Here is a 123,336-nt window from a genome sequence, read left to right on the forward strand (position 1 = left end):
TGGCCTCTCATTTGCTAATTTGTTTTGTTACGTCATAATCAGTCAGACACTATTACTGTGTTCGAAGGTTTTCTTTACCAAAGAGCAGCATCCAGCAATTAGCTTACTTGTTCCTCCGGTCTGTCGGTCATGCACTAAGAAGGTTTCATGTATTTTAAATATTAATCCATAAAAATTGGCCCTATTCCATTTTTATGATAATTAAACATCTGCTCTGTTATTCACTTTGTGTTCATTGCTACTTATGGATGTTGTCATCCTTGTTATTATATAAAGTGTTTTTGTTTATTCATGAGTAGTGCAGCTACTCTATACTTCGAGTAACAGATCTATAGTATAGATGTATTTACAGACAACTACCTCCCTTCATTTTTCAAAGACCTCTTTCGTCTGCTTCTAAATAATTTTCTGCTACTTAGCTGTGTTAATATAGCGATACCATTGGTAGATTTTTAATAAACAAATAGGAAGGTTGCACAACAAGATTGCGATACAGTTATTTAACCCTTTCTTTCACTAGTGTTTTACTCTAATCTTTAAGTCATCCAATTCTAGGAGGTAAAGGGGCCTATGTCTGCCATGTATTTAAATAATCCTCACCCCTCGCAACATGAATAAACAGATTTGATATCTATCCCAACGGTATCCAAATTATGACATGGCGGTTACAGAGGGAGGGGGGGGGGGGTGGTATTTAACACCTGGGTTTAGTTTCACTCCTACACTAAGAAGTTCAATATTTTGTACATAACTTAAAAGCTTAGAAAACTATCTACGCCTTTTTTGAGGGGGGGGGGGGCGAGATTTTACCTTTTTAAAAGATTAACAATACTTTAATGTTATTGTTGCGCTACTAACAAACATAAATGTCCTTACTTTTATCTAAGGTTATGTTTTTGTTTGTTTGTTTAACCTTTAAGAATAACAACAAAATATATAGGTGAAAAGATAAAATGTATGTAAAAAACATTATCTATAATACAAAGTAGCTTGATGTCTGTCCGTCTGTCCCTTAAGATCTCGGTAACCACTGAACCGATCGGATTTTACTCTTCAGGGTATATAGCTATTGGTCCTGTGGTGGTTTTAAGCTATTTTCTTGGGGGGGGGGGGGGTGGGATACCCCCAACCCCCCAAAAAACAAAAATCCCCTCCCCATATTTTTAAAAGAATTTGCTGAAGATTTCCTTGGTCCTTTTACGAATTTCGCCTTATTTTTTTTCTAAATCACCTCTTGGGGCAAAGCCCCTAGAGGCTAGGTATATAATGTATTGTATAATTTGGTCAAATTTGGTTTATATTAGGAATGGTTAATATGTAGATTCTTTTGACTATTAATTAATTTTTCATGTTTGAAATAATACCGTCATAGCCTTATATAACAATGTGACAACATTACACAACAGGCGCAGACATTAGAAAAATAATAATTTCGCTGCTTTTCTTATTAGTAGCGTTGCTACTCTATTATCCACTTTGTCTGTCAGTCAATAGCGATATGGAGGTTATTTTCTCGGATGCTATTCAAGGTGCACAGCTTTAATTACAGCCATGCATCAATATTTTTTAAACAACTTAACATCTGCTCTATAACTCTCCCACTGTATGTTCGTCCATTTATTTTTGCTTCGCTACCTATGGATTTTGTCATCCTTGTTTATATTTGTTTCCCTCGAAATCCACTTATTTTATTTTTTACCTCTCTCCCTTCTAATTATGACCAAGTTCACCATTTAAACAACAAAAAAAATTGTATTTCCGACAGACCAACCTAAAATGACTTATAGAGATACTACGCTACGAAATAACAAGGATGACAAAATCCAGAAAAGCGAAGCTCTGGAACGATAAAACAAACGAACATTAACACTTTTTAAGTACATAAGGACATACTTACATCTTTAGGACATTATTATAGAGTGGCTTTGCTTATGGTATTGTACTTTGTTGAAATAGAATTCATTATTACAAAAACAGACGTATAGCCAGTATATAACTTTTAAAACAGTAATAATCATAATGTTTGAACGAACTTTCTGGTAACGATTATAGAGTTCCTACGATTTCTAAATCATACCTCATTGTTATAGGAATCATAATGTAAAGTTTGAAATCGATAGGACAATTTTAGCCTGTTTAAATTAACGAAAACTAACCAGGACGACCGACGGAGCAACCATAGTTATAATATAGCTTCGCTTAAAAAAAAAAAGATATTATATGAGAGTGTTTAATTATCAGTAAATAAACTTTCAGGTACATTAAAGCCATAATATATCACATTTTATTTAAATAAACATACTTTTTTTTACGTATTAACATAAATTATAATAGAAAGGACCTTGTAAGACAGACTTTTTTTAACATTTTTTAAAGATTTTGTTATCTAGAAAAAAAATTCTTTTCAAGGGGTTGATGGGGGTTTTAGGAATGTTGCAATTTGCCAAGTTACAAAAAATACAGTTTTTTGAGGTATCAATTCTGCTCCTTTTTAAAAAAAATTACAGTAGAATTAAAAAATTTTGAAAATATATCTTAGAATAGTCCTTTAATCTATATTTAAATACACAGTTTTAATTTCTACATCTTTAATTAAACGGGGTTTTCTCCCTCCAAGAGTTTTGTTGAGTTCTAACCCCTACCCTCTTGTTTTTAAACGAAATGCAAATTAATGGAGCAGTTTGTTTGTTTGTACTGCAGGTTTAGGCCGCACTCTCAGCTGAGTTAGGGAAACAATTTCTCCCCATTAGTATCAATTTATTCAAAAATCAGGGGGGGGGGTCAGTGCTCGACTGTCACCTTGTGGGAAAGCACCAGTTAAACATTTAAGTACAAAAATATGTAGAATTTTTCCTTAAATGATTTTTCACTTTTTTCTGACGATTCACTAGAAATTATGTAATTTTATTATTCATAGAAAAATGGTTAAATATGGTTTGAACTATGGTTTAATATGGCACTTTAGTGGATAAAATACATTCATTACGAACCAGAGTAAGAACTGGATAGACTAACATGATGACAGATGCCAATTAGTCCGAAAATGTACTCACGTTTTAAAAGTACAAAGGCAATTGATCACTAAAATGCTTTTAAAATGTAAATTAAAGTACTTGGTATTGTAAATCTCTTTTTGTACATTTTAAAAACAAACTTTTTGAAATATTTGTTAAACTCTCAAAAATCATTTTGTATAGATTAAATACTGTACAAAATCGGACCATGAATTGGCATGTCATCATAAATTTGGTTATATAAATTATAGATGTTAAACTCGTTATTTCTTTAAATCTATTTTTGTACAATTATTAGCGCAACAATATAAAGCCTAAAACACTTTTAATGTAAATAAAGATGTAATATTATCCTTAAAAAGGCAAAATTGCAAAAAAAATTGCGACTATGAAGTATTTACAGACTGACGCAAAGACCCTAGTCATAGAATGGCTGTGCTGCGCAAAAGTACACATTCATTTAAAATCCATAAAGTAGAAAGGATGATGTCATCTTAGAATAGGCTCATTGATGAAATAAATTTTAATTTCTGAATGTGTACACAGTTTCCTCGGTGTTTCCTCATCCTATCTCAATATTTACTACTAGCTAAAAAAGCTTCAAACTTCCATTAAAAATTTAAATTTTTAATGTATAAATCGTTTATACATTCAAAAATTGGAAAGTTTGGAAGTTTGAAGCTTTTTAGCTAGTAGTGTAAATATTGAGATAGGATGAGGAAACGCTGAGGAAACTGTGTACACATTCAGAAATTAAAATTCAGTTCATCGGCTCAAAACTAATTTACAACACAGGAATAAGAGGAAAAGCATAAAGACAAACAATATAAATTTTATATTTGGTGAAAGTACAGTTACTTAGACCAAGGGGCCGTGATTCAGCAAATTAATTCCATTTAAAATTGCTTAAAATTTTATATTGAGTGAAGTCATGTTGGTGTAAAACTTGTTTTGTCCTGCAAGCAACTAAAGGGAAGTGGGGAAATTTTCACTTGGAACTTAGAATTGTTTGTCAGAATCCTGGTCCCTTGTTCCTGTTTAAACCAAGTATAAAATTTTTGAATTGGCAGTTTGAGTAATATAAAGTGGAAGCTAAAGTCAAATACATTAATCTACTAAGATAAGTTGACCTATGTATAGATAAGTATACTTATTTGTCTGATAAGTGTTTTTCCAGTATGGCATTGAAACCGATTAATATCCACTGGATTAGTACCGATTCTCAGCCATACTGTAAAATCATGTATGATATTGTATTGCGGACAATTTTCTACAAATAATAAAATGAAAACATAAAATTAATACCAGTTTTGTTAACCTTTGGCCCCTCTCGGGGCTAACATACACAATTTTTCATTTTAATATGAGCGGAAAGATGTCTATATTACAATGTCACATAAACACCTATTATATGATTTAATCTATTAACAAAATTTTCGGACAATTTTCTTATCCATGTAATAATAAAGAAAATGAGAATTACAAACATGAAATATATTTTAAACTGTGTTAGTATAAACTTATTTTAAGAGATATATTATTACGTGATCTACAGATAGGAACAAGTTTTATGACAAACAAACAATAGCAAAGAACAGAAAAAAAAATTCAAAAAAAGTTCTCATTCTGTAAAATTTTAATGGTTTATGTCGACTAAATGGATGTGATAAATAGAATAGTGGTCATGGATGACATAAAATCGACATGTCGATGGTTCAATGACATTATGACTACTTATGTTGACAGTGATATTTTGACAGTGATAACACTTTAATAAATTTTTTTTTTAAATTGACAGACAAAAAAAAGTGTCAACCCTCAAATAGATCCAATGGAGTAGGGTAGGGGGTGTCGATCGAAACCCCCCCTTAATTTAAACTTGGGAAGGCCCGCCTTTGTCTTTTCTCATCCCCTATTTTTACACCCCCTTGAAGAATTGCTGTGCATGCCACTTAATAGTTCCTTGAATAATTTATAAAACTATTTTCTGTTCTAATATTATTTCTCAAAATACTTTTCCTGATCATATAAACGCATTTATTGACTAATCGCCTTAAATATTTGCTTTAAAAAATGTATATGTTGCAAAATTTTGCCTGCAAATTTTGAATGATCAGAGATAAAGGGGTAAGCAATACAGAAAAAAAAACTCTGCAATGTATTCATATTTATAAAAGGTTTTTATAAATTTTAAAGTTTAATAACATACTTTTTTCAAAAATTTTAAACATTTTAAAGAAATTTTGGATTGACTATACATGTGTTATTTTTATTTATATCAAATACAAAAAAATTCTGACCATAATATAATCAGGAAGTGCATTGGACTGGTCCCCAAAGTTTAATAAACAAATTCTCTCAAATGTTTGCTTAAAAACTTTTGGGGCTTCTATTTATCATAATTTGCTTTTACAAAATATCTGTGTTCAAATTTTTCCACCAATGAATTAAAATCTATAGAAGCGGTAATTTTGGTTTCAAAACTGTGGGTAAAAATCAAGTCCAATGTCTTATCCCTTAAGATCCCTGCTACAATTAGTAGATGACTTCGTTATTATGAGTTGGTGTTGGTGTGCTGGAATTTGAATCAGCCTAACAATTAATGGATATTTCACATCACTAGGAACAACAAAAAATGATAAAAGGTAGCAGTTACTTGTATGGTTTTGTGCTTAAGATTTCGATAAGTTTTAAACCAATTGAGCTTTGTAATTAAGGTCCCAGAATAGTTTTACGCTATTTTATTTTTATATTAAAGTTTTAGGTGATTTTAAACTAATTTTATATTCTTTCCTACCACTTCATGAAGAGAGAGCTTAGTTGCTAGGGACGCAGCCGCTAGTTAATGTAAAAAGATAGATCCGATAAAAAAATATATCATAAAAACAGCAAATCTTTTTAATGTGTCAATATCTCTCTCTTTTGACGTCTTCTCCCCTTTCTCCTTCAAAAAAAGAACTTAACACTTGCTTTAGACTAATAACAAACTTCCCTGAAAATTGCAGAACAATTGATCCAGCCGTTGACTAGATCTTACGAGGTACATACACAAACCTATTGCTTTATATAATAGGCATATTAATAATTAGTTTTTAAGTTGTATGAAATTATCCATTCCTGAGATTGTGTGTCTAATACACTGTTGGTTCTGAAGTAATGCTGTATTCTTTCCAAACTAAGATCCTAAATTATATTGAATGTATAATTAACCAATTTTTGATAACCCAACACAACCGCTCATCATTTGATAGTCGATAGGTTTGAATCTCTGTTAACTCTCTTTTGTAACTACTGATGCGCAACATTAATAGTTAGAGTAGGGGGAATGTGTTGGCCTAAAACAGGTTCAATTACTAGGCTCAGTTAGAACTTCCATACAAAGGTCATGTAATCAAAGTCTTGGTTGTCTACGTTGTTATTGGGAGGTATTAATCATGTATACCCAGTAACTAACATAACTTAATTGAAAAAGATTTGTTTTATAATATGAGAAGAAGCAAATCTACTTAACAAACCTTGGCCTTTTGTCTGTCTGTCTGTTCTTGATAAGTTAGATAAGTTTAGATTTGGGCGTACATACATGAAAAGAACAACAACATTAAATGAATATTATATACATTTATATGTGTACAGTCAAATGGTTGGGTTGTTTTATTTGAAAATTTTCTTCACAAATGGCAGTTTCATAAAAGGTACGAAGTATGCAGAAATGTGTATTCGCGCATTGTTTTCATACAGGCCATTAAAGTAAAAGATTACCTTAGTCTCTGGAAGAATGAAAAATGTGATTGGGATAAAGATTATCAATACTCCACTAAACACCTAAAAATATTTAAATTTGAAATGAAGGTATAATTAATCATGACAAGAAAACCAAAGATTATCTATTTAAAATTTTAAACAACTTTGCTTTTCTTGTCATGGTTAGGCGGTAACTCCTAGGGGATGAAAATTGAACTTGAAATTTTCAAATCTAATTTTCTCAAAAAGGCCTCATTTTAAGATTTTCGTTTTTCCACTAAATTTATATGTTCATTGGGACATTTTAGAAACAGTTGGCCTTATGTCTGAGAATTTTTTTTTCTCTTACTGTCGCTTCAAGTAAACTGTGGCTAGTAAAAAAAGTATTTATAAGCTTACCAGAAAAGTTCCATAAAGAGTGAGACCAGTTTCGATCCAGGGGAATAGTTTTAGTGACACCACCAGCAACAAACACGTCCAACACCGCGTCAAACCCTAAAAAATATTATCATTAAACGTTGTAAAATAAACATGCCGATTAGAAATTGGATCTAGGGGACTAACTTTATAGCTACAAATATATGGTAGCAACTCTGATGTAGAATACGTGGATATTATTTGTGAGAGATTCTCGTATACTATGATTAAATGTCTCTCCCAGCTGGTTAACCCTGACCACGGAAGAACGTATTAACCATTAACATAACTATATTAGCAACCCAAATTGACGTCCCCTGTCACAATCTAACTATCAATACTCTAAAGATTTCTAATAGGCATAAAATCTTTTTTTGTGTCGCTTTAAACAAATTTTATGCAAAAATATATATCAACCAATTCTGTAAAAAAAAAAATAAAAAAATAGAGACCTTATTATCCCCCCAGACATTGGACATGACGTAATAATGTTCAGCTTATAGTGCCCAATAAAAATGGCTTAATGCAACACAAATGACCAATGATAGGACAGTATACATTGTATTTGTAATTGACCAATGGTAAAATGTACAATGGCCTATTATTGGTCATTTGTATTGTATGACGTCATTTTTTATTAGACTCTATTATCTGCTTCCGCAATGACGTCAATTATAAAAAAAGCACTGCATTTAAATGTATTTTGGAAATCAGATTGCAAAAATTCAGAGAGAGGGGACAATGGGCTGTTTATTACACTAGTCCCCAAAGTTTATAATAACGTTTTCTTATTTGTTGGCTTAACAGCTTTGGGGATTTTGGCGAATTTCGATTGGTTGGTTTATTAAGTTGGTTGTTCAAACGTTTCAATCACTAAGTTTAGTCTAGAGAAGGGGTTATTTTGTGTACCATCATTAGGGATGTACATCAATTTATCGGCCATTGTCTTATCCCATTACATCCCTGCAAAATTTGCATAATACAAAATTTCACGGTAGATAAATAAAAAACAAAAGATGCTTTTAGCTTTATATTTTATCTATCTTAAAATTTCTTTAGTTTTGTAAAAATATCGTTTTTCCTTGATACAAACAAGGACGGCTATTTTAATAGTAACATAGATATTTCTTTTAAAAAAACTGATCGAATGCAAGATGAATTAAGATTTTTGAACTGTTACACTTCTTACAAGTCTAATACTACGTGTTATTTGGAGTTTTATCAACAACGTTCAGGAAATAAATTTCCAGTATGGCTTCGAAACCAATTAATATCCGCTGGATTAGAATTTGTTCTGCCCATACTTAAAATGCATGTATCATATCGTATTATATTTTGTTATCATTATTATTTAGATTTTTATATCGGCGGAAAGCTGTCTGTAATACGATGCGGTGAATTTCAGAATTATTTATAGTGGAGAAGTTGACTCACCGTCTTCAAAAATATTTGAAACCTGTCTAGAAACTAAGTAAAGATTTCTTGATAACTAGAGAACCTTATATATAGAATAGGACCAGCTGAGATATTTTGTTAAAATTATAATCACATATTCTTAGTTATACAGAGGCATCTCACCTATTTTATACCCATAATACTTTAAAGATATTTGAAAGAATAGAAATAGATATTTTGTCCATTTGTTTATCCTTTCATTGTTAAATACAAAAAAAACTTAACATAAAGAAAACAAATTATTTTGACCAAGATACATACAAGTGCAAACATTCCAGGGATACGGGGATTAGTATAAGTGAATAATCCAGACAATAACCTGGCTCAAGTGGAAGGAACCTTTTTTTGTCTGCTAGCAAATTGCTTTTTGTTCTTTTGTAACGACTCAGCTGTGTTTATATTTTAAATGCTATTGGCTGGTATTCAAAGAACCAATTGAAAGTCGGCATAGGGTCCCAACCCAGTAGGATGAGTCATATAGATCGTGTCCCCTCTATTGTTTTACTTTAATGAATGGACTATATAGATTATTATTTACTAGTGTGTCTCGGGAAAATGTTTAGATTAATTTATCCGTGATTGTTTAATCCTTGTAACCCTGGAAGTTATGAAAATATTTGAAAGTAATTACTTGTTCTCAATTCTTGAAAGTGCATCTTTACATTTTCATGTTGACATACTTTTTATAAATAAAAATTGCCTTAATAAAGCCAAAGACTACAATTTGAAAATAAAAAGCCTAAACTCACTCTGAACCCTGTGCAAAATTCCCAATAATGGGAAACTCTATAGGTTCAGTGGTTAGCAAGATCTTAACGGGCAAACAAAAAAGCCTTACTAATTCTGCTAAAATGAATTCAAACCTTGCATGTAGCTCTGATATCTGAGGGGAACAATTCTCCAGAGAGAAGGAGGGGAAGGGTCTGTACTCCAAGCTGTACAGAAAATACTAGGAAACAGGCTGCAACCAGGCTACACCACCTTAACAATAATATGTTCTTGTTAGTATAGGAGCTACTCTAGAACTAGGCTGTATGTCTGTACCCCAAGCTGTACAGAAAATACTAGGAAACAGGCTGCAACCAGGCTACACCACCTTAACAATAATATGTTCTTGTTAGTATAGAAGCTACTCTATAACTAGGGTGTATATCTGTACCTTAAGCTGTACAGAAAATACTAGGAAACAGGCTGCAACCAGGCTACACCACCTTAACAATTATATGTTCTTGTTAGTATAGAAGCTACTCTATAACTAGGGTGTATATCTGTACCCTAAGCTGTACAGAAAATACTAGGAAACAGGCTGCAACCAGGCTACACCACCTTAACAATAATATGTTCTTTTTAGTATAGGAGCTACTCTAGAACTAGGCTGTATGTCTGTACCCCAAGCTGTACAGAAAATACTAGGAAACAGGCTGCAACCAGGCTACACCACCTTAACAATAATATGTTCTTGTTAGTATAGAAGCTACTCTATAACTAGGGTGTATATCTGTACCTTAAGCTGTACAGAAAATACTAGGAAACAGGCTGCAACCAGGCTACACCACCTTAACAATAATATGTTCTTGTTAGTATAGGAGCTACTCTATAACTAGGGTGTATGTCTGTACCCTAAGCTGTACAGAAAATACTAGGAAACAGGCTGCAACCAGGCTACACCACCTTAATAATAATATGTTCTTGTTAGTATAGAAGCTACTCTATAACTAGGGTGTATGTCTGTACCCCAAGCTGTACAGAAAATACTAGGAAACAGGCTGCAACCAGGCTACACCACCTTAATAATAATATGTTCTTGTTAGTATAGGAGCTACTCTATAACTAGGGTGTATGTATGTACCCCAAGCTGTACAGAAAATACTAGGAAACAGGCTGCAACCAGGCTACACCACCTTAACAATTATATGTTCTTGTTAGTATAGGAGCTACTCTATAACTAGGGTGTATGTATGTACCCTAAGCTGTACAGAAAATACTAGGAAACAGGCTGCAACCAGGCTACACCACCTTAATAATAATATGTTCTTGTTAGTATAGGAGCTACTCTAGAACTAGGCTGTATGTCTGTACCCCAAGCTGTACAGAAAATACTAGGAAACAGGCTGCAACCAGGCTACACCACCTTAATAATAATATGTTCTTGTTAGTATAGAAGCTACTCTATAACTAGGGTGTATGTCTGTACCCCAAGCTGTACAGAAAATACTAGGAAACAGGCTGCAACCAGGCTACACCACCTTAATAATAATATGTTCTTGTTGGTATAGGAGCTACTCTATAACTAGGCTGTACCCCAAGCTGTACAAAAATGCAGGCTAAAATAGGAAATCTAGTTATTGGTTCAGGGCAGGTTTTGAGCCATTTAGGAGATAAAAAAAAGGCGTTGCTACAAAAGATGTAATTACATCAGGTCTAATTTACAAAAGGTCCAATGCTACATAAGGTTTACTTTTGTAACATTAGACCTTTTGTAGGCGATAAGATTTTTTGTAAATTAGATCTTTTGAAGCAACGCCAAAAATACGCTAAACTTTTATATCAAAAAGCCTAAAAAGATACTAATTAATTATCAGCTTTGAGAAATATTTAAGAAAGATTATCCCCAAAATTGACGCTTGAAAACAGACACCTTTAAGACTGTTAACCTTCAAATTTTATCATATTTGACGGCTAGAAGAGTATTAATTCTACAAAAACAAAAAATTTACACGTAAGGTCCCAATGTAGTTATGGAGTAGGTCTATACACTTATGTTAAATCACCAATGCAAGTTAAAACAAAGCCGTTAGGAGCCTTCTGATTTTTTGAGTAGCCGACCCACATAAATTGGCAGGTGTTTCCTTACATCTCTTACTGCAGGGAATTATATAATCAAAGTGCGTAGTCAAACATAGAATCCCCCCCCCCCTCGAAATAAATTGAAAAAAGGAGAGAGGGTTTGTTTTTATTATTATATTGGGTACTGGGCTAGGGGAAATTTCAAAAATAAGGATGGAGATGGGGGTTTTTAGTGCTTGATGGGCACATTAGATGAAAGCTACAAGCATCTAGCTATCTAAAGTTATGTTTACCTGTATGTTAAAGTAACAGATCCCGAGGATAAATATGAAAACAGAGAAAATGTCAACAAACACGCAATACTAAAATTTTTATCAACATCATTCAAATTCTGTTTTTAATTTTTCCGATATCTGCGCGGCGGTTTTCCCTTAAATTGCCTAGGGAAGCACAGCTAGGAAACTACACACCCTCCCCGTATTTTAAATAAAAGAGTTTACTTTTTTAACCTTAGGTTAGGAGCGTACAAGATAGCCTCACAAAGTTATGCCCCCCCCCCCCCCGCAGAAGTAAGACATCAATAAAAACAACCTTTTTGCTCCTTCTTTTTTCAATTTATGCAAAATTTAAGGTATGGGAGTGTTTTTGTACTTTCGAGGCACCCTGAGGGACAGCACCAAGATATTAATAACAACATTTTTGTCAATAAATCACTGAACATCACTTTGCTACTAAAAATGTTTGTCCTTTTTCAATGACTCAGTAAAATGTTAGATCTTTTTAAATAGTCAATTAAGACTATTAATAAAATGAAAATATTATTATTTTGAATAGAAAAATTATAAACAAAATATCATGTTATCTAATTGTAACATTTTATTTGTGTATTTTTGTACATTTATAAAATGTTTTTAAAGTTTTCATTTTACAACAAAAGATTACTAAGCATATTTATTGAGTCTAATCAAAAACTGGAATCAAATAATCCTTATATAAAGATAGCAGGATCGCTAATCGTACCTTCACTCTCCCTAGAGAAATTGGATGGTTAAATTACCCTTTCCCTCAAAACGCCTTCAATCTTATTTATTGTCCTTTTTTAAAATTTGACTGATGTATGATTCCTGAGAAATAATGAGATGAGGTACATAATTCTTCTTTTGAATCTTAGCAGAAGATTTGCAAGAGCTAGAGATGCAACTAGCCTAAATACACCTGAAATTGATTTAATTAACAACTGATATTTAAGTCCTTAACTATTACATCTCGCTAACCACTGAACCGATATGGTTTCCATTACAGTGAAGCAAATCTAAGCAGGGAAGGTTTTGGGGGAGGGTATCTCCACAATTCCAGTAAAAATAGCCCCCCCCCCCTCCAAGTTATCCCCTTCCACCTTAAGTGCCCCTTGAGACTTCTAGGGGGCGTAGCCGCTAGTTAAACAAAAGGTATAAATAATGAAATTAAATATTTCGTATAAAAGCACTGTTTTGTAAAATTCGTCCGATTAAAACAAGAAAGTTATTATATGCATTATTGCTATTGCAATTTTAATACAAATAGATTCAAAACGACTTACCAATTATAATTGCAGAAATATAAGCAAGCTGCGACGTTTTGTGAATCTCACCCTAGTTTGAAAATCATTAAATCATCAAAAAACTCTTATAGTTATTCATATTGGGACGCTATCAAATGCTTGGGTTAAGTCTAAAAACACAATTTTTTTGTGTATCGCAGCTACTATAAACCTTGGATTATCTGTCTGACATCTTTCTACATACATTTTTATTTGTGAATCTTAACTCTTTATCTTTGCCAGTTTTACAATTATGATTTCAATGATTTAATAAAATTTCCTTGCAGCTATTATTTGAATTAGAAGTATAATTGTAGAAATTATAATCAAGTTCAATCTTTGTATTCATATCTTCCATACTATAAACACAATTTTCCTTTATTTTAATATTTTAAAAGATTTTATCCTGAATTCTGTGAAATTATAAGCTATGTGAAAATATAAGAAGCACCTTATAGTGCCTACAAAAAATCACATTATACGGGCATATGACCAATGATAGGCCAATACACTATTAGACTAAATTACCAATAGAAGTCCAGTATAGATTTTAATTGACCAATGGTAAGCCAGTATGACGTCATTTTTTATAGGCTATTGCCACTATAAGCTACTTCAAATACTGAATTAAAGTTTATTTACCTGAAATGTATAATTTCAAGAGACTATTACCATATAACTAAATTCTTCTTAATGAAAATTTAAACAAATTTTACTAATGTTGTATATACCTTTATCTTTACAAGAACATCTATGCTTAATTTTTTTTGCTATTTGCAAACTTGTTAAAATCTAATATGTCAACTGGCTTATGTTGTTACAAAATAGTTTTTTTTTCAGTGAAGGAGTCAAATAATCAGTAAAACAAGGACAAATAAAAAGTGTAAATTTTTTGGTGGGTTTTGTTACAAAGTTTTAAGCATTTTGAAAATCAGTTTAAAAACAATGAAAATGACATTTCAGATAACCTGAAATGACGTCATATAATACTAATGACCAATGATAGGCCAATGCACAGGCTAAATTACCAATAGAAGGCCAGTATAGATTTTAATTGACCAATAGTAAGCAAGTATGGCGTCATTTTTTATAGGCTATTGCCACTATAAGCTACTTCAAATACTGAATTAAAGTTTATTTACCTGAAATGTATAATTTAAAGAGACTATGTATATACCATGTAACTAAATTCTTCTTAATAAAAATTTTAACATTTACAAAAATTCAGTGTTTCTAACAAAAAAAAGTTTCAGAGTGATTTATTTACTTTAGAATTTTACTAATGATGTATATACCTTTATCTTTACAAGAACATCTATGCTTAAATTTTTTTTTGCTATTTGCAAACTTGTTAAAATCTAATATGTCAACTGGCTTATGTTGTTACAAAAGATTTTTTTTTCTCTGTGAAGGAGTCAAATAATCAATAAACCTTAAAACAAGGACAATTAAAAAATTGTTGGTGGGTTTTGTTACAATAAAAGTAATAAGTATAGATATGTAACTCAGACAAATACTTGGTCCTAGTCTTGGGGACCTTTTTCGTTTGCAAGCAAATTGCATTTTGCCCTTTTGACCTAATTGAAAGTCAGTATAGGGTCCATGGTGTGGGCTTGCCCCTATATTATTTTACCATAATTTTGTAACTACGTTTTTAGCATTTTTAAAATCCGCCATAAAAATAATTGAATTTTGCCCCATGGATTGTCTAAACGTTTCGACCACAAATTGTAATCTATATAAGGGGTAATTGTGTGTATCATCATTGGGGATCTACATTAATTTATCTTCCATTGTCCTATCCCTTTAAATTCCTGATTTTAAGAAACTATAACCTTTTTTGTGTTTGTGTGTACTAATATTTTTTTCAAGAACTCTTATGCTAAGTAATAGCCCTATCTTAGCAAAAAATATTATTTTGTCCGGACAGACAATAGCAAACTGTAATGACAGCAACATTTGTTTATTTTTTTGCCACCTTTCTCCTTTTTTACATACAGGAATTAAGGTTTAGGTGGTTTTAAATTATGATTATAGTAGCAGGACTGGAATATTGTGTTTGATACCATTAAGTTTAAGCCAGTATAGATTATTAGTAACTTAATGCTTCAAGCATGCCTTAAAGTCCAAAATTTGCGACTGTATTATGGCCAAAGCATTTCTAAGTTAGCTAGCAACCTAGTAGCACTCGGAAGGTAACATAAATATTATCTTTAGTATGACTTCCGTAATGATAGGGTATAACAATCTTTTTTTATTGCTTTTATCTTTTTATCGTTGTATTTAAAAAAAACTTTTTAGCAATTGTAAATATGTTACTTGTTTTTTTTTATGTGGTAAACTCAAATGTGTTGCAAAAAGAGTTATACAAGTTTTTTTGTGTTAAATAAAGGAAAGTGCCTGAATATTTGGTCGAAAATTTTCACAACATACGCTCTGATCACAGACATACCACTAGAATAAAAAAGTTTTTTTATGAGCAAAAATTATTTTGTTTGCAAGAGTTACATCATTTTAAAAATAAATACATTCAAAATCAGTAAATAGTTTGCACCCTTTTTTCGTCGTATTTTCACAGTAGCTTTTGGTAGATTATTTTAGGATAGGTAAATGTTATTGATTGCTCCGCAGCGTTAGAGCTTTCTACAGGGCTAAAGCCCCCCCCCCGGGTTTAGAAATAAGGAAAAAAACTACTGTGAAAATACGACGAAACCCACTACTTCGTTTTTTTTTCAATTGATCCAAAAACTGACTATACCTAAACTGTTGAACAACACTGAGAACAAGGACAATTAAAAATGGTTTGTAAATTTCTGGATGATTTCTAGAAAAACAAATATTCATTCATTTACATTAAGTAAAGTTTAAAAAAATTAAGCAGAAGAAAAAAGTAAGAAACTTTTAACAATTTACATTTGGTAAATATAAAATCAAAAGAAAAACTGACAGAGATAGAAATTTATACAGACACACAAAATTCAAAACAAACAATCTAAAAGAAAGAGAGGCAATTAAATATGCAAAAAAAAAGAGCAGTTATAGTCTTACAGACAGACAGACAAGCATATAGACATACGGCCAGACATACAAACGGTTTGACAAACACACAGACATACACTCAAACAGACATACAGACAAATAGACATACATACATAAAGACAGTCATACTGACAGAGAGAATGATAGGCAGACAGACAGACATACAAACAAACAGACAAAAACTTGTAGACAAATTGGAAATAAAATGATTGAATTCCTGATATTCTGAATGTATTCAAGTTTTCTTGTTCTCTTGCTTTGAACCTTGGTCAGACTTTCCCTGTAGTTTCAAAAGTTGATAGATCATATATATGCAGTCCCTTGGCAATAACTTTCAAACTATTTCAGACGACCAACCATGTCGTTTTAATGTCTGTTATGGCCAAGATTTGAACCTATCCTCTCCCCAATAAAAAACAGATGTGATACGTGTTCCGCTAAAGTTATCTCTGAATGTCTCTAAACTGAATATTATTCTTTGCCAATTTATACCTGCGACACGTCATTAATTATTATAGATTGGACCTATATTCAAAAAGAAAACATCCACAAATAAACAAGAATAATGTCTATCTAACTTTCCTGAGAAGGCCAACTTCTCTCCAGCTTTCATATTCAGGTCCGTACAATCTTGTCAGACTGTCCTCAGCCTGATAAATACATAAATATTACCCTTAAGAGGTTTCGTGATATTATTAAAGGGGTGTTTTTCAGTAACTTTATCCCTAACCATGCAGTAAGCCCTGTTGAATACTGAAAACCCCCTCACTCGGTTAATTAGAGGGAGGGATTATTACTGTATTTCAGGTTAAGTTAGGTTATAATGGGTACAGGGTAGCCTCATACGATTTGGGCTATCCGAGGTAGTTCAGCATAGGAGACAAAAACAGTCCCAATTAAAGGTTTTAAATTTTGATTTAATAAAAAAAAATCACAGCTACTCTTTAATAAATAAACTAAGAATGAGCCTGTTCAGGTGCCAAGACATTTGTTTACATACCTGGACATATTTCTGTTTGCTGACAAGATAGTAGGGGGATTCTGGTGACAAAAAGCTGCATAAAAATGCAAATATTGGGATCACTGAAAAATGTAAAATAATAGGATTAGTTATTATGAAAACTGATGCCATTTTTTGAAATGAAAAAAAATACTGTTCTTTAGTGTAAAAACATGAAAACATGTAAACAACAAGAAATTATTTTCCCGTATAGCTTCGAAACCGATTAATATCCGCTGGATGGAAACCGGTTCAAAGCAATACTGAAAAATCATGTGTAGTATCGTATTGTAGACAATTCCAGTCATAATTTATTTATGACTGACATCAGTTAAAGTGCAGTTAAGCTATGATTAGTGTATGCGCATGGATGTCCATTTCATTGTCCGATGGATTGGTGTGTTGATTCGCCAAGATAATATGTTAAAGAGAACACTAAGAATAAACTAACTATCCTTTGCTTATTGTTTTTTTTAGTAGCGAAGCTACTCTTTAATTTAAATGTCTGTCCGTCTGTTCGTAATTAATGAATTAGGGGAAACGTGATTTTTTCAGCTCCTATAAAAGATAGACAGCTGAAAGTTTTAGTGCAGATTTCTGTAACATATACTCATCTAATCTATATATTATTTTGTTCATCTGTCTGTTAATTGGGGTGCTAGATCGATTCCTATTTTCTTACGTTTTTGTAATTTTCTCGTTATCTTTTCTGAAAACGGCTGAAATTTTTAGGGATTAATTAAGTCAATATTATACATCATATTCTCTTTAGATCATTTTTTCCAGGTGTCGTTTAATAATTTTTGAGCTTTGCTACTTTTGGATGTTGTCATCCTTGTTTTAATGTATATTGAACCCTGATTTGAACAAATGTGCTTACCTATAGAAACATTTGCAATACTTTGCCATCTGTAGAATAAACCAAGTGTGTACACTAATACACATCCAACACATCTAAATATTGGGAGATAAATTTATATTACCTTTAATTAATACTTTAAAGGTCATAATTCTGCTTTTAGAAGAAAAAAAATGTTTAAAAAGTTAACAAAACCAAACTGTCCTATGTTCATTATTTTTTATAAATTACGTTTATGATTTTTTAAATTAAAAGCCTACACATTGGGAACCCTAAACATGCGGGGCTAATTAGTAACCAATATAACCTTACCCAATCTGGTATAAAGTAATAAAAACCTCCTATGTTTTCATTTTATTACAAATAATAAGAGGGGTAGTTACTATGCTCAACAAGGGACTATTAGGGAAAACGCCTTACCTTAAAACACTTTCTAGGACTGAACATGTTCCTCTCATCTCAATACTTGATACTTCTGTACAGTTCAATATATTGTTTCCAGGGATAAGGGATAGGAAACCTGCCCAACAATTAAATTCGGCCCATATATGAAAAGGAAAGTGCAACTTTTATTATTTCCAAATTAGATTAATCAATTGGCGGTCGATTCTATTGGCTATGGCTCTAAACTAATAGGGTTCGGTCATATGGGCTTGTTTTGTATCAATCAATAGGCGATTGGCGGACAGCAATCCCTGATTGTTTCAAACTTAATTCATTAAAAAATAATGGATTATAAGCTTCATAGCACACTCTTAGATTGTAATATAAGAAAAAAATATATGTAAGTAGCACAACAATAACAAGCTAACAAAACCTGTGAAAAAAGGATGTAACATATTTATTTTTAGGAATCTTAAGGGATAAGACAATGGACGATAAAAGAAGTACAGTCCTTTTAATGATGAACAAAGTAACTCTTTTATATATTAAAATTATTGGTTGGAAAGTATGGACACTGTCAGCTAACAAACTAACAAACCAAGATTTAGTAAAAGTACCCAATTTTTTTGGGTTAGCTTATCTCTAGAAAACTTTGGGTATCAGTGTAGATTACAGTCCCCTGCATTGCTGTATATTTTACAGTGAAATGTTTAGCATGTTTAGTCAATAAATCACTAAATGGGGCTCATGGGGCTCATAAATGTTTAGAATGATTGAAATCCACCAACAAACATCTTAAATGTTAAATGTTGAACAACGTTGGATTGTCAGCCGTATGATGCACTGACATACCATAGTTTTAGAGTAACTACGCTTCTGGACAAAAGTTACTGACAGACGGATAATTTGACCATTAAAATAAAAAGATTTTAAATATGTAGATGAAAAAGTGCTTTAAAATTACGCCTGGACCGAAATAGTAATTTGTTTAATTTTCTTAAAAATACGCAAGAATCCTAAAAATTCACAATAATTCACGCAAAAAGAAACTCTAGACATGCGAAAATGTTTTTTGTTAGTTAATCTATTCTATAAGTATTGTCTGTAGGGTAGTCTATAGGTGGGTATTGACATGGGCAACAAGAATAAAGATATTTTTTAAAAATTCAATATAAAAATGGTAAACAATGTAATATAGTAATATGAAATCAGAAAAAGTAAAACCTAAAACAGAAGCGTGAAGAATGGGGATGTACAAAGTAGTAGCCACCCCCCCCCCCATTTTTTACCCTCCCTGGGGTCTAAATCACCCTATTACACCTACCAAAACTGGGTGGTTTAATCACATCCCAATTAAACCCTGAGCACGCCGCTAATTTAAAAGCTATGCTACTAATGTATGTTTTACTCCTTGTTTTGAATGTAATTATCATATCAACATTTAAAAAGGTAGACATGCGAATATTTGAAAAAGCACACCGCACGCTCTCTGTGTCAAATTATTCCGTTTCAACATGCTTCGGTAGTGCAGCTACTCTTTAACTAGTATGTCTCAATCATAAATTACTTTATATTGCAGGGTCTACGCACTTGCAGAGACCAGGGATCCAAAGGTCGATAAAATGGTGTGCATTTTTCTGTAGATTACAATTAGTTGTTTAAACTTCTGGACACTCATATTAATTGAATTGAACAATCAAATCAAATTAATGCCCCCAAAGTTGTTAAGCCAACGAATAAGAAAACATTTTTTATAAAACGTTGGGGACTAGTGTAATAATAATTATAATCATAATTAATTACTCAAAACCACTTAAATAATACATATATTTACTGAATGTATTACAAAGTAATGTTCTTTTATTGTTTTTAGAAGCTGTGCTATTTTTGACAAAATCATTTTTGTTTTACAACGTTTAGCTTTAATCATTCTGTTTTTCCTACTCGTTTTACGTTCAAACACTAAAATAATTTTCAGTGCTTTTTGGTTTGATTATTTTGTTTGGGTTTTAAGACAGACATAAACTTAAAATCATGTTTGATTGCTTTAAATAAAAATAATTAAAGGATAAAACAAAGAACATGAAATGTAAATCAAAATACAAATATAATTTGATGTTTTTGTAACAAAAAAAATTCTAACTAAATATATTATTCATAATAATTATTTTTGCAATCGTCAAATTAAACACTTTTCGGCGTCCAGGCATCTCTCTATGACTTTTCAATTTTCTAATTACAAATTATTCTAATTATAATAATAACAAAACGTTCATTCTTATTAACAATCTATTTAGCAATTTTTTTCTCTTCAAATATATTGTTAGTAGCGAAGCTACTCTATAATTCACTTTGCTCGCTACTTTTTAAATCACTTTGTCTGTCCGTCCGTCAGTCAGTCCGTAACGCTATGGGGGAAACGTAATTTTCTCGGCTCCTATTGAAGATAGACAGCTGATTTTTTTTAGAGAAGATTCCTATGGTACATGCTCATCTAATCTATACATTGTTTTGTCCATCTGTCTGTTTATTGGGGTGCTAGATTGATTCCTAGATTTTTATATTTTTGTAATTTTCTCGACTCCTTTTCAAGACAGACGACTGAAATTTTCAGGGATTGAATAATTTCACAATCTACGCATTTCCATCAAGTTTATAGAAATTCCTCAGTTTTCCTTTTTGCTTTAAGAGTTGTAGTTACTTTTCTTAAGAATTATAAATGGTGCAAAAAGATTGTTATCAAACTTGAGCACAAAAAAAGACCAAATCTATTGAAAAGAAGCCAAAACACAATTAAATTTGCATAAAAAGATGTTCAGACTCCAGGGATATTGGGATAGAACAATAGAAGATTAAAATTAATCTTCCCTTTAATCTAAAATATTATTACATGCTGTATTTGTATATCTTTAAAAAATTACATTTCATAATATGAACTATTTAAAGAAGCAGTACCTAATAAAGAATGAATTCATACAATACAAATCACCAATGATAGGCCAGTATATATATTTTACCATTTGGTTAATTACAATGTATACTGGCCTATCATTGGTCATTTGTATTGTATGACGTCATTTTATATTAGGGAATATAAGCTGCTACCTATAATAATAGTCTAATGAAATTTTCTCCCATAGACTTGTCCATATTCCCTTGTTCAGACTGACAAATAGATGGACAGATTTTTGTCTAAAAATTAGAAACATAGATAAACATAATGTCAAACAAATTTTCTAATTAAAAACGCACAACTTAAATGTTTATAAAAGATGACGAAGGCATGGGCTAAAAACTGGTTTAAATTTATAATTGAACATTTCTATATTCGTAGAAAACTGGATATATTAATACGATGCTAGACATGGTTTCGAATGAATACGAGAAAAAATGTTATAAACCTAATTTTACCATATACCTAGTAAGGTCTTTTGATTGTTTAACTAATAACATTGCAAATGTTTTTATAGGTATCAAGGTCTTGTAGAGTTTCAAAAATAGATTTGTAGAGAACATTGGACTGTAAATTGCACTTGAACCCAAATTAATCATTATTTGAATGGTTTGTTCAAAACCTTCCAATTCATCCGAATCAACAAAACTGGCAGTTTTGTTTTTCATCATCGGGGATGTATGTCAATTTACCTCCTTTTTCTTATCCCTTAAGATCACTGAATTTTTAGAATAATCATACCTGGCCCTGATTAAAATTAGTTCCAGAATATCAACAAAACAAGAAATGCGTAGGAATCACCAAATACAAATTTAACTACAAAAGCTGAGAAGCGAAGCTTTTCTATACTTGGAATCGGTCTGTACGTCCTAAAAAGTATTCTGGGTGTCACCAATTTTGCAACAAATGTATTTATAATTTTGTTTAAATTTATACTATCCATATTGACACTACAAGACTTTGTATTCGTTTGTCCTGTCGCCTGTGTTTAGAAGTGAAACATGCAGTGGGCTAACTTTACCCAATCCCCTTCCACTGAAATAGCAAATAAAATATTAGGGAAATAGCAACCTAATTTTTCCCCTGTCATAATATCCACCTTTATTCTACATCCATTATGTTGTCAATCTTGTTTAGATAAACTTCTGACCCAAATTGTTTTGAAATTAATCGTCCTTGTTGGAAAACTTTTGTTAATCAATCTTTCTTTTTAACTATTCATTTGACATGGTATAGAATAATGGATATAAAATACGTGGATATATTGGCAGGGGAAAATTTGTCGCTGGTTGCTAATATGAACCTCATGTATTGGTCAGTTCGTTCATCCAGTATGAGGGTAGGAGATTTGGTAAAGAGGTTTAGGTGACTAAATAAAGAACACAGTAATAGTGTCTGACTGATTATAACGTAACAAAAAAAATTAGCCAATGAGAGGCCACTATAAATTTTACCATTTATCATTAACGTCCTCTCATTGGCTAATTTTTTTTGTTACGTCATAATCAGTCAGACACTATTACTGTGTTCCTAAATAAACAAGGACCATTATGTTCATATGTAGACATTCAAAAGACAAATATAAAAATATATATTATGCTTTTTAAATCGAGCACCAAAATAACGATTTAGGGATATAAATAGGGTCACCGATGGATTAGTTTTAAAAGATAGGTAAAAAAATTGAATGATGTAAGGCGTCTCTTATAAAGAGGCCTACGCTATTTATTATGTAAACTTCATAGGAATATTTTTTTCATCGTGTATCTAATGGTCATAAAATTACTAACCTTACACATGATTAAATATTACAATAATTATTAAATTTTAGATAGCTTTCCGCGGAAATTAAAATGAAAGTTATAAAATGAAAACCATTTTTGTTGGCCCTGTGCAGCTGAAGGACCGAAAGACGCACATTGTGTAGTAAAATTTGTAGATTCCGTAACTCTTAGAATTAAAATTATTTAGAACAATATATTTCCTATTGTATAAACTGTAGTTGAAAGCAGGGCATGACTGAATCCAACCATCACTCTAAATATAATCATTATGAATCATTAGACATAACTTTTTCGTATGAATGAGAACCGGTTCTAATCCACCGGATATTAATCAATTTGGAATGAATACGAGAAAATATTTAAAATTTTTAATCCTTACCTTGAAATATAAATAGTATGATGATTATTGGCGAATGATACCAGCAACCAGGATACAGTGTAGGGTAGGCACGCTACCATCAACATAGTCCTAGATAGATAGATAGATGTACATATAGATAGATTAGATAGATGGATAGATAGATAGAATGATACCAGCGACCAGGACACAGTGTAGGGTAGGCACGCTACCATCAACATAGTCCTAGATAGATAGATAGATATACATATAGATAGATTAGATAGATGGATAGATAGATAGATAGATAGATAGATAGAATGATATCAGCAACTAGGAGACAGTGTAGGGTAGACACGCTACCATCAACATAGTCCTAGATAGATAGATATACATATAGATAGATTAGATAGATGGATAGATAGATAGATAGAATGATACCAGCAAACTGGAGATAGTGTATGGGAAACACGCTACCATCAACATAGTCCTAGATAGATAGATAGATATACATATAGATAGATTAGATAGATGGATAGATAGATAGATAGAATGATACCAGCAACTAGGAGATAGTGTATGGGAGACATGCTACCATCAACATAGTCCTAGACAGATAGATAGATATATGGATATTAATATCTGGAAACTCTGAACCGATCACCATTTTAGGCCATCCTCGCATTTAAATTGTCTAACTTTTTGGCCTCTTGATAAGGTTTCAGACTATTGATTTTGAGGCTTCCCCTTAAAAAAGAGATCTTCTAGCCTCTAGGGGCGCAGATATAGATATACATAAAAAGATGGATGTTTGTTTGTTTTTAGAGGAAAAAGAAATAAAATTCTAAATATATATTTTTGTAGAATGACATCACATATTAAAAAACTGCATGTGTGTGTGCAATACAATATGGGAGGGGGATATAGCAATAGAATAAAAACTTTTTGTCTCCAGCATTTGGTTTAAACATATGAGAGCAACTCCTTAAATATTGGCAACACCAAAAGATCTAAAGGGCCAGAACAATGACCGATACATTGATGTACATCCTCAATGTTAATACACCAAATCACCCCTTCTGTAAATTACATTTAGTTGTTGGAAAGTTTGAACACTCAAATTAATAAATCAACGAATGAAAATTCACTAAAATCCCCAAAGTTGTTTAGCCAACAAATAAGAAAACGTTATAATAAAACTCTGGGGACTAGTGTAATAAGCAGGCCATTGTCCCGTCTCTCTCTGGACAATACCTGCTAAAATATTTGTTTTTTTCTATAAGCTATAAAATGCTTAAAATTAAAATTGGTAAAAACTGCCTTCCCCTTTTCACTTCCTCAAGAAATAAAACCCCCTAGCAAAACCCTGTGTTTGCCACTGAATTAAAAGCGAAAATCAAAAATTACAACATTGATTTCTGTAATAATTTTTCCATGTTCTAGATATTGAGAAAATAATTCCTAGTATATTTGGGTCACAGAATTCAAATTGTGCTGAAAGAATAATTGTAAAAGGCAGGGATCAAAAGGGATAAGACAATGGATGATAAATTAATGTTCGTACCCAATTATGATAGATAAAGGTATCCCTTTGCTGGATTAGAATTATTAGTTGAAAAGTTTGGCCAATACTAGATCCGAATCAATCAAGCAAAGTTTTTGAGCCAACCACTAGGATAACTTGCTTATAAAACTTTGGGTACCGGTGTAATTTAGAGTCCAATATCCCTTTCCTCCCTAGTAAAAGGGGATTAGAAACAGATGAACACTCACTATAAAAGCATTTATCTTTCTTCGTTCTTAAGTTTTTTATTTCGAACAGTATTTGTATATTTAAAATTGGGGATTTTCTCTAATTAGATAATTGGGGTCCGTCCGTACGTCTGTACCGAATAGCTCAATTCGTTGATTTAGGCATGTTAAAAGTGTACGTACGATAATTCAAAACATATTGATTTTTAACTTTTTGACAATAATTTTTATGTGATATAATAATCTGATTTTTGGAATACTGATTCCTATTTCAAAAAGGTAAAAGGTTATAGGCAAAGCATCCCTATAATCAAGTCCTAAAATGGAAGTATGTCCAAAAACAGTATCCTGTATTTACGCAAATTTGAAACAAATTTACATAAAATTTTTTAGACTTTTACATTTATAATCAGTTATGACACTTTACAAGTGTTAATATTCGATTGTCCTACCGTTACAGAGCTTCGCTTTAATGGATGTTATCATCCTTGTTTAACATGGATCTTAGAATTTTACCTACATTGTAAAAATGTTTTTAATATTGTAATGAAACAATTTGAATTGAGAAAAGAATAAACAGCTTTTAATAAACATAGGTTCATTAAAACCGCTGCTACTGCTGCTATGTCAGGCACGTGATGTGAATAGGAAGAGTAGGGTTAATGTCTTGGCCCGTGAACAAGCGCAACTCATTACCATACATAGTTAGGACTTTCGGACAAAGGTCGAGATGACTCGAACACAAAGCGACACATCTCCTCTTATGATAGGTAATTGTAGGTATAGCTTTGAAACAATGTAAAGTTTTTACCAAATGAGAAAATGTGACAGTCATTAAATTTGTAAATATTTAGCATATAAATTGCAAACCTGGAGTGGATTATGCAAAAATATTCTGGGCAAATGTGCATCATTAGAATAAAGTAAGTTCATAAAGCAGATCTAGGGTAAACACACCACACAAATGGTTGATTTTCAATGACCCAATTGAGAGGCGGCACAAGGACAGTGCGATGGGGAGATAGAGTTATTTAATCCCTTTTCCCTCTAGTGTTTTACTTTAATGTTCATAATGTACATATACAGCTTTGTTGTATACGTTGTAAAAAAAATGTACAATGTACAAAATAACAAGACATCCTCTTATTAATAGGCCTTTTTAGTCTACTTAATATCGAAGTTTTTATATAACAAGGGTTTGTCATAATAAACGGTAATACAGTAACTATGCAGTATCTAATTGATTTTTCGCTACCACCAAGTGACTCGCAAAAAGTACATGCAGAGATTCGCCACCTATGGACATAGTTATAACGTTTGATTTCAGAGATTCGCTTTTATGAATGTTTTCATATTTCATATTTAATTTTGTTTAAGTTTAAATAGGTTAAAAGTGTAACAACAGTGTGTAATATAAATACATGTATATTAAGACCTACACTGCTGTGCAATAGAGTTAATTAGAGTGACCAAAATCCTTTCAAATAATGTCAATATTGACCATTTAAGCTGGATCTTTAAATTTGTAGCCGTTGCCGTTACCGCTGCCAGAGGTACAGCCACTAACCTAATAGCAATCTTTAAATCAAATTGGCTAAGCGTGGCCACAGCTTTAAATCTTTAAATTACAACCACTTTTTGAAATTTCAGTAAAAATATGAAGAAAAAAAAATAATATTGCGTAAAAACTTCAAACATTAAAAAATCCATGTTTTATTGGCAGCACTGGCAGAGCATTTCGGCCACGACTACGGCTACGGCAACCGCTACACATTTTAAGATCCAGCTCTGGTTAATGTTGTTAATCAAGCATTTGATAAAGTGGTCACATATGACAATAAAATTAACATGGATTTTCAAGGATTCAAACAACTGCTATATTTTATGTGTAAATTAAGTCTAACATTACTACTGGAAAGCTTAATCTACCAAGTCATATTAAGAGTTAAAAAAGTTAATCTTATAATCTTATTTTTTACAATTGTTTGATAATTTTACTTTTTTACTAGATGATCGCTGACAAAAAAAATTATAATGGAAAATTAATAAGTTATCAGCAATCTACTAAATAAAAATCTGTAATTTTTTTTACTCTTGCAATATAAACATATATTTCTTTCTGACGCTGATAATTGCATTTAACAGGTCTGCAATTCACAATTACTTAAATTGGGATAAAAATAATTTAAATTTATTGATTCCTGAGAATATTAGGCACAACGTTAAAAGCAATGCATCTCTATGATCAAGTCTACAATGTAAGTATGCCCATGTTTAGAGTCCTGTTTTAAGGTATTTTGAATAGATTTGTGCAGAAAATTTTAAGAACTCTGTATAATGTTGAATATTTAATGTGATGATACTCTATATTTGATAATGCCCGTTTATCTCTCTAATCTTTTAGGCTTCGCTTTTATGGATTTTGCTAGTTTTAGTGCTGATTAACTGACAAGTGTTGCATGGGGGTATTGAACTTATTTTGTAAAAAAAAATTCAGCAAAAACTTAATGTTTATGTCTTCTTATGTTTATGAATTTTTTGCCTGAGCAAAAAGTTAATATCTTAATCCAAGCAGAATTAACCTTTCAGTAAAATTGTGTATAAAAAATTGTTTATTTACACCAGCTACTTAAATCTTACAACAATAATGATAAATTCCCAAAGATGCGAGGCGTTAATTCGAGGGATCTAAAGGGATAAGACAATGAACGATAAATTGATGTACATTCCCTTCTGTATATCTAATTTTTTGGTAAAAAAATTAAGACACATAAGAGTACCTCCCATTTTTGAATGCACGTTAAGTATAACTTTGGGTGCTGCAAGTGTAATTTAAACTCAAATGTCCCATCCATCTCTGCTGTTTTTACAAAACATTTATTTCAAAAGATGGAATCATAAATTAGTTAAACTTTGGCAAATTATAATTAGTTATATCTATCACTAGTGGCAGACATAAGAGATAGATAAACCTACTTACATGTAAAATTTTTCATCTACAATGCTAATAATTTTATAATTGTAAAGAAGTAAAAAGACAAACTAAAAAAAGCTCATTATAGAAAAGAATTGCTATGACAACATCCATTAAAACGAAGCCCTGAAATAATAGACAAATAATCATTAACACTTTTAGAGTATTAGAACTGAATAAACAGTTTATAAATCAAAATGTATAAGTTTAAACAAAATTGTAAGTAATTTTGTTACAAAACTGTTTAAATGCAGGATATTGTATTTAAGGACATGCTTACATTTTTAGGTCTTAATTATAGAGAAGCTTTGCTTATAACATTGTACTTTGTTGTCCAAGGAATCAACATGTTTTAGATGGAAGTGCGGACTTTCTGGTAACTATTATAGAGTTGCTACGCTGCCTAAATTGTACCTAACTTTTATAGAAATCATCATGTAAAGATTGATATTGATGAACAATTCTAACATGACTTGATTAAAGAAAAGTGCTAACCGTTCCGTACGGACGGACAGACCGACCCTAATTATATAAAAGCTTCGCTTTAAAAAAAAATAGGAAAGTTACACCATAACGCCAAAGAGAGAGTTTTACATTTAATCCTTTTTTATTTCATGAGCTTTTTGCTAAAAGGACACTCTGAATTCAATAATGTAATCTAATTATAATGTTTATTGCTGTTACCTTATTAACATACATAAACATAAATAACATTTTAAGCAAAGCAATTGATAGTAATGTTGGTCATTAAGACGACGAAAATATCAGCCAAACTAGCTGCTATACAGGCTGCAAGTTTTGATGTCACTTGTGACCACTTCAAGTAAAAGACATAGAGTCGAAAACAGAATAATATCTGTAAAAATAAGCTCAATGTCAAAATATGTCCCTATGATAAAACAATCCATCAATTCAGTAAGATTTAAGGCACCTAAAGGCTTTTAAAATGTCGACTTTTGCACTGCTGCCATGCCCTGCATAACATTACTATCCTATCATATGAAGTTGTAAGATTTTTTATTTGTAGTTTAAAATTTCCTTATACTATATTGACCGATTAAGTTCTCCATTTTAGGAAAGCTTCATATAGGTCTTGGGTAGGTTTTCAGCAACTTTAATTGTAGATTTTAGTCATTAGATTATATCTGGCTATTTTTCTACCCTTCCTTACCTCTAGATGCTAGGGGTGTAACCAAGTATATTAAAAGATGCTTTAACTTTAAAAACAAAACACTACATGCAACTAAAAGATTCTACCTTAAAGTAAAAAAATAATGATTGTTTAACACTCTTTTTGTTGTGGCGAAAAAAAACACTTTCTCGGTTTAAACTATTTTAGGACAGCTACATAAATGGCTAGGTAACGACAGGAACATTTGGATTGTTTTGAAAGAAGTTACCTATTGGTCCATTAGTGATTACAAGATTTTTTCAGAATCCTCCCATCTTAAGAAGCTCAAAATATAAGGACAAGCCAATAACAAAAAAGAATCTTTTCTTTACTTTAATATCAAGCCTAAATAGACTAAAAATTAGATAAAGTGTAAAATCTTTGCAAACCTAACATTGTTTTTAGGATTTTAAAGTGTGAGTATCAACTTTTTGAATGAATTAATTTAGAGAATCCAGAAATGCACATGAAGGAATGTCGATGTAAGAAAAAGCGTCAGAGGATTTTTATAACAAAGGTTGAAAAATAAAAAGGACATATTGTGTTTTTCAAGCACGGAAGTCCTCTCTCCATAATTTTAAAATATTTCTTTTCTATGCCTAAACCCTGCAGAGGACCTTAACCCTCAGGGCTACCAAGTACCCAGTGTAACCTAACCAAACCTAAAGTAAAAAACAATTAAACAATACCCTTCTCTATATTTTCCATATATTTCAGAAATTAAGGGCAGGGGGCAGTGATTGACAAGGAAAATTGCTAGACATGTTTTAGAAATAAAACCTTTTATGGTCTGCTAAGCCAATTGCCTTGTTTAATTTAAAAGAATTGTCTAATGGCTATAAAACTTATCTAAATAGTTAATATCTACTAGACAAACGGCTATAAAAGTTTCTTATAGTTAAACATTGTTTCCTTACAAATTTATTTTTAAATATTAAGTATACTATCTTTGAAATGGTCAATGTACTGTGATAGAAAAAAATAGTAGTAGATAAGAAAAACCTTTCCAGTATGGCTCAAAAACGATAAATATCCGCTGGATTAGAACCGGTTCTCAGTCAAACTAAATGTATTACATAAATATTAAAATAAAATCCTGAAATCAGGGCCAGGGCTAACAAAACTAGGTTTAATCTTTTTTATTTTAATATCTGGAAAAAAGCTGTCTATAATATGATACGATAAATAGCTGTTCGCACTAGCATTGAAATTACAGTCTAAATAACAATATACTGTAACACCTCATTTATGATAGCTCTTCGGGAACTATATTCTATTAAGTGACTTTCAAATAATAAAAGAAATTACAAACTTGTGAGTTTATTTCATGAATAGGGATTGGTATTCTAATCGTAAATGGATGTAATAAGTAATCATAAAGGGTAGAAACAATATAAAAATATAATGTGGTATCTAAAAATAAAGTATAGAAACACCTATATTTTCTTTGACAGAAAAACTTGGAGTAAATAGTTTTTCTTTATAGTGAACATACTATCTTTTATTACTAGACCTTTAATATTTGTAAAACAGTTTCTGTGCGAGTTGTAATTTTGTCATCATCATTTCATGTCTATAGTATTTTAAATGAAGATTTTACACAATAAAAAAAAACACTTTCGGGTTAAATTGTGAACGACGAATTTTAGACAACCATATCTTTAATTTAATTAACTGCCATGAAAAAAATTTACAGCTACCAGTCTATCAACCTATTTTTTCCGACTATATACTACCCAAACCAAAAATACTTTTTTCATATATTGAAAAAACGATTTAATCTTCCTAAATTTCTGTTAAGCCGCCGCAGCTTTGTTACAGACAGCTTATATAATAATAGTTAGGATAATATTCAAAACTACGTTTAACATTATGTTCAGTCTATTGCATCTTCTTAAATGCGAAATATTATCATTTTAATCTTTTCTTGCGATGATCAACACTTAGCATCAAGTTATGGTACTTTTTGAAGGTAAAACATCTTTTAAAATCTAATAATTTACCAGTTTCGTTAGAATGGTTAACATAGACATATTCATTACTTTTAGTTGCTACGCGTCCGATATAGCAGCAGTAATAAAAAAAACTTGCAGCTGTCTAGAATATTGACCATTCCACCTCCTTTATCCCACCTTCTACCCTCCTACTGGATGAACAAACTGACCAATAAATGTTAGCAATCTAAATTGACGACAATTTTTCTCCTGTCATAATATCTACAATCAACATATATTCTATATCCCGTATTGAAACAAATCATCTCCCCGACAACTACCGGACACAGTCAGAAGTTTAAGCATTGATCTCTTTTTCTTGGCACTGTCTGAGAAAATTTTAAAAATCACCTAATTCCTTTCAAAGATAAATTTAATAGGATAAATGTATACATGGCAATTTATGTCTTAGATAAAAATCCATCATAATAAAGATTATGTTTTACTTTAAATCAACTATTTTCAATCTTATAATGTTATGTAAAAAATGATTTTTATATCAACTTTATATGAACTATTATAGATAGGCCTTAATGTAAGTAGATTGGCTTAGAAGATGATTTTCATTCTTTTAAAGTAACAAATATTAATAGAATACGTAAACATTGAGAAAACTTCTTGCATGCCCTGATAAATATTTTTCCTAGCTGGCTAATATAACGATAACTACCCACCCTTTAGGACTTTACTCCACCCTCTCCCCTGACAATTGAGGTTCGTATTGACCAATAACAGATGATTATATTTGCAATCTAAATCTACGTCACAATATTCACGTAACAAGGACCATTATGTTTTCAAGTAGCGCAACGACAAGAGAAAAACTGTAATACAGATAGCTCGCTTTTCGCTTTTTCTTATGTATTTTCCTAATTTTTATATATTGATCTACGCTATTTGAAAATCAGAATCTTTTTATACAAGCCCCAGAAAAACTAGGCCCAACTAAAAAATAAATGTTTTAAAATTATCAGCAAACTAATGAACGTTTTGCACACAACATTAACTGTAACATTGCAAAGTCTTTAAAATAAACAAGGATTTTTTTCTACAAAGAATACTTTTGATATGTATACTGATATTTTAGTAATTTTAGAACTTCTAGAAACCTTATTTACCACTGGTGCTGCGATCCACCACGTAACCTCATATTCATAAATACAGTGTGTTTTTTTATGAGATCTTTTTTGAAAGCAATTTTACCCCACTTTTAGTTATCAGAAATTAATGATTAATAGCTTTTTTTCTTCGTTTTTTAATGCAATTAATAGAACATTAAAAAGATATATTTAGTTTTCATTTAAAAAGTACAGTAAAATCTAAAAATTCAAAACTTAGGTGTCAACATCTAAAAATGATTTTAGCGCATTTTTCTTATACCTAAATTTTCTAAGAAAAAAATTTTTAGCTTTATATCTAAACTTTAAAGTGTTTTGCAGCCATTCTTGCAAAAGCCTGTATATTTGAGCATAAGAACAATGCGCTAAAACCAATTTTAGATGTTGACACCTAAGTTTTGAATTTTAGAATTTACTGTACTTTTTAAATAAAAACTGAAATATTTTTTTTGTTGTTTTATTAATTGCATTAAAAAAGAAGAAAATAAGCCATTAATCATTAAATTCTGATGCAAATTTTGTATGCTTTGCGACAAGCTGTGGCTTGGACTGTCTCATGCTGAAAAGAAGGTTTTTTTTTAGTAGGGAGGGAGGGGACATTGGTCTGTTTAATATACTAGTCCCCAACGTTGAATAATAACGTTTTGTTATTCGTTGGCTTAACAACTAGGGAGCATTTTATTAAATTTGATTGGTTGATTCATTAAGTTTAGTGCCCAAAGTAATCTACAGAAGGGGTAATTATGTCATGGGGACCATTGTCTTATCCATTTAAGATTGGCACGGCATAAGAAAGCATAAAATAAGGTTCTTAATGGCAAAAAGTAAAAAAAATTATTTATATATTATCAATAAGAAACACTCAAGCAACATAAAGAACAAGACAAAAGAATGTATTTTATCTATTAGTTTATATAATCAAAAGCTGCTACCAAAAAAGGGTTAAATTCTTTAACTTTTTATATAATTAGGTATCTCCCAATAAAGGCATTAAAAAGAGTGCTAACCCAGCCTCCCAGGGATCAAAGGGATAAGACAATGGCCGATAAATTGATGTACATTCCCAATGATTATTCACAAAATTATCTCTTCTGTAAATCAAAATTAGTTGTTGGGACGTTTAAACACTCAACTTAATGAACTAACCAATCACAATTCACTAAAGTCCCCAAAGTTGTTAAGCCAACGAATAGGCAAACGTTATTATAAAACTTTGAGGACCAGTGTACTAAACAACCCAAAATCCCCTCTTTCTCTCTCTGGTGCTAGCCAAAAAAAATTTTGGAGGGCAGCTTATCAATTACTACGGGATGTCGGTATGTTGAATTTACCCAACAATCATCCGAACTCTGAACTTCGAATGAATATTACTTTCTCTTATTTAATATTGTAACTTAATATTTTTTAAAAGTATAAACATTAATGAGTTTTCACATAATGTCTTTTTTAGGCTTCGAAGCCAATAAATATCCGCTGGATTAGAACTATTTAAAATCCATACTGAAAAATCATGTACAGCTTTGTATTACAGACAATATTCAACGAATATTAAAATAAAAATAGCAAAACTGGTTTTATTCTTACGAATTTTCATTTTATTATCCGCAGAAAGCTGTCTATAAATAACTAATCCAGAAATTGTTGACAATATCTACCTTATAAATATTGTTTTAAAAAAAAAACATTTTTAGTTTCTTATTGCTCCGCTACTTAGAACAGTCATTTTTAATTTATTTTCATATTTGATTCTTAAAATAACTTTAATAATCACAAAAATTTAACCATCTATATCCTTTGCCTCTAAGAAGATCCAGTATTAATGCACTGACCTTTTTGAAAACCCATCAATTTAGCTATCAACCTATAAAAATATCTATCAACCTATCCAAATTTCTATCAACCTATCAACAATTTGTCCATATTAAAGTTCAAATCTTCAATTTCTCACAGATTAGGGATATTTCATCTGAAAATAAACTATTTTCCCTCCAAAATTTCTACAAATTAAAACATTTATAATGAAGTGAAAATACATAAATGGAGATGTAAAATTATATAGCAAAAAAATATTTTTATGCTATAATATTTGTTTTACTTATTTGATTGTTTCTTAAAATACTTTTCCCTCTAGCTGACAAAGAAATCGGTGCAAGTTTTTAACTGTAAATGTTAATATGGAATCATCTAATATTGGTCGAATCTCGAAGGGATAAGACAATAACCCATAAATTGATGTACATCCCTTATTATGATACACAAAGGTCCAAATTATGTAGATTACAATTTGTGGTTGAAACGTTTGGACACTTAACTTAATGCATCAACCAATCAAGATTCACTAAAGTCCCCAAAGTTGTTAAGCCAACAAAAAATTAAATGTTATTATAAAACGTTGAAGACTAGTAAAATTAACAGCCCATTATCCTTTCTCTCTGAGGCTTTACCTTAACCTAAAAAGTTTTAATTTAAAGACATACTTGTAGAAAAATAACAGCCTTGGTGTCTTTCCAAATTAAAATTGCCAAAATAAGCGCGAATGTCAAAGTCAAACTATAACATATATTAGTTATTTATCGAACGCATTATAGACAGCTTTCCACGGGTATTAAAATCAAAAGATTTAAACCCGTTTTGTTAGACCTGAGGAGCCAAATTCCCTTGCTACCAATACTGTTTTAAACTTATGATTGTACATTTTTATATTCGTAGAAAACTGGATATAATACGATGCTAGACATATTTTTTTAGTATGGCTGAGAACCGGTTCTAATCCACCGGATATTAATCGGTTTCGAGGCTTTACGGGAAATGTAATTACCCCTCTTGACATTACATTTTTCTCCTTGATTTCAAGTGTAACTGATATAGACAACTATATATCTCACTTGCAAACATACCCTGTCAAATTATAGGATTCGATAGCAAACGATTTAATTATTTGACAAAAAAAAATACCCCCCCCCCCTCTCTCTTATTTTCAATTTGTTCCAAATTCGGGGGAGGGGGGGGGGGAGGTTTTAGTTATAAGCAACCCACCAATCAATATGGAATCATTATGTTAAAAAAAACTGATTTATTTGATTTTGTCGACTTCTTGAAGTTTTAGAGAAGTGTTCGGAATTGATATACTACGGGTTTGGAAACCTGTGCCAACTTTCGATTGGGTCTTTGCATATTGGCAAATAGTGTCGGAAATATAAATCAAGTCACTACAAAAGAACAGAAAACAATTTGCTAGCAGACGATAAGGTTCAAAGGACTTGGACCAGTTAGTTGTCTGGGTTATACATCTTTCCTTAAACATTTATTATTTAAAAGCTATTATAACCGTGTATATGTCGAAATATTATTAACTTTCATTAAAATAACTAATAGAAAACCATAAAGTTTAAGAAGGAAGTAAATAAAGTTTAACATTATACCTTTTTTAACAGGGTATATCTAGAACATTTTAGGCCTCGTTTATCTAATTTGTCTATCTGTAGACAGCTCAAATAAAAATAAACACATTTTGGTCAGGGATAAATGGGAGTGAATAAATTAAATAATTAATTTTATAAATATTTTACTGTATTATTACTACTATTAACTGCATAATCTATAATTATTATTAAGCAATTTTCAATGAACATTAGAAATTAGAAAGCATAAAAACGTTTTTATTTATTTTAATGTTATCCTTCCCTTTATCCCTGAATTTTGCCCCTTTTACGGTTAGAATTAAATTAGAGTTAGATTCTTGATAGAATGTTTTCAAACAAGGATGACAACATCCATAAAAGCGAAGCTCTGAAACGATAGGACACACGGACATTAACACTTGTATAGTGTCAGAACTGAATAATCAGAATATAAATGAATAAGAGTCAAAGCAAAATTGTGAGTAAATTTGTTGGAAAACTTCTTGATACAGGATAATGTTTATGGACATACTTACATTTTTAGGACTCTGCTTATAATATTGTACTTTGTTGTCCCATGAATCAGTATACCAAAAATCTGAACATTCGGATAATTACTAATTAGATCACATAAAAAATTTTTGTTAAAAAAGTAAAAAATCAACATGTTTAAAATGGACGTACGGACATTCTGGTAATGATTATAGAGTTGCTACGCTTTCTAAATCATACCTAACTACTTCAGGAATCACCATGCAAAGTTTGAAATCGATAGGACAATTCTAACATGCCAAAATTAACAAAAAAAGCTATCTGTCTCAGACGTACGGACGGACGGACGTACGGACCGACGGACGGACCGACCCTAATTATAGAAAAGCTTCGCTTTTAAAAAAAAACTTTAATTCAAGGGCATTGAAAAAGACAGTTTCTAAAACAAAAATATAGAGTCCGAACATATCTTCAAACCAGGGATCTAAAGAGATAAGACAATGGCCGATAAATTGATGTACATTCCCAATGATGATACCCAAAATTACCCTCTTCTGAAGATTATAATTTGTGGTTGAAACGTTTGGACACTATAATAATTGAACCAACCAAACAAAATTCGATACGGTTAATAAGCCAACGAATAAGATAATGTTATTATAAGACTTTGGGGACTAATAAACAACCTCCCTCCTTGCCTCGAAACATACATTATTGTTCTTGTTACAGTTAGGGAGTTGAATCCATTTTTATAGAAGCAGAAATATAATCTATGATAATGGTTTGGACCCTCTAAAACTGTAATCTACCCTTCCACTTTCCCCTCTCTTGGTGAAGATATCTTCACCAAGAGAGGGGAAAGTGGAATCTTACATTTCAAAAATCGCATCGGCGTTGAAGATATCTTCACCAAGAGAGGGAAAAGTGGAATCTTACATTTCAAAAAACGTATCGGTGTTGAAGATATCTTCACCAAGAGAGGGGAAAGTGGAAAGGTAGATTACAGTTTTAGAGGGTCCAAACCATAATCATAGATTATATTTCTGCTTCTATAAAAATGGATTCAACTCCCTAACTGTGTTAAGTCACAGATTGATTGTTCAATTATGCTAATTTGAAGATTTTTGTGATTTATTTGAAAGATTTATTTTTTCGTATTTTAGTTATTGATTAGAAGTTTTTATTCAAACAATGATGACAACATCTATAAAAGCTAAGCTCTGGAACGTTAAAACAAACGAACAAAAACACTTGTAGAGTGTCAGAACTGAAAAATCAAAATATAAATGTATAAGTCGAAACAAAATTGTAAGTAAATTTGTTGAAAAACTACTAAATTCATGATAATGTTTAAGGACATACTTACATTATTAGGACTTGATTATAGAGATGCTTCACTGATGACACTGTACTTTATAAAAAAAGTTAAAAAATCAATATGTCTAAAATGGAAGTAAGGACATTCTGGTAATGATTGCTTTGCTTTCAAAATTGTACCTAACTTCTACAGGAATCACCATGCAAAGTTTGGAAACGGTAGTACAATTCCAACATGCCTAAATTAACGAAAAAAACTATCTGTTACGTACGGACCGACTCTAATTATAGATAAGCCTCGTTTTTATCAAGCACATTGCAACAAAAATTGAAAAAAAAAAATATTTGAAAATAAAATTGAAGATGGCATACAAACGCTAAAATGGTACAATGATTAATTGCTTAAATTTAAAGATATGCAATTTATATTCACTTTCGAATTTACACACTTGCAAAAAATCAAGAATAAAGGGATAAGTTAATAGGAAAAAATGTATACTTGTTATTTATTTGTTGGATAAATGATAAGAAAGGAAAAACGTCCAAAGGTAGCGAAAAAAAACTTGGAAGGACAAACGGACAAAGTTGGTTACATACTTGTAGAGTAATAAGAAATTGAAAGAATATGCAAAAAAATTTAAGAAAATTGAAAACCTTAAAAAAATTTGTCTTTAGACAAACGGGCAAGAAAAAACAATAGATGTATACTTGATGCCAACGGTTACAGGAATATTAACTGAAAATGTCAGCTGTCGTTCTTAAATAAAGTTACTGACTGACTGTAAGAAGAAGTGAATTATAGAGTAGCTTCGCTAATAATCTCACTTAACCTCACCTAATTATTAAAAAAAACATTGCAGTGTTATTTGTTTATAGTTCTTAAATTCCCTAATGTTTTTTTATTCTTTAATCCCTGGCATAAAATATGAACTGTTTGATTAATTATAGGTATAAATCTTATGGAATAATAAGGCAATGCAGATGCCATTTATATCAATCTAGGAAGGTGGTTATAACAGATCTTCGCGGATATTGAAATGAAAAAGTTTAACATTAAAACCAGTTTTATTAGACCTGAGGGACAGAAGGCTCTGGCTAACAAAGCTGGAGTTAATTTAAAAGTTTTTATTTTAATAATCGTGGAAAACTGTCTGTAATACGATGCTGTATATGTATTTTCAGTGGCTGAATCTAGAAAGAATCTAGAAAGAATTTAGAATTAGAGTCTTATTCTTCTTTTTATTAAGATATCTTTTACTTTGATAAATTAGTATCATTAAGCTAATATGGTAGTGAAAGAAATAAGTCTGTGTAAATAATACATTTTGCCATAATTAGAGGACATTTTTTATTTCCCCAATTAAATACAAATGAAATTGTGTACTTTTTCTCCCTAATTAGGGCCAATTTGCAATCTTATACGAACTGCACCCAAGTCCATGTGGGATGCATTAATCTAACCTAACCTAACCTAACTAAAATAAACCTCAACTAATTGAATTTAACCATAATTGTTACAATTTTATTACATGGGTGCATTTCTAGGCTAGAAGCTTGTCTCAAATCACAAATAACCAGCTTATACCAATGACGTAATTAATTCAGAAACATATACATAATTTTCGGCTATCGTAGGAGGGCAACACATGGTAGAATTGACGACCTTTTTATATGCCCCACAAAAATTATTTTAGATTTTTTTCGCTTGTTAATCATACATCATTCCTGCTAAATAACAGACACAACATGCAGACAAAGGTTCCACAATTAAAAACTTACCTTGGACCAAAAGCTTGCTGCAGTGGACCGGACAGAAGACATATCACCGGCGTCAACAGGTTGTCCAAACTCACTGAAATAATATATTAGGTTAGGTTAAGTAATATTCAGTGGAACGTTTAATTCAAAGAAAAACTATTTTACTTTAGACGAAGCCTTTTGTAGTGCATAAAAAATGATGTTATACTGGCCTACCATTGGTCAATTAAAATCTACACTGGCCTGCCATTGGTATTTTAGTCTGTATATTGCCAATCATTGGTCATTTGTACATATAGTATGACGTCATTTTTTAAGGCACTATAAAAAGCTTTATTTTTCATTAGAGAAATTGTTTTCTTTGTTATTAACTAATTCAGATCAGGGATATTAAGGGATAAGACAATAGCCGATAAATTGATTACATTCTTAATGATGATACACAAAATTACCTCTTATGTAGATTAAAATTAATGGTTGAAACGTTAGGTCACCCAACTTGACAAACAAACCAATCAAAATTCAATAAAAGTTCCCAAAGTTGTTAAGACAACGAAAAAGAAAAGGGTAATATGAAACTTTGGTGACTTGTGCAAAAAACAGCCCAATATCCTCTCCCTCGATGACTTCAGCTTAATATTGTAACCAAAAATAAAAACATTTGTAAAGCAAGGTATTTGAATTCGCATAGAGATGCTACACATAATAGGAAGAGCACCAGAGAAAAAGAGAGAGGGGACACTGGGCTATTTATTACAATAGTCCCCAAAGTTTCATGATAACGTTTTTTTCTTAACAACTTTGGGGACTTTTGATTGGTTGATTCATTAAGTTGGTTGTTCAAACCTTTTTAACCAATAATTTTAATCTACTGAAGGGGTTATTTTGTGTATCATCAAAGTGATGTACATCAATTTATCGGCCATTGTCTTATCCCTTTAGATACCTGGCAAATAGTAGAAAAAGCACACTTAATAAATCATTAAAGTTTTAAAATGTTTATAATAAATATTTGTTTTAGATATAATATTTGCACAAATAGAAAACAAATATGTATTATTCTTTATTAATTCATCATTGTAAAATCAATTTTTTAATGATTTAAATTTTGTAAAGCATCTTTAGCTTGACCAAAATAACTTTCTTATTTTTAACATTTTAGTGCGATAAATAAAAATATCCAAACCCCCCCGGCCCCCCCCCACCCAATTTTTTTATAATTCTAATTTCTAATGTTGATAGTCGGGGCTTCGGTAACAGACCAGGAAAAGAGGAGACACAGACTATGAATTATACGAGTACCTAAAGCTTTTTCATTTTTTACTTGAAATCTTTGGGGACTTTGATTAAATATTGCTTGGGTTATAAAAACTAGCAGTATCATATATTTTTAAAATATTATTTTGATCTGCAGAAGTAGAAATTTAGTTTACATAAATTTATATATCGTAAATTGTCAGCTCAAACTTAGTATATCTGATAGACATTATGTTGTTTTCTAAAAAGAGTACAGTTATATATTCGCATTTTTGCTAATATAAATTTATTGCAATAAAAAGAAAAAAAAATGATAAAAGATGTCGCGAATTTTATCTTTTTGATGAGTTTATAGCAGAGATAAGACAAAACAAACAAAAATGATTAAGTTCTAATGAGGCAAAGCTTTTGACCAAAAGTTAAAAAGTTAATATATTTACATTACCTAAACTGCTCAAACCTATTTTTTTCTAATTTTCTCTTCTTCAAACAAGTATTTTTTAGAATAACTTCGAAACCGATTAATATCCACTTGAAAATAACCGATTCTCAGCCATCATTTATCCTTATATAGTATTGTATTACACCTGTCCAAAAAATTAAGATTAAAATAATATAATTAATACCAGTTTTGTTACCCAGTCCTTCGTCCAATTGGGTCTAAGAAAACTGGCTTTAATCTTATATTTTTTTTTAAATCCCCGGAAATCTGTCTACAATACGATTCGATAAATAACTATTCTTATTGCCCATTAGGATAATGCGTTTTTGAGGCTTCAGACCAAATACAAGACTTGTTGAGTAACTTTGCTACAAAACAAATTTCTTAACTTTATATCTGTTTAATCCAATCTCTTTGTTGACACATTTTACAACTAAAAGATAGGTTTGCCAGGGATCTAAAGGGATAAGACAATGGCCGATAAATTGATGTACATTTTACATCCCCAATGTTAATAGTAAAATTACAACTTCTGAAAATTACAATTAGTGGATGTAACGTTAAGACACTCAACTTAATAAACCAACCAATTAAATTTGAATATATGAATTATCTACTGTTCACGAAAAATAGCTAAAAACCGAACAATGAAAAACTAGTCCCTATTTTGAATTGAGTTTTTTGAAATATAAACACAGTCAAATCCCTACAAAAGAACAGAAAGCAATTTGTTAGTTGACAAAAAGGGTCTTCACCAATTGGGCAAGGTAGTTGTCCGGATTATACACTTATACTTATACATCTATTGTAGATATGCATCTATGATATATACATATTCTATTGGCTACATAAAGTTGAAGTAAATATAAATATAAACCTATTCATATATTTTGTAGGAACAACCTGCAAATCGCAATTGGTTTTAATAGGATTGGTTTAAAAGGGTTTCATGTAAAACAAGACTTTTGACATTTATATATTGCTAAAAAGATCAATTGTAAATTTCTATGAGTTTAATCTTGGATCGAAGAAACATGAATGACAATATTTAAAAGAGCGACTTAAAAAAATATTGATCAATATTGTTATGTTCAGAAAATTAGAAAAAAAATTGTAATTTGTTGAGGCAATATTTGTAAAGATTTATCTTTAATTGTCATGTATTAATCTATTAAATATATATCTTTATTCGCAAATTCAGGAGAACTTTAATTTAATGGAATATATAAGAGATAGATGATCGATAAAAGAAGAACTGAAAAACAAATTCTAATACTTATAGTAGAGTAGCTTTGATCGTATTGAAAAACTATCCAATGTTTTTAATGACATTAAATGACGCAGTTTAAATAAGTGAAAATACAAAAGTGGGGGCATTATTTGCATTTCAAGTATTTTTTTTAATTTGAGTTTACTAGCGCAGCTCCTCTATACGTGTATTCGTCCGTCATTGTAAGTTATTCCTTTACATGAATTTCTTATAATGCCCAACCGAAAATGCTGAATAACCTGTAAAGGACGAAATAGGTATCTTTTTTGTGTATAAAAAAAATTTTGTTAAACGGTCAAACGTCCTTTAGACAAATTTAAATCTATTTTAAGTCTTTGGTTTTGACGTGATGTCTACCAGTCAAGTAAGCTTGTTATTGTTACACTACTTCAGGACAATGTCATCCTTGTTTAATTTAATATAAAACATTGTAGATAATTATCTTAAAATTTCAATGTTTTCATTGATGCAATGTTAATAGCTTTCTTAATTAGTCAATGACATGAATTTCTTCCTGAAAATCTTTAGAGATTTTTAATTTAACTTTTTAAAATAAGGATTGAATTATAATCTTTAAAAAATTAAAGATTTCTTTTAATCCTTTTATCTCTCATTTTTATGTTTCAATTAAATATTTGTATTATAGATAAAAGTATAGCCTAGGACGACCAAGCTAATATTGCTTATTTCACTTTTACTAGAGATAGGATTGACAATTGATCGACCATCTATATATTATCTTAGCTCCTAATAGAGCTAGAAGGCTTATAATAAATGTGCAATGGTGCATGTTCCCTGCTTGATGAAGAATTTCCGACTATAAGTCAGTAAGTCAAATTTTAGTTATATCTTTTACATACAGAAAATAACGGGTGTGGGGCGTTGAATCCCCCCCCCCCCTTCCCCCTAATCACTTAGGGTTAAAACGTTAGGCTTACCTATCCATGACTCTTGGTCTGCTGTTATTGAAAACTCTGAACAATCTTCCCTGAAAAAAATACAATCCATCAATTTACACATGTGTATAACAATAGTTAATGAACTATATTTATTCCAGAAAATGTTAATTTAGTTTCTATAAAAAAAAAATCAATGATATAACTTATTACATTAAGATTTTCAATTCAAGGAGCAAAAAGGAATAAGACAATGGCCGATAAATTGATGAACATTCCCAATAATAATAAACAAAAAAAAACCTTCTGTAGATTACAATTATTGGCTGAAACTTAATGAACAAACAAATCAAAATCGTTAAAAGTCTACACAGTTGTTAAGCCAACTAATAAATAAATGTTATTATAAAACTTTGTGGACTAATGCATTAAACAGCCACTCCCTCATGTGTCATTTAGATTCCTTTGCTTTATTTGTTGGCTGATTTCGATAAGAAAAATTGTGACATATTCTAATGACTATTAAACGATAGGATAACTATTTGTATAGACCTACCAAAATTAGATTTGATAGAGCCAATTTATCTGAAAGAATCTACACGCTTCAAGAGACAGATAAGGACATTATTATTTTAGATTATAATAGGCAAGGTAGTAAAACGTCAAAATAATGAAATATTGCCAATATAACTTATTAATTTATGTAAATTTTACAGGACATAAACTTTATTTATAGATTTATTCATAAAAAGTTTATAAAGGTATTCTCAATGTTTTAAATTTATTTGATATTTTTTTAGTTGAAAAATTAACAAAATGTTGCTTAACGTTGTTTTTAGAAAATGCGCTAAAATCACTTAGCAAAATAAATGTTTTAGCATAGTTCTTAAGATAAATATGAAATTTGCAGTAAAATTAGCATAAGCTGTCTGGGATATTTGCATTGTAAGGAGTGGTTTTAGTTGCGTAGCAACTCTACAAGTTGTGTGTTTTAATAAAAGTTAGATTGGTTTGTATTTGAAGCAGCTTATAGTGTGTAATAAAAAATGACGTCATGCAATAAAAATGACCTATCAATATACATTTTACCATTGGTCAATTGCAATGTATACTGGCCAATCATTGGTCATTTGTATTGTTTGACGTCATTTTTGCATGAATATCATTTGAAGGAGTTTAATTAGCAAGGGTAAGTAAATAGTAAATAAATCAATAAAAACAATCATGATAAAGAAAAATATTACAATTATCTAACACAATCCAAAAACCATTTTGTACAAAAAAAATATGCAATTGTAGGACAAATTATTCCTTGTTTTAAATGGATAGACATTAGTTTAAGATTTTTCCATATCTTTATGACATGCTTTTTGTCATTATAATAAAACTACTTTAAAATGCAAAATAAGGTATTTATCAATTTTTAAAAATCAGGAAAAAATTCATAGAAATAAAATGTAAAGAAACAAAAATATAAAATGGTGGATATAAAAAAATGGCGGGGAAACTAATTTACTTATAAAGTGTCGTCTTACCTGAGTTGTGGAGTGAGAATGGCGGGAAAGCCCGAGTTCATGCCATAACTGATCTGTAACAGGTAGACGGGCAGCAGGGCAATTATCTAAAATTAAATAAATATTAGAATTTTGCCAAGAATGTAATATTTTAACATATGTAAGTTCGTCTGTAAGCTTACAATTTAAAGAGTAGCTTCCACAAATTCTATTTTTGAAAAATATAAGTAACACTGAATTTTATTATCCTAGTTTGTTGTGGTGTTTCCCCACAAGTGGCAGGTTGAGCACTGAAAACTTCTTAACCCCCCCCCCCAAAAAAAAAAAAAAAAATGGGCGTATTATAATTTCTCCAAAGAGTATTTTGTGTGATAACGCCTTTAATGTGATGAACTGAAATTAGTTTCCGAATGTGAACACATTTTCCTAGGTGTTTCCCAATCCTATCTCAATATTTGCTACTAGCTAAAAAACCTTCAAACTTCAAAAAAAAAATCAAAATTTGAATGTATTAACGATTTATACATTATACATTCAAAGTTTTAATTTTTCAAATTTAGATTTTTTTTTTGGAAGTTTGAAGGTTTTTTAGCTAGTAGCAAATATTGAGATAGGATTGGGAAACACCTAGGAAAATTTGTTCACATTCGGAAACTAATTTCAGTTCACCTTTAATGTCATATTGAAATATGATGACTTAAAAGTAAAAATTTAAAACAATAGACGTTGAGTAATTATAGTAATAATAGTATCATCAAAATATCTGATTCAGCTTCCTTAATAAAATTATGAAGCATAGCAAATTTTTAAAAGCGTAAATAGTTTAATTGCTATGATCTCATTAAATTTAATTTCGTTAGAGTTAGTTTTTTTATGGAATCATACAATTGTACAATGTTTATTCTTAGCTGAAGAAAGCATATTCGAATTTGAGCAAGGATACTGTATAGAAATATGTATATGACAGTTCCTTCTTCAGATTTTAGGTATTCAATTTGGAACTCAATTGTCGTTCTGTGTTTTTTTATAAGTTGAAATATTCTCTAGTGCCACTTTGCTAAAAAATCAGCCAAAATTTACATATAAATACTGAATACAGTATGCGTAAATCATAAAACTCTACCGATTGCTTTTTTTTTGCATAATATTATACAAGAACAAACAAGTCCATAACACACACATTATTAAAATAACTTATTTGTGAAATATTAAATCAGTGACAAAAATACCATAGTTAAAGAGTAGATTTGCTATAGGAAAATATAACAATCCTAACTCTGATTTAACAGTTAAATTTGATCTTGTAATTCATTGGATTTTAATACAATAGTTCAAAATACAGCATAAAGCAAACATACATATGTAGTTAGGGAGTCTAGTCTTTATAGAAAGCCAGTTGCATGTAAAAATAATAAACCATCTTTGAATACAAATAAGGAGGATGTCTTCATTCAACTGAACACAGGATGCATTTATACAATAAGTCTTTTTCCAGTATCGCTTCGAAACCGAATAATATCTGATGGATTAGATCCAGTTCTCAGCCAAACTGAAAAATTATGTATAGCATCGTATCATATCCAATTTTCTACGAATATTAAATATCCATCATAAGCTTAAAACCAGATTTTATAGCCAGTGCCTTCGGCGTCTCAGGGCCAAAAAACTGGTTTTAATTATATAATTGTACATTTCTATATCCGCGGAAAGCTGTTTATAATACGAGGCGAGAAATAACTATTCTGGCGCAGCTTTTCTGGTTTGTCTGTACGTCTTTCTCTATAAGTTTTATAACTTGCGGCCTCATCCTTCATCTTTAGGGATAAAAGTTTAATATTGGCTCAAATGGGGTCACCAATTTTTAAAGCCTTTAGCTTTATAAGAAAACTTTATATCATAGAAGTTACATAGAAAAATAGTAGTCCTATCTATTGATGTATCTACACTACATCCCAATTATGATAAATATTATTGCCCTTTCTGTAGATTAAAATGAAAGATAGAAAGTTTATACAACCCAGTCAAAATTTTAAGCTTTTAAGCTAGCGATTGAGAGATCGTAATGGAAACTATAGGAACCAGAACTATCAAAAATAACTAGTTTTCAGTAGTTTTCAAGAAGCTTTGCTATTATGAATGTAGATTTCCTTGTTTAAAAATGAGACAGGGAAATGAGTTTTTGGCAGGTTACCTGTTGCGAGCTCATGCATAAATAATGAATTCAACAATATTTTAATAACAACATAACATATTGTACATTTTCAGGATGGTAAGTTTTTTATTTTAAAAAATTATTCTTTACATAAATAATTCTAATTTATATTTAAGTTAAATCCTTGTTAAAAGGGAAGCTTTATACTACTAGGGTCCGTCCGTCCGACCGACCCACCGTTCATTTAGGCATATTAGAATTCACAATTGGTTGCAAACTTTGGATGATGATTCCTGTGCCTTTGACACTCTAAATGTGTTGATGTTCGTTTGTCCTACTGTCCAATTTTAGTGCTTCGATTCAGACATATGTCTACTAGAAATCTATTCAATAGATCTTAGACGATGGAAATTTGAAACTGTCGGGTCAATATTTCTTTAATATTCCCCCTAGTTTCTAACTGTCCAAAGACGTTTATAACAATTAGGGAAAGGGTTGAATTTGGACAGGAAACCTAAATATTAAAATCTTTTCTAAATTTATACGATCCTGAAAGTTAATATTTACTGATATTTTCCAATAAATTTTTTCGTTTCGTCAAAATTTGGAAAAATAGCCAATATGGCTGTCTAGAAAAAACACGAAACCTCTACACCTAATATTTTCTCAGTGTTTTTTTTACTTTTTATACAATTTTTTTTAAAAATTAAATATTGATGAGTTTTTTTATTTTTATAGAATGAATTATAAAAAAAATAATATTGGTTGATTGGTTTTTGCGATATCAGAACTCAGAACCATATCAGTTTTACTTTTAAACAATTCAATAAATATGAAAACTTTAAAAATTAAATATTGATGAGTTTTTTTTATTTTTTTAGAATGAATTATAAAAAAATAATATTGGTTGATTGGTTTTTGCGATATCAGAACCATATCAGTTTTACTTGTAAACAATTCAATAAATATGAAAACTTAGATATAAAATTTGTATAATAGATAAGACTTTTAAATAATTTATTCTCCCCTTTCTTTATTCCAAAAATCTCGATTTTTCTTTCATTGTCATATCCTAGTATTTATTATGTGTATTTGTATTGTCGTGTGAGTATGTGAGAGGGTTGTAAAGGATAGATAAATTACCACCCCCCCCCCCTCTCCCTCACATAGCTGTTAAGACTTAAGATTTTTTGTTTCAGGCTTTCAGCGTATCTACTCTATAATAATCCACCTTCCAAAGATCCAACACCCTACATTATCCAACCCTCCACCCTGCTTACTGTCTTCTACATTTCAACTCAACCATATATCAAACTTGCTAATATCATAAAGTGAAAGAAAAGTTAAAAAATAAACCACCAATAACCATTAAATAATGTATTAATCATTCTAACTCAAGTAATATGTACTAATTTATTATTTAACCTAACATACTAACAAAACAATAATCATAACTTTTTTTACTTTAATGAAATAAATAATCTAAATAAATAAATAAACTATGTTGACTTAAATAAAATGAAAATAAATATTTTTATTTTATTTGGATTGGAGTTAGTTTTGTAAATTGTAACGATTTGTCCTTGTTCTCTAAGGTCTCATATTTCCTGTATCATGAGTTGACCCTTAGCTTTATGCGGTCATAAATGTTCCCCCCCCCCCCCCCAAAAAAAAACGCTTTTATCAATATACCTTGTATATTGGGGAATATTAACAAGGATTAAAACATCCATAAAAACTAGTACTGAAACTTTATGACAAACGGATACAGGAAGCAAATGCCTACATTACCAGAAATGAAAAAAGCTATCCGCTTTCTTACGGAGATTGACCAGCCCTAATTATAAAAAAGCTATTGTTCTGTAAGATTAAAACGATTTCTGAAACTGTATAACAAACGGATAATAACACAATCACTTAAATAGTTCAGAATAGTCGACAAATAGTCGACGGACAAACTGACCCTAATTATAGAAAATTATTGTTCTGTATGAACTTGAAGATCTCATATTTCTCATGTGAGTTCAGTTAAGTTGACCCTTCCAGTTTCCCTTCCTTAATCAGGTGACATAAATTTTTCCTCCCCGCCCCCCCCCCCAAAAATAAATATTGTACAGCGATTAAGGCGCGAAGATATGTTAATTTTATTTACCATAAAAACGAGTACTTTTATTATCAAACTGACATTATTCTTTTATTTTAGTAATTATGGGAAAATTGAAACAAATTTAAAATGCACGGAAAAATGTCTATAAAAATTTTAAAAAACTTAATTATGAAATAGCTTCGCTCCAAAAAAAATAAAATACTGAAGGGAAACAAACTAATCTCAAATCTTAAATATATATGAACATAGCTTTGTAAGTATGTCTGTCCAGGCGATAAATTTAATTCAAAAAATAGATATTTATCAAATTATCACATCGTATTATAAGCGTATGACCGGAAAGTAAAAACGATTTCTTTCAACTGAAGTCCAAAAAAACCGTATATAGTTATTCCGAATTTTACGATTTGTATTTAATAAAAGATAGACAGACAAAAAGAAAGAACTAAAATTATTAAAGTGATTATCTAAATTTGGTTACTATCATCATATCTTTGTAGTTTGTATAATTGATCAAAAAGCCTTCATAAAACTCCTAGGAAAGTTTTTTATCCGTGGAGATTAACAGACATCCTATTATTTTATTCTTTGGTTTTCAATGATAACTATGATATATAGACAGAACAGAAATGTACAATCGTTTGATTATTAAAACCAGTTTTTTTAGCCCCGAGGAGCCGTTTAACTATGAAAGAAATAGCTATCTGTCTTAAAGAACGAACGAATTAAAAAGTAAAAACTTTGTATATTTGTTTTATTCAAAAAGAGTAGGTTTTATTGCAATTAGAGTCTTCCAACTAATTCACTTACAATTTTGCTTCATATCCGTGTCATGTTATTTAGTTGACCCTTTTTAAAAAAATTTAAATTTCCCTTCCTTGCGAAAGAATGTTTTTAAAACTTAAAACATATGAAATGATATTATCACAGATATTATCATCAATCTATAATATAATTGGCCAAAAAGCCTTCATAAAGTGTTATAAAGCATATAGAGAAGTTATCTATATTCCAACTTTCAATATGTAACTTTGAAGCAATTTTGTTTGTTTTCTACATTACCGAATACTTTGTGAAATCAATTCGTCTCAAATGTAACTTTTCTTAAAAATAGGTTTCTAAGACTTGAAATATAATTTTTAACTTTTCTCACCAATGAATGATGAAAGTATAAATTTAAGAACAATTTGAAATATTTACCCTCTAACGGCTAATTTATTTACTATAATTTCATCGTATTAAATCCAAATTTAATCTTGTTTCTCCCCCCCCCCCCCCCACCCCAATTATTACCATACCATTACCAGGTTGGTTACGATATTATATATTTGTTTTTTATCCGTGGACCGTGTGACATGAAAGATTAAGCATCAAATCCTCCCCCCCTCCTCAAAGGGGAAATTAGCAGAATTCTTACATGTCTACCTAATAATTATAAAACATACATAAGTAGCGAAGCTCTAAAATTATGAATAATAAATAGACCATTTGGAACAATGTATGGTTGTCTTTTGAAGCATTAAGCTAATAGAAAAACGTTAAAACTTAAACAATTGAATTTACAATTACATAATCCTAAATTTGCCTAAACTTAAAATTGTTTATTAATTATTTCTTATCAGTTCAGCATTTTGATTTTTGATTATTATTTATTATTGTCAACTGTCCTATCCCCTCCTAATATTTATGTTTTTCCCCCTATTTTTTGGGGGGGGGGGGGGAGCTAAACAGATATCCTATTACCTCCTAATATTTATTACATACAACACCAACCCCAATTTTAGGGGGTTACATGGGGGGGGGGGGGGGCGCGCATTACCACTCCGCCCATATTCATAATGAGCGGTGAAAATGGACAAAAAAATTGTAAAATACGTGATAAAAAACACATTTATAACAATCTTTTTCTATATATAACAATATAGTGTATTTCCGTAAAAAGACTCGGACGGAGGGACGTATGGACATACCTTAATTATAGAGTAACAAGGATTCTTATAATTTCATTTTCACTATGTTTATATATATGAGAGGGGGGGGGGGGGGGTCACGATTAATTTTTAACTTGGGGAGTGGGTAAGATTATAATTTATTATACTAGTGTAGTCTCACCCCTCCCCTATTTGAAGGTTGACCGTTACATTACAACTTACGATACAAATATTGACCCCTCCCCCCCCCCCCCTCCCCAAGAAATAAGTTAACAATTCAAAACATATGGAAAATAGGAATTAGCGAAGCTTTTCTATAATTTGTGTTGGTTATAAACGTCAGTTAGTATTACTATTTTATATAATTTATAGACAGAATACTTACTTTATAATTATACTTATGCATTTATGTTAATGTTCCCCCCCCCCCCCCCCAAGAAACAAAACAAAACAAAACATATGGAAAATTCAAAATACTAGGAATTAGCGAAGCTTTTCTATAATTTGTGTTGGTTATAGACGTCAGTATGTTAGTATTTATATAATTTATACTTATAGACAGAATACTTACTTATAATTTTGATTATACTAATGCATTTATGTTAATGTTTTGCTTTAATGGATATTGTCATCCTTGTTAAAAATATTTCACACATCCCATTGAAGATATCTAGAATATTATAAATCTTAATAATTTCTTGGAAACCAACAACAAAGAAAAATTTGTAGGGGGTAATTAATGATTCCTTGAAATTTCATTTGCTTACAGACCTTTGAAGTGACAACATTTGAACATTTGTTTTATTTTTGCTATCGTTATTATGGCGGAACAAGGACAGAGAGTCACAGTTGGGCGCAGGCGCAAGCCGGTAGCGATGGATGACTTGGTTCCTTACTTCCCCCGTACACTTACCTGTACAGATCCAGAACCAAGTTTATACCCCGACCTGATGCCTGGATGGTACGCCCATTATCAGGTCCTTCACAGATCTTTTAAAGATATATCTAACCTGCTTTACAGGTCGGGGTTTCAGAGTGTTCGGAATATGCAGGCGATCAGACTATTTAGTGAAGGAATTGGTATATACCAATTCCTTCACCAAGCCCTTCCATCTTCTCAGCGTACACGCGAACAAAACCAACTTGTTCTGCAGCAAATGGAAGCAAAATGCAACGGTTACCGTGACGACGTTATCCAGGCGTTAGCTGTCTATGACCGTGCGATAGGATTAGATGGCACAGTAGATCTATCATCAGATGAAGACGAATATCCCGATATCTCCGGCGATGTAAATCCATCTTCCGATGATGGAGATATTGACGCCATCCTGGAAGTTCTGGAACACGAAGGTGGCGCGAGCGAAGGTGAAGGTGATGACTCTGATGAGTCAGTGATCATTATCGATTGAGTTGAGATCGCATTCCTGTGAATATTTAGTTAGATTCCACATAAATAACATAACTTGACATATATATGCTATAATAATAAAACTATGAAAAATAATTTTCTTATTTTTATTTAATTTAATTTGTAATTGCGATGCTGCTCTATAATTTGAATTATAATTGAAGAAGTAAGCTCTGTTTGTCTGTAGCTAAGGATCTCGCTAACCACTGAACCTATATGGTTCTCCTTTACAGTACAGCTTCGTATAGGTCCTTAGATGGTTTTATTTGTGTACTTATTTTAACTTTGAATTGAAGACATAAATTTAAAATTATCAATAGCTATAGTATTAACTTTAACAAACAAAAACATTTAAAGTGCCACTAGAGGCCTCTAGGGGCGTAGCCGCTAGTAAACTTATAAAGAAGTAAGCTCTGTTTGTCTGTAGCTAAGGATCTCGCTAACCACTGAACCTATATGGTTCTCCTTTACAGTACAGCTTCGTATAGGTCCTTAGATGGTTTTATTTGTGTACTTATTTTAACTTTGAATTGAAGACATAAATTTAAAATTATCAATAGCTATAGTATTAACTTTAACAAACAAAAACATTTAAAGTGCCACTAGAGGCCGCTAGTAAACTTATAAAGAAGTAAGCTCTGTTTGTCTGTAGCTAAGGATCTCGCTAACCACTGAACCTATATGGTTCTCCTTTACAGTACAGCTTCGTATAGGTCCTTAGATGGTTTTAGGCTATTTTTCTGCCCTTTCATATCCCTTCGAATATAGAGCCTCTAAATGCTAGGGGCGCAGCCGTTTGTATCCAAGGAAGAGACTCGAGAGACGTTTGATATAGTTATTTGATATACTTAGGTAGGTAGGTAGGTAGGTTCGAATATAGAGCCTCTAAATGCTAGGGGCGCAGCCGTTTGTATCCAAGGAAGGAAGAGAGACGTTTGATATAGTTATTTGATAAAACTTAGGTAGGTTAGGTAAGCGTTCCACGTATTTAAAATTATCAATAGCTATTTCTTGCATCGTTAACGAATAAAAGCTAACTATCTCGGACGAAAAATCAACATGTTTAAAATGGACGTACGGACATTCTGGTAATGATTATAGAGTTGCTACGCTTTCTAAATCGGACGGACCGACCATAAGAATGAATAAAAAAGTGTATTATTTCGAGTTTCTTATCACATTTATTTTTATCACGAATATGAATATGAAATGAATTTATGAAATACAAAATGAAAATGAAACAATGAAATTGAAAAACGAAAAAAAAACAGACAGACAGACAGACATATTTACATTTAGAAATATAAAGTAGATTTGCTACTAAAAAATGAAACAATGAAATTGAAAAAAAAATTAAATGAAAATATTAAAACTAAAGAAAAGGGGTAGTTTCACGAAATGCATTTGAACTTAATTTAGTGAACCGCATATTTTATCCTGGTTAAATGGGTAAACTACATTTATATGGCATATATTTGAAATGAATTCAATTTTCTACCACGTAGTTTTTAAAATATCAAGACCTTAAAATTGTCTTTTTTGTGATATATGCAATTTAAAAAGACGATTTTCAAGTCTTGACATTTTAAAAACTATGTGGTAGAAAATTGAAATTTTTTCAAATATATGCCATATAAATGTAGTTTAACCATTTAACCAGGATAAAATATGCGGTTCACTAAATTAAGTTTAAATGCATTTCGTGAAACTACCCCTTTAAAAAATCTGCAAATTTAGTAAATAAAGTATAAATATATCAAAAATAGTATATACAAAATTTGAAAATATCCCCCCCACCAATAAAAATAACCGCGGGCGCTCGGCCCCCTAGCCATATAACCTAACCTAGCCTAACCTAATCCAGTCATTTAGTCGGGGGGGGGGGGGGGGGGGGATAATTGGAATTCTAGTAAATAAAGTAAATATATCAAAAATAGTATATACAAAATACAAAATAGATTTTTACAATTTTTATCCCCCCCCCCCCACCAATAAAAATAACCGCGGGCGCTCGGCCCCCTAGCCATATAACCTAACCTAGCCTAACCTAATCCAGTCATTTAGTCGGGGGGGGGGGGGGGGGGGTGGGGATAACAACACAAAATAACAATAAATTAACAGTAAATATCAACAATAATCAATAGAATTGAAATGTATTATTGTTGATATTTACTGTGGCGTGCGCACCTATTGTCAAATTGAAAATAGGTGCAACACGACCACGTTGAGGTTGACGTTCTTGCTGTGGCGGGGGTGGGGGAGGTGGATTGTTGTCGGGAAGGGGCTCTGGAGGGTCGTCCTGCTGTTGAGGGTGGTCCGGCTCTTGAGGATGGTCCGGTTGTGGTGGTTGATGGGGAACATTGACATTATTGTTGTTCCCCATCTGTTGGATAACCTGTTGACCTTAATAAATTAAATCAAAATTAAAATTAAAATCTCTCAGGAGGGTGGTCGATAGATCGATGTACATCCCCAGTGATTTTCCCTTCTGTAGATTACAATTAGTTCCATAAAAGCCAAAAAAAATACATTTTAATTAAAGATCCAGCTTAGATTTTTTGACGCATTTTTTGGAGCTTCTCTTTTATGGATGTTTTCATCCTTGTTTTATAATAATCATGTAAGCAATTCTGTATGATATTTACTATTAATTTAAAATAAATGGTTATTTTTTCCAAACCATAAAATATCTCAACGCAATTAATTAATTAAATTAATTCCAAAAGGTGAATTTATTATTTTAGAGTAAGGTTACTGGACAAACATATTATATATAATACCTACCTAATTGTCTTGCAGCATTACGGCGTCGTTGTCGTCGAACTCGACGCTGGTCATCAGGCTGGGGTGCAATAGCAGCCACAACCGGATCATCTCGGAGGGGGGCCTCAACAGGAACAGGAAGAGGAACAGCGACACCTTAATAAATTATAAATGTATAGAGTCGAAGCAAAATTTTAAGTAAATTTGTTGGAAAACTGCTTCATACAGGATAATGTTTATGGTCATACTTACATTTCTAGGACTTAATTATAGAGTTGCTTCGCTTATAATATTATTCTTTGTTGTCCAAGGAATCAATATACCAAAAACCAGATCAAACGGATAATTAGATCACATAAAATTTTGTTGTTATAAAAGTAGAAAAATCAACATGTTTAAAAGGGACGTACGGACATTCTGGTAATGCTTATAGAGTTGCTTCGCTTTCTAAATCGTACGTAACTACATCATGCAAAGTTTGAAATCGATAGGACAATTCTAACATGCCTAAATTAACGAATAAAAGCTAACTATCTCGGACGAAAAATCAACATGTTTAAAATGGACGTACGGACATTCTGGTAATGATTATAGAGTTGCTACGCTTTCTAAATCGGACGGACCGACCATAATTATAGAAAAGCTTCGCTTTTAAAAAGGTAAAAAGGAGAACCCGATCGGTTCATCGGTTAGCGAGATCCTTTAGTATAAGGATTATTTATTCATTATATTACACTTGGTGGAATAAGTTATAACTATAAAAACAAGGATGACAACATCCATAAAAGCGAAGCTCTGAAAAGGTAGGACAAACGGACATTAACACTTGTATAATGTCATGTTTATAATTGTTTATGGTTATGGTTATGGATTTACGGACATTCTGGTAATGATTATAGAGTTGCTTCGCTTTCTAAATCGTACGTAACTACATCATAATAAATAAATAACTAAAAATAAATAGAATTCAATATATATTATACCTGGGTCAAGTTGTTGACGTCGTTCAAGTATTCGCTGGCTCCTTCGTTTCGTGCTGCTGGGTACTCTAGATTTCATTATTCGTTCGGATATTTATACTGAAATAATAATTTAATAATTAGTATTTTATTTTTCATAATGCAAATGCAGATATAATTAATTTCAATTTCAATTCAATTTCATCAAAACGTTCACAATATACGTATAAAAACACTGCAAAATCAAATATTAAAAAATAATTAACTTTATAAGTTTATTTTATGCGTATATAAAAACTAATTACGCATTAAAACAAAGAGAAAGGCGGTCAAAAGGTAGAGAAAGCCATTAAAATAAAGGGGTTGTATGCAAAAATGTAATTTCCTCATTACCTTCCGATAAGCCGCTGAAATTTATTTTGCCTTTTCTCGGCAGTTTTCGGCGGTTGCGCCGCCGTTTCTTCTCCCCTTAGTATCCAAGTAACTTGAAGTTGGCTGGCCCATCTCTCGTTCGTCGCCAACCTACTATTTAACTTTAAATTACAAATTTGTAAAATGTAAATTATCTTTATAAACCAACCTAATGCCGTAAAATCAATCTTCGAATAAACCAACCTAATGCCGTAAAATCAATCTTCGATATTTATTATTTAGAAAATGTTAAGATTTTTAATTTGTTAATACTAATAGTCTAATAGCATGAAAAAATTTTATCTTTACATACCCTTTAAAATAAGTGGCATCCGCATTTAGAGCCTAGAGGTCAATATCCAAACATATATGGGTGGGGGAAAAGGGTTTTACATGTAAGTAACAGTTAACACCTTTATAGTCCCCCCCCCCCAAAATAAAGGGAAGGGCAATGGGCTGTTTATTTTACTCTAGTCTCCCCCCCCCTCCCCTTTTAAGGAGGGTTGCTATATGAAAAGAAAGGGTTGAACTTGATTTTGAATATAACCCCCCCCCCCCCCAAAAAAAAATACAAAGAATAATCCCTTTATTTATTTAAATTTTCCTTTATAAAAATTTTCCATAATATATATATGACGACACCTTTATTATACATAGAATATATGAAAAGAAAGGGTTGAACTTGATTTTGAATATAACCCCCCCCCCCCCAAAAAAAAATACAAAGAATAATCCCTTTATTTATTTAAATTTTCCTTTATAAAAATTTTCCATAATATATATATGACGACACCTTTATTATAACCCCCCTTTATTTATTTAAATTTTCCTTTATAAAAATTTTCCACTTATGCTGGGTGACGGGAGAGAGTTTTTTTTTTAACTTTTAAGAAAGGTTTATATATATGACACCTTTATAAATTATAACCTTATATTATAATGGCCGATAAATTGATGTACACTCCCAATGATGATGCACAAAATTACCCCTTTTGTAAATAACAATTCATAGTTGAAACGTTTTTACACTCAACTTAATGAAGCAACCAAGTCCCAAAATTCCCCAAAATTGTTGAGCAAACCAAAAAGAAAACGTTGGTATAAAACTTTGTTTTTAAAAGATATGAAATGATACAGATATTCATCATATCATTATCATCAATCTATTCTATAATTGGCCAAAAAGCCTTCATAAAGTGACCTCAAAGCTGACAATGTCAATGGTAATCCTTGAATGTTATGTAACTTCCAATATGTAACTATGAAGCAATTTTGTTTGTCTACATTACCGAATACTTTTTTAATTCTATTCATCTCAAATGTAACTTTTCTTAAAAATAGGTTTCTAAAACTTGAAATATAATTTTTAACTTTTCTTACCAATGAATGATGAAACTTAAGTATAAATTGAAAAACAATTTGAAATATCCAGCCTCTAACGGCTAATTTATTTACTAAAATTTCATCGTATTAAATCCAAATTAAATCTTGTTGGTTCCCCCCCCCCCCCCCTCCTCCTAACCATTACGTTATGATGGGTGGAGAAAAAAAGATTACATATAATTATATTCAAATAAGAAGTGTTGAAAAAGGGGGGTGGGGCAGGTTTCAAATAATCTTTAATCTTTTAATCTTTAATCTTTTACGGAGGGTAAATTAAGTGTTAAATTACCCCTTCTGCAGATTAAGCATCAAATCCTCCCCCCTCCTCAAGGGGAAATTAGGAGAATTCTTAGTCTTACATGTCATATAAATATTTTCCAACACATCCCATGATTTCCCTCGTACTTCGTAGTAATTGGATACGGATTATAGTTATACCCCCCCCCCCCCACACTTTCTTTTATGTGTGTTTATTTTATCCCTTACTATTCCAAAAAATAAAATTATGGGTGGAGTTACTGTTAAGTTGTTAACCCTTTTCTTCCCCCAATCATCCAATGTAAGCGGTAACCTGGCCATTCTCACCACCTTAGGCTTAAAGTCATAAAGTCATAATTAATATTAATCTTTTTTTTTAGTTTTAGTTCAGTTACAACATCGTTAGAGAATGGCTGAGCCTGACTCTAATAAAGTTATAGGTGACGATGATGACAGTGAGGTTGTCCAAGCTATGCCTGACTCTTCAGTTACGCGTACTCGTAGTTTGCGTGAACGTAAGACGATCCCCGATGCAAGAATACCCGATATTTTGGATGAGGTTGACCTTGATATGTTGGAGGAAAAGGAGGGTTTGGGGTCCCCCCCCAAAAAAATAACCCCCAGTGATAACATTAGGTAATAATAATATTTTCATTTTATATTTAATAATGTTATAAAAAAACTAAAAGGGGTAGTTTCACGAAGTTTATTTATTAAGCTCAAATGCATTTCGTGAAACTACCCCTTATAAAATTAGTGGGTTTCGTCGTATTTTTACTTTTTATTTACTATTAAGCTCAAATGCATACCCCTAATAAAATTATAATAAATGGGATTATGAAAAGTAGTAACTTTTTATCTTAGGGTAGGTAAATGTTATTTATTTATTTAATTTTCAGTTGCACTCCAGGGTCGGTAATGTTGGAGGAGAAGGAGGGGTTGGGGACCCCCACAAAAAAAATAACCCCCAGTGATAACATTAGGTAATAATAATATTTTCATTTTATATTTAATAATGTTATAAAAAAACTAAAAGGGGTAGTTTCACGAAGTGCATCTACCCATGCTAAAAAAAGTATAGAAATGGGATTTTTACAGTAACTTTTTATTTATTAAGCTCAAATGCATTTCGTGAAACTACCCCTTATAAAATTAGTGGGTTTCGTCGTATTTTTACTTTTTATTTACTATTAAGCTCAAATGCATACCCCTAATAAAATTATAATAAATGGGATTATGAAAAGTAGTGGGTTCCTTTATCTTAGGGTAGGTAAATGTTAAAAAAATATCCTTACTTACTTTTGGTCAGGTTAGGTTGGGTCCTCCATCCATCCTCCAGGGCGCATTCCTTCCATGTTCAGCAACTCTCGGTGCTCTACACACCAAGAGAGGCCATTTTTTTTTAGAATATAATCCCAAATTTGGTAAATTTGGTGGGTTCTAAAAAGAACCAGAGAAATTGAAAATTTATTTATTTATTTAATTTCAGTTGCACTCCAGTCACTTCAAAAATAGCTGATCCACAACGCAAGCGAATAATAACAAAGTTGTGTTCACCTCCAAGGGTCAAGAAAAGAAGAACAGAGTCTTCTCCCCAATCGAGGTAAAAAAAACAAGTAGCCAAATAATTTTTTTTTATTTTGTCCAGAGGGCAAGGTAAAAATAATATTAATTAATAATTAAAATAATAGGCTATTTTTTTAAGGTCAAAACCTGACAGCCCAGAACCTGAAAATCCAACTTCACCCCCCAAACCTTCTCCCCAATCGAGGTAAAAAAAACAAGTAGCCAAATAATTTTTATATTTTGTCCAGAGGGCAAGGGAAAAATAATATTAATTAATAATTAAAATAATAGGCTATTTTTTTAAGGTCAAAACCTGACAGCCCAGAACCTGAAAATCCAACTTCACCCCCCAAACCTTCTCCCCAATCGAGGTAAAAAAAACAAGTAGCCAAATAATTTTTATATTTTGTCCAGAGGGCAAGGGAAAAATAATATTAATTAATAATTAAAATAATAGGCTATTTTTTTAAGGTCAAAACCTGACAGCCCAGAACCTGAAAATCCAACTTCACCCCCAAAACCTTCTCCCCAATCGAGGTAAAAAAAACAAGTAGCCAAATAATTTTTATATTTTGTCCAGAGGGCAAGGGAAAAATAATATTAATTAATTATTTTAAGGTCAAAACCAGCAAGCCCACAACCAGCTTCACAAACAACACCAGATACATCACCAATGCGCCCACTCAACGTAACGCCGCCGCCGTCTCCATCACCTACAAGTACAACAGCCACACCTAAAGCCGCAGCTGGAGACACACCTTCTTCAGCACAGTCATCCCCAGCTGGAGAAAAGCCAAAAGGGAGAGGTGGCCGTACAAGTACAACAGCCACACCTAAAGCCGCAGCCAAACCTAAAGCCGCAGCCACACCTACAACACCAGCTGGAGACACACCTTCTTCAGCACAGTCATCCCCAGCTGGAGAAAAGCCAAAAGGGAGAGGTGGCCGTACAAAAGGATCCAAGAATAAACCCAAGATGAACAGTGACAGTACGGAACATATGTTCATCAGAGGTAAGCTTAAATTAGTATAATTAATATCAATAACATAGGTAGTAACATTAAAAATTTAATTGACAGGATGTCTATTTGTCTGTACTTAAATAAAATACATTATATTATATTTATAATTAATAACCATACAATCTCAACCGTAAATACATAAATTTCTAGAATACTAGTTTGTTTTACTTTACCTATAATATATTAAATTAACTGTTCTATTGATTACCTAGACTGCGTGGGTACAGTACAAGGGGACACACACTCGCTCTATGACCGCCTTGATGGGAAGAGGATAACATATAGTAATGGTGATAAGGTACAAACATAAATACTAAAAATAATAATAAAATGTAGAGGGGGGGGGGGGGCAAAAGTGACACTTTTTGAAAGCAAAACTAAAAGTCAAGAAAGGAACACAACTAAAAAAAGAGTTACAGGTGTGAGATTATTAAATAAAATGTTTAATAAAATTAAAATTACTTCAGGTTTATGTCTACTTGGTTAAAGTGCTTGAAGATCATGCTTACATGATCCCCAACTACCCTGGAAAGGGTCAGAATAAGACCCCGTGGGGGCGGGGGTGCAAATACTGTAACTTCCATACCTGGGATGGCACATACCACGTGAAAGAATACCCCAAAGAGGGAAAACCATTAGAGAGATTTATACTGCAAGAAACTAACCTTCTTAGGTAATAATATTAAGTTGACATAAAATAACATGATGTATTAACGCAACGTGCCGGAGCCGTATAATTTTGATGCGGCTCCGGCTCCGGGGAGCCGTATTTGGAAATACGGCTCCCGGCTCCGGCTCCAGCTCCGGCTCCTACCTTAAAATTAATATATCAATTTTTTTCCATTATTGAATTTGATAAAATAAGATAAATAATATAAAATATTTTGCTTTTATTTGATTAAAGCTATATAAAAGTAGAAGGATGTGTGTCTATTTGTTAAGTAACAATAGTTTTTCAGTTTATTATATGGAAATAGACCGTTGCCAAATTATAATATTACTTTAAAAAATCATTTTTACCTAGTCCGGAGCCGGAGCCGTTTTTAACAAAAAATACGGCTCCGGATCCGGCTCCACAAAAAATGTTGCTGCTCCCGGCTCCAGAACACTGGTATTAAGTATTCATAAACATTGATTAAAAATATATACTGACAGACAAGGTGAATTATAGAGTAGCTTTGCTAAAAAAAATAATATTAATTGCTTACCTGTTTAGGAGGTTTAGCCGTCACTGGATCATTGACCACAGAGATGTTTACCGAGAGTATAGGAAGGGAGTGAACCTGGCCAGCTTTCAGAGGAAGTTTCAACAGGCCCAGGCAGATGCTGAAGTTATCCATGAAGTCAAAATATACGTCACTGCCCTAGAAGCGCTGCGCCACATAACAGGAAAACTGGTTAATAATGAAAGTTTCCTTCGCTTTAAGGTAAATGTATGTTTAATATTTTTGATCATATTTGCTGTTATCTAATGTCTCATACCTATATTTTTTTAAACAAAATTAATTGAAAATGATTGCTAAAATCGAAATATATCTTCATGTCAGTTAGAATAGTGTATTTTTTAAAAATAGGTTGAAAAACATACTAACTTTAAAAAATTCGCTTTAAGGATACGGATGCCAATGCCTTTGACCATATCGTCGCCAAGCAGGTCGGTTTACTTGAGAAAGGCAAGAAGCAGGATGCACCCACCAGCAAACAGCTTCATAACTGGCTGCAGGGGCAGCACAAGTATTACATGGAATCCTTCAAGAAGATTTTAGAAAATAAAGGTATTAATAACTATTAACTATTAAGTATTATAATTTATAAACTAAAACATTACTAAATAATTTCAAAATCTGAAAGAAATAACAAATAATTAATTTAAATTATCTTCACTTCCGCGGGTGTGTACATTGCCGAAATCGAAGGAAAGGTGCACACCTGCGGAAAAAATGTTAATATTTAATTATTTTAAATAATCAATATTATCTTTGTTTCCGCAGGTTTGCACCTTTCCTTCGACTTCGGCAATGTTCACCACACCGACTTCATTGCAGGTAACCTAAATAAAATAAATAAACTATTATTATTTATTAATGCAATTACAACTGCAGCAGCTACATAACCTGAATTAAATAAAGTAAAGTAAACTATTATGAATGAATAATATAAAAGAATTACTAATTTTTCAGTAACTGCAAACTATACCGATGCAGACGGTCCCAAAGAATTGTTGCTCGCCTGTGAACAGGTATAAGTTTAAAATTAATTCTTAGAAATTTAGAATGACCACAAATACCTAAATGATAATTTGATTAATTACTTATGTTTAGATGCCTAAACCCGATGCTTCCGGCCGCAGCATCTACGAATATTTCGAAGAACTGTTGAAAAGGTTTGGGCTTGAGCATTATCAACTTCTCAGCTCCACATCCGACTCGGCTGCCAACTGTGTAAAGGTAATGAAAAATTATAAATTATAATTATAAAATCATAACTATTTAATAGTTTTTTCTCGCATCGTATTTTAAATGGCTTTCCGCGGATGTAAAATGTACAATTGTAAGATAAAACCAGTTTTTTTAGATGAATATTTGAATGAATACGAGAATTAATATTATAAAACAATACCATTAGAAAGTAAATCATTAATTTATTTTTCATTCTTTAGTCCGTCAAGATACTCAATGAAGAGCACGGGAAAACCCCCACAGAGTATACAAGTTTCATGAACCATGAGGGAGTCAGTGATGATGATAGTGATAAGGAAGACACACCTGAGGCTGATAGTGAAGATGAAATCCCGTTGGATTTGTTTATAGAAGATTTAGATGAGGTTGAGGATGGTGTTGTAGAAGCCGAAGGTGAGGGTCAGGATGGAGATGAAGAAACCCTGGCAGGAACAAGACAAGGCGATGGCGGCGATGGCGGCATATCAAGTGCGATTTTCTACAGGTCCATCGCCATCAAAGATCCACAACAAAGAGAGGGTAAGTAAAGTTAAATTAAATTCATTCCCAAAAAATTCAATGAATTACATTTAATGATTTACAGGGGTAGTTTCACGAAATGCATTTAACTAAATTATATTAATTTATTAAATTATTTCTTTTCAGCAATCACAAATTTCGGGAAACTAATAGAAGAGAACATCCAAAGAACAATGAAATGTGATGAGCAGAAATGTGGACTTATAGTGGGAGGTGTTTGCCTCAACCACCAAGTGGAGTTGGCGTTGAAGCAGGCTGCCAAAGTTGTAAGTAAATTAATTAAATGATTAATAGAACCAACTAAATAACTTATACAGTAACTTAAAAAGTTAAATAATAAATTATACAAAAACGTGAAAATTAACAAATATTATATTTTTTTAGAAAGGGAAGGGGTACAACAGAACCATAATTAACCTGGCAAAGCTGGTCAGTAAAATTATGAATAACAAGAAGCTGCGTCGCATTTTGGCAGAGAGTGGACAACGTATGCTTACCAGATACGTGGAGACGAGATGGAGCTCCAGAATGAACATGATAAAGCGGTTCTTAGAGTTGTTTGACAACAAACCACTACTTCAGAAGGTGAAAAAATCCGTGCAGGATCAGAAAGGTAAACCCAAAAAAGTTAATTATAATTTAAACAACAATTTAAAACTAACAAAATTACCAATTTAAATTTCTCTCTGTCCCTTAATTAAACAAAAGAGAAAGGTAACAAATAGAAGTTTATTAAAATTTAAACTAAATAAATTATTTCTTCTCTCGTTCCCTTAATTAAAAATTAGAACTGTATATATCAATAGAATTAATTTTTAATTTTTAATTTTTAATTTTTATTTTAGTCAACAAGAAGTTTGACAATCTGTGGCCAACACCTGACCAGGTTCTTGCCCTCAGAGAAGTCCTGGAAGTGTTGGAGTGTGTGGATACCATGCTGACAATTCCTGCACAAGCCCATGAGGCCACAATCGTCCAGATGTTCACCATGCTGGATACGGTGTTCTTTACCCTACGGACAAGTATGCCTGGCAACTTATTCGCTAGACGTGTATTCAAGTTCCTTCACCTGAGAGTTAACAAGATTGTCCGTACTAATGCAGGATGGCAAGTCTGTCTCTACCTACACCCCCTGTCACGCAGTCATTTGGAAATGATTGCGAGTGGCACACAAAGCTTTACGGTGACACAGGATGAAGCAAAAACAATTTTACAACAAGCACCCAAAAATTGTAGGTTGTTGGGTGAACGGCTACACCGAATCTCACTGAGAGCCAACCTAAGTCCTGAAGAAAAGGCAGATGAAGAGGCCGACCTGCGTAGAGCTAATGCGGATGCCGACAATGAGGATTCCGAAGCTGACGAGTACGAATCTCCAGAAACTGCACCTCCCACAGGTAAAGATATACAATATTAATTAAAATAGATAATAATAATAACATTAGTTAAATAATTCAATTATCATTTTTATTAATTATATTTATGTATTACAGGCATGATGACACCCATCCAAAAGATGTTTTGGAACAAACAACAAGAGTTCAAAGAAATTCAGGCTCAAGCAGCAGCCAAGAAGAAAAAGAAAGAACAACGTGACAAACAGAAGGATCCCCTGGACGTCATGAAGAAACACCTGAAAGCTGGGCTGAAGGATTGGAGTAACATAGAAGAATCCAAGTTGCATGCCTTGACATACGGTTACCAACGTGAAGTCGCTAAGATAAAGGAGGAAATTGCGAAAGTCAAAAAATCTAAGTCCAAGGATTTCGATGTTGAAGAACGCCAGAAACTGTACAAACAAGGAGCAATGACCGCAACCCACAGGATGCTTACTGCCAGGTATGAACATGTTGCAGAGAAGATATGTTATCCACCTGGACTTGTCAGTTTGATGACCAACTTCAACAACTTACCTGTTTCTAATGCGAGGTGTGAGAGAATTTTCTCACACCTCAAATTAGTTTACTCATCGAGGCGGTATAACCTAGAGAAAGAAACCATCCACGCCATCATGTTCTTGAAGATGAACAAGCTAGTCCCCAAGAAGTCCCAAGCATTTTGGGATAGGCAGGTAAAAGTTACCAAGAAGACAGCAACCAAGGAACTGGAAAAGTGAAATAATTTTTGTAAATATGTTTATCATATTAATTATGTTGGAAAGAAATAAAGTAGAAGTAAAGTAAAACAAATAATTTAATGAAATAATTTTGTGTTTTTTAAATATCTGTATCATTACCATTATAAAATAAATGTTGTAATAAAACCCAAAAAACTGTTTATTGATATATTTTTTTTTTTGCAGTATTGTTATTTAATTTAACAAGGATGAATAATCAATAAGTAGCGAAGCCAAAAACATTACTCAAATCATACTTGTCTTGTGTCTTTATGCGTGGATGGTCTCTTGCTCGAGGTTCTAGAGTAAATAAGTTGGACATCAAATGAAAGTAAATACTAAATATCCAAAAATAAATTTGAATTTCAATTAAAGGGTGATGGAAAAAAATAAAAATGCGTACTTGCCGCTTCGCTTATATTATTGTACATTCAAACATCAGTAAACCAAAAATCAGACCAATCGGATAATTAGGTCACATAAAAATTTGTTGTTAAAATGTAAAAAAAATACGGACATTAATGTCAGAACTGAATTATCAGAATGCGAATATATAAGAGTCTAAGCAAAATTGTAAGTAAATTTGTTTAAAAACAGCTTGATAATCAGGTTTAATATGAGCGTACATTTAAAACCGAGTTTCAACGCAAAAAAAACGCGGAGCCGAATCTAGAAATACGGCTGCGGATGTGTGTATATTTGGTAACATATGGTTTTTAAGTTTAATTTAAGGAAATAGACCGTTAAATCATATTATTACTGTAAAAACTCACTTTTAACTAATGTGGAGCCGAGCCGTTCTGAACGACGTAAAAAAATGCACGGAAATTCTTTTCGAACACAGGGATTCAATATTTTTAGGTAAGACTTATCGATAAAACACACCCGATACTTTGTAATTTTGGAACGATATAAAAAAATAAAAAATAAACATAATTAAAAACAAAGTATGGAGCTTGCCGAATTATTCACAGTATAAAATCTGTGCGTTTAAAATTGAAATTACCAAAAGGCAAAATAAGAATAATTAAGTTATAACGAACAGACTTATCACTTTATATTTACAAATTATTACAAAATCCTTACCTTAATATACAGTAAATGATTATGTGTACTGCCTTCCGAAATAGAAAACATAGCCTATTATTTTGACGTGTATGTACTCTTATGACATTCACTCAAAACAATAGACTACAATAATTTTTTTCGGACGACAGTACAGAACAGAATTAGATCTTCTTGTGTTGACACTTGACTAAGACTTTGTTTCTTTCTTCTTTTTTTTTATAACTATGCAAATAATATTTATCACTTTATTTTATTGTATTAATATAATTCCATTTGAAGTTTTCACATTGAATATTAAATTTTTTATTATTTTTCACTTTTCTTTGTATCTAACTAACGCGTAGTATGACGTGTCAATACACTCTGAAATTCAAATAATGACTGAAGAACTGTGTGTGTGTGCACGAGGTGCACGAGGTAGAAATGTACATGGGTAATTAGAAACTTCAATATAATTTATTTCGTTATATTTACATTTTTTAAAATAAGATTTTTTAATATGTTTTGACCACGGTAAATAATAAAAATTTGTTGGAGGAATTTTTGTGTATATATTTATCCCTGATATAACAGCATACACCGGAAACGGATGATATCAAATAACAGGGAATCTATAAATATATTGTTACAAATACAATTACAAACTATTATAAGTTAACTTTAATATATTTCATTATCGTTATATACTTTTTTTACGTAATGCAAAATTATCCTTTTTTAATATTAGGAAGAATTTTTATTTTACCCTGTAAAAAAAGCAATGAAAAAAGTAAGACGTCTAAAATGTCGTATTCTTAACAGGTAGACTTTTTGGAGTAAGGAAATTATGTCATCACATTAATTTCATAGAAAGAACCTAAAAGTCTAATATATCTAGTAAATTTTATTTCGGAATTGTTTAACGAACATACTTAATTTAAGATTGCGTGATTTATTTCGAAATAGAAATATAAAACGTAAAAATTTATTATTTTTCAAAATCTTCTATTTATTTACCAAGTACTTCGTATATAAATATTAAGAAATTTGAATATTTAGAAAAATAGAAATAGGGATGTATTTTTGAACGAAGGGAGAGGGGAATTAATATCCTATTTTTGAAATAGAATTCTTGCACACGTATATAAATATTCCCCAATTTCAATATTTTCATATGTCTAAATTCCCTTCCAAATTTACTCGAAATACGATACGTTTAGGGTTTAGAATAGTTAATATTTAAAATATCTAGTAGACACATCATTGCTTCGATTTTATGGATTTTATCATTCTTGTTTCTTTACACTTAAACTTACACACAGCATTAAATGCAATTTTTACGTTTGTTTACTATTTTTTATATTTACTAATCCTTCTAATATAAAGCCTAATAAGTTAGAATAAGAGGATTAAATATTATTAAACAACAAATATATGTATAGTGCAATAAAATAATGAAGAATATTCTGAATACTATAAAAAAATGACTTTTTCGCAAAAAAAAATATATTTTACTTTGTATACGGATTTATAAACATGTAAAAGCATTGAAAACTATATTTCCAGTATCGCTTCGAAACCGATTAATATCCGGTAGAATAGAACCGGTTCTCAACCATACTGCCATGTGTGTATAGCATCGTATTATATCCAGTTTTCTACAATTATAAAAATGTACAATCATAAGATTAAAACCACTTTTTCAGCTCGTGCCTTCGGCATCTCGGGGCTAACAAAACTATTTTTAATTTTTATATTCGCGGAAAGTTGTTATCACACAATGAAATAAATAACTGATTAAATATTTTATATTTATCAAATATTTTTATTTCATATAAATATTGTTGAAAAAAAGTATAATTATCATTTCTATTATCTTACTTTTTCAGAATCTTTTGCCCTGTCCTTTAGTATGGAAGTATGAAACCTTAGCAAAACATATAAAGAAAAATATTATTTGTGTCAAAAAAACATTGTAATATTTCTTAAATTTCATTATGACAACATTCATAAAAGCGAAGCTTAAAAAATCAGACATTAACGAACAAAAAAAATGTTAAATAAACAATGCATTCAAAATCAAACAATAGCTAAAAGTAATCAATTCTATTCCAGAATTACTTGAATACAGGATAGAGAAACTTACATTTTAAGACTTAAATATAAAGATGCTCCGCTTATAACATATAGCCTTAACGTCCTAGAAAGCGTTATACCAAATTATTAGATGCATAGGATCATTATATTAAAACAAAATCTTGTCAAATTAGTTAAAAATCAAGATGTCTGAAGTAAAACTACTTATTGTTGGTGATTATAGAGTTACGTCTTCTAAATTGTACCTAACTGTTATAGGAATCATCATGCAAAGTTAGAAATTAATAGGGCAATTTTAACATGCCTAAATCAACGATAGTAGCTATCCGGGACGGGCTACATTACGACTCTATTCAAAGAAAGCTTCGCTTTTAAAATTTTATTTAGGATTTTAATACTTCTGAAAGTTAACTGAAACGTTTTGTAAAATAATTTTGATTTATAATATGTTTTTAATATTTGGCAACTGAAAAATGAATTAGTAGAAAAAAACATGTTAATATTCTTCTATGAGAAGCAGTACCCAATAGAAAAATAACAGAGAGATTTAAATTCAGGTAGCTTAAATAACCTTCACTTCATTAAAGTGTAAAAGGTGCTTTCCCTCTAATTTTTAATCAATGACAAAAAAACTCCCCACATATTTTTTATTTTCATATTCCTAATCCCTGTGGTGTGCTCTTATTCTGTGGTGCCCTAACCCTGCGGGGTTACCCATTACCCAATATAGCCTAACTAACCTTTTTTACCGCATGATCACAGTGTTATTGTTTAATAATCCACTTTATACTAAAAAATTTACACATTGTGTTTTGCGTTAGGTCCTGCCACTAGGCAACATATTTGATATTTCTTGTGTATTAAAATAAATAAAATAAAATAAAACTATATAAACAATATACCTATGTAAATATTCGTATCAAATAATTATGTTTTAATATGTTGACTGAAATAAATATTTTAATTTGAACCTAAAGTAAAAAGCAAACCATCGAGAATCTTTTAAACTTTTAATTTTTTCAGATAACAAAGCAATTTACCTGTGCTCGACTAAGCACTTTGAGGAAAAACGCCGAGAAAAAGGTATCAAAACTACTCTACAACTAAAATAACAATCCTATCGTGAACCTCAGATATTAGAGGCAACCAGAGATTCCTTATTTATTGACAAATTTGGAAAAATTACAATAAATCCTACCATTTTTTTTTGTAATTTTCCAGGATATTGATAGCTTTATATATCTTCTCTACCTACAGATGTTCTAACTTTAGTATTCTGTGTAGTACCCCTTTTATGGATAGAATTATGTTTAGGCAGTAGTCTATACATACACTCTTAAAAATCATCACAAAAATTTTAATTTTTATTATCAAGAATTGGCTAAAAAATAGATGGTTTTATATCATTTTCATAGAGGGTTCACAATAAACAAACCAAGAGAGAGAGGGGACAATAGACTGCATTACAATTGTCCTCTAAGTTTTATTAGTCGTTGGCCTTTTAACTTAAGGACTTAAGTGAATTTTGGTTGTTTGAATTTTTAAGTATAAATTTGAAACATTTCACCCACTAGTTTTAATTTTAATTTTGTTTATCATCATTGGGGATGTGCAACAATTTATCGGCCATTGTCTTAGACTTGATTATGTTAATGAAATTTTTTCATTCATTTTATCAGACATTTTTTCAGTATGGTGCATGTAGGTATGTTCTAAAGGGCTTGGAATTATGCTAATCTCAATCTACAGGGGATTCTAGTATTGGTGTTTATGCAAAACTGACGATTTTTTTAGATATATAGCATATATTTAGCCTAATTACTTAACAGTCAGAGTTTCGTTCTGTATGTGTGTCATTGTTCAATGAGATTTAGTACATAAATGGTAAAATTTATAGTTCTATAAAATTTTTCAGTTTCATCAAAGCTATATGGTAGACATGTATGATGTAAGCCAACTCCATATAGAATCTCCATCTTTTTAATAAAAGATCAAAAACTAAGGTTATGGAGGCACCCCCACAACCCCCTCTTTGGTAAAAAATAAAAGTTTCTAAATCTAAACTCAGGAAATGTATATTGTAAGACGAACAATTATCAGCGCAGAAATTAAATTTACCATTTTTCAAATTTTGCTGTTTTCAATATTTGCTGCATTATCAGGTCACCTTTTCATGTTTGCACAATTTGTTAACCAAAAGGATTTAGGGGCTATTAACTCCCCTATTATACATGCTAATTTTAACGGTGTTTACTCATTTCTGCACAAAAAGTTTGGGCTGTTTATTACACTAGTCCCCAAAGTTTTCTTATTCAATAGCTTATCAACTCTGGGGACTTTTATTTAATTTTGATTGGTTGGTTCATTAAGTTAAGTGTTCAAACGTTTCAACCACTAATTGTTATCTACATGTGGTTATTTTGTGAATCATCATTGAGAATGTACATCAATTTATTTTATTACTTTTTGCACAGTCAATATTCAGGAGGAAATTATAGCACAACAATTCTATCAACAGTTTCAGATGGGGTGTGCACATAAATGTAGATATTTGGATATCAGTTAAAATCTCAAGTCATACTTTTGTCAACTTATATCCAATCCTTATTATGTAAAGTAGTAAATTATGTTTTGTCTTAAGATTTCAAAACTTAACCGATTCAGTTCTATAATTTAGAAAAATTTCATATAGGTCCCGGGATATTTTTAGGCTATGTGATTTTTAGATTAAAAGTCTAGGGATAACTTGAACTCAAATGAATATTTCTTACTTAATTTGTATTTCATTCCACTACTACCGGGAATCTTAAAGTTTAAGACGTTGATCGATGAATAAATAATCATCTTCAATGATAATAAATAAACAAAAAAATTATTGGTTGAAAAATGTAAACACTACAAGTTTAGATACAACCTATGAAAGTTAAGTAAAAATACCCAAAGTTTCGAGCCAATCAAAAAGATGACGTGGCCTGATTATAAAATCCATGGGTACCACTGTAGTTTACAGCCCAAAGTCCCCTCCCTCCTTGATCACTACTTAAAAGGCTTAAATTATGTAAGCACTAGGACCAAATAGAAATTAGCTATTAGATTATCATTAAACTTTTAATAAACTTATTACACAAATATATTAACCAAATAATCAAGTAGTTCGATTTTTAAACAGTCAAGAAATATAATATCTCATTAATATAAATCATTTATTGATGATATTTCCACAAATGGTTCAATTTTTTTTTGAAAATCGACTTGTTGCTCACTCTAGTCCTAAAACTCTATTTTTAATCACCTAGACAGCGCTTAAATGGAAACTGAAGGTAGGCGGATGGATAAAAGATGGATAAGGCGCAGATAGATAAAGATTGCACAGCATATAATATATTGTTAACCCTACAAGTATTACAGGGGGGGGGGGCAAATTTTGCTATCCACCATTTAAATTCCATTTTTTTCTGTCTCGCAAAAGAAATAGACATTTCGTTAATTACGTGAAAATCTGAATGTACACTTTATTCAATGTCAAAATACCCTGAATTTCCGACAAAAAGGTTCCGAAAGTTAGGGTTAATAGTTTTAGCAAACTAATATTTTAGTATGTATTTACGTGTAATGTATGATTAATGCTTTTTAAGATTTCATGATGTATATGCAATGTATGTATATGGTGTCTCAAAAATAATAAGTATTTTTAACGCCTACGTGTTTTTATTTTTTTATTTTATGTAAATCTAATGAAATACTATAAAAAAGGTTTTTTTGTCTTAGGCCTAAGATCTAAAAAAAAACTACTTCTGAACCGATAGGGTTCTCTATTTCAGGTAAGCTTTCTATAGCTACTGTAATCGTTTTAGGCTATTGATTTTCAGATTAAAGTTTTTGGGTGGTTTTAAGATATCTTATTAGCCCCTCTATACCACTTTGAATACAGATAGCGTAGATGCTAGGGGCGTAGCCGCTAGTCTTTATACAAAGAGTGTTAAGCTGAAGAATCCAGAACTAGTTTAGTATAAAAGGAAATTCCTCAGCTGCTATTAAAGTTAAATGTCAATTCCAATTAATTAATACTTTTATTTTTGCATATTTGTTTTGTTTTTATTTTTGGACACACTGCGCGCTTTATATAACTCACATGTTCATGAATGCTATTACATCATACATTTGAAAACTTAAATTTATTAATATTAATACCCATGGAGGGAGGAGACATTGGTCTGTTTATTACACTAGTCCCCAAAGTTTTAACGTAACGTTTTCTAATTGCTAGGCGTTACAACTTTAGGGACTTTAGTGAATTTTGATGGTTGGCTTATCAAGTTTAGTGTTCAAACGTTTCAACAACTAATTTTAATCTTAAGAAGGGGCAATTTTGTGTATCATCATTAGGGATGTACATTGATTTATTGTCTTATCACTTTAGATCCCTGATTAATACTTCAAAACAAAAGCATAGATACTCTATAACTTGATATGTGTGTTGTCTAATGTTTAAAAGTGTGGGATGTTTGGCACAGAAACGCCTATCCCCTGTTATTAAAAAATAAATGGAAAGCAGAAAGAGGAGGAGGAATTTTCTGAGGGTTAACTTAGAAAAGGTTAGGTTAGGTTAAGTAGAGAGTAGCCCCACTGGTGTAGGTCCTAAAGGGTTAAAACCTACCGTTTGGATAGGAATAAAAAGAAAAAATATCAGCCAAAATACATCTTTTTATATTTTCTTTTAATATTTAATTAACAAAATATTGTTAGTTGTTTTATAGATGAATCATTACTTATCATTTATTCTTGCAAGTAAAAGGTATAAAAAAATTATTTAAACATATGTTATTAATTAATAAAGTCAGTTTATGTATGTAATGTTAATAAAGACATATTTACGACATGAATATTACTATTTATTTGCTTGATATTTCAATAAGCTAATGTATTAGAAGCATATAGACTGATTTATGCCCAAAAATGCATTAAATCTAAGATTATGTAAAAATCTAATGATGGATTTTAAGATAATTTTTAAACATTTTTTATAGCGTTGCTTTTCTATAATTTGAATAGAATAGTACCACAAAAATATATTTCCTTGACATACGAGAAGCCTCACTGTTAAGGAGAACCATATCGGTTTAGCGTTAAGCGAGATTCTTCGCTACACACACACACACACACACACACAAACAAACATCAATTTGATGATAAAAATATGATTTAATGACGATTATCGAAATTTAGTGAACTGGATTTATGAATGTTGCCATCCTTGTTAAATTTACGTTAAAACAAAATTTGTACATGCCGCCTTATTTTAGACAAATATCCAAAGTATAGATTTTAAATAACTAGGGATAAAAGGATGGGTAAATGGTTGTTTTTTTTCTAAATTTGTGTTTGTTCAGGGATCTTAGGGGATAAACAATAAACTATAAATTGATGTTCAACCCAAATGATAATAAACAAAATTATCCCTTCTGTCGATTAAAATAATTTAACAAAAGTACCCAATGTATTTCAGCTATGATTAAATGAGACACTTTGGGTACTAGTATAATTTCCCTTCCTAGATTTGTTCAATTTGTCCAAAACTTAAATAATAAATAAACGCTGATTCATACTGAGCCCTGTCAAAAAATTGTGCCTATATTATGTCAACAAAAATATAATGTCATAAGATATTTCGATACAATGTCATCTATGATCTCTAAATATAAAAGCCATGTAGTCGATGAATATTTTGTCAAAATATTTAAAAATAGCACACCACGTCAGCTAAACCTCTTTTTTAAAAATCCATTTAGTCAAAATATACATTTGATATCGCTAATCACAATGATTTACATCCCTTTCTTTCTTTATCCTCCTAATTCATTTTATTTATTATTTATATTATTATTATCGAATTATTTACCTCTCCCTATATTCCTAATCTAAAATAGAGATGTAAAATACCAAAATGAAATTTCCTAATTCCCAGAAAGCGCCCGAGAAAACCTATAAACTCCAAATATAGAATTTTAAATAACTTTAATTTCAAACCAATAGAATAATGGATATGAAATACGTGGATATATTGACAGGGAAAAATTTGTCGTCAATTTAGGTTGCTAATATTGTCCTCATTTATTGGTCAGTTCTTTCATCGAGTAGGAAGGGAGGGGATAGGGTAAAGAAGTGGATGGGAAGAATCGTTATTCTAGCCAGCCGTGAGTATCACTTTATCAAAGAACATGAAAATCTGGTGCAACATCCAAGTTTTAATTAATCGATTAATAGAATTGAGTTAAGATAGAGAAAGATATAGAGTCTTCATATTGTACTAATGAAGCTACTCTATAAGTTGACAGGTACGTATGTTGTACCTATAAGCCTGGAATATTAATTTGACCTAACATTTCGTTTTTATTTATTGACTTATTACCGACTTGCTTATTTTTATACAGCTTCATATTTTGTTTTAAATTTTTGGCATAACTTCTAGAAACAGTTTTTGTCTTCTATTATATATTGCTTGTTCAAAAGTGGACATGGCTGATATATTATCGACTTGCCTTTGTTATAGTGTCATTATTTATGTCGACTAAATGGCATAGAATAAAAGTTATCACAAATTTCTTTTATCGATATGTTATGAAATAACAATAATGTTTAATTTATAATCTTTAAAAATCAAATCTAATGTTAAAGTCAATAAATTGAGTTCAACGTACGCGATTATCTATAAATCTTTGTAGAGAAAGAGACAATTATAATCAAAATTAAATCATATCAATAATACTAACATGTTTTAAATGGATATACGAACTTTTTGGTAACGATTATAGAGTTGCTCAGCTTTCGTTTCAAACTGTTATACGAATGATTGCAAGTTTGAAATCGATAGGACAATTCTAACATCCCTAAATTAACGTTAAGAGCTACTCTGATTAGATGAAGAGCTTCGCTTTTAAATATGGCTTAAGATATTTTGTTGAAAAGTGTTACCCAATCTTTGATTGTATATTTTAGTTAATGTATGTGTAGTTATATTAACAGATATCCCAAAAAGACCACAATTTAGCACACCTTACTATGGGATAAAAAATCCTTAAATGGGACAAAGCTAAAATTTTCATTAAAATCCAAACAAATTCTAACATGCCTAGATTTTTTATATAATAATCAATTGTATGAAAAGGCGAACATCATTAAAAAACGAAATCTACGCTTCCAAAAATGTAAATAATTTTTACATTATTAATTTTTCAAAAAAAACTTTTGTGTTTTGTATTTATACATCTATTAGCGAAATATAAAGCTTAAAACTAAAGGACAGGAACATAAATTAGAATGAAAAGTCAAAGAGCAGCTAAAAGATTTCAATTAGAATGATTTAAACAGGTGCATTTTTTGAAAATAAGAAAAGAAAGAATGCCTTTGCCTATAAACAGGAGGAACTCAAACATTTAGGACTTCAAGACAAAAGTATTGCAATCAAACTTGAGACACCACATGCATAGATCAGACAGCAGGTATTTTAAGGGAAAAGACAACATATAATAAATTGATGTACATTTCCAATGAAGATAAACAAAATTACCCGTTCTGCCGGTCAAAATTAATTGTGTTAAAGTATGTATACTGAAGGTAAACCCCAATCAAGAATTAATAAAAGGTCAATTTTTTTTCAAATCAACAAATGAGAGATTGTTTTTATAAATCATACAGGAACATGTAAATAACAGTGCAATGACCCCTCCCTCCCTGATTACCTTACAGTAAATGATTTATAGCATTAATTTTTATGAAAATAATTCCTTGTACTAGCAACTAATATGGTATAATAATATACTAAGATAATGTGCCATGTATTTTAATTATCTATGGGTATTATAACAAAAAATAAGAAAAAAAACAAGATCAATTAGGTTCATGCGTAAGTTTAATAGGTTTTAAAAAGAAGTACAGTAATGATAAACAAAATTACCCCCTTAGGAAAAAAAATTTGACTCTTCAAGATCTTTATAAAAGCTTTAAGGCCTACGATTAAAAGAGCGTGTTTGTAAAACTTTGGGTACCAACATAATTTACGGTCCAATGTTCCCAATTTAGTATTTAGAAAAGGCAATATCTATATGAAAAAAATAGTCAAGAAAATAGAAATAAACATACAGATTAACTTATATTGGGATAAAAGTTTTTCCTCCCAAAAATGACAAATCCTAGCAATTTGCGGAGTAGCTACGCTTCCCTAAAAAGCTGAACAGACAAACTGCATTGCGTTAATGGGCTGTCCATTTATCTAAACATTTGGCATGTGTTAGAACTACATTTATCATTTTAGTTTGGGCAATGTATAACCATACAGGGATCTAAAGGGATAAGACAATAGCCGATAAATTGATGTACATTCTCAAAGATGACACACAAAATTACCCCTTAAGTAGATTAAAATTAGTTGTTGAAACGTTTGATTACTCATCTTAATAAACCAACCAACCAAAGTTCAGTAAAAGTCCCTAAAGTTGTCAAACCAACGAGGAAGAAAACGTAGTTGTAAAACTTTGGGGACTAGTGTAATAAAGTTCATTGTCTTTTCTATCTTTCTCTCTGATAACTATCCTTTTATATAAAGTAGTAAGCTTTTTTGTCTGTAGCAAAAGATCTCGCTAACCGCTGTACCGATATGGTTCTCCTTTGACACTTAAATAATGTATTTAGTTACTTTTATTGTAAACTTAACTTTATGATATCGAAAGCTTTTATATAATTAAGGTCGGAACTTGCTTCGTTTCTTTTTGAACATTGTAATTCTTGTTAAATTTTGAACATTGATACATTTTTTGTGCAATTATCTTTAAAGATTGAGATTTAAGACTTTGTTCAAAAGTACGAACAAAATGGTAATAGGTTGTCAAAAAAAAGTTAGGCAAGGCCCTAAATTTGACTGGCCGTGAAAACTCTTTTAAAATTTGGGGTCCTATTACTTTTTTATTACAATTACCATAAAGCGTTAGCTAAATTTAGCTTTCGTTTAATCAGGGAGGAAGTGGACATAGAATTGAATTAAATACGGTTGCCTAAAGTTTTATAATATAGTTCTCTCATTCGATGGCTTAAAAACTTTCAGTACTTTTATTAAATCTTGATTAGTAGGTTAAAAAACATCAATTATTCTGCAGAAGGGGTAATTTTGTCTATACACCAATTTTTCATCGTCTATAATTGTTCATGTCCATAAAACTAAAATTGCAAAGTTTTTTAAAATTTTTTTAAAAATATATATTCATATATTTTTTTTAATATCTCTTATTTAAAAGGGTGGAAATATACAAAAAGAGAAAATAATAAAAGCTAGTTTTAATTTGTTACTCTAAACCAACATATGAACATTTATCATGAAAACTTTGTATGAGCAGAAATAATGACTCACAGACAGACAGACAATAAGAAAGACAAATATCCTGTGTCAGACAGACAGACAGACAATAAGAAAGACAAATATCCTGTGCCAGACAGACAGACAATAAGAAAGACAAATATCCTGTGTCAGACAGACAGACTCCCGCGGTTAGGAGTGACGTGATTATATTAGACTTAAAAGATCTAGAGTACTCAATGAGAATTTTTCATTACTCGGGCATTATACTCTAATATAATATCTAATGTAATTTTTTTAAAATTAATCAAATCAATTTTTAAACTTAGAAAAAAGACTTTTTTATATATTCTTTTATGAGAGCTCTATTTGTTTAAAAGCTAACTCGATTATCATAAATACATTAACCTATCACTGTATCACTGATATGAAGACATTCAGACACACCAAGGAGAAAGGAGACATTGGGTTCTATTAGTCCCCAAAGTTTTTTAATAATGTTTTCTTGTTCATTTGCTTAACAACTTTGAGGACTTTTAATGAATTTTGATTGGTTGGTTCAATAAGTTAAATGTCCAAACTTTCCACCACTAATTGTAATATACGGATAGAGTAATTTTTGTGTATCATCATTAGGGATGTACATCAAATTATCATCCATTACCATCCCTTTAGATCCCTGCAGACACACGGTTAGGGGTGATAATGTCATCATTTTATATTCATCATTCTTGTGTGCACTGCACAGACTGGGATATTTACTCAGCAGACCTGGATCTTTAAATCATTCAATGGTGCGCCAAATCGGGGTGAGCCAACTTTCCACCAATGAGAGCACAAAATTTTACGAAATTCCGCGCTGTGATTGGCTGAAATTCGGCGCATCCCTATTTGGCGCACCATTGAAATGATTTAAAAATCCAGCTCAGATAAAATAATGATTGTAATGGATTTATCATTAATTGGATCTTGCACCAGATTATCATGTACTCTAATAAAGTATAGCTTGTAATAAATATAAATAACATCTCCCTTCCTTCCACTCCCTTTTCCCCAGCCACTTTCTCCTACAGAATGAACGAACTGACCAATAAGTGATGGCCATCCATGTTAGCAACCTAAATAGTCGACATTTTTTCCATTGTTATAGTACCCACTTATATTCGATATTTATTTTAGAGGTGAAACAGAAAAATTTTTATAAAGAAAAAGGGATTTTATAAAAAAAATTACTAAAAATGTTTGTTTACAAGATTTTAAAAACTCTACATAAAATATAATTAACATTACAAAGACAGCCTTAAACCTTCTTAAAGGGCATTTTAGAGATCTTTCGAGAAAACGGCCGATTATTTAAGCATTAATTGGAAAACGTACAAGAATATTTTAAAGAATATTAGTCCCAGTTTTATTCCAAGACACCTCTATCAAAGATTCATCAAATTCATTCATATAAAATTCTTCATGATTATTTTTAGAATTTTAAATATGTACATTTTTATTCTTATAGCAAGTATGACAACATCAATAAAAGCGAAGCTCTGAAACAGTAGGACAATCGAACATCAACACTTGTATATTTAGTGTATGAACTGAAAAAGCAGGATATATTTATGTTCAAGTTTGAACTAAATTGTAAGTAAATTTGCTTCATAACTGGTAAAATACAGGATACTGTTAAGGTTCAAGAACACTATAGAACTTGATTATAGAGATGCTTCGCAATAATGTTGTGCTTTTTTGTCCAAGGAATTAGTTTCCAAGAATCATTCATCATGGATGCTTCATTCAGGTACTGGTATATGAAGCTAGCTATTTTGTTTAGGCCTTACTATGATTTTAAACTATGTTTTTCCCCAATACTCCTTTGAATACAGAGCCTAGGCTAAAGGCTAGGGACGCAGCAGATAGTGACTGAAACAAAAAGAAGTAAAGTACATCAAAAATTCCAATAATAAGTGAAATCATCCTAAATTACAGGTTATACTAAGCATTTTTAAGTTTAATCAGTTATGAATCTAATGAAAGATGTAATTTAAATTATATAGTAAAGTACCTACTTTGAAGACTGTTATTAACTTGTTAAATGCTAAAAAGCACACGATTTTTAAAAGCCAAGCTTTTCTATAATAAGTTTTAGTGCGTCTCTACGTAACGGATAGCTGTTATCATTAATTTAGGCATGTTATAATTGTTCCATAGATTTCCAAGTTTGCATGATGATTCCTTCGACAGTTAGTGAATTATGTTGGTACGATTTATGAAGCGTAGCAACTCTATAACTGTCAATATTTATTAGCAGATTTTTTGGTTCCTTTGCTACTAAAACAATCTTTTTTTGCTTATTTTTTTCAAATCATTGTAATGTAAATCTCAGTGTGACTTTGATAGCGTTAAAAAGATTCTAGCAAAAATTCACTACTTTTAAAAATAACACTTGATTATTATGAAATCATACTGTTAAATAAAGATTTTCAGCAGTTTTGAAACCCAGAATTAATCTAAATCTAGTTACTATTGTGTCATAATTGGGCTTAAACATCTTTATATCACAATGATATCATATTGTGATATTTATAAGGGTGACGCTATTTTTCACATTTTTTGATTATGGCTAATTAGAAGCGTGGCTAAGTGTGGCTCAGGCTTATTGAGGCATAGAGTGATTTCAGATGAGCCGAGGTCAGCTTCGGTAGAGTGTCACAGAAGTAATCTGCTGAATGCAACCAAAGCTACATTATAACTAGGGCTTGACTGTCTAACTTCTTTGTTTATTGGCTCATTTAGAAAAAAATTGTAAATACTTAAAACTAATGAAAAGGACATATATCGTGATTTAAAGAGAGAGTCTCTTAATACTTTACTTTAATCTTATTAATATCAAAAGAGTTATTGCTGCACTATTCAATGTTATAATTTTCCATAATTCAGAAGATTTGAAACATGAAACAACAGGCAAAGAGCTCAAAGTGCGATCTTGACAATTACTTAAGCCTATCAATTTCCTACTGTGATTTTTCTAGCTTATACAAGTGAGCATTTGACAACTTTTTATTAGGAAAAATCAGAGACAGCATGAAATCAATTGAAGAACGTTTTTTTTGTTAGTATATTTTGATGTATAAATCATTTATTATTTTTTTTAAGAAGGGAGTACCCGCAGATATGGCTCAGTGGTTTAACGTCCGCTTATCTGTTGGGGAGGTGTCGGGTTCGAGTCCCCAGACCGCATCAATACTAAAGATGTAAAAATTAGTACCTACTGCTGCTCTTTCAGGCGTTAGAGATTTGGAGTAAGAGTAGGGGGGAAGCCTTAGCCCTAAATTAGGTATGCACGGGTGGTCCTTGGCATGGTACACTAGTGATCGAAAAACTTTGCTCAGTCATAGGTTGACTGAAAAGTCCTTGTGGACTAGCAAAATGTAGTAGCTAGCTAGTGTGTTAGTGGCGTTTGTTAGTTCATCTACTGGGAGTCATCCTTGAATACTAGGTTGACTGAAAAGTCCCTAGGATTTGATGTGACTTCATTGTGTCGTTGTCAAAACAGCGCCACGTCCTGTGCCTAGGTTGCATTAAAAAGTCGCAATAATATCGTGACAAAAATCACGAAACCCTAACTCACCATCCATAAGGTTGAAGTGTAAATTACCCACAAGCCCTAATTAAAGTGTCAAGGGAAATGATGGGAAGGATGCAAACTCGAATCCGCGTCATACCAAAGACGTTAAAAATGGTACCTACCTGCTCTGTTCGGCACAGGACATCAAAGAGTTTGAGTAGGGGGAATGCCTTGGCCCCAAACAGGCGCAACTCACTACCATGCACAGTTAGGATCTCCAGACAAAGATCGTGCAATCAAAGGGTTGGTTGTCTGTAATGTACTGTACCACGGGTATGAGGTGAAGGACCAAGAGTCTGGCCTTGAGTTGACAAGTTGACTGTGTAGTCCAGGTGCAACTCACCCACACGACATTAACATTAAGAAGGGAGTGTAGAAAATTACAAAAAAAAATCCTGAAAATTTTTATTAAGCTACCAATCAACGTATCTTTAAAATGAAGTTAAAGCAAAATCAAATAACCTTAAAGAAAAGGTTTTTAAAAATCAAAGTTTAATTGAATAGTTAAAAGATTGTTCAAAAACAGTCTACGATTGTCCCTTAGAGTTACTAATTATAAAACAAATTAAGTTGCATTTAAAAGTAAACACTGAAAAATGGTTTTCTAATTACGTAACTCGTTGGACAAAATTTTAATCTCTTTTAGGACAATGACAAAAATGTACAAAAATAAATTTTCATTACATATTTTTTTGTATTTTTAGTAGCATAAATGCTTTATAATATAGACAGGGAATGTCCAAACGTAATTCAAATGACGGACAATGAAAGTTTTCAAAGACAATTTAATGTATTCCATAGGTATTTCATGACGACTTATAAATCTTAAAAACTTGAAAATCTAAAAACTAAATTATTATAAAACAAAGATATTTGAAGATATATTTTCAATAATTTTTTTCATTAATAATAATATTAAAATAGATTTAAGGAGCAAAGTCCAACTTTTGTACAACTTATGAACAGTAAAAAATTTAAATAAATACAAAGCGATGATTTGTTGAGTTTATATTGTTCATTTGACTCTAACATGATTTACAGTTTTAAAATTTGTTTCTATGCTATTTTTTGACTCATTATTAACAACGATTTTACTCTAGTATTCAAAATATAAATCATTAGTACTTCTTGTACTTATTATGTGGTTCTCTTAGTTTTTAGAAAATGGTTCTCTGCCATACTAAAAATCATGTATCGTATTACAGACAATTTTCTACAAATATTAAAATTAAAAACTATAAAATTAATACCAGTTACGTTAGCCCCGAATTGATCTTATCATTTTTTATTTTAATGTTCACGGAAAGCTATCTATAATACAATCCGATAAATAACGGTTCCAGGACAAACGCGGGAGTCCCAAACGTCGGAGTGGACAAACGCAGGAGTGTTAAAATATTAATTTAATTACGTATTTCTATACAGATTAGGTTAGGTTAAGATATGAGGGTAAAAATAAGCCCCCCGCAGGGGTTAGGCATTTAAAAAACCTATAAGATGTTTAAAATAGGTTAGGTTAGGTTAAGTGTCCACTCCTGCGTTTGTCCACTCCGACGTTTTGGACTCCTGTGTTTGTCCTAGGATCTAAATAACTATAAAACGTTTATGTTTTCCCTATATAATAATCTTTATACTGTAAAGAAGATAACATCTTAAAAGGCTAAATGATGTTTTGTCTTATGCATAAAACTCTTGTCACACAAATAGGAACATGAACAATAATTAAAAAGATTTACCAGAAAATGTAATGCTCAACATATTGTAAGGCTTTTCCATTATTGCTTCGAAACCGATTAAAATCCGGTGGATTAGAAGCGGTTTTAAAGCCCCGAGATGCGGAAAGCTGTCTATACAACGCTATGAATAACTATTCTAATTACATATACTCTAAAATAAGATATTTGTATGTCCTTTTTTATTTGATATAAAGAATGTATATTTATGTTTGTGGAAATACTTTAATTGAAATATTACATAATCTTTCATCAACTAAAGTTCATTGAAATAACAAATAAAGATAAATAAACTATTTTTGGGAAGATAATTCGCCCTGGGAAAAAAATAACTTCCACAAATTTGTTTTTCTTTTGTTTTTAAAACTTAAATTGAAAGCCTAATTTTTCATTGGAGACCTTTCCATGCCAAGTTTCAATTCAATAGAACGATTCTCTTACCTGAGTATAAATTCTTGGATGGACAGTATTTCCTCCAGACAGGTTACCACGGTAACCAGGTTCTGAAACAGAATAAAATTGTATAAAGTTATACATTTTTGGAGCAAAGCTACTCTACTATTAGTATCTACTAGTAAGTCGATAATTCTGATTTAAGAATAATGAGAAACAATAGGAAATTTGTCTTTCTTTTTCAAAGATGAATATTTGACAAAACAATTAAATAAATCCTAACCCCTGAAGTATCTGTTTTTTTTTTGGTTTTTTTTGGAGGGGGGGAATCTTTTTAAAATAATCATCGTTCTGGAAGTGAACTTTTTATAATAGTTACGGAATGTATATTTGTCTGTGTTTATGTAGCGAAGGATCTCGCTATCCAACCGACCAATATGGTTCTCCTTTACAGAAGAGCTTCGCAAAGGTCCAAGGGGGGGTTATAACTATTAAGGGGTGGTACCTCAGTTTGTTTTTAATAAAGTAACATTTTCCTGATCAAAAATTTAAATTCATTATCTAAACTTATCAAAAATGACATTTTATGAAAATTAAAATATTCTATCCTTGACAACCATTCATTTTTATTTCTTTCATATCAGAACTGAATTTTTGATCATAAAAATTGGAACATTTTTTATTGTGTATTTTTTCTCAATGCTTAAAGTTTATTTTGGTGCACCTCTAGTCATATATTAGGCATGTTGAAATCGTCCTTTTGCTTTAGACTTTAATGATTATAATACATTTATGAATTATATCCAAAGTAGTGAAACAATTCTTTAAGATAGTCATAATAATTAAAACAATCCAAACCAAAAATAAAACCAGAGGTAATTATTTCAGATTTAATTACCTTAAAACAAACTGTACAAAACCCTAATGTACAATTTGTTAATATACTAAAAAGCTATGTTAACAGATGACTGATTTTATTATCTAACTTTGGGTTTATTGGTTTAACGAAAAAACTACTGAAAAATGTATTCTATAATACTGTATAATAAGAATAACATAAAAAATTTTGATTTCTTTACAAAAAAAAATCGAAAAATTGTTCAATTGCAATAATACAGTTTTAATAAAATGCAAATTAATAGTCAATTCCTTATCAAAGCAAGTTTTAAAAGTTTAAATTGGCGTTTGCTTCAAAAGAAGGGTGAAAGGGATATATGTTTTGAATACCTATTTTTAAAAAGTATCCTTTAATATATGGCACCCCACAGGGACAGGAAACCGATCGGTTCACTAGTTATTGAGATCTTAGCTTCAGACCAAAAACTTACTATTTTATAGAATTTACAGACAAGCAACCTTACTACTTTATATAATCGGATTTGATAATTTTTGGCCTTTTCCGTCTATCCATTTCCCGCTGACATAAAGTGAGACATTCCATTAATTTATGGTGAAAAGGTCAAACACTGATCAACTCTTAGTGGTCTTCAAGAATGGATATAGTATATGTGGATATTGTGATTGGAGAATTTTTATGTCGTAAATTTAGGTTGCTAGCATAGTCCTCAGATATTGATAAATACGTTCCCCTATGATCAGGGGATGGGATAGGGTTAAGTCTTAACGGGGGAGTTATTCAGCTGGGAGTAACATTCTATCAGGGTATGCGAAAATCTCTCGCAATATCCACTTTTTCTATATCCATTACTTCAAGTAGCTATTTAATTTTATTTATTACAAAGGGTTACATTCCTAAGCCACCTAAAAGTTTAATTTCTATCAACTAAAACTTAACAGATAAGACAAGGGCGAATAATTTATATACATCCCATAAACTGAATTCCCCCATTTAGATAATTGGTAAATACGTTTTTGAGCCAACAAATTGTTGACGTTACACAAATTTATGTTTAGGATGAGATGTTTTTGTTAACGCAATTGTAGTGTAATATAACTTAATATAAAAAGATATGCACATCTGATAACGAAATTTCAAGAAATGTGAAACCGCTAACCTTTCTATAAGAAGCGTGACTTCTCTGCAATTTAATTGTTTTTATCTTCTTATCTGACGTAGATACTTTACGCATGTCATGTCAAAAGAACAATTTTATTGATATTACTGAAGTTTTGCTCATTCTTATTTGTATAACGTTTAATGTTGTTTTAATTGTATTCATTAAGACTCACTTTTGATTAAAAATATGTTTTTATACGCCTCCTATTCAATTCTAAACCTAAGGATTTGGCCATCCTTGTCTTATGCAAGAATGTTTAAAGTTGGGCGCCTAATTAGAACTGATTTTATATGAATCATAAAATCTTAATTAAAAGGTTAGACTTATTAAATCAGGGCTCAGCAAATGCACCGCCGCATTCAGTCTCGATTTTTTAGATGCAGCCGCCAGTAGGTTAAAATTGCCTACCCTCCGTCTAGCAGCATTTATTCATTAAATATACAACTGCGGCTAAAGACGTTTAAATGCCAACATTCCCAATAAACTCAAGAATCTAAAGGGAGAAGACAATTGCTGATAAATTGATGTACATCCCCAATGTTTATACATAAAATTATCCCTTCTGTGGATTACAATTAGTGGTTGAAACGTTTGGACACTCAACTAAATTAACCAACCAATCAAACTTTAATAAAAAGCCCCCAACGAATAAGAAAACGTTATCATAATACTTTGGGGACTATTTAAAATAAACAGCCCAATGTCCCCTTCTTCCCCGCTCTGAACTGCCTATCTTTTTATTAAGCATTAGAAAGTTAACAATATCAGCCAAACAGCCAAAAAACTTCAAACAATCCTCAATTTTAGTTGAGCGGCTGCTGCGCAGTGAGCACTGCATTTAATGACCTATGCATTATACAGTGTCATAAAAGACAAGCAGGTATCATTGGAAAAAAATGTATCGTTTATGATTTTCAAAACTTATACGTTTTGCATGATTAACCCTTTGTTTAAAACTTAATTGATAATTTTTAGGACATTTTGAAATATCGGTCAAATTCCTCATGACACAAGCGGACCACCCATTATTTTCCAAGAATTTAAAGGGCCTATAAATTAATGAACATCTCCAATCAACACAAAATTACCCATTCGGTTGATTACAATTTAGGTTAAAACGTTTGGATCGATACTCACTTTTATGAAACAACCAATCAAAATTTAATAAAAGCCACCAAAGTTGTTAAGGCAACAAATAATGAAACGTCATTATAAAACTTTGGGGACTGGTGCAGTAAACAGCTTAATGTTCCCTCCCTCCCTTCTATTTCCTCTTGTTACGTAGTTAGGTCCATGAAAACTTTGAAACATGAGTAACGAAATAAGGATTACAACATGCAACAAGGCGAACATTAAACAAAAATGTATATAAATTTGTTGCAATATTGCTTAAATATATAATTTTGTTTAATTAAAGACATACTTACATTTTAAGACTTGATTATACTTATAATATTGTATCTTGTTGTCATAGGAATCATTTTCATACAAATAAGAAAATCTTACAAAAAGTTAAAATCATCATGTTTTCAATGGATTAAGTACTTTTTGGTAATACCTAACATAAAAATAAAGGAATTTTGAAATCTTTTTGGACATTTCTTTGTAAAGCATCATCAATTTTTCAAAACCCGCATTTCTTTACAAGCAAAAAATGAAACTGTAACTCTTTTTAAGAAAATGATCTGTCTTTCAGTAAAATGATTCAAAATTAGATGGATTGAAATGTCTGGAAACCGAGGATAAGGGATATCCTATAATATAAAGTAGTAAGGTTTTTTTTGGCTGTAGCGAAGGATCTCGCTAACCACTGAACTTAAATGGTTCTCCTTTACAGTAAAGCTTCTAATATGTCTAGGGATGGTTTTTAAATATTTTGGGGTGGGGGAATCCCAACCCTCCCGATAAAAAGTTACACCCCCCCCAAAAAAAAATATTCTTGATTACTTTTTCTTTATTAAACTCAAATTGAAAATGGGGAAGGGGTCGACTTTCAACCTTCCACCTTTAGTGCCCCTAGAGGCTTCTAGGAGCGAAACCTCTAGTCCTATAATATAAAGTAGTAAGGTTTTTTGTCTATGGCTTAAGATTTCGATAACTACTAAACCGATTGAGTTCTTCATTTTAGGGAAGCTTCTCAAAGGTCCTGGAAGAATAAAGTCGTAGGATAGTTATAGGCTATTTTTTTGTCCTTTTGTACCATTTCGAAAACTAAGCCTCTAGAATGCACAGCCGCTAGTTCATTATAGAATTTCAATTTTTTTTTAAAGAAGGTGTATCAACTTTTTTTTTTATAGCTAGCCGGTTCTTTTAGTAAGTAGTAGATGTAAAATTTTTCATAGAATTCAGATATGCAATCGGTTTTTTTGTAGACCTCTTATTTTTTAAGTAATTTAAGTTTTTTTAAAAAATAATTAAGTCGGTTTTAAGGTACTAAAACGCAACAAAATAAAAGAAGAAAATGGCCAGTAAGAACAAAAATAGTAAGATCTTTAATTTGACACCTTACTTTTAAAATTCTGTTGAGTAATTATTGAAAAAATCTATTTTTTTAACCTCGGTTTAATAAAAACTTTAGACCTAAATATTTTCTCAAACAGACATAAAAAACATGGGTTCATATATACCTTTAGAATCAGAAAAATATTACGAATCCATTGTAAGCAAAATTGAAAAAAAGTAAAAAATAAAAAAATAAACGAATGGCCAATTGTATTTTTTGTTCAGGCAACACTATCGTCTTCCCTTTTTTACCCCCTCTTTACCCCCTCTATACCCCCTTCCCATTTTTATACTCAATTCAAGAATTAAGACGTTGCCTGTACAATATAATATGATATTTTCATATAATTCCTTTTATTGTAGTTTATATACTATATTGTAAACTTTTTTTTTCAATTTTGCTTACAATGGATTTGTAATATTTTTCTGATTTTAAAGGTATATATGAACCCATATTTTTTTACTTGTGAAATGATAAAATTGAGTTCAAAGTTTTTATTCTCGTGGGTTTAAAAAAATCGATTTTTTCAATAATTACCTGACAGAATTGAAAAAGTAAGGTGTCAAATTAAAGATCTTACTATTTTTGTTCATAATGGCCATTTTCTTTCTTTTTTTTGTTGCATTTTAGTACCTTAAAATCGACTTAATTTTTTTTTTTTAACTTAAATTACTTAAAAAATAAGAGGTCTACAAAAAAACCGATTGCATATCTGAATTCTATGAAAAATTTTACATCTACTACTTACTAATAGAACCGGCTAGCTATAAAAAAAAAGTTGATACACCTTCTTTCAACTATAACCAAAAGAAAAGAAAATACCTAGTAGTAGAAAAAAGAAAATTATACACAAATAATAAAATAGACACAAAACAAACCACAAGAGGTAGGTATTTTATTGTATGAAAAACTTTTTAACCTACAATATGAAGATGTAACAAAAACGATAAAAAAAATATGATTGGTAATACAAAAATAATATTTGATCATTTTAATTCACAAACAAATTCAGTAAAAATTCCTTTTAGGAAAAAAATATTGAAAAAGAAAAGGAAAATGTATTGTTTATCCCTTATCCCTAGCTTTGACCTAAAATTGTTGACATGTGTTAGTCTACACTAATATACACTATTTTCATGTGCAAAGCTTTTTATATAATTCGGATCTGTCCGTACGTTTGTCCGTCCATCTCTATAATCAAGTCTTGATATTTACGTGTGTCCATATTTTGGGATAGATTCTTACGGATTTTGTGTTCAAATTATGTCATCTGAGTGCTGTAGGAGTTGCTACTCTATATTTGTTTATGTACGTTTGTTTGTCTTGTTTGATTGATTTGTTTAGCATCGCTTTATAGATGTTGTCATCCTTGTTGCATTTATACTCAATAGTTTTAATAAAAATGTGTCATTTTGTATATTTATACCATAGAAAAATTATAATACTATCATAATTTACAAACTGACATGCCCTTTTAAAAGCGAAGCTTTTCTAGAATTAGAGTAGTTCTGTCCCTCAGTGACGGTTAGCTCTTATCGTTTATTTATTTTATGTGATATAATCATCCTTTTCAACTAATAAGTTTTAATACTGATTCCTATTATAACAAGAGACAATGTTATAAGCGAATTCTTTCTATAATATACATATGTATCCTCTATTTCTTTTTATGGATGTTAACATCCATGGTTATATTGATATTTTAGAATATTGCTTAAATATAGCACCTATAGAATACTTATTGCCTAAAGGCAAAACATTTATTTTCTTCTAGTCACATTTCCATATGTCTATACATTTAGTAATTATTAATTTAGACATTCTAATTTTACTTTTTCTATGAAATTTTCTTAGATACAGACATATGTAGTAGTACATACGCAAAGATAAATTATTAGGTAAAAAGTTGTCGAAAATAGTTTAAATAAACAAGAAATTAGTCTAGCACTAATTTTATGTCTAATTCTAAATATTTTAAGGTAAACAAGTTTAAAAAGAAATTCCAATATTCGACTTTTGGTGGCAAAGCAACTCTATAATTCACTTTGTCTCTCCGTCAGTCCGTCAGTCCGTAACGCCATGGAGGAAATGTGATCTTATCGACTGCTATTTAAGGTAGAAAGCTGAAACTTCTTGTACGCATTCCCATTATTATAAAGCATAAACTATAAATTATCTGTAGATGTATGGCCCAGTAACTTTTTTTGATTTTTCACATCTTTCGTGTTTTTGGTCAAATTTTTAGTACTTTTGTGGATAACACCTAATTAAATTTTCTGAGCATCCAGTATTTAATTTTATCAAATGCTTTTCTTCTTGTCCATATTCAATGTTTTTGTGTTCTTGGCTATTGGATATTGTCAACCTTGTTTTAAATACAACAAGTTATATTATATGTTTTAATTCAAGTTTTGAAACTCTTAATGTTTAACCATGGGGAAAATAGATTAATCTTCACCCAATTTCATTAGGTATATATTACTGTTACAGAATATAGTATGCAAATTTTGAAATCGATAAGGTAATTCTTACTTACCTCAACTAGCTATCCGTTATGGACGGACGGACAGATACTAGTTCTAGAAAAGCTTCGCTGGAAAAAAAAGTGGATCATGGAAAGAAAACGAAGTCGTATTTTCATACTGAAAATACAATGAAATCCGCTATTTTGTTTTCTTTCCAAAATCCGAAAAAGTTTTACCTGGAAGAACGGATGAAAGTTTATACTGCTTTTTAGGTAGCAGCGACACCAAACTTATCTTCTTCTGTTTATCTTTAGGATACATTTGCGACAAATTTTCTTTCAATCATTAGATTCAAAAACTATCAACATTTCTGTCAATCAATCACTCTTATTCATTCACATATTTGAGGATTTTTAGTATTAGTTTTGAAATTCTTTAAGCCATTTTTGTTAATATGGAAAATCCGTCAAATAAAATTTTCCCTGATTTTTTTTTATCAGGCTTTTAGTAAATTTTCACTTGTCATATAAACAATAATTAATATGGTTTTGTGCTCACTTATCTAACTATTCACAAAAAGGTTATTTGAGTTGAAACCTTTTTACTGGTTTACTATAATCTTCTTTAGGAATGTTTAGATTAACTTTTACTCTTGTCTGATTTTATCTAATCATTCTTTTTAATCTGAAAAAATAGTCATTTAGGTATTCAAAGTTTTTAAATTCAAATTTTATAGATAAACATAAATTTCTTTTTTTGAGATATTCAGAATGAAAATTAATTATTTTTGGTTAATTATTTTGAAATAAGTTGAAGATAAAGGGGGTTATTTTCGTCTGTTTATCACTTTAGGTTATATTAGGCTAGGTTAAATTGAGTAATTGGTATCCCCGAAGTGTTTGGGTGCTGCTAGTATATACCCCCCCCCCCCCACTATAATTTTTTTCAAAAGTACAAGGGGGGAGGGCAAAACAAATAAATAAAACTTATCCTAAGACTTTTATTATAATATATTTTCTAAACTAAAAAAATTATTTAAATCTACAATATTGTTTTGCTTACACCTATATCAGATCCTTGCATAAATAAAAATAAAAGTTTATACAAAACATATTTATGAATGGATTAACAAGTAATAATATGTTCACTTAAAGCAAAGTATAAACAAATGAAACTTTGAAAATGTTTTTGGGATTTTAATAAAAATAGTAAATCTATTATATAAAGTATTAAGGTTTTTTTGTCTGATGCTTAAGATCTCACTAACTACTAAACCGATTCTCTATTTTAGGTAAGCGACACATAGGTAATGCGATGGTTTTTAGGCAATTATATTTTAAGATTCAAGTCTTGGGATGGTTTTTAGCTACTTTCTCTCAGCCCCTTCAAATACAGAAACCCTGGATGCTAGAGGCGTAACCGCTTGTATTGACTTAAAAAGTAAAGGAACATTTGCTTTTAGTCAGTAAGACAAACGCTATATTAGACAAGTATTACAGCATTCATAACCAGCGAAACATAATAAATCATAGATGGAGAAACGAACAAAGTTGATCTAGAGCAAATGTAAAACGGTTTTTTTTAAAAGGAAAAAAATAGAAAAAATGATATTAGAATATATATCTTTTGTAGCTTTTGTAGTTAGTTGTATACTGGATTATCTTTGGACTGACGGACAGAACATTATAGAGTAGCTGCACATCTAAAAAATGGTTGTTAATATGAATGATATGTCATTTCAAATTGGAATGATGCATATCAAAGTATTACAATCTATGCATACATCTTTAAACAAGGATGACAACATTCTTTCTCGCGAAACGCCTACAGAAATCTTTTTAAATAGAACATACACTGAGTTATTACTTCTTCAATGCAGAGAGAGAGGGGACAATGTTACACTAGTCCCCTAAGTTTTATAATTATTCGTTGGCTTAACAACTTTGGGGACTATAGTGAATTTTGATTGGTTGGTTCTTTAATTTAAGTGATCAAACGTTTCAACCAATAATTTTAATCTAAAGAAGAAGTAATTTGGTGTGTCATCAATGGAAATCAATGGGAATATCATTGGTCATTGTCTTATCCCTATAGATCCCTGTCGTCTAAGGCTAATAAACAGGCAACCTAAACATTAAAGGGAAATACTATGGACAATAAATTGATACATTACACTCCCAATTACAATAAACAAAATAACCTCAAAATCTTTAGATTGTCAGTATCAATACAGTCCAATATTCCATCTCTATCTTCTAATATTGTTCATGTTATATCTTGAAAATATGTGTCAATGATATGATCTTATGTGAAGTAAGACTAATCAGCCAACCAACTCTTTGGTTACAGAAGCTTTGGCTGGAAGTCCTAACTGTGCATGTTAATGAGTTGCATCTGTTTTAGGCCATGGCATTCAAAACTGTCAATATCGCGCACCTGACATAGCAGCAGTAGTAACCATTTTTAACGTCTTTAGTTATGACGCGATTCGAACCTATCAACTCCCCGACGACGAACGGATGCGCTACTTATTGAGCAACGTTCGCGGGATTCTAGGTTAAACAACGATACATCTTACGTGCAAATCTAAATCTAAATTGTAGACTAGCTTCGCATTAAAAAACTGTTAGTGTGTGGGACGAATATCTTGATTTATGTTTTGTAAGCAAGAAGTTATAGGCTAGGTTTATTGGTCATACATTTTAACCGTTCCTGATATTTTAATAGGAATACTATCTTAATAAGAATTATTCTATTAAAATCATTAAAACAAAAGCAACAATCTTACAAGGACAATTAGAATTATAATTCTCATACTTAGTGCAACAAAAGTAATCACATAGGTAATACACTCTTGAACGTTAAAAAAATATTTAAATTTAATTTAGATTACATTTAAAGATAGGTTCACTTTTTTTGCAAAAGTTATTTAACATTGAAATTGAAAAGTCTGTGTAATTGAAGGTCATGTCTTAGACTAAACTATTTTACTGCAATGAATAGGATATTTATAGTTTTAATTGTTTGAATGAATAATAATTGAATGAATCACTATTGATGTATATCAAAATTTGCGCCAATAAGCATAGCATTATGAAATTTAGTTTATTTTTGTTTCGTCAACTATAAAACAATGAGGCTTTTAAATCAGATGGTAGGACAAACAAACATTAACTCTAAGAGTGTGAGAACTTATTAAGCCAAATGTCAATTTATATAAACAAAATTGTATGTAGAATTGTTTCAAAGCTTAAGGGCAAACATAGTTTTTTTAAATCCACCTTCTTAAAACAATTGAATATTTTAGATTTATATAAAGGAAAGCAGTGCTCGGCAGCCGTGCGTCAGCAGCAATTAAAACACTAATCTTGTAAATGGTTGTTTTCTCTGAGGCTTACAGGCTGCTTTCGCGCAGCTGCCGAGCCCTTTTTGGGAAGGTTTATTGTTTAACTATATTCTAAAAGACTATATTGGCAAAGGATATTATTGAGAGAAAAATGGAATTTCCAAAAACCACCCTTTGTTAATAATTATAACGGTCTTTGATGAGCATTCTTTTTAAAAGCGAAGCTTTTCTATAATTAGGGTCGGTCCGTCCGTACGTCCGTCCGTCCGTCACTCCGTACGTCCGTCCGTCACGGATAGCTTTTTTCGTTAATTTAGGCATGTTAGAATTGTCCTATCGATTTCAAACTTTGCATGGTGATTCCTGCAGTAGTTAGATACCATTTAGAAAGCGTAGCAACTCTATAATCATTACCAAAATGTCTGTACGTCCATTTTAAACATGTTGATTTTTTTACTTTTTTAACAACAAATTTTTATATGATCTAATTATCCGATTGATCTGATTTTTTGTATACTGATTCCTGGGACAACAAAGTACAATATTATAAGCGACCCAACTCTATAATTAAGTCCTAAAAATGTAAGTATGTCCATAAACATAATTCTGTATCAAGCAGTTTTTCAACAAATTTACTTACAATTTTGCATCGACTCTTATACATTTATATTCTGATTATTCAGTTCTGACACTATACAAGTGTTAATGTCCGTTTGCCCTACCGTTTCAGAGCTTCGCTTTTATGGATGTTGTCATCCTTGTTATATTTTAGTTTTATTTAGTCCTAAAAATTAGAGAGTGAGAGGACAATTGGCTGTTTATTACACTAGTCCCAAAGTTTTATAATAACGTTTTCTTATTGGTTTGCTTAACCACTTTGGGGACTTTCGTGAATTTTGTTCAGCGGAAAAATAAAGTTAAGTGTTCATACAATTCAGCCATTATTTTTAATTTACAGAAGGGTTAATTATGTGTATCATGTAAATAAATCCAGCAGTCATTGTCTTATCCCTTTAGATCCCTGCATAAAAACTGCTAGGCTAAAGATGTAATAAAGAACCATTTTTACATTGTTATGAAAATTATATTCATACTTAAAAATAAATATTCAAAATAATTACAACCCATGGATGTTAGGGGATAAGACAATGGACGATAAATGATGTACATCCCCAATCTGTATAAACATACATACCACATTTAAAGATTGTGGTTGAAGCGTTTTGACAAACCAAATAAAATTCAATGAAGGTACCCAAAGGTTTTAATCCAACGAATAAGAAATCGTAGTTATAAAACTTTGGGTACCAGTGTAATATAAAGTCCAATGTCCCCTCCCTCCCTGCCAAAACCACTCCTCAATTGTGCTTATTTTGAAAAAGCAAATGAAGTAAAATGTTCCAAAATATTTAGCAAATAAAAAGTCTTATTCATTATATAGAGCCGTCTTGGTTTTATGTTTTAATGTGATTTATGGCATACCTATTCTATAGCTATGACAAAAGAAAAAAAAAAGATAAATTATTTTTAAAACTATGTAAATAAAATTATTAAGATAATAAAAATAATATCTGTGATAGCAGCTGATTAAATTGTATTTACCTTAGTTTCAAGTTAACACTTCTACTTCTTTTAATATTTTAGTTTCTTCACTTAAAGTGCCTATCAAGCTTTAAAAACCCCTCCTTTATTTTTGAAAGAAATTAAAATAAGGGGGGAAGGGGTTTAGCCTAATGCCTGTGGGAAACCTTATCCCTGCGAGGGCTACCGAGTACCCAATATAACATAACCCGACATAAAGTATGAGCAAACAAACGGAAAGCGTATCCACGCTTATTTTTAATCTATTTCAAAATAAAGAGGGGGATCTGTGTTCAACTAGGCACTTTGTGGGAAACCGCCTTTTATTTCAAAACTGTGTTATAGAATTTTAGCCAATGTGAGCGATTGAGATAGTCAGAGAGAGAGGGGGGACAATAGGATGTTTATTTTACACAAGTATCCAAAATTTTATAATAATGTTTAAATAATGCTTTGGGGACTTTTAATGAACTTTAATTTGTTGGTTTATTTAATTGAGTGTCCATACGTTTCAACCACTAATTGTAATCTACATAATATTTAATTTTGTGAATTAACATTGGGGATGTACATCAATTAGTTGGCCATTGTCTTATCCCTTTATATCCCTGACAGATAGCACTCTAGGCTACTCAATCTATTTTCAAAGCGGACATATTTCTGATGGGAAATTGCAATTTTCACTTTTCTAAATTGATGGCGCTCATTCGGCTCAAAAATTGAATTGGAAAATCAAGAATGAAAGTTTGCTTTAAGACGCAGCTCTGAGTTATTTGTCTCGTAGCTACTCTATAACTAAGGTCAGACTTATATGTGTAAACACAGTTTTATTATTTTTAGAACAGCGTTTTATGGAAAGATAGTTATTTATCGCATCGTACTACATGCAGCTTCCCGCGAATATAAAATGTACAGTTATAAGATTAAAACCAGGGGTAACAAAAATTATATTAATTTCATAAATTTCGTTTTAATATTCGTGTAAAAATGTCTCTAATATATATAAGATGCGATACATATTTTTTATTATTGCTGAGAACCGGTTCTAATCCAGCAGATATTAATCGGTTTCGTAGCCATACTGAAAAAAAAGCATTCTTGCAGTCATGCATTGATTATGTGGACTTATTTATCAAACATATGAGCCATTTTAAAAAAATTCAGTCAAAAATATTTTTTTGGGTTTTTGAAGATAAACTTTGTAAATAAAATGCCATTTTTGAGATCTTAAAGGACATAATACAAATGCTGCAAATACGTAGTTGCATTAATTAGAATAAGTCATATAAATATTGCTTGATATGCAGGAAATATTTATTTTCCTAATCAAAACTAATGACACATCTAGGTTTGTTTATTTACATCATCGATTATTATAACAGAGAGAGCTTTTATGAAAAAAAATTGGTGCTTTTCCTGTTAGTGACTAGCGATCACAAAAACCTCTCTTCACTTATCTTAATTAAAATTTAAAGAGAAATGTACCTTTTATGTAATCAGAAAAATTTTAATTACGAAAGTTTACATAGCTGACAAATTAGCAATCTGTTATGATAATTTTTCTGCTTTAATGGGGTTTTAATTATTAACTTTTAACAGTTATAAATCTATCTCAACCATAACATTTAAAATAAGTAACTACTGCTGTTTCAATATATTTCATAAAAAAATCTAAATTATAAATCGCATCTCTTGTAGAAGTAAATCAAGCTTGGTCGTTTAATCAATTTTGAATTACTACTAGAAACGTGATCTTCCATCTACTTCACAAGAAAAACTTTTTTCATGAACTGTTTCCATGTCTCACGAGATTTTAGTTTTTGAGTCATATGTGTTAAAAAATGAAATCATTCATGTATCATGTAAAATTATATTTACTTTTTCACGGAGAAACAAAACAGTCATTGGTCAAAATAAAATACTGCATACATCCAAGGATCTAAAGGGATAAGACAATGGCCTAGAAATTGATGTACATCCCCAATGATGATACACAAAATTTCCCCTTCTGTATATTAAAGTTAGTGGTTTGAACATTTAACTTAATAAGCCAATCAATCATAATTCACTAAGGTCCACAAAGTTGTCACCAACTAATAAGAAAGCGTTATTACAAACTTTGAAGACTAGTGTAATAAACAGTCCATTGTCCCCTCTCTCTCTCTCTCTCTGGCATACATCCCTTTAATAAGTCGTATACTAGATGCTCTTTGGTAAAGAATCTTCAGAGCAGTCTATCTTAAATAGTTGCCGAGAAAATCACATTTTCCCATCAGCTTTTTGGACTACCGGACAGAGTAAAATATAAACCAGCTTAACTACTCAAAATATATCATATAATTATACATCTAGTTTTATTATCCTGAAAAATCTTTTTAATTTTAATTAGTTCATATAGAGCACCTCCCCTAAGAAATTTGTTCCAGTAGTTCCTTATCAAAAACATTTCCTTATTTATTAATTAATTTGATAAAAATCTTTTTAATTAAAAATAACTTCAGTAGAGTTTAAGCTTTAGATCAAAGTTCAGTAACTACTGAATTTATATAATACATACTTTTTATAAAAAAAATTTTCCCAGAAGCACAATCGTTATCAGAATATATGTATGTCCATTTATATCATGTTCATTTCTTTACCTTTTTAACAACAATTTTTTTTGTGATATAACTATCCTATTCGTCAGATTTTTGAAATACTGACAACTTTTACAAGAAGGTATAATGTTTTAAGCAAAGCATCTCTACGATGAAGTCCTAAAAATGTAAGTATACCTTTAAAACAGTTTTCTGTATTTAACAGTTTGGCAACAAATTTAATTACAATTTTGTTTAATATTTTACATTTTTAATCTGCTTATTCGGTTTCGACACTCTACAAGTGTTAATGCTCGTTTTCTTCTTCCGATTTAGAACTTCGCTTTTATGGACGTTGTCATACTTTTTAAATATAACGACTGGATATATCTTTTTACCAGTTTCAGAGAAGTTAAGGGCAGGTTATACTCGATTTTATATGGGCACATTATTTGTAAAGACCTTATTGAAGATGCTCTCATTGTTTATATTAAAGAAAACTTCGAATAATCAGAAAATTTCTAAAGAGTTAAGACGTTAAAATGATGCCTTATATCTTTCCCTTGTGTAATAGATTACTGTGAATTAATCAATTAAACGACAACTATGAGTTTATGACTTAAACTAAAAATGAGTCATCGTTTAAAACGGTTTAAAACAGTCATTTCTTATTGGTTTAGTAAGTAAATATGTCTAGAAACCACATTCCGATTGTTTAAAGTGTTTACAATTAGCTTTTTAGTCATTATACAAACAATGTTATTAACCACTTAATTAAAAGTTGGTTCTAATGTGATTAAAATATTTTGAATAACAGCTAAATTTCTTCACTGAGGAGCCTATACAAGAAAGTAAGCTTGAAGGGCCTTGGCAAACAATCGAAATGCTCAAAGTGTACAAATGACATCATGGCTAAAAAACAGGGGTCTTAAAGCATAGACGTCCAAGGGGGGGGGGTAATGGGGCGATTACCCCCCCCCCGAAAAAACGATTTTGGGGGTGCCGTAGCCCCCCCAAATTTTTTTTCATTTTACCCCCCCCCCCCCCATTTAAAATTTACCCCGTAGGCACCCCAAACCATTTAGGAGGGGGTATTTACCCCCCCCCCAAACAATTCTATGGGGGTAAATTAAATACCCCCCCCCAAAATAAAAAATCTCTAAAAAAAAAATTTTTGCGCGCTTCGCGCGCATTTTTAATTTAAATTACCCCCCCAAAAAATTTTACTCCGGGGGTAAATTTTGGGGGGGTAAACTAAATTTACCCCTGCCAACAGATTTCAGGGGCAAATTTTACCCCCGGGGTAAAAATTTTTGGGGGGTAAAAAAAATTTGCGGCGCGCTTCGCGCGCCATTTTACCCCCCCAAAAAACAAATTATCCCCCTCTTAAAAAATTTTTACCCCCCCCCCCCCAAAATATAAAGCTTGGACGCCCCTGTCTTAAAGAATACGACAATTGACATAATTTTTTTTACATCTCCAATAATGATAAACAAATTACCCATTTTGAATATCAAAACTGTTGGTTGAAATGTTTGATTATTCAACTTAAGGAACCAACCAATTTAAATTTCATTAAATACCAAAATGTTTAAACCAACGAATAAGAAAACGTGATATTTTCTTCCAATAACTCATCCCTCTGAAAAACAGGGATAGGCCAATAAACAACAAATTTATCTTCTGCCTTTAGTGACTTATAATAATTGGGGCAAGAATGGGATTGGGGATTCATTAACTGCCATTATCCCATCTCTGTCTATTCCTAACTTTTTTTAATTCCATACTTTCGTGGATTTTTTGTTGTATAATTTCGCACATTTCAACTCAACTAATAATAATGAAAAACTGTGCCTAATTGATTACAATCCTAATATTAAAAATGATTAAAAAGCACTTTTATGCCTTAATAATATACATGGACAAATTTGCACGTAGGCAGCGCAGCTCCAGAGTTTACGTATTCTGTATAAGAAATAAAAAAAACAATTTTTAGAATATATTCTATTATGTCTGTCTGAGTTTTAGGTTTAAAAAGAAAAAGTAAAAAATCGGAGGGGGATTTCATTTTTTCTAGGGGCGATTTCTTAAAAGAGTTATAAACCTTCTGCGACCTTAAAGAAGCTAATTCATTGTAATAAGAACCATATCTGTTCAGCGGTTAGCAATATCTTTCGCTTGACACACACACAGACAGACAGATAGACAACCAGTTACTTTTCTATTATCTTATTTAAAGAGTAGCTGCGCTTCTGGAATGCATTTTATGATTTTGTTGTGTCAAAATATGAGCTGCATCTTTTTGAGGCTTGCCATTCCAGCTTTTTTTGCTATTTCATTAGTTGTCACTTTTTTTAATTGGTGGATTATCATAATTTTAAAATGTAATTGTGTGTATAAGCAAATCATAAATAAAAAGACACGGGTTAGTTATATACATATATCATGAAAAGAAAACGAAGTAGCGTGTTTAGTCGCATTTTCACAGTAGATTTTGATAGGTTAATTTAGGTTAGGTTAAGTTAATCAAATAGTAATGATTGCCCCACAGGGTTAGGAAATTGTCCCCGAAAAGTTAGAGCACCCCGCAAGGACTAGAAATAGGGAAAAAACTACTGTGAAAATACGACGAAATCCGCTACTTTGTCTTCTTTCCATGAACCATATAGTCAATTGTCTTAACAATCTTTTAGTGAAGAAACGTACGGACAGACCCTGGTTATTGAGATGATGTGCTACTAAGAAAGATCTATGCAGAGGCTGTGATTCAGCCAAGTAATTCCATTTGAAATTGCCGAAAATTAAATATTTAGTTGGCGTAAAACTTGTTTTTTTATGTAGCTGAAAGGAAGTGGGTAAGAATGAGGAGAAATAATGGAAGAGGGTCGTGGGTAAATTTATACTTAGAATTATTTTTCTGAACACATTCCCTATTCCCTTGATCTATGTATAAAAACTACAAATATTAACCATATCAATAAATAATCATATTTCAAAGGCGATTGTTTTCAGTCATTAACCTCTATAATAGTGCTACTCTATAGATTTGGTCTGTATGTATAGAAGCTCAGGGATCTAAAGGGATAAGACAATGGCCGATAAATTCCCAATGATGATTCTCAAAATTACTCCTTCTTTAGATTGGAATTAGTGGTTGAAACACGTAACTTAATGAATCAACCAATCAAAACTCACAAAAGTCCCCAAAATTAAGCCAACGAATAAGAAATCGTTATTATAAAACTTTGTTGACTAGTGTAATAAACAGCCCATTTTCCCTTCTCTCTCTGGATGACACCAAAATGTTACTAATACAAATCAAACAAGGATGACAACATCCATAAAAGCGAAGCACTGAAACGGTAGGACAAACGGACACTAACACTTGTATAGTGTCAGAACTGAATAATCAGAATATAAATGTATAAATGTCGAAGCAAAATTTAAGTAAAATTGTTGAAAATCTGCTTGATACAGAATAATGTTTATGGACATACTTTCATTTTTAGGACTTGATTATAGAGTTGCTTCGCTTATAATATTGTACTTTGTTGTCCCAGGAATCAATATACCAAAAATCAGATCAAACGGTTAATTAGATCACATAAAAATTTGTTGTTAAAAAAGTAAAAAAATCAACATGTTTAGAATGGACGTACGGACATTCTGGTAATGATTATAGAGTTGCTAAGCTTTCTAAATCTTACCTAACTACTACAGGAATCACCATGCAAAGTTTGAAACCAATAGGACAATTCTAACATGCCTAAATTAGCGAAAAAAGCTATCCGCTACGGACGGACGGACGGACGGACGGACCGACCCTAATTATAGAAAAGCTTCGCTTTTGAAAACGATTCTCAAAGTTGTTTATTTACAATTTACATAATTAAATAAATGTTTTTGTACCTCCTTGAAAATTAAACCAGAAAAATTATTCATAGAAAATTTAAATTTCCATTGGTCAGGCGTAGGGAACACTATTTTGAAAAATAATTAGAAGAAAAAACAATTCAAACTTTTTAAAAATTGTGAAGAAATAATTTTCGAAACTTTCTACGGATAATTTAGAAATTCTATTGTATTCTACTAGTTGCGTCGCCCCTTGCCTCTAGGTATCGGTGGAGGAGGCAGGAAAAAAACCTAAATCCACTCAAAACATTTCAAAAGCTTCCCTGAAAAAGCTGCAGACAATACCTTACATTATAGACCAGCTGCTACGCCCATAGAGGCCTCTAGGGGCACTTCAAGGTGAGGGGGAGGGGAGTTGACCCCATTTTCAATTTTAGTTTTTTTTTTTTTAAAGGTAGGGGGGGGGGGTTGGGGTAATTTTTTACTATGGTTGATTTCTTTTGGGAGCGTTGTGGTATTAAAAACCTCCTCAGGAAATAAGCAGTAAGCATACATTGTAAATAAAAACCATATCGGTTCAGCGATTAGCGAGATCCTTCTGTACACATATAGAGACACACAGACACAAACCCTGTTACTTTTAAAATATTTCTCTATGTCTGAGTATAACTATACAGTAAGGTGCCAAAAAATCTGTAATTCAAATTAAAATAAAATTATAATAAAAATGAATGTTGGATAATTTTTAGATTAAATATTCACAAAAATATAAATTTTAAAAAATATAATGTTGGCAGATAGACTTGAATCATCATATTCTCACTTTTAATTAATTTTGATTTAATATTTCAAAAGCCTCTTCATGGAATACAATTTTATAATGAGCTTGTCAAAGTTGAGACAAACTGATGTTTGGCATCTTATTGAACAAATAGTTATTTTTATGCCTGTACAGAAGATCTTGCTCTCCCTTATATTGAAGCTTTGGTTAGGTCCTGAATCTTTTATTTCGAAAGTTATCTCCATCCACCAAAAAGATATCGCCCTTTTCGAAAAAAATCTTTTTAAAATTCCACCCCCTCAACCTCTATTTGGAACGAATCGCATAGATGATAGTAAATAATAAAAAAAGAAACTATCACTTGATAACTATTGGTTGATATTTTAAACAATTTTAGCCCTTTGTGAATAATATTCAATCATATGCCCAGCGGGAAATGGTTCACAATTTCAAAGGATATTGCTTTAAAGATTTAATAAATTGTTCAGCAAAAGTCTTTTAAAAGTTTGAATTGCTGCCTTAATCAATATATTATTACTTGGATGTTGCACCAATAGTTACTCGCAGCTGGCTAAAAAATGATACCCCCTATCCATCCCCTTTCCCCAAACCCCTTCCTATCCTGCTGGATGAACTGACGACAATCCAATAATTGAGGTCAATTAAAGAAATCTAAATTAACGACAATTTTCCTGTCAATATATCCACGTATTCTATATCCATTTCTGCTTTATAATATCTTAAACTAAGAATAAGGCATAGTTTTGTATCAAAATGATATTTTATTTGTAAAAAAAAACCTTCTTATTTATTAAATTTTGAAAACAGTCAACTTTACAACTCAATTCTAGAACTTAAAAAATCCAAACATGCTAAAATTTTCCTTAAAACCCGTGCCATCAAGTGTTAAAATATGAAAATGCAAACAGAAATATCAATAATTGAATATGTAAATTAATCAGTGGTCACTTTCTCACTTTGCAACTACAAGCGGCTTCGCCTCTAACAGCCAAGGTAATGAATTTAGGATATACCTCGATATATTGCTGGGGAATATTTGACGTCAATATAGCTTACTAATATGGACCTCATTTATTGGTCTCAGTTTGCTCATCCAGTAGGAAGGGAAGCGATGAGGTTAATGTAGTGCATAGGGAGTAAAGTTTACTTTATCAGAGTACATGAAAATCTGGTGCAACATCCAATTCACAATATATCAATTGTTTAAGGTCTAAACTTTTGAAGAGGAAGGAAAACGAAAAATAGACCAAACCATGTGAAGCTTCTCTTAAATGAAACTTCTTTATGATAATCCTGCTAACTAGTTTTACACTGTAAACATAAAGAATTCGCTAATTTTATTGATTCTATCAAAAAAATTCCTTTTTTTCAAGTATTACTAATAATTTTAAAATGTCTAGATTGAGTTTAAGATCTTGTACATTGTATATTCATTTTTATGTTTTATTTTAACTAACTTTATCACAAAACATTAAATTTTAAAATCTGATATTATTTCACCATGCAATTTTACAAATAACAAGGATGACAACATTCATAAAATCAAAGCTCAAAAATCGAAAAAAAGTAAGGAAAAACGAACATTAAATCTTGTAGAGTATCGAAACATAATAAGTAAACATTATTTTGTAAGTATAAACAAAATTGTACATGAACTTGTTGCAAAGTTGCGTAAATACAGGATGCATTAAAAGGTCATATTTACATTTTTAGGATTTTATCAAAGAGAGGAATAGCTTATAATATTGTTGTTCTAGGAATCATCATGCAAAGTTTGAAAAAAGAAACAAACAGAAAAGATCTAATATAATTCAATAAGGATAAAACGAAATGGTCATCTAGCTTGTTCATACAGACAAACACACAAGCTTTATGTTACTAAATCTATTTTTATTCATTTTAAAGAACATTGACCCCTTAATGGACATATGATACATCTGTATTTAACCCAACCTTGAATATGTTCTAAAAATAACATTTTCAAATTGAAACGTTCAGTTGAAAAATTGTTAAAAATAAAGTTAATCTAAGGAAGTCCACGTTAACATGCTCATATTACTTTGAAAATTTGAGTACCACAAGGATGATTATGTGCATAACATGTAAAATAGAAAAGAAAGGTTATTAAATGAAATAAAATTTTCAGGTTAAGTTTAGTTAGCTTAAGACTAGCTGTTACGCCTTTAGTATCTAGGGGTTCTTTAGCGATGGAAAGAAAAATGGCATAAAACAATCCCAAGACTTAATGTTAAATAATAGAATATTTTAAAACCATCCCGTGACCTATGTGAATCTTCCCTAAAAATTCTTAACTCAATCGGTTTAGTAGCTATTTAAACTTTAGACAAAAAACCTTAATACTTATAAACAATAAAACTTACTCTAAATTTCTTTAATAGATCAGTAGTAGACTTTTGTTTTTATTTCATTATGAGAATACCGTTAGACGGTGTAAATAAATGTTGGTCTTGAGATTAGGTAAAAAAAAAACTTTATCAACATTATGGTCAACATAATGAGACTTGCGTTATATTCCATTTCAAAACCGAGTTTTTTCACTAATTATTTTATTACCGACACGTTGAGTAATGAAAACAATCTTTATGGAATAAATGCGCGTGTTTCAAAAATTGTTCCTCTTCTCATATTACAACAAAGCCTATTATACTTGGTGCAATAAGCGCTTCAATTCACATGCGGTCAAGAAAAAAGGATAGATAAATCTTCACAAAAAAAAGTTAGAATTCTGAAATATTTTTGTAAGCCTGATATAATAAGGGTGACTTTTTTCATGATGCTTAACGATATGTAAAAAATGAAAGATTTCTTAAAAACTCCTAAAAACTATAAATTAGTGTTTTTTAACCTTATTAATAAGAAATAGAAACAGGTAAAATAAAACTATAAAAATTTCTGTATAATATCCTAAAAATTAAAATTACAATATTTTAAATACAAAAAAATGTAAATAACATAAATTGAAGATATATAAAAGGGCTAGAATAACCCTAGTCAAAGAGTAGGTGTGCACAATGTGGCTCAAAGTAGCTGTGAGAAAGGGGACAATGGGCTGTTTATTACACTAGTCCCCAAAGTTTTATGATAACGTTTTCTTAACAAATTTGGGTACATTAGTAAATTTTGATTGGTTGATTCATTAAATTGAGTGTTCAAACGTTTCAACCACAACTTTTAATCTACATAAGAGGTAATTTAGTGCATCAATATTTGGGATGTATATCAATTTATTGGCCATTGTCTTATCCCTTTAGATCCCTGAGATGTGCAGCTAGAAGACTTCATGTAGGTGGACAAATAGGTAAATAATTTAAAATGTATGTAAACAAGTAATATCCAAAAAGGGTTATCTTAATATTCACTATATTATGGTTATCATTGTTTAACTTTGAAAGTTTTGCCTTTTGTGTAATCTGTAAAAGCGAAGCTGTTAAGAAGAGATAGTCCGTCCGTTCATTTTATAATTTTTAAAAGATTTTGTAAAATGGTGGATTTATTACTACTTGGATCTTTTACTAGATCATTATGTACTCTAATAAAGTGAAACTTGTATCTGGATAGAAAATCCATTCTCATCATCCACTCCATTACTCCATCCCCTCCCCTGCTACTGTATAAAAAAAACTGATTAATTAGTAATGCCCATGTTAGCAACCTAAATTGATGACAATTTTTCCACTGTCATAATATCCACGTATATTCAACATCCATTTGTATAATGCACAGTTTATAAAAAAAATCTAATGAAATTTTAGCAAATTTTAGCAATTACTCGGAGAATTTTATTAAAATATACCGCTACTTAAATGTAAGAAAAAAGAAAAATAATCTAATTTGAAAATAGCATAACATAACATTTAAAGCCTTGAAAGGCGATGATAGGTGTAAAGTAAAGTTAGGATTATAGAAGTTAAAATAACACTCACAGGCCAGTGGTACATTTTAGGCTTTGGAAGCAAAGCAACTTTAAAACAAAACATAAATTCTGTACGTCTATAATATTTTTGGATTTTTATGAAATAAATAAAGATTTAATTTCCACTATCAATAAAATAAAATATATTTTCTTGAGAAAGTTTATGTTTTTTATCTAGGCTAGAGGAGAAATTGGGATGTTTAATACACTGGTCCCCAAAGTTTTATAATAACGTTTTTTGATTCGTTAGCTTACCACTATGGGGACTTTTATTAAATTTTGATTGGTTGGTTGATTAGGTTAAGTGTCCAAACATTTCAACCACTAATATTTATCTACAGAAGGGGTAATTTTGTATGTCATCATTGCATATGTACATCAATTTACCAAAAATGTCTTATCCCTTTACAACTCTATTTTTTTAGGAAACCGTACAATTCCACTATAGGCTATATCCTCAGCAACTTTTGTAAAAATATACACTTTCTTACAAATAATCATGAATAAGAACCCTTTAGTAATCAGATTTTTAAATTGAGTAAAATGTCAGCTTTTAGATTATATTGACACCAATTAATTTTCTCTGAATAAATTAAATTTCCAAAAATCAAATTCAAAACTTGTTTTATAAATCAAAAACTGAAATCAAATATCTAGAGAAAAAAGGAATTAATCTTTGGGTTTTAAAGCGCAGCTACTCTATTTACAAATGCGAACGTTTTGCTTAATTTATGGAGCAGATGATACATATTCCTTGTTTGTTATTATTAATTATTTTTTTAAACCTAATGTCTAAGTGGATATCTAATGAAAATGCCAGAACAAAAATTTATTTTCAATTACTTTTTATGAAAAGACAGGACTGTTTTTAGCTTCATTACTATAAATAAACGTTTCCAAAATTTTCATAGATTATTAAAGGTATCTAAAGGGATAAGACAAACGTTTGGACACTAACTTAATTTCATAAAAAGTCCCCAGAGTTGATAAGCCAACGAATAAGAAAACGTTATTACAAAACTTTTGGGAATAGTGTAATAAACAGCCCAATGTTTTCTCGCTGGGATAAATTTTTTCGATGTGAATTTTTTCTGGATCTGCTCAACCTTGTTTAACACTTTGATTTTAAAGTAATCTAAATACAGCTATGCAATAAAACTAAATAAACTAAAGGCTAGAAATCAACCTTATTCGACATTCACTCAAAGCCCCAAAAATAATGGACTTAAAAGTGTATTAAACTGTATATAAGACATTTGCGAATATATTGGTACCATTAATTTGCCTCTTAGATAGAAAAAAGTATGTTTTTTTAATATTTTTCTCTTGCTACAAATCAAATTTCAAATTTGAGTCACCAAAAATGCTAAACTAATTTTTGCTCTAGAAGAATCAATTTTTGGAGTTAGAAAGTGCTTAATACCTCATTTTAATCGCCTGGCATTGCTTTATAATATACAGGTAATGACTTGGTTTTTTTATGGAACAGCTGACTAAAAAATCGAGGTTTTGTGATAAACCAACTTTTGTTGTTGCTCCATAAATGATATTTTTTTCTCCAATTTTTTTGGCTGTAAAGAAGCTTTATATATTCATATAACATCCACCTAAATTTGACTTTTGATATTTTATTTATAACATCACCAGAGGGAATTGAATTTTGGAAAAAAAATATCAATTTATATTTTACACTGCTATGCATTGTTCTTGTTCTTGTTTCTAAAAAAAATTATATTATAAAAAAGAGAATTATTTAACGCTTCTATAGGTATGTTTATCATTTTTCTAGGCTTAATATAACTATAATTACACCATTTTAAAGTTATACATCATAACATATTAACACAATTATTGAATCGGTCTGTATTATTAGGCTGGCAACTCTTAAAACAGCTGCATTTCATTATCCTATTATATAAAGTAGTAATCTTTGTTGTCTTTAGCTTAAGATTTCGACAATTACAGTACCTATTGAGTTCTGTGTTTTTTGGATGCTTCCTATAGGACCCTGGATAATTTTGGAATTTTGAAAATAATATCAATTTATATTTTACACTGCTATGCATTGTTCTTGTTCTTGTTTCTAAAAAATATTTTTATAATTAAAAAGAGAATTATTTAATGCTTCTATAGGTATGTTAATCATTTTTCTAGTCTAAATATAACTATAATTCAGCATTTTTTAAACATCATTATATTCAAGTTATTGTAATTTTTAAATAAAATATCAATATCAAGAACTATTGGAACAATTTTTACCATGCAAAACAAGGTGTTATAAAGTGTAGGATCCCTCACAATATCTATCTGTCTGTCTATAATGCATTACACATGTAATGCTAATAGAGAGGATGCTATAAGAGTGCTCTTATAATGTGAACTTCTCATAATTGAATGGGCTTCCTGAAACCAGAGACCATAAAGTTGGCCTAGTCACTACAAGGGGGAGTGCAGGAGTATCCAGGGGGAGGTGCTTGTAAAAGAGTAATTTTTTTAGGGATGGGGGTAATCACCCCCCTTAATATATTATGGGGGGTATAAACCCAGCCTTTTAAATTTTTTTTAATAGGAGTAAAGAAAATCCTTAAAACTTACAAATCTAGGAATCAAACTAGCACCCCAACCAATAATCGGTTCCATGCCAAATGTAGGAGTGGAAAAACATTGAAGGGACAAATGCATGAGTCCCAAACGTCAGAGTGGAACAAACGCAGGAGTGGGACAAACGTTGGAGTGGACAAACGCAGGATTTTTGGGACAAATGTCGGAGTGGACAAACACAGGAGTCCCAAACTTTTTTTTCAATTTTGAATTTTTGTTTACAAACACAGCCCCCCCTACCTTCGTCCCGTTACTTTTCTTAGTTAGGTTAGGTTAGGATATAAGCTAGGGGGCTGAGCGCTGCAGCCATAGTCATTATTTTGTAGACAGGGGTGTAAAAAATTTCAAAATTGTAATATTATTAAAATAGTAGACACTCCTAGGTTTTCTTTAAGCAATGTCCACTCCAATGTTTTCCACTCCGACGTTTGTCCACCTTGATGTTTGTCCACTCTGACGTTTGTCCCATTCTTACGTTTGTCCACTCTGATGTTTGGGACTCCTGCATTTGTCCACTCCAATTTTTGGGACTCCTATGTTTGAGGTAGAACCCCAATAAGTAAATCTCAATAAAACTTGATAAAATTATGCAAAATATCAAAGTATTCAATCCCTGAATTTTAACCATCTATCTTGAATAGGAGTAGAGAAAATCATGAAAACTTGAATTGTAGGAATCCATATAGCCCACCCCAGTTTTTTGGCAAATCCTAATGAAACTTGATGAAAATATGGAGTATTGATAGAGAGAGAGAATATTCAATCCATGAAAATTTAAACCTTCTATCTTTTATAGAAGCCGAGAAAATCTCGTTTTCCCCTTTCTGTCTCAGACAGACAGACATACCAATGGACAGACATACAGATGAATGGACAGACAATGGACGGACAAATATTTTGAATTATAGAGTAGCTTCACTACTAAAAAACTAAATAGGATAATTGTTGTACACAAATTGATTTCAGTATGTTTTAAATGAGCTTACATAATCAAGGACGTCCAAGCTTTTTGATTTGGGGGGGAAGGGGGGAGGGAAATTTGGGCATCCCCATGTTTATTTTGTGGGGTAATCTTTATATAAAAAAGGCAAGGACGTCAAAGCTTTTTATATTTTTTTTTTTGGGGGGGGGGTAGAGGGGAAGATTAAAAATTAAAAATTTAAAAATTATGGGGTTGCCCCAAATTAATTAATAACCCTTAACCCCCTAACCCCCCCCCCCCCCCCACCGGGACATCCCTTTACATAAAGTAATGATTATAAAGTTGCTAAGTACCTTACTGCTACAAAAATCATCTTCCAACATTTAAGATTAATTCTAAAACACCTGAATTAACAATAAGAGCTAACCATGCACAGTGCCTTCGAAGGTGCTTTGACTTAAGTGTCAGAACCTAAATTGGGACATAGTGCATTTCATTACCCTAGGTTAGGTAACTTCATTTCACTTTTCAAAAAAAAAATTAGATTTAAAAATTTCTAGTTAAATTTTCACCCACTAGGAGTTACTGCATAATCATGACAAGAAAATCAAAGATTATTTATTTAATATTTTGAACAACTTTGCTTTTATAAAGTCAGTCATAAAACCTCCCTATATATGATTTATTTAAGGCTGAATTTCTGTGACCTTAGCAAAGCAATTGATAAAAATAGCCATTAATTACATCACTTCAGGAGTGGTTTTATGAAGAAATTTATTAGAGCAAACTTGTTCAAAATTAAAAATAAATAATCTTTGCTTTTCTTGTTATGATTATACGGTAACTCCTAGTGGGTGAAAATTGAACTTGAAATTTTCAAATTTAATTTTCTCAAAAACCGCTGCATTTTAGATTTTATTGAAAAGTGAAATAAAGTTACCTAACCTAGGGTAATGAAATGCACTATGTCCCAATTTAGGTTCTGACACTAAAGTCAAAACACCTTAGAAGGCACTGTGCATGGTGTGGATATACACATCCTAATTGTAAAAATGTTTTGCTTTTTAAAATTGTAAATCAATTATTCAGGAATTGATTTACTTTGTTTGTTTACTAGCAGCTGCGCTCCAAACATCTAGGAGCTATGTAATTAAAGGAGTAAGGAAATTAGTAAAATAGCCTTATACTTTACCGAAATCTTAAGCTACAGACAAAAAAGCTTTATAGAACATGTATTAATTTGTAAAACTGCAAATGATAAAATATGACCTATTTTTTTCTCTTTAAAAATTCTCTTTAAACACCTCCCCCTTTTTATATAAAGATGCTAATTCCCCCCTAACCCCAAGAGGATATAAGCAGTAAAAACCCCGCAGGTGGCACAATTTTCTGACACTTCTTTCTTATTTAGTCTTTTAAAAGGATTCAAAATGCATTGACATATATATTTTTTTTTTTAACTCTTATTTTATACATCTTAATTGGAACTGATGATCTATTTTTATAGAGAAACATATGTATTCCATCAATAAAAAGTTAAAAAATTAAGTGTGTTTATACATATAATAATTACTATATATAATATGATAATGAAATGCAGCTGTTTTAAGGGTTGCCAGCTTAATAATACAGACCGATTCAATAATTGTGTTAATATGTTAAGATGTCTAACTTTAAAATGGTGTAATTATAGTTATATCTAGCATAGAAAAATGATAAACATACCTATAGAAGCGTTAAATAATTCTCTTTTTTATAATAAAATTTTTTTTTAGAAACAAGAACAAGAACAATGCATAGCAGTTTAAAATATAAATTGATATTTTTTTCCAAAATCCAATTCCCTCTGGTGATGTTATAAATAAAATATCAAAAGTCAAATTTAGGTGGATGTTATATGAATATATAAAGCTTCTTTACAGCCAAAAAAATTGGGAAAAAAAATATCATTTATGGAGCAACAACAAAAGTGGGTTTATCACAAAACCTCGATTTTTTAGTCAGCTGTTCTATAAACAACCAAGTCATTACCTGTATATTATAAAGCAATGCCAGGCGATTAAAATGAGGTATTAAGGACTTTCTAACTCCAAAAATTGATTCTTCTAGAGCAAAAATTAGTTTAGCATTTTTGGTGACTCAAATTTGAAATTTGATTTGTTGCAAGAGAAAAATATCAAAAAACATACTTTTTTTTATCTCAGAGGCAAATTAATGGTACCAATATATTTGCAAATGTTTTATATACAGTTTAATACACTTTTAAGTCCATTATTTTTGGGGCTTTGAGTGAATGTCGAATAAGGTTGATTTCTAGCCTAAAGATTAACTTGAATTTTATCAATTTAAAGTATATCTATCTAACCAGGGAGGGAGGAAACATTGGGCTGTTTATTACACTAGTCCCCAAAGTTTTATAATAACGTGTTCTTACTTGTTAGCTTAACAACTTGAAAATTTTGATTTATTTAAATAAGTGTTCAAACGTTTCTACCAGTGTTCTGGAGCCGGAGCCGGGAGCCGGGAGCAGCAACATTTTTGGTGGAGCCGGAGCCGGATCCGGAGCCGTATTTTTCGTTAAAAACGGCTCCGGCTCCGGACTAGCTAAAAATGATTTTTTAAAGTAATATTATAATTTGGCAACGGTCTATTTCCATATAATAAACTGAAAAACTATTGTTACTTAACAAATAGACACACATCCTTCTACTTTTATATAGCTTTTATCAAATAAAAGCAAAATATTTTATATTATTTATTTATTTTATCAGATTTAATAATGAAGAAAAATTGATATATTAATTTTAAGGTAGGAGCCGGAGCCGGAGCCGCATCAAAATTATACGGCTCCGGCACCCTGGTTTCTACCACTAATTTTAATCTATAAAAGGATTAATTTTGTGTATAATCATTGGGAATGTATATCAATGTATCGACCATTGTCTTATCCCTTTAGATCCCTGAAGTCTAACACTAGCATGTTATATATTTTTATTATTTGATTGTACAAAATTGTAAGCAAATTACCAATGATCAGTGTCAACACAACATATAATTTATTCCTTAAACTTTTACACCAATTAGCATGTACATGTCATGTATGAAGTTTAACATGGTTTAGTTATTTATCGCACCGTATTAAAAGCAGTGGTTTTCATCTTATCATTGTGCATTTTTAATTTCGTAGAAAACTGTATATAATAAAATGCTATACATAATTTTTCAGTATGCCGAAGAACCGGTTACTAATCGATTTCGAAACGATACTAGAAAAAAAATTTTAATCTGGCTCAGTGACTTTTAACCATCATTCCCGCATTCACATTTATGCCTTTAAAAGCTTGTGCATGAATTCATCAATAATTTTTTTTATAAATTCAAATATCTTTTTTAAGTGAATTAAAAATACTTGTTATATAGTGATGAAATTAAAATCATTTTTTAAATCATATATAATAGTTATTTATCGCATCGTTTTCTAGACAGCTTTCCGCTGATATAAAAAGATAAAAGTATAAGATTAAGACCAGTTTTGTTTTTTCGTGATTTTTCAGTATGGCTGAGGGCCAGTTCTTATCCAGCGGATGTTACTCAGTTTGAAAGCCATATTGGAAAATAAAATATTTGGTTATGTAATTGTATTTGTGTAAATTTCATGATAATAAAGAATTAGGAAAATAATAAAAATTACAATGCAATGTCATGCTGCATTTTTTATGGTAGCGGAGCAACTCCAACTTAGCTAGATTTAAATACAACTTTTTGGCTTTTAATAGTGTTGTTCATATACCTTTGAAAAAGTTTAAGGGTGACAAAAAAAGATTTTACCAAAATAAACATATATACAATCATAGGCGTCCAAGGGGGGGGCTATGGGGCGATTACCCCCCCAAACGAATTTGGGGGTGCCGTAGGCACCCCCAAAATTATTTTCATTTTACCCCCCCCCCCCATTTAAAATTTACCCCTACCCTGGGGGTGCCGTAGGCACCCCCAACCATTTAGGAGGGGGTATTTACCCCCCCCAAAATGGAAAATCTCTAACAAAACAAATTTTTGCGCGCGCATTTTTAATACTAAATTTTTGATAAAATTTAAATTACCCCCCCCAAAAATTTTACCCCGGGGGTAAATTTTGGAGGGGGGGTAAACAAATTTTACCCCTGCCAACAGATTTCAGGGGGGGTAAAAAAAATTTGCGGCGCGCTTCGCGCGCCATTTTACCCCCCCCAAAACCGAATTACCCCCCCCTTAGAAAAATTTTACCTCCCCCCAAATAAAAAGCTTGGACGCCCATGTATACAATATATGTCGATCCTTGTGGATATTGTCATTCTTGTTAAAAACAAAATAAAATTACATACACATATGATTTTGTTTTTTCTCCAAATTTGATGACAAAATGAAGTAAGAACGAATATTTTGTTAAGCAAGGATTATAAATAATTTAAAAGTTTTAATAATGACAATAATTACAATATTTCACGTTACGTTTTAGCAAGTATTTACAGTAAATAACAATTATTTTTTAAAAACTAGATACCTAGTTTACTTATATTTTAATAGGGGTATTTGCATGTACAGACGGACGGACAGTCCTAAATTTAAGCACACTGAAGTTTTTTTTAAACCTAGAAAAAAGCAGAAAAAAACCTTTTTATTTGCAACATGTCATATATTTATTCAGCGACAGGCTAAATCAGGTTCCGATTTGTACAGAAAATATTCTGTACATGTTGGGTATGCTCGAATTTTACAATTATATATAAACAGCTCATTTATTAAAATGTAAAAAGTAAAGATATTTTTTATAATCTAATATAATTTGAAGCTGTATTTTTAAGGGTTATTTGCTCATAACTTTCAAAATAATGTATAATTTTGGAATACCGGGTAACTGTCACCATTATTCTCTACGATAAAAGTACGTTGAATCAATAACCACTTGTGAGAAAAACAAGGATGACAACTAACCAAAAATAACAACGAATTATCGTCTAGATATTTACAAATGTTAGAAGTTCTGCAATTAAAAATAGCTGTAAAATAGGAATTGATTTAATCTAACAATATGAAATTAAGAGTAGTTCACTTGTAAAATGATAAATTAATTATTAAAATGCAAACAATTGCAGTATATTAAATTTATCCTATTTTTTAAAGCAAAGCTACTCTTTAGTTTACTACTGCAAAATTTACCAATAGTATTTTTAAAAATTTCATGAAAACTAAAAATATTATATTTGTCATAAATTTATTATTTTTGATGCAAAAAGCCGACGAATATTATGAAAAACTATTAAACTACTGGTTCTATGTGGTTTTCTTAAGTTTATAATGAAAAAAAGTAGTTTCCTTGAATCGTAAACGCAACTTTGGAACTATATAACTGTATTGTATAGTAGTGCAGCAGTCTGATGTAGGTTTTTAATTCTTGATATCTTTCTATCATATTAGATTTAGAATGGTCAAAAAACGTTATTAAACCAGATTAATTTAATTTTAACATTTAGTTATTTATATTATTATTATTTATACATTTAATTATTTTTTTCACTTAATAAATAGTATAAATATGTTCACTTAAATGTCACTGTTTTGTTACTAACTAACTTAAGTTAAAAACTTAACTAGGCATAAAAAAAGGAAAAGAGCTAAGTGATTTGTCGGAGAGGGGAATGCGTGGGGAGGGTCGGGGGGAGGGCATCGATGTATTGGGCGCGGGGCGCCGCAACTTGACTCGCTGTGTGTGTGTTCTAGGGTCTCGCTAAAATGTTTTTGATCGCGCCGGGTCCGTAAGAAGATAAATAAGAAAGAAAAAGCACAGTTCTCTTGAAGTATGGTTAATAGGAAAAATTTATTTCTGACGTACTTTGATAGTAGATGTTCAGTAAAGGGGTAGATGTATTTTTTTTTGGATATATGCAACTTATACGGCTGTCCTGTTTTTACATAAAAAAAAACAGCATAATGACTATTTTGGTGGTGCTAAATTAATTGCAATTTATTTTAATACAAAATTTAATATGTTAGATTGTATTCTTGTAACTTATGCTTGCAATCAAACTTTTTAAATGCACTTCATGCAACTTCTATCCCTTTCTGTTAATTTCTTAGTTAATCAAGTAAGATTGATTAATTTCTATATTAAAGATATACTTATTTAATGCAAAAATTCATCAAATTCAAAATTTTTAGCAACAACCTAACATGTGTTCTAAAGTAAAGAATTCAAAATTTTACAAGAATAGTTTTCTGGATCTGGGATAATACCAGGGGCGTCCAAGCTTTTTTTTTGGGGGGGGGTAAAAAAATTTAGGGGGGGGGGTAATTCGTGTTTGGGGGGGGTAAAATGGCGCGCGAAGCGCGCCGAAATTTTTTTTACCCCCCCCAAAATTTTTACCCCGGGGATAAAATTTGATTGGGGGGGGTAATTACCCCCCCTAAAGTCTGTTGGGGGGGGTAAATACTCCCCCCAAATCTGTTGGAGGGGGTAATTACCCCCCCCAAACTAATTTACCCCGGGGGTAAAATTTTTGGGGGGGGTAATTTAATTATGTAAAAAAAGCACCTACCTAATCTATTAAGTTAATAAGTACTATCCAATAACATAAAGTAGTAAGTAAGGTTTATTTGACTATAGCTTAAGATTTCATTACTTTTAATACTGAGTTCTCCTTTTTAGGAAAGCTTCACATAGATCCCATGATGGTTCCACACTATTATAGGTCAATCCTTTGAGTGGTTTTAGGCTATTTTTCTCCTCCCTTTTTACCCTTTAGAAAACATGAGTTCTTAGATGCTAAGGGCGCCACTACTATTCAAATATATAGTAGTATCTCATTCTTTAGAACATAAAAATACAATAATTAACTCACTAACCAATGAACTAATATGATTATACTTTAAAGTGAAGCGTCTTATAGGTCCTGGTAAGTTTTATAACTAGTTTTGAGACACCCTGACATCCTCCCAAAAGAAATCGCCTATAGAAATTCTTTTTCATTATTTAATGAAATATTTAATTTAGTTAGGTATCTATTTAATGGAATCTTCAGTGCTTTACAATTACATCATAGATCCCCGGGATGGTTTTAGCCCTTATAAAGGCCCAAGCAAATAAAACATGATCAAACTATTAAATTTTTTGTTATCATGGTTAAGAACTGTTTTAACTGGTTGGACTATATTGGGGTATAGTCCCTTTTGTGGCAACGCTCTTTAAGGGGCGTTTCTTCGTTTTTTTCACACAAGCTTCTCTCCTATTTCTAGCCCCTGCAGGGGGCCAATTGCTTAACCATGTGGGGCAATCACCTAAACCAATATAACCTATCCTAAAATAAACTATCAAAAGCCATTTAGGATATACTTTTCATTAACTATTAGGACACCAAACGAGGAACATAAAATATATTACACCTCAAGGCTCGAGTCACACTATGACTTTTTTTAGGGGGGGGGGGGCGGGGATTACTCCCTCCCCCCCCCAAAAAAAATTTTCAGTAAAATTTTTTTTAAGAACATTCAATTTGGGGGGGGTAAATACCCCCCCCCAAAAATTTTTTTTTAAAAAACATTTATTTTGGGGGGGGTAATTACCCCCCAAAATGGTTTGGGGGGGGTAAATACCCCCCCCAAATGGCCCATTACCCCCCCCCTTGGACGCCTATGGATAATACTACTTGATATGAGATCATAAATGTTGAGCTTTTAGAGCGCAGTGATATGTCAGACATTAGGCTGACAATAAAACAGAGAAAGTGAAGATTGTTTGGGCACACTCTAAGGAAAGTACATACTTTATATATACTTTATATTGAGAGTTTAGCAACAAGAGTATTATTCAATTATTAGAAGAGAAAAGTATTTAGGTGCAATAACAAAAAAGTTAAGTTAGGTACTGACAAAAATCAAATAATTATCCTTTCTGAGAAAGATCAATTGAATCATATTTACATTTCTTCATTTTTATTTTCTACAGATTATGCAACGAATCAGCCTAAACCAACAACTGGATATATTAAAGATATTTTTTACTGTAATAAAATTAGTTGTTGGTAATATTCCAGTCAAAATGTTTGTCATTCTATTGATTTGTAATTTAAAGTTTATAAAGTCTAAATGGTTGCTTTATGCTGACATATTTTTTACATTTTGAATATTTCTTTGGCAATATTTACTTTGACTTTGACAAAAAGCAGTCATAGCTGACATAATTTTGACATACATTTTATCTGAAAATTTAAGTTATTTTTTTTTTGTTAACCTATATTAAATTATCTTTTGACAGGGACTAACACATTATAAATAAAATGACTGGAACACAAAAAAAGCTATTTACACCAAAACTAAATGAATACATAGTTTATTTAAATTTATACCAGTTTTATTTCGGAAGAACTGTGAAGGGAAGGTTATAACTGCTGGAAAAAAAGGGAATGGGATCTAGATTCAACAATTGTATGGGAAGAGGAGTGAATGGGTGCTAAAACTGCATTTATTAACATCACATTTACACTTAATTGATTATACAATGGAACAATGATTCAAACGTTTATGTCAAGGATCTAAAGGGATAATACAATGGCCGATAAATTGATGTACATCCCCAATGATGATACACAAAATAACCTCTTCTGTATTTTACAATTAGTGGTTGAAACTTTGGATTGTTTTTTCAAGATGCGTAGCATATCTGTATGTTTATGTATTCCGCTTCCCTCACTGACTAAAAAGGTATAATGTTATAAGCGAAGCATCTCTATGATAAAGTTATAAAAATGTAGTATGTCCTAAAACATGTACTATGTATTTAAGTGGTTACATCTACGCATCTATAAACGTTTTTCTTCTTGTAATAATCTTGTTTTCATAGACTAATTGACGCCTTATGTCAATATTCATGATGTCATAGTTATTTTTGGAACTTTAATACAATATGTTTATTGTTTTCCTTTTAAATTGAATTTTTCTTTCTTTTATATAACTTTTTGTTATTAGTATATCCTTTGTTATTTTCTATTTTTCAACAAAGTTATATATATAATTTTCATAAACTTTTTTATTTTCTGATTTGGTTAAGTTGGGTGATTTTTCTCCAGAAATAAGAATAAATTGTATTATTTTATTAAAAAAAAGGAAGACAATATCCATACAGTCGGGCAAACGAACATGAACGATTTAAGAAGTCTTAATTTTTTTGTTTTTGATTTTAGCAAAACCTCTAAATACAGGATGCATATTGTCATACTTGCATTTTATTATGTTTTAAGTCTTGATTATAGAATTATGGTGCTTATAACAATGAACCTAATCATCCAATGAATTAATATTTCAAAAATCAAGCAATTATGATGGGATCTAATATGTAATTTTTAAGATGTACTTTAAAAAGCTTTCTAGTTATGATTAAGGAATTTCTTTGCCTTCCTGGCTGTTTCAGGAATCATCTTCAAAAATTGAAATCGGTGGGACAATTTTAACATTACCAAATTTACTATTAGGGCTGTCTGTTACGGACGGACTTTAGGGTACCTACCCAAATTGTATAAAAGCATTGCGAAGGGGATTGGTGGGGAAGTGAGTAGGTTAAATTTTTAATAATGCATTATATATTATAATCCCCCCCCCAAAAAAAAAAATTCAAATGCGTATATATTTTTATACAACGTACTGTCTACAACTTAAGCAAGTACAATTATGCACATAACTCATACCCCATAATCCTTATATATAAAAGTAACAGGATATCTGTCTATCTGTCTGTTTATTTGACTATCTCTGTATAGTAAACTAGTGGCTACACCCCTAGAGGCCTCTAGTGGCATTTAAATGTTTTTTTTTTTATTTTAAATATCTAATTTGAGAAATAATTTGTCTATGGTCAATCAGCTGTTAAATTCATGTCTTTACGCAGCGCCACTACGCTACCTAGAGACATTCATACGCTAGCGACACTATGCGGCAGGAATATTTCATTTTTTTCGATTTTATTGTGATTTCTCTTGGGGGGGAGGTAATACCCTCCCCCAAAATAGTCATAAAACTTCCCAGGACCTATGAGAATCTACCCTGTTAAGGAGAACCTGATCGGTTCAGCGGTTAGCGAGATCCTTCGGTACAGACACACAAACAAACATCCTGTACCCTTTCTCTCCTCTAGAGGCCTTTAGTTGCGTAGCGGCTAGTTTGTTAAAAGTAACAAAACATTTTTAAAAGCGAAGCTTTTCTATAATTAGGGTCGGTCCGTACGTCCGTCACAAACGGATAGCTTTTTTAGTTAATTTAGGCTTGTTAGAATTGTCCTATCGATTTCAAACTTAGCATGGTGATTCCTTTAGTAGTTAGGTACGATTTAGAAAGCAACTCTATAATCATTACAAGAATGTCCGTACGTCCATTTTAAACATGTTGATTGTTTTACTTTTTTAACAACAAATTTTTTTGTGATATAATCATCCGATTGATCTGATTTTTGGTATGTTTATTCCTTGGACAACAAAGTATAATGTTTGAAGCGAAGACACTCTATAATCAAGTCATAAAAATGTAAGTATGTCCATAATCATTATCCTGTATCAAGCAGTTTTTCAACAAATTTACACTTACAATTTTGCTTCAACTCTTATAAATTTATATTCTGATTATTCAGTTCTGACACTATATAAGTGTTAATGTCCGTTTGTCCTACAGTTTCAGTGCTTCGCTTTTATGGATGTTGTCATCCTTGTTTGGTAGATAGTTTCTTTGGGTTTTAATTCTTGAGATGTTAGTAAAATAACCTAAATCCCTTACAAGACCAATACAGTTTTAGTAACTTTCTTTCTAAGAATCAGAAGATTAAAACTAGTTTTTTAGCCCCGAGGTGCCGAAGGCACCGGCTAAAAAAACTGGTTTTAATCTTCTGATTGTACATTTTTATATTCGTAGAAAGCTGGTTATAATACGATGCTAGACATAGTTTTTTCGTATGGATGAGAACCGGTTCCTATCCACCGGATTCGAATGAATACGAGAATAGTTATTTCTTTCATCGTATTATAAACGGCTTTCCGCGGATATAGAAAGTACAATTATAAGATTAAAACCAGTTTTTTAGCCCCGAGATGCCGAAGGCACGGGCTAAAAAACTGGTTTTAATCTTATGATTGTACATTTTTATATTTGTAGAAAGCTGGATATAATATGATGCTAGACGTAGTTTTTTCGTATAAATGAGAACCAGTTCCTATCCACTGGATTCGAATGAATACGAGAAAATAAAATATACTCTTTCATACTATAATCTTATTTCAGACAGCCAATATAAGGGATATTAGACTCTATACAACATAATTTGCGTGCTGTAAACATAACTAAACATGTGTTCTTTTCTTAAATTATGAGTTTACTACATAGAAAAAAGGCTTACATCAAGGGTTGTGGCAAAAATTTTATGTTTAAAAAGGAAGACAACATCAATACAAGGAAGAAAATCACAAAACATTAAAAAAATAGATGCGCACAGGTCATAGAAATCTTCACTAAAAATTTCAGTTGTCTATCTTATAAAGCACCTGAGAAAGTCATAAATAAAGCGTTACGGACTGACTGACTGATGGACAAAGTGAATTATAGAGTAGCTTCGCTACTAAAAAGAAGGGAAAGGAATTAATCTCAAACCATCCATTATCTCTATGGGTAAATTTTGATTGGTCTGTAGTATACCTATAATATTAATCTACACGAAATCTACTAATTTTTCATATATTGTCCCATCATTTAATATACGTGATTTTAAGCAACGTATACAGACCAGGCTGTCTAATACACCAGTCTCCAATGTTTTAGAATAGCGTTTTCTTATTCGTTGGCTTAACAACAGAAGAGGTAATTTTGGTCCTACAAGAAACGCAGGAGTCCCAAACGTCGGAGTGGACAAACGTCAGAGTGGACACTAACCTAACCTATTTTAGACCATCTTATAGGTTTTAGGTTTTTTAAATGCCTATCCCCTGCGGGGGGCTTATTAGTTCGTTCATAGCTTAACCTAATCTGTATAGAAATACCTAATAAAATTTATATTTTAACACTCCTGCATTTGTCCACTCCGACGTTTGGGACTCCTTCGTTTGTCCTGGAACCGTCATTTTGTGTAAATTCATTAAGGATGTACATAAATTTATCTGCCATTAAGTCTTATTCATTTAGATCCCTGATACAGACAAATTCTATGTCCTGCCTACCGACAATTGTTTAACGGCTTGTAGAATATATTTGCTCCTTGCATGAATGCAACCTTACTAACCCTACGCTTGTTTAACATATTTCAAGACATTTTCTATGTTTATATAAGTAGTTTTTGTATATAAGGAGACAGTATAAACAAAAGAATAAATTTTTCAGTATCATATTCCGTATTATGCTTTTAATTGTACAAAAAAAAATTTTAAAAAATAAATAAATTGAAAAACAGAGTTACCATATTTGTTCATGGAAGCTTTCGACAAAATTTCTTGTAGAATTTTATAAATTCTTTTGGCATTATTAGACAGGCCCTTTAAAATTTTGCATCATTATTTTGAGAAAGTGAGACTGAAAACATTTAAAGTAGTTTTAGAGCAATTTTTCCTGTTTTTATCTATAATACAAAGTAGAATGATGTCTTTCAGTCCGTCCCTTAAGATACTCATCGGATTCTACTCTTCAGGGAATATACCTACGGTCCTGTGGTGGTTTTAGGCTATTTTCTTGGGGGGTAGGG

The 123,336-nt window shown here is 31.1% G+C and overlaps 4 protein-coding genes across 4 annotated transcripts; 2 read left to right on the top strand and 2 right to left on the bottom strand.

The window, feature by feature from the left end:
* Nucleotides 1-5,027: 5,027 nt before the first annotated feature.
* Nucleotides 5,028-16,538, bottom strand: LOC145327482 (facilitated trehalose transporter Tret1-like). Its single transcript, XM_080171029.1, has 13 exons — nucleotides 16,525-16,538; nucleotides 16,250-16,312; nucleotides 15,752-15,817; nucleotides 15,394-15,447; nucleotides 13,273-13,352; nucleotides 12,994-13,044; nucleotides 12,539-12,629; nucleotides 11,708-11,776; nucleotides 9,491-9,608; nucleotides 7,155-7,250; nucleotides 6,774-6,836; nucleotides 6,131-6,197; nucleotides 5,028-5,605 (listed from the first exon to the last, which is right to left on the bottom strand). The coding sequence occupies exons 1-13, from the start codon at nucleotides 16,536-16,538 to the stop codon at nucleotides 5,550-5,552; spliced, it is 888 nt and encodes a 295-aa protein (XP_080027155.1). The 3' UTR covers nucleotides 5,028-5,549.
* A 63-nt stretch (nucleotides 16,539-16,601) lies between these two features.
* LOC145327484 (facilitated trehalose transporter Tret1-like) lies at nucleotides 16,602-91,660 on the bottom strand. The gene is made up of 11 exons (XM_080171030.1): nucleotides 91,217-91,660; nucleotides 84,043-84,104; nucleotides 44,727-44,812; nucleotides 43,234-43,283; nucleotides 39,348-39,420; nucleotides 23,392-23,481; nucleotides 23,213-23,265; nucleotides 18,312-18,366; nucleotides 17,913-17,986; nucleotides 17,033-17,115; nucleotides 16,602-16,682 (listed from the first exon to the last, which is right to left on the bottom strand). Exons 1-11 carry the CDS (start codon nucleotides 91,299-91,301, stop codon nucleotides 16,602-16,604), a joined length of 792 nt encoding a protein of 263 aa, XP_080027156.1. The 5' UTR covers nucleotides 91,302-91,660.
* LOC145328753 (uncharacterized) lies at nucleotides 60,025-62,552 on the top strand. Its single transcript, XM_080172572.1, has 6 exons — nucleotides 60,025-60,180; nucleotides 60,262-60,656; nucleotides 60,878-60,963; nucleotides 61,133-61,338; nucleotides 61,882-62,092; nucleotides 62,278-62,552. The coding sequence occupies exons 2-6, from the start codon at nucleotides 60,317-60,319 to the stop codon at nucleotides 62,455-62,457; spliced, it is 1,023 nt and encodes a 340-aa protein (XP_080028698.1). The 5' UTR covers nucleotides 60,025-60,180; nucleotides 60,262-60,316; the 3' UTR covers nucleotides 62,458-62,552.
* LOC145328752 (uncharacterized) lies at nucleotides 62,969-68,057 on the top strand. The gene is made up of 6 exons (XM_080172571.1): nucleotides 62,969-63,112; nucleotides 63,325-63,643; nucleotides 63,770-63,909; nucleotides 64,028-64,256; nucleotides 64,489-65,040; nucleotides 65,137-68,057. The coding sequence occupies exons 1-6, from the start codon at nucleotides 62,987-62,989 to the stop codon at nucleotides 65,757-65,759; spliced, it is 1,989 nt and encodes a 662-aa protein (XP_080028697.1). The 5' UTR covers nucleotides 62,969-62,986; the 3' UTR covers nucleotides 65,760-68,057.
* Nucleotides 91,661-123,336: the final 31,676 nt, after the last annotated feature.

The sequence above is a fragment of the Acartia tonsa genome, chromosome 9, assembly GCF_053477335.1.
Source record: "Acartia tonsa isolate MP-2025a chromosome 9, ASM5347733v1, whole genome shotgun sequence".
Taxonomy (NCBI): Eukaryota; Metazoa; Arthropoda; class Copepoda; order Calanoida; family Acartiidae; genus Acartia; species Acartia tonsa.

Bases quoted from the DNA above. Each gene is read 5' to 3' on its own strand.
- LOC145328752 (XM_080172571.1), top strand. From the start codon at position 62,987: ATGCCTAAACCCGATGCTTCCGGCCGCAGCATCTACGAATATTTCGAA. The intron at 63,644-63,769 runs GTAAGTAAAGTT...ATTTCTTTTCAG, and splicing joins AGATCCACAACAAAGAGAGG to CAATCACAAATTTCGGGAAA. The intron at 65,041-65,136 runs GTAAAGATATAC...TATGTATTACAG, and splicing joins AGAAACTGCACCTCCCACAG to GCATGATGACACCCATCCAA.
- LOC145327484 (XM_080171030.1), bottom strand. From the start codon at position 91,301: ATGTATCCTAAAGATAAACAGAAGAAGATAAGTTTGGTGTCGCTGCTA. The intron at 84,105-91,216 runs GTAAAACTTTTT...ATTCTGTTTCAG, and splicing joins ACTTTCATCCGTTCTTCCAG to AACCTGGTTACCGTGGTAAC. The intron at 44,813-84,042 runs GTAAGAGAATCG...ATTTAATTTTAG, and splicing joins ATCCAAGAATTTATACTCAG to ATAATTGCCCTGCTGCCCGT.
- LOC145328753 (XM_080172572.1), top strand. From the start codon at position 60,317: ATGCGCCCACTCAACGTAACGCCGCCGCCGTCTCCATCACCTACAAGT. The intron at 60,964-61,132 runs GTACAAACATAA...AAATTACTTCAG, and splicing joins CATATAGTAATGGTGATAAG to GTTTATGTCTACTTGGTTAA. The intron at 62,093-62,277 runs GTAAATGTATGT...ATTCGCTTTAAG, and splicing joins AAAGTTTCCTTCGCTTTAAG to GATACGGATGCCAATGCCTT.
- LOC145327482 (XM_080171029.1), bottom strand. The intron at 15,448-15,751 runs GTATAGTCAGTT...TTTTTATTCTAG, and splicing joins AGTGTTGTTCAACAGTTTAG to TGGTATGTCTGTGATCAGAG. The intron at 13,045-13,272 runs AAATTTTATTAA...TTTCAAACTAGG, and splicing joins TTCAAATAATAGCTGCAAGG to GTGAGATTCACAAAACGTCG.